The sequence below is a fragment of the Liolophura sinensis genome, chromosome 1 (assembly GCF_032854445.1).
Source record: "Liolophura sinensis isolate JHLJ2023 chromosome 1, CUHK_Ljap_v2, whole genome shotgun sequence".
In the NCBI taxonomy this organism is placed as follows: domain Eukaryota; kingdom Metazoa; phylum Mollusca; class Polyplacophora; order Chitonida; family Chitonidae; genus Liolophura; species Liolophura sinensis.
This window is the reverse complement of record NC_088295.1, coordinates 17,964,128-18,086,023: the sequence shown is the minus strand read 5'-3', so window position 1 is coordinate 18,086,023 and position 121,896 is coordinate 17,964,128. Positions and strand designations below refer to the sequence as shown.

At 37.8% G+C, this 121,896-nt stretch overlaps 5 protein-coding genes across 7 annotated transcripts; 1 reads left to right on the top strand and 4 right to left on the bottom strand.

The window, feature by feature from the left end:
• Positions 1 to 1,675: 1,675 nt before the first annotated feature.
• Positions 1,676 to 2,668, bottom strand: LOC135468091 (vesicle-associated membrane protein 3-like). The gene is made up of 2 exons (XM_064746188.1): positions 2,459 to 2,668; positions 1,676 to 1,828 (listed from the first exon to the last, which is right to left on the bottom strand). The coding sequence occupies exons 1-2, from the start codon at positions 2,666 to 2,668 to the stop codon at positions 1,676 to 1,678; spliced, it is 363 nt and encodes a 120-aa protein (XP_064602258.1).
• A 10,221-nt stretch (positions 2,669 to 12,889) lies between these two features.
• Positions 12,890 to 45,995, bottom strand: LOC135462165 (brain-specific angiogenesis inhibitor 1-associated protein 2-like). Of its 2 annotated transcripts, none has more exons than XM_064739542.1 (16): positions 45,886 to 45,995; positions 43,101 to 43,176; positions 41,529 to 41,621; positions 31,746 to 31,807; positions 30,441 to 30,515; positions 29,803 to 29,925; positions 29,357 to 29,422; positions 28,430 to 28,516; positions 27,266 to 27,370; positions 26,507 to 26,639; positions 25,700 to 25,883; positions 24,900 to 24,947; positions 24,521 to 24,680; positions 22,393 to 22,583; positions 13,203 to 19,940; positions 12,890 to 13,130 (listed from the first exon to the last, which is right to left on the bottom strand). In XM_064739542.1, the coding sequence occupies exons 1-15, from the start codon at positions 45,931 to 45,933 to the stop codon at positions 19,856 to 19,858; spliced, it is 1,536 nt and encodes a 511-aa protein (XP_064595612.1). In that variant the 5' UTR covers positions 45,934 to 45,995; the 3' UTR covers positions 12,890 to 13,130; positions 13,203 to 19,855. The 2 variants fall into 2 exon arrangements, with proteins under 2 accessions (XP_064595612.1, XP_064595613.1); XM_064739543.1 differs by lacking the exon at positions 12,890 to 13,130 and adding an exon at positions 21,617 to 21,665 and having other exon boundaries at positions 19,802 to 19,940.
• A 2,943-nt stretch (positions 45,996 to 48,938) lies between these two features.
• On the bottom strand, positions 48,939 to 71,591 carry LOC135469256 (ubiquitin carboxyl-terminal hydrolase 7-like). Of its 2 annotated transcripts, none has more exons than XM_064747855.1 (33): positions 71,210 to 71,591; positions 69,113 to 69,211; positions 68,617 to 68,719; positions 68,211 to 68,300; positions 67,139 to 67,212; positions 66,796 to 66,860; positions 66,417 to 66,508; positions 66,060 to 66,168; positions 65,636 to 65,766; positions 65,138 to 65,192; positions 64,249 to 64,329; positions 63,839 to 63,929; positions 63,160 to 63,242; positions 62,605 to 62,714; positions 62,134 to 62,287; positions 61,444 to 61,588; positions 60,943 to 61,012; positions 60,541 to 60,672; positions 59,991 to 60,054; positions 59,714 to 59,815; positions 59,089 to 59,188; positions 58,796 to 58,888; positions 58,279 to 58,346; positions 57,402 to 57,556; positions 57,033 to 57,200; positions 56,615 to 56,726; positions 56,215 to 56,292; positions 55,674 to 55,777; positions 55,298 to 55,466; positions 54,557 to 54,604; positions 54,144 to 54,215; positions 52,366 to 52,468; positions 48,939 to 51,673 (listed from the first exon to the last, which is right to left on the bottom strand). In XM_064747855.1, exons 1-33 carry the CDS (start codon positions 71,289 to 71,291, stop codon positions 51,570 to 51,572), a joined length of 3,306 nt encoding a protein of 1,101 aa, XP_064603925.1. In that variant the 5' UTR covers positions 71,292 to 71,591; the 3' UTR covers positions 48,939 to 51,569. The 2 variants fall into 2 exon arrangements, with proteins under 2 accessions (XP_064603925.1, XP_064603934.1); XM_064747864.1 differs by having other exon boundaries at positions 56,615 to 56,723; positions 71,210 to 71,589.
• Positions 71,592 to 71,752: 161 nt separating this feature from the next.
• LOC135475870 (HUWE1-associated protein modifying stress responses-like) lies at positions 71,753 to 80,143 on the top strand. Its single transcript, XM_064755819.1, has 4 exons — positions 71,753 to 72,073; positions 73,711 to 73,782; positions 75,376 to 75,684; positions 78,201 to 80,143. The coding sequence occupies exons 1-4, from the start codon at positions 71,878 to 71,880 to the stop codon at positions 78,398 to 78,400; spliced, it is 777 nt and encodes a 258-aa protein (XP_064611889.1). The 5' UTR covers positions 71,753 to 71,877; the 3' UTR covers positions 78,401 to 80,143.
• A 3,357-nt stretch (positions 80,144 to 83,500) lies between these two features.
• LOC135481923 (pre-mRNA splicing regulator USH1G-like) lies at positions 83,501 to 111,627 on the bottom strand. The gene is made up of 2 exons (XM_064761702.1): positions 111,248 to 111,627; positions 83,501 to 87,600 (listed from the first exon to the last, which is right to left on the bottom strand). The coding sequence occupies exons 1-2, from the start codon at positions 111,409 to 111,411 to the stop codon at positions 86,337 to 86,339; spliced, it is 1,428 nt and encodes a 475-aa protein (XP_064617772.1). The 5' UTR covers positions 111,412 to 111,627; the 3' UTR covers positions 83,501 to 86,336.
• Positions 111,628 to 121,896: the final 10,269 nt, after the last annotated feature.

Here is a 121,896-nt window from a genome sequence, read left to right as displayed (position 1 = left end):
GATGGTTGTATCACTGATTGGTTGGTTGGTTGTATAGTTGATTAATTGGATGGTTGTATCGCTGACTGATTGACTGATTGGTTCGTTGGTTGTTGTACCACTGATTGATTGGTTGATAGATTGACAGCGATGATATTAATTGTGTATTTACATCATAATCAAGTTTTACTTCGCTGGTGTTTAACGCGGTATACCCAAGAACATTTTATTTCAACACAATGACGGTCATATATGAGTTGAGGAATTAGGAGTGCTCGAATAGCACATTCACGGTAACTGACAAACTTTCCGACATGCATATGGTGATAGAAAGTCTTGGAACCATGGTAATTAGCTATAATGGAGAATACTGTACATATGACCATCGAGGTCCATGTATACCTCTGTTATAAGACGGCGATCGGGTTTACTAACCAAACAAACCTGACAGAGCCTGAGGTGGACACTATACCACACCTGCATGTGCCGACGAGTTAAAGCTACCTATCTACTTCTTGAGCGTCAATCAGATCTCTATTTATTTATTTTTTTTTTATTTGAGTATTGTTTAACGTATCATACTAAAGAATTTTTACTTATATAACGGCGGTCATTCATTCAAATATTTATTTAAACTTCGGGATCTCTGAGTGAAGTTGTTGAAAACACTAAAATCAATGACTAAGACGGGTTTTTATAATTCTAACTGAAACTGCTTTGTTTATAGCGTCATATCCTGATGTTTATTCATTTGGTTCAAGTCCACTTAATAGCAACTTGTGCAATACGTTTATATGTAAATGTACATGTACAACTTGCAAAAATAGAGAGATATGTTCCGGTTGAACATAGATGTACATGAATAGTACTTCCGCAATGTATATAATATAGATTCTATATACGTCCGGCTTCAATAATTTGCATGAACCTAAACATTTAATTCATTTCAAACAGATGCACTTATGGACCTTATACAAAATACCGTCGATCGTTCATGTTACACAGTGGCTGTATGCATGTGGCTATGTTTATCTAAATAAAGGCCTAATGTTTAGGATTCGCGCACCTTACAGGATATACTCAATGAGCTACATTCCGCTCTATATACTTATACTAAAACCATGAGTGAAAACATATACGATTCCGCTTCTGATGAGACTTTTCAAAATAGGCCCAGTATAAATAAATAAAAGTAACACAAAATAATCATTTATAATTATGAAGTTCATATGAAAGACTTATTCTGTCCTGTACAAAATGTGTAATGTCTAACAGCACAGCTCACTGAGAATAAGGAAAATCTGGGAATTAGCTCACCGGGACTGACACATATATAATATCAAAAGGATTACACAAACAAAATCAAACTCAAATTTACAAAATGAAACAAACTCAAAGAGAATTAAGTCGATGAACTTGATGAACAATTTTCTACATGTATATAGGCATAGTAATTTATTTACTTAGTTAATTTGTGTTTTACGCCGTACTGAAGAATATTTCACTTGTATATATATATATATATATATATATATATATATATATATATATATACATATATATATATATAAAGTGCTGTCAGATTTTATTTTATATTCTTTTCGTATGAATCCTCGGAGAATAATTTACACAGAATACAATGTTATGTATACTAATCAAGTTATACAACCGAGTACAAAGAGAATTCCACTTTGATTCATACAACCCTCAGAGCTACAACCAGGATGACCACTGTGATGATAACAACGATGACGATGATGATAAACAACACTGTCAGGGCTCTGTACTTATTCCTTCGCCACCAGATCTTCCGACGTGCTCTTTTTGTCACAGTTTGAAACTGATGCGCCTGAAACCAAAATACCCATCTTACAGATCTATACACTATATAGTAAGCTGCATGAACCCTCTCCACATCAACATGAGGACAGAGCTCAGTTCAGCCCGGTTCACTCACCACTGGTTATTTTTGTCAGTGAATGTTCTGAATCAGTTGCGAAAATGCAATTCCAGTTCGAGTGCACCATGCGAAACGAGCTCAGATGAGTTGTTCTTCCCAAGGCTTTTCTGAGCACAATTTCTACAAATAAAAGAAACCGCTTCGTCCACAAACGTCAGTGTTAGTTGTATATTGTCTTTGAACACTTGCCGCTAACAAAAATCGCACCGAAGAGCGGACATTTTCAAGGTAAGGTACCAAAGCTGAGAGGTGGTCCAAAATATCTCACGACACATTTCGCATTGTGACTGTCATGGGTGTGCACACACGATTCAGAAATACATATTGGCAACTAGGTTTAGACGTTTAAGCGTTCTTTCAATGTATATAAAGTTGTTAAACATATCAGTTTTAAGCCTAAACTGTATTATGTGACCTATGTACTATGCAAACTGATATCAATAGACATCGCCGTGACCCAACTAGATGGGTGCTGGTAGGCCTATGTTACGTAAGAAAATTAAATAGGTATACATGTACCTTATCTGACAAGTCATCCGCTAGAATTTGCAAGTCTTCCAAGCGACCCTCTCTTTCCATAAGACGCTGGGTGTTAGATCTAAGGATTTCCGTTAACTCATCAACCTGGGATATCAGCTCAGGCACTCTAATTGATCCTCCATCAATGGCATCTCCCAACGCCTCATCTGTAACCCTTATATTCTCATCAACCAGCACATTGCAGGCCATTGTACATAAGCCTACGGGGTTCTGCTACCAGACGCAAATTTGTACGATATAGGTCACAATACACAGTGAATGAGAAAGACTTTTATGTCCAACAAAAATGTGTACCTATATATAGCTGCAATATTCACTTGTTTGCCTCTCCACAATGTTACTGACAGAACAAACTGAATCCTATAAGTTCATCGAATATCCGCGTTTTTCTAGTGTACCGATTCTGATAAATCTCTGTAAACTTTCATTTTCACTTTGAACGGCGAGCAAGAAGGGTGTAGTAGTTATACAGCTATAATAGCACGGTTGGGCTACCTACATCCTACCAACACATACAATGAGCCTTCTTCCTCAGTGATGTATGTATATACACGTAATTAAATTTCATGGTGGAGATACCTTCGGCCCCCTGATGCATGTTTTGGCCGTAATTCTTCTATACCCAACACATAAACTGTGGGCAAAGCTATGCCTGTTGTTCATCACATGGCCGTCCATACGGTTGACCTTTAAGTGCCTAAAATGTAATATTCATGTGTTTACTTGATTGGTGTTTTACGCCGTACTCAAGATATTTCACTTAATTATACGACCACAGCCAGTAATATGATGAGGGGAATCCGGGTAAAGCCCGGGGGAAACCCACGACCATGCACAGGCTGCTAACAGACCTTCCAATGTATGGCCTAAGAGCGCAGTGGAATAAAGTCCAGAAATGCAATAATTACATACATGCATCATGTCATAATTATTACACCGTGTGTAATATTTGCTACCCATAATATAATAATGTTACATTATAGGCGTCATTTACTACCCATAATGTAATAATATTCCATATATAGGAAGTGCTAAAGGAAGTGTTAGTAGGCCTACTCGTCAGTTTCGGGTCATGTTCGTAGCTGATGCGAATAAACAGTGATGCTGGTATTTTAACACATACATCAAATTTACTGTTTTTAAGTGTGGACATACCTTCAGTCATTCTTTCTGAATGACCCTACCCTGCACAGGTATACTTGATGAACTTCAGAGAAAATGCGTATTGTTACTGTGAACAAAGCTCCTAAGAAATATTACTATTAAATTCTTGTGAGGAGCTATATATTACTGCGACTACCGCAACGTCAACCTACTGTGTGAGGACCCACATTCTGGAGGAACTATGTTAAAAACATCAGTCCTTTCTCAAAGGAATGAGTTTATCTGTACCTTCCCGTCACGCCGATAGCCCTCAGCTTTACTGGATGGTATAAATCCCCATACAAAGCTTGCTTCATGGTGGGGTCAAGCAGTGGTATTACCGAACTTGCATCTGCTCTCTTAACATCTGCACTGCAAGAGGTGCAGTCATTTTGGAATGTGCTGCTGTGCAATTGAAAAGAATTCAGGCGTCAAATGCATTTTGATTCCGGAAAACTCCAAAAGTCTCAATGAATAACTAGAAGCTCAAATACACGCACCATATGAGGACATATCCACTTGGGATTTCTCTACTCTCTAGACTATTGTTAGCCACAAACACTTAATTTATAGCATTTCATCACTATTTTTCCAGTGTTTAACAAAACGGGTCACCTCTATATGAACGTCAGAGGCAACAAAGTCTTGCATGAATTTCTTATCAATAACATCAATGTGAAATTCGGGAAACCATATGCCATTAATGCATAGATATTAGTATTCTGATAGGCACAAACTGTGCTGACCTATATACTTGTTCACTATGTGCAGAAATTACAAAGTACACTCAAAAACACTTCGAAAGTCTTGTGTCATATTTGAACAACTCTATCTTGGGTTGAATTAACACAAGATCTTGTTTGTGTTTAATCATTTTGTAACACAAACATGCATACTTCTCATTTAATCCAATTTTTCTAACCATTCCAATCCTAAAATCTGTAATATCGAGTCAAAAATCTCATTATTCTCGAGCTCTCTATATAAAAGCAACTGCAGCAGAGAACTGGAATTCATTCTCAATTGCATGAATCTCTTATATGCATTAAACACTACATGTACATGTAGATATGTGGTAATGTAAATTTTTGCTGACTTTAGACCGCCAGATGTGAACTACACAAACATGTGTACTTCACATTTATTAAACACATGTTTATGTTGGGGTAATATATTTCTGTGTTGAATGAAACCGTATACAGTAATGGCTGTCAAAGATATATTTCCACCTTTGCTGGTGTTAAAGGGAACCACAAACTCTCCAGATGCATCGTGCATATTTTCTGGACTTGTAGGCCTATCTGTACAAAGACCAAAACGGTTCCTGTCGCGCCGATTTTACGACAAGAGGGATAGTTTTCAATTTTTGTATCGTAAGGTATCCTTATTTTGATGTCCATAGACCGAAGGGCCCTACATATGGTTTGTACATATTTCACCTTATTGTATTTCTTAGATCTTCTGTGTTATGTCACAATTTTAATCAACGTCACAAGTCACGGGTGTGTCAACCGCCTTCACTCCAAGTTTACTTAGTTTTTTTAGAGTATAATTCTCTTATAAGTAAATATGAACAGTATAAAGAATCTCCGGCAGAATTTCTGGCAGAATCTCTGGTACACTTTGTGTTGAATTAGATCGCCACTCTGGATATCAGAACAGTTGCAATCAAAGCGCAACTGAGATACATATTTGGATTATCCACAACTTATAAACTAGCATCGATTTGAATACTGATTTCACTGATTCCCCTAGAAGTCCGATGAAAACTGTTGACTGCTTCTATTATATGAATCCGACTTAATTTCGTATTTGATATACTTTCTTAGTTCTTTGGTGGTTTTTGTTGAATGTTTTGAAATTAGCCTTCCGATAAATGACATGGAACGTTCATTTTGGTTGACGCTGGTATATACTAATGTCTGTTTTGACGTCTAGACAAGCATATAACAAAGGTTACAACACCTCCTCCATTCTAACCATTCCAATCCTAAAACCTGTAGTATCAAGTCAAAAGTCTCATTGTTCTGGAGCTCGATATATAAAAGCAGCTGCAGCAGAGAACTGGAATTCATTCTCCATTGCATGAGTGGGCTCCTATATGCACTACATGCACATGTAGATATTTATGTTAATTTTTGCTGACTTTAGACCGCCAGATGTTGTGAACTTATTTCTAGAGCCGCACAATTTTCAGATGAAGGGAAGACCACGTACAGTGATCATGCTTATTAAATTTCAAAGCAATCACTTAGGCGGTTCTGGAAAAGAAGTTGATTTAAGTACGGATAAGTCAGTATGTCTCCAGCATGGAGTACATAACTATGTCAGAGGTGTGTAAAAGTTTTATATACCAACAAGGGGATTTGGTAACAACCAGTATAGGCCTAAACGAAAAAAAATCTGTAACGTGTTTGTTTTGTTTTTTATTTATAAAACACGGCAACCCTCGGTGTATTATGCAAGGTATAAAGTAGGCCTATGTGCGATATCAGCCGCTTTGCTGATTGTGAACATCCATGTATTCTCATTTTATATGGGCACCGGCCCGGATAGCACAGTTGGTAGAGCGTCCTCTTCGGGACCGGTAGATCCAGGATCAATCCTTGATCGAGTCACACCTAAGACTTTAAAAGAGGAAGTTGTAACTTCCTCGCTTGGCGTTCAGCATGAAGGGGATAGTGCAACGACTGGTTGACCCGTATCAGTATAATGGCTCGAGCGGGGCGGCTTACTTGCCTTCGGTAAGTCGTCTCAGTGAAGCAGCACTAAATAAAAGAGCGGTGGAAATCCGTCCTGCTACAAGGAGGCAAGTTACACGTACATGCACCCTAAAGATTCCTTCGTCGTCATATGACTGAAAAATTGTTGAGTACGACGTTAAACCCAAGCACTCACTCACTCACTCATTTTATATGGCTGATCATAGCTTCGCGCGAGGACATCAGTGGTGAGGCTAAAACCGTGCAAGCGAGCCTACGTGCGTCGCACAGACTTCAAAGGTCAACCTTTTCTAATTGTGGCAGCGATGTAAAGCGGGTGTAGTGAGCGGTACATGTGCTGTAGAAGGAGTGTGATTGCGAGCCTCTACAAGTTTCAGTGGATTTGAACAAATTTGTAGTTCCATCACACTTTGTAGCTCCATCAGATATGCACATTCATATTAAATTGCAAGGCAATCGAATAAGTGGAAGAAAACCTTTCAGATTTTCTTATATGTCCAATATGGCGGCTAAGTAGGTTAGGCGTTTGTATCGTCTTACAGGTCATAGGCTAATGTAGCCCAACTACGGAGTCCCTAGGCGGACATTTCATCCTAGTAGACTTTTGAGCCGTAGGAAAACAAGACAAAGCCGAGTAAATGTTATAACGATATCGTCTAAGGATCATATGAATGACATGGGAAGACACCCATAGTTTGGTAGTTTGAACAAGAACACAGTTAGTGTGCATAATCTGCCACGTCGAATATGAGATGGTGCCTGCATATGAACTGTAAAGTACATATACATGCACATATAGTAAATGCATGGCGAGTGTAGTTGAGAGACCTAGTACATAATGTTCGCGGATACATAGCGATCACTGAAGATCACAGCCGTCTCAAAGTAAAACGACGCTAAACTTGGCAGCCTATGTAAGCCGAGTTCTCATGTTTTACACAAGATTTATGTGGTTTCGTTTTCATTATACAGCTGGGAATGTCTTTTAAAGGCTTAGAGGAATTTGCCACTCGTATTATATACACGCATAATTGCATGTCAGTTCATACCTCTGTGCTTTTTCTGTTGCACACTACCTATATAAAGCGGAAATATGGGACTGAATTATATATGGTAAACCTGCCAGTCATGTACACCTGGTATATAGGCCTTCGGGCTGGGTGACATCTTGAGTATGCACATACGTGCCCAGAAATGCTATAGTCTGTACTGAGCAGCGTACCTGTATAACGCGGCCATGGCCCAACATGCAGTTATGACAAATGATTCAGACCTTGTCTTACACAAAATCATACTTCTGGACGACGAGGTACATGAACTCACTGAGCTGTCTAAAGAAAACATCGAGAAAGTTCAGCAGAGAGGACACAAACTAGAGGCACTCCAAGAGAAATCGGAATATCTACTCGCCAAGGTATGGCTCCGTTTACATATGCACGTACGAAAAAGTACAGCGTATCTTAGTCTGATGTGATCAAGAATATATTACTGGTACATGTACGTATATGGCAGTGGTCAAATCTATAGGTAGAAGAGAAACTCGAAGGAAACGACCACACTTCCTAAAGTGTGCATATCTAGGAAGTGTCTAAACCTGTGTATTGTATAAAACTGCAGGTGAAAACGTAGGAGCAGGAGCACTCGACATTGCTAGTCAAGAATTCCGGTGGTCCTCGTGGAAAGGACACGTTAGAGCCATGCGCCATCAAGAGTCCCGCACTGACATGTTGTCAAAACTTTTCACAAGAATGGTCCTATCTATTCACCATTTGATGAGAACACTCTGACGAGTATCTAGCATTAAGAAAAATCCACGCATGGTGGAGGCAGTGAAAATCATTATTGTCTACTTCCAAAAGAGTGTACGTAATTCAGATATTGTATGTGGCAGTTTTATTTGGGTGGGGGTGACCGTTTATTTGTACAGTGATGAATGAGATTTCGTCGATAAAAAAACATATCCTGAGTGTTGTGTAGGCTATAGATGGTGTCGAGTTCATTCAGACACACGCATAAGTACATATACAGAGAGGGAGACGGCTCTGTAACTAACCAGTAAGAACGCTTAGTGCCCGGGGCAGAAGTGACGTTGCCGACGCCCAGCTCTTTACCTCTCATACCAACATGTGTGCGATTGAATCATTACTATGCACACAATGTAACGGTGAAATGAAGAATTGTCGTATCATGCAAGTTTGTCAGGTTTAAATAATAGGGTTTACGCTTGAAATGAAACCTAATGAAATCACATTGCTGTGACAAACTAACAAACTGTTTCGGCTGGGATCGAGTATACATCACACTAGTTTTGGTTATAGATTTATGAATAGCAAGATTATATTTTAATATTTATTAGGTTATTCTAAGATGAACAGCCGTATCATATTTATGTGTTTGCTTGTGTGTTGTTTAACGCTGTATATATTCAAAAAATGAATGAATGAATGGATGAATGAATATGGCTTAACGCCACATCGGCAATATTTCAGCCATATCGTGGCGAGAACAAGGTGAAAAAGTGAGACCGTTAAGGTTTTCGATATGATAATATGAACACCAAAAGTAAAACAAAAAGTAGACATGTTTAAAATCGTATAAAAGAAAAATAAGAGTTAAAACTCGAAAACCAGGGTTATAGTACACGTATAAATATATATGTATATAACTGTTTATCTATAGATATTTATGACAATTAAAATTTATATTTTATGATATAGGCCAATGGCCTTCAAATAATTTATGATCACATCGCCAGCGATGCTATCAAATAAATCGTATATAGAGGTGACCGTGTAGAACCTTTGCCGAACATGAGCAAAGTCTACACAGTCAACCAAGATATGTTTGATGTATTCAAAAATGTTTCACCAACGAATGACTGCAGTTTAAGGGAGGAAACCGTTCTATAAGTACTAGTAAATATAGAAATGACTAATATGCACATATGACTAATATGCGTATATGTTGTTTTTTATAAGCATAATCTTTTTATTAAGCGGATATCGATTGGCGTTTATAGCTATACCACTCTACAACATACCCTACACATGGCGATGAAAGCCGTTTGTCCGCTAAGATTCGTTCTGCTAAAAAAAACTGTACACACACTTAAAATGGTACATGTTTTTGGTCCCATGATCAATGACAATGATCTCCTGTCAGAGTGGCTTCCGGAGTAAAAATATGTCCTACATGTACATAAGATGTATATCGGTAAATGTGTGCGATTTAAGTATGTACGCCTATGCTTGAGGTTTTACGTCGCACTAGGCAATTTTTCACTCCTATGTCGACTAGGAATCATTAGATGCTACCAAGCGCGACTTAGATAGTTATATTAGTGTTCGACCTTACTAGAATTTGATGTTATGCCTAGAATATCCACTATATTTCTGCATCACTGAAAACTGTTTCTCCCTTACATGATACCAGCGTTTTTTGTCTAAATACATTAACTTCTTACATATTCCTCTGGAACTGGCGTTATAGAATGTTTTGGCTATGGGTCCTAAAAATGGACTGGGAATGCCACCTCATGAGTAGTATAGGCCCACCTATAGGTCTGACATGAGGTTAGATTTGTAAGTATGTGGAGGGTTAGTGGGGTACACGGGTAATACCGTTACACTCCAAACAAATAAATAAAAAAACACAGTTATCATAGAGGTAATTCATAAATCTATTTTGCCTTAAATGTGTATTTAATTGCAAGTGTAGACATGATGATAGCAATGTTCAGTCTGGTGATTTATCAGCAGGATACAATTTAGTTCCTTTTTTTTCTCAGTTATTTCGTTCCCAGCATCTTGGAGATTCGTCTTGGAAATGGTCCACAGGGTTATTATTCCAGCTTACAACGCTGGATTATTGCTCTAGCTTGAAATCGTCCACTTCGTTATTGCCCCTAACGTGGAAATTATTCACGGGGTTATTGCTCTAGCTTGGAATTAGTCCACGAGATTATTGCTCTAGCTTGAAATCGTTCACGGGGTTATTGCCCTAGCTTTGAAAATTATTCACGGGGTTATTTCATTAGCTTGGAAATCGTCCACAGGGTTTTGCTGTAGCTTGGAAATCGTTCATTCCATAGATCATTTGACACATGTATATTATTACATAACACACACACACACACACACACATATATATAAATATATATATATATATATATATATATATATATATATATATATATATATACTTTTATTCTTCAGTACGGTGTAAAACACCAATCAAATCAACTATTGATATTTCAGACCACGGAATACCGGAAACAATCTAACAAGCTGAGGAAACAAAAAAGATGGCAGTCAGTGCGGGGATGTCTCTGCAAACTGGCTGTGGTTGTAGTTCCAACAATTGTAGTGCTGGTGGCAATTGTGGTTCATAGTGATGGTGCTAAAAACAAGCAGACGTCCTAGCACAAAGGTGACTTCCGAAAGAGACTAGAGCAATGGATGAGAACAGACTAGTGAGCTACGAACTCCAGTGTTCACAATGTCCTCTGAGCAATACAAGTGGGACAGGTATTGCTATGATGTTTGATAGACTTCTGTGCTGACGTGTGCTGATGGTGTAATAAATAATATTGAGCCATATTGAATATACAGATACATATGCAAGGGAATGTATAACTGTTTACCATTCCAAGTTTCGTGTGCAGGACAGATATCTCTCAACAGTAGATTTATGTGTCGTAACACCTTATCACATCCCATGATCATATAAGGGACAATTACAGGAACCTGATACCAGTTCAAGCTTAGACCTGACTACCCTAATTCTTCTAAAATTTGGGACAGCTGTTAGTAGTGTTGGAAGTAAAATATTACATTTCTTTACCAGCCCTGTGGAAAGTAAAGATAAGAGTATGTCTTCCAATAGATGGTCTAACCACTAGAGAAAAAAAGAAACTCAATATTTCTGCTAGAACTACATATATATTAAAATGAACAGACCAGGTCTTCGAAATTTTAGAAGAATTAAGGTAAGACAAGTTGTCCAGGCATCACACCATTCACCTTCTTTGCCCTGACCAATCACATTATCGTGATACTGGCCTGATCAATCACATTATCCTGACACTGACCTGACCAACCACTTAATCTGGATATCGACCTGATCAATCACTTAATCTAGACATTGACCTGATCAATAACATCATCCTGATCAATCACATTATCCTGATCGATAACATCATCCTGACATTGACCTGACAAATTCCATTATCCTGACTTTGACCTGATCAATCCCATTATCCTGATCAATTACATTATCTTGACATTGTCCTGATTAATCACATTATCCTGACATTGACCTGATCAATTACATTACCTTGATAATGTCCTGGTTAATCACATTGCACTGACATTGACCTGAACAATCACTTAAGCTGAATATTGACCTAATCAATCACTTAATCCGGACATTGACCTGATCAATCCCATTATCCTGACATTGACCCGATCAATCCCATTATCCTGATCAATTTCATTATCTTGACATTGTCCTGATTAATCACATTATCCTGACCTTGACCTCATCAATGACAATCTGGATATCAACCTGATCAATAACTTAGTCTGGGCATTGACCTGATCAGTCACATTACTCTGACATTGTCCTGATCAATCACATTATTCTGACATTGACCTGATCAGTCACATTATCCTGATCAATCACTTAATCCCGACATTGACCTGATCAGTCACATGACGCTGACATTGATTTGATCAATCACCTTGTTCTGACATTGATCTGATCAATCACATTATCCTGACATTGACCTGATCAATTACATTACCTTGATAATGTCCTGGTTAATCACATTGCACTGACATTGACCTGACCAATCACTTAAACTGAATATTGACCTGATCAATCACTTAATCCAGACATTGACCTGATCAATCACAATATCCTGACATTGACCTGATCAATCACTTAATCCAGACAATGGCATATTAATCACATTATTATGAGTACAGTGTCACAGAGTGGACGTCTGACACCATGTGTACATAATAAATCACATTTTCCCCCCCGACACCAGACCAAGGTGTCAGATAATGCCGTCCAAATGACCACACAATCCTGACATTACATCATCCTGATCTAGGTGGCAGATAATGCCGACACCTTACAAAGTGGCCAGACCATCCTGACCTCACATCACGTTACATCATCCTGATCAAGGTGTCAGATAATGAAAAAAACTGACCAACTGGCCACATCATCCTGACATCACATCACATCATCTTGATCAAGATGTCAGATAACGCAAACACTTTACCAGCTGGACACACCATCCTGACATCACATCACATCATCCTGATCAAGATGTCAGATAACGTAAACACCTTACCAACTGGACACACCATCCTGACATCACATCACATCATCCTGATCAAGGTGTCAGACAATGCAAACACCTTACCAATTGGACACACCATCCTGACATCACATCACATCATCCTGATCAAGGTGTCAGATAATGCAAACACCTTACCAATTGGACACACCATCCTGACATCACATCACATCATCCTCATCAAGGTGTCAGATAATGCAAACACCTTACCAATTGGACACAACATCCTGACATCACATCATCCTCATCAAGGTGTCAGATAATGCAAATACCTTACCAATTGGACACACCATCCTGACATCACATCACATCATCCTCATCAAGATGTCAGATAATGCCGACACCTACCAACAGCCCCGACTATCCTGACATCACATCATATCATCCTCATCAAGGTGTCAGATAATGCAAACACCTTACCAACAGCCCCGACTATCCTGACATCACATCACATCATCCTCATCAAGGTGTCAGATAATGCAAACACCTTACCAACAGCCCCGACTATCCTGACATCACGTCACATCATCCTGATCAAGGAGTCAATGCTGACAATACATCAAATCATCTAAGTCTGTTAACTACAGACTTTATAGTTTGTTACTGTTGACATCTAAATATACATTATGAAATTACTAGAGAATTCATCAGAAATCCACCAGATGATGGAAATTATCTCAGATTGGCATACATATATATACACAACACTGTGAATTTGACGTACACCATCACAATGTGTCTAATCAACAATGTAATTAATCAACCTTTTCGCATTTGAAAGACCAACTTTCGGTGCAATTTCCGCACATTTATAATTGATTTTGGAGACAGAACTACATTGGTTGGATTGGCCGATGTCAGGGCTTCACAAGCACAATTTTATCAGTCTACACAAACTAAAGCCCTTCCAATATGTCTACAAGAACATCTTGCAAACATGCGAAAAGTTTAAAGAATTACAGTAATTAATGGAGACAAGAATCATATCAGATGAAGTTTAACTGACAAATATATTTATTAATAGAAACTCACATGGTGGTATGAAGTCACAACTTTATAACACTAACCTGGCATAGACTTTGTGCTTTGTCTGTACATATATTTATTCGGTGTTTTATTTGACACTTATAATATCCTGGTTGTACCTGACTGGAATGCCTCTGGTCAGAAAATCATCTGGAACTTTTCCAATAAAGATGCTGAGCTTAACCATTTTAATCACAAGAAAAATTCATCCATTTCATACAGAATGTGACTGACAATAACAAAACTACAGTCAAAGTTGCCAATAAACCAAAATGTTGAAACAACCAAGACATAAAAGTGTTGTATACTTTCTTTAGATGTTTGCTAACATTTCATATCTCCCCAAATATATGGAGAAAAATGGCATACAAGTTTGAAGTGGCATTTAGGAGCTGTTCCATGAACTAAGTTAATAACACTTTACTTTTGGATAACACACTTCTCAATTTATTCCTGCGGGTGTTTCAATATTACATCTAACATCCCTTTCAAGCCACTTATCAATCGTTTGAAAACAGACACAAGAATCTACAGGTGCATTAAAACGTCACCAACAATAAATGAAGGAATAAGCCATCCAACACAATGCATCACCTTAAATCCTCAACCAACAGGTCCAGTACATATAAATTTAGATGCTAAAAAAAAATGAAAGCATAATTCATAAGATGAGCGAAAATGTATCATTCAGGTAAGGGTACAGAATTATATAATAAACTGTTGACATTAGCTAGTAGGTATTCCTCCACTTTGCCATATCATGCATTATGTGGTTGAATCTGTTGAAGATTTAGGGTAACTTAGTTAGAAGATCCATAACCCGGTAAAATTTATAAGCCTATAGATTTCCGCAGTTTCAAATTCCTAATACAAAGAACTCGCCTTAACTGACAAATGACACTGCAATCAAAGGAAAAATATCAAACTGGTAATTCTCTGAAAATTCTTATTATCTATTGCCTCAGTTGATGATGTTCCCAAGCACTGGAAAACACTCACTGTAAATGACAAAAAAAAAACAACTGCCTACATTAGACTATTTTCAGATGCAAATAAATGCAATAAAAGTTTCCTTTTGGTCTTGAAGCTTACATTTTATCCATATCACCTTACCTTCCAAACAAACCTCAAAACACCTTTCCTAAGATCAACAAAGAATCTGGAAACCTGAATAACTTCCCCAAAGACAAAATTTTAGGTCATTTCATACAGAAGTGTAGACTGCTTCTGCCTTATGGAGAAAGTCACTTTAAGGTTCTATACCATGAAGCCTTATTATAAGAGGAAACTTTCCAGCACAAGAGAATATTGGCTGGACACAGGTGCAATGTATGTTGTGGTTTATCTTTAAAATCGTCTATCTAAAGAAACACACAATTTCAGTTCACCAGTTTAATAACAATCTACCCAAAAAAATTATCAAATTAAGTTTGAGGTTGACACACCAAATACATGTAACACAGTTAAAAAAGTATTCATTACACCATATCAATGTCTTCCTAAACTAACTAAAGACATAAATTACCAAATTTTTAATTTCTAATGTAACTCAGTCATATGTATCACTGTAAAGTGTCAGTTTATCATAATGGAAATACCTTTAGGCATGTTTGGCCAAATTCGCACTTCAAGAAATATATTTCAGGCCTTTAGTTTTATGAATACAATAAATGTTCCCAATGAAACTGGTACAAGGCATCGTGTCAGTATGACCTCTGCTAGCAAACGGAAGTTTGCTTCTTTGACAAAAAAATGAACTGTAATTTCAATAATGCTGAAAATGTGCTGCACAACAGTATGGTTTTGTAACCACGGAGACCATAACACATTCTGCAAAATGTAACAAAAACTTGGAATTACAACTACATAAATGTGAGGCTAGCAATGCAGGAGATGGTCATCATAAAGTCTACACTATTCTTAACCATACACCTGACTCAGTAAAGCAGAACCATGGTATACGTGTATAAAAGGCCTTGGTACCAACAACATACAAAACACTTTCATTACTGAGCTGCAGCCACAGTACATCCTGCCCAAGTGTAATCTGCATTATCTCACTGACTGTGTTTGTCCCAAAGTTTGGTATGTAAAAATCCAAATAAAATAAAGCAAATAAAGGCTTTAAAGTAGTATTTTTGATGCCAACCCTCAAGTTTCTTATGATGAGAAATGAATTGAATTTCACAAAAAGTGGCCCTATAAAGTGAATGAATCAATCAGAAAGAAGCAAAATGTGTCAAATGAAAAATGTAAAAAAATCAGACAGAACCTCCTTCATTTTCTCATTGGATCAAAATTTGAAGACAGATTTTGTTCTGTTACTTTATACTATCCTCATGTATGATTATAATTTGCCTAGAAATAACCAGTTTTTAGTGATAGTTCGACACCTTCTGGAATGCAAGGTCACTGTAGAGAAAACACAATATGGGCACCTATGATCGACTATGCTTGTTCTTTGTAGTCCGTATTCCATCTCAAAACATTCCTTGTGACAGTATGGCTATATAGGATGAGTAACCCTCATCATAAGATATCTCCAACATAAAGCATAAAGGAACAATGTAACTATTTGTGAGCTCCGGCTTTAACTTAAGCCCCTTAAAAATTGACCTTAATGACGAATCTACTTTCCTGACTTACAAAGAATGGGCTAAAAAAATTAGAATGTGTGTTTGTGTGAAGGTCACAGAATGGTTGTAGGACAACTGTGGGAAGGTCACTGTACATAATAGTATTAACATCATATATGTATGATCTTATCAGATATAATTCGATCAACGTTTGCAAAATGTATTTTATTTATTTGACTGGTATTTTACTCCGTTCCAGAATATTTCACTTACTTGTTTGTACATTAGCTTACAAACTGAAACATAATCAGCAGTGTCTTAAATTCCTATGCTGTGTGGCATATACATTTGGTAAAGTTGTCAGAGGTGAAGACACCTATTGCTGTTCACAAAAAACAAATGTTAGCTCAAGAGAATTCTTAAAACCTCATCACTTATAGACTTTAATGCTTGTGAACTGTTTCTAAACATTTTTAAGACTGATTGCCTCAGTCCTAAGTGCAAATATGGATCAACTTACAGAAATATCATGTGTTATATATGGCAGGCGGAGTGAATTCCAACCTGTCAAACCTGTCTTCAATACAGATATATTGCGAGTATAGTTTTCATGAAGTTGGAAGTTTAAAGAAAATAAAAGACGTGACTAGCCATTTCAGTAATACTTTCTATCTACAAATGTCACAGATCAAATGATATGTAAAATCTCTGGTGCATAGGTCACAGTGTCAGATTCTAATAGAAATATCATAAATTACAAGTACCATATGCAAATATGTATAGCTGAGTATCATTATATACCTGTAAATTGGTTTATAAATTACATCTATTTTAATGGAACAAAAACGACTGTTTACATAAGTATATAAATATATGCATGTATGTATTTAGAAAAATGTAGGTAATTGGTATACATTATTTGACCAGGTATGAAAATGGACAAGTTTCGATATAAGATTGATAAAGAAAAGGACCACTGAAAATATTTGTACAAGATATGCAAAATATACATCATATCACAATGTTCAATGTGTGCAAGGGTAAACTGTTGAAAATGAGGCAAGATCAAATTATTCATAACTGATGCACACTTCCTTTTTTCCCCTGCTTAATGTCTTTACAACAAACAAGGCTGTTGGATTAGTCATCTGGTAATATAGCACTAATGACTTACCTAATATAGACAGTAACATACATGTAGCTTTTTAAACAGGACACTGGAAAAACACCTCCAGGGCATGTTTATATGAGTACTCTCTCTTAACACTGTGCATGAAAATGTGAAGTGCATTTACAGTTGACTGTGCCTCCAACTCAATGATACACGATAACAATGAAATTTAGATTTGTAAATTACTTGCTTTTCTTTTTTTTAATTTAAGTTTCATCAAGCTGGCAGTGCCATTTCTACCAGAAATATATCCACATGAGGCTAGATATCACAGAGGGTAATCTGCAGTTGCTGTGAATCCACATGATTGATATGCAGTTGCGGTGAATCCACATGATTGATATGCAGTTGCTGTGAATCCATATGATTGATATGCAGTTGCTGTGAATCCGCAGGTTTGATATGCAGTTGCTGTGAATCCACGTTTGATATGCAGTTGCTGTGAATCCACATGATTGATATGCAGTTGCTGTGAATCCACATGACTGATATGCAGTTGCTGTGAATCCACGTTTGATATGCAGTTGCTGTGAATCCACATGTTTGATATGCAGTTGCTGTGAATCCACATGTTTGATATGCAGTTGCTGTGAATCCACACGATTGATATGCAGTTGCTGTGAATCCACGTTTGACATGCAGTTGCTGTGAATCCGCAGGTTTGATATGCAGTTGCTGTGAATCCACATGTTTGATATACAGTTGCTATGAATCTACATGTTTGATTTGCCAAGCTGAAGAGGTCACATATTGAAAAAAAAAAAGTAAAATATACAATTATTGATTTACTGTTTAGATAATACCACTCACACATATACAACAGGTGTAAGAAAAACTAATAAGTTTTAAAAAATTAGAACAGTTCTCACATGCCAAAGTTTTTGGTAGGAATGTACATCTATATAGATAAAATACCATATACGTTATATGCCTTAGTTATAGACAGTCACATGAAATACATTTCACAAAATTATATGTATACATTTAAACTACGATGTATTGGTTGAAGTTCATATTTAACACAACATATCTGCAATGTACACCTTAATCATAATTATACACACAAGATCACACTGGCAACATCAGGTCTTTTCAAACACAATAATTATAGTATTCAAAATACCAATAATATACAAGTCATCCAAATGGCCATGGCTAAGAATTCCAGGCCGGGGGTAGAGCATATTTGAGGCAGGGGTGAAATTTGGCATATGCTGGATATACAGGTGACTACTGCATGAAGACTGGATCACAATGAAGATTGTACATACACAGTGGTATACATGTGCAGCTGCCAGGGTCATCTAGATTCAGGTATGATGTAACAAAAACAAAATTCATGCATTTACAGCAGGAATTCACTATACAGTTACAGACAGATATGCACACTGTTAACATATATAAATACACAGATTTGTGAGTTGTGGCAAATACAGCTTTTGTGATATCTTTCCTGGTGCTACACCTCATATTGGATCCTATGCCACTTTAGGGCTTGGTGTATCTAATCTTAAAGGGGCATCTCAGCACAGTTTTTCACACTGTAGGCAAAAGCAATTTTATTTTACGGGCTAGCCAACACTAAATAAATCCAAAAAGGGAATAAAGATGAAATGCAAAATCCATTTTAAATAGTCTGATGTTTTTTTTTATGATTTCCCTCTTTTTCAAGGCTTTCCAGTCATGTTAATGTATCTTAAGGGCAAAAATTGCCAAAGATAGAACACACGTTCCACAATTTAGATAATTTTTAAATTTTTCTTTTAAACCCTCCAAAAACACTGAAAAAATATTTACTCCGCCCGTAAAAGAACAATTCAAACTTGGCCTTCACTACAGTCTTAAATATTTGGCTTAGCCCCTACTCCACTGCTTAATTAAATAATAACAAAAATTTACTACACACAAATGTACTGGCACATTCAACTTCTGAACTGAGTTGAATTGCTGGGTTCTGGCTTAAATCTTTAAAGACAAAATGTAACTTCATATCAGCAACACAAAATCAGTTTAAATAACCAGGAATACAAACTCTTTATAGCAGTTCTTTTAAGCGCAAATAGATTGCATTTTCAGAGGCAAATAAATGCCACAAATTATTCCTGAAACTAAGGATACCATTCCATCTTGCAAAAAAATCTCAAAACAATATTCAAAGATGAACAGAACTTTCAGAATCAGGGGACATGTTCAACCTAGTAATGGATCGACTTTCAGGCCCTTTATCGTATCCACTGACAGGAACGCCACTGAAGATTCCACAATCAAGTTGATAAGCTATTACATTTAAGGATTAATGTATATAATGGGATGGGATGTCTGACAGGCAAATTTACTCATTAAATCATCAAGTGTGCCGTGATCTCATCAAATTCTTGGGGCAGATCTGTCATTTGTTACTGTACTCCTTAAGCGAACTCCTGCCAACATCAAGTTCTTGCTGTTCGAGTGCCTGAAAAATAATTTTCAGAGGTGCTTAGCAAGTTCCATTTTCCCACAAAAATCTAGGCAGTGATGACTTTGATATGTCTTATTTTTTATTACAATAATTTACAATAAAAATATGTATTAACTCATTTAAACGTGATAATATTTAAAAAAAAAACAGTACTAAAACGCCGTAATATTTCCAGCAAGCAGGAAGGCAGTGAAATGGATCATGGCCCAGTAAAATCTCCATGCTGCTTTCCACGTGATATGGAAATCTCAAGTGCATATGTATCCAACACAATCCAACTGACTGGGTGATGGTTGGCGATTTTAGTACCGACATTCTTTCACACATTTTAGCTGAAATACTGGAATAGATGCTTAAAGAGGTTATACTAGTGATTTTTGACAAAAAATCTATACTTGTTAATCTAAACAAATTTGTGTTTAACAACAACAGCTCCAATTAATGCCTTACAGTAAATATAACACTCTTACCCCTGCTATTTTCAGTCCTACAATGATTCTAAAGTTTTAGGCACGCTGTTACTGATTTCATGCTGGTTATCAGACACAAGGCTGATACTTTGTGAAAAGTAATCAATTGGGCTATTTTAAAAATAATAGCAAAAATTGAATTTGCATTGATAAGCACTTTTCCAAATCTACAGTCTATCCTCTTTAATGACATTTACAATTTAAAAACGAAGTCTAATTTCTGGTATTCTAGGAACAGAAATTATACACAAGAATAAATCCATAGCCTTGTAAATGAACATTGAGGAGTTTACTGAACCAAACACAATATGAGTAAAACATCCAGAAAAGTATCCATCACCAGGGATGGGATGTTAGAATGTGGTTTTTGGTGAATAGTACCAAACTACCCCAGAAGTAAATGATTAGAAAGCCAGCCAAGTGGGTGAACTTAGGGATACATGTATTAGCTCTGTCTTGCTTCTGTCCAGTTAGTGATGGTTGGGGAAATTTAACTGATTTTTTAAAACTTATTTACATATAAGACACTTTTTATGTGTCAATTTGACGTAGGGATAACAAGTAATACAAGTGTCCATTGAAAAACAGCTGGCTTATTTAGGGTTCAAATGTAACTAAGGAAGTGAATTTTAACTCCTTTTAAACCACAGCAATTAAAACATGCCTACCTAAAACTGATAATATACCTGAGGTACACCTGTAATTCACAGAGATTGATCCAGAAACATATAATCCCTGTTTCACCATAATATTCAATAATGGGACCAAGAGTAGGATATTAGTAGTCAGAAAGCTAAAGCCAGATTTCTACTATTCATTAATAGCATAGAGGTAAGAAGTACAGTGGGAATTGTCTGTGAGAATATGGTTCACATGTTATTTTGCAGCAGACAGTTATTTAATTTTTCAATTGTTGGCATGACATTTCAACACTACAAGTACAGATCATGTTCACAGGAAAAGGACCATTAAAGCTATTACATATATATCAGTTAATAGCTGGTATACAAATTTGAAAACTACAAAACAAAAACTTTTCTTTACAAAGGGACTATTTATTCAAACAGATTTTCATACTAGGGTTTAAAAAGTGTACTTGTTCTTTCCAGGATGCAATTGCTCATTATATAAACCTAGCCACAGGGAAGCAAAGTGAGATCCGCCCAAATACCATTCATGAGTAGCCTCCCTTAAACTCACCCCTCTTCAGTATGGGTGCAGTTGTCGTGGTCGATCATGAAAGCGAAATCTTAAACAAAAATAATTTAACCCATCAAAAGGCCAAAGTTTACCATATCAGGCCCAAAGATGACACTCTGTGTTAACATTAGTTCAAAAAGATTCATGATCTATCTTCAGGGACAGATTACAATGCCAACAGGATAAAGTCTACAGCATTTTTTAATAATTACTGAAGAATTTAGACAATACAGGACTAATCTGTGAAAAACTTGGAACTGAGGAGTTTAGGAGTAAGTGCCTACAGCCATTAAACTGTACCTAAGTCTATTTTATTCAGTACCTTTTTTGATTGGTGTGTTACAAAACATGCGTTAATATTATTCACTTGGGTAAAGATTTGATGTTAATTAAAACTTTTTTAGGGTGACTGACTACTTGGTACCACCACAAATTCTGTTCAAATACAGTCTAAGAGCTGCACAGAAACAATGAGAGCAGTCAGTACATTGTCTGTGTGACTCTGGTCAGTATCACACTACACTTCAGTATTAGTACAACTGGCCCCAGGATCATCACTGGATATGATTTTAAGCTCAAGGTTCTTTACTTACAGTATAAATAGCATTGTAACATTGAAACACAAATTTGAACTATCAACGTGAGAGTTGACTGTCTCCCCAATCTCCTTACATTAAACGATCAGAAAAGTATTAAGATAAAATGTTAAGACTAGCTTCTTGCTTAACTTCAGGCAGCTTTGATCCTGAGGCCAGGTTAATAGCTTGATAGCTCACCCGCTGGTTTCCTCCACTGGGCTACCAGGACTGGGCAGTGTGGCCCCTCCATTGGGGTACGGGCCCTGATTGTGGTACCCGTGAGAGGTGTTTTGGTCGGCATATCCATTACCTGGTTGGGCAGAACCTATGGGTTGGGGGGCAGGAGGCACCTGGTAGTCCATGCTGTACCCTGGGGACGTCTCTTCCAACTGAGATATACCGGTGTTAGAAGATGAAGAAACGTTCTTTTTAAGGCGTGGAGTATTCATGGGTGTTCCAGGGGCTGATTTGGGTTGTGGTGTGGCCTTTAGAGGTGGGGCAGGTGGGGCGGGGACAGACATGACTGACCTGGCTGGTGTTGGAGGTTCAGAGTAAAAGCGGCCACTGGACCGAGACAAAATACTGGGCCCTCGTCTTAAACTGCTGAGCATGGTGGGGGGATTCTCTGGGGGAGGTGGAGGTGGAGGTGGGGGGAGGGGTGGTGAAGGGGGACCGGTATGCTGATGTTGCCATGGTGCCATGCTCCCATACAAGCTAGTGGAATATATCTCTGACTCATACTGCTAAAAAATAAGAAAAGAAATGGATGACCGCATGGATGGTTAGAATATAATCCCCAAGGCAGAGAATAGAAATCAATGTTGACCCTGACATGATGAAACCAATACACATGACTGGCAGAACTGAAGAGACCATATTTAGAATCTCAGAAGATGAATAAATGAACTGCTACACAAATATGTTCACACTGTTGTTTCTTGTCTGTAACAGTCAACAAAATCTACTTCAACGAATGAAAGCACGCTTTAATATAACAACTCAGATGAGTCTTACTCTTGTTTGTACTGAATGAGCAAATGTGACCTTAAAGTACAGCAATGACAATATCTGAGATAATATACATGTACATGTATCAGTTTCGCACAGCAATGTCCAGCACAAAACCACAGAACAGCTTCACAGTGCAATGTCCAGCACAAAACCACAAAACAGCTCCACAGTCCAATGTCCAGCATAAAACCAAAGAACTGTTTCACAGAGGATTTTCTAGCACAAGGCTACATAACAGCTTCACATTTCAATGTCCAGCACAAAAAACAAAGAACACCTTCACAGGGCATTGTCCAGCACAAAACCACAGAACAGCTTCACAGAGCATTGTCCAGCATATAAACCACAGAACACCTTCACAGAGCAATGTCCAAAACAAAAGCACAGGACCGCTTTACAGAGCAATGCCCAGAACAAAAACCACAAAACAGCTTCACAGAGCAATGTCCAGCACAATGTCATATAACACCAGCAACATTCAGCACAACACAACATACCGGTGAAGGGAGACTTACGCATACAGTACTGCAGGGGACTGCAGTGGGTGGGTGGGTGGGTGGGTTTGTTTGGTTGGATGGGTGGGTTGGTGTGGAACAACATCACTGAGTCACCTGGGAAATGCTAATGCATCAAGTATAATCAGCAGATGAAGCAGTTATATACAGCAGACAGGTAACATCATCATTACTGTGTCAAGGGTGATCAATAACAATTGGAAAAAGGAGCAGACATGCCAAGGAAGACACATTAACAAGGTGGAAGACTTAACAAGAGTCTTACCTAATCCTGACAGGTACATGTATATCCTAGGTAATAGGCCAGGCAAATGTCATGGGGACAACAGGTGTACAAGTATAAGATAACATGATAACTGACAACAACATGCACATGCTCCATGGTCCATGAAGTTGTACCTACAACAGCCTACAGCTTAAGGTAGTACCTGTGGGGTATGGTTAGGTGTGGACATGGTGCTATATGATGACGGGGTCTGGCAGTGAAGGGCAGATGGCCGTGGTAGAGTTAGATCCCTTTGTGAGTATCCCCCTACAGAGGGAGAGACTGGTCTAAGGGTCCAGTCTGAGAATGACTGCTGAAATTAGAATATATACTCAAAAAATACAGAATACCTGAGCACAGTAATATTTGATTTCAATACTCTCTGATTCATTACATTTCATTTGTAAGTAGAAAAGGATAGTACTACACAGTCAATCAGATTAACCATTCACATCCTGTTAGAAGTTATAATAAATAATATCAGTGTAAAATATCTGGTGAAGCTTTCCTGGAGAGTTAAGAGATCAAGGCTCACCTGACTAGGGCCATTTGTCTGTCGACTTTGAGAGGGGTCATAGAGAGATCGTGGGCGTCTGACAAGCCCCAGGGCCTCCTGTTCTAAGGAGCCATGGTCTGACACAGAGTGACTGTCCAATAGATCACCAGTACTACGGAATCTCTGACTCATCTGCAACCTGCAGAGAAAAAACAAAAACAAGAATAACTGAATAATATACCCCACAAAATGGCAACTGATACTTCGATATAGAGAGGAGGAAAGACTTCCTCACAGAGCTAAAATCATTTGTAAATGTTTTTGAAGCAAGTATCAAAGAGAAAATCAAACTACCGTGAATAAATCATTTAATATGTTGATAAATTAAACCAAAGATTTTATATAAATATTCACTTACGTTCCTCTCTCCAATGGTTCTGTAAATGACAAGGGAAACCATCCATACCTGAGTTTTAAGAAAAAAAAGTTGAAATAAAATCTATAATCATCCTGGTACAATGGGTGGTGCATGCAAAAAATTTGACAAGAGAAGTTTACAGTGTGTTTCAGCATAATGTGTAAAATCAGTGAAAATATCTTTCTTCTTGTGTGATGGATTGTGTGTTTGATAAAAACTGTGGAATACAATGTTTCTTTCCATACAGGTAAGTGTGAGAAAAACTGGTGAAAGACAGCACAAGCATATTTTATCTGACCTGTGATGTCAACTGCCATACTAGTGGTGAGACAATTGTTATCTGTAGTTTCATAAGTGAGCCAAAAAGGTACTCGCATATCATATGTATCCAGTAACAGTCACATGAGCAAAAGTTAATATCATAAAGCTTGGGATAAAGCCTGTTGTACCTTCATTTAACTGTTTGTCTCTTTGGAGAACAAATTGGATAACCTCTGAAAGCTTCAAACATCTCTTGGTATTACACTTAGCACATCATGTAACTTGGAAAGACAAAGGAAAAACCCCAAATAAAGCCAACAAAGGTCACCCCAATGAGAAAACCTTCAGCTACTGTCTATCACTCTATTGCTATCACCTTTTTTGCAATACACTCTTTGCTTTAACCTAATGTGTACATCTATCTGCATAAACAATATCTCTTGTGTGCTTAGTTTTCAGATGCATATGTAAGTCTGGAAATGAAGTGAGAGACTTTAAAGAAGACATGCATCAACGTAACAGCCGTGGCAGAGACATACTTGCTGGTCCTGGAGTTGTGTCCATAGTGCCAGCCATCAGATTTGTCCCCAAGCAAACTGATCACGTCCCCCTCCACAAAGTTCAACTGACTTTCCCCCTCAGCACTATGGTTGTACACAGCCCTCACCAGAATGCCCTGGTTAGGGGCAGGAGGGACTGTGATTGATCGTGTCAGCAATGTGGCTGGATAAAAGCAAAAAAGACACATGGTATGTTTATTTATTTACTTGATTGGTGTTTTATACCTTACAGAAGAATATTTCACTTCTACAACAGCAGCAAGCATTGTGGTAAGAGGAAATCGACCAGAGCCCGGGGAAACCCACAACCATGCACAGGTTCCAGACAGACCGCAGATAAGTTGGGCCAGCATGAGCTGGGCTTGAATTCACAGCCACTGCATTAGCGAGAGGCTCCTAAGTCATTGTATCCCACTAGCATGCTAACCACTAGGTCACTGAGGCCCCCCATACATGCTATACGTCTTTACTTATGTATGACTGTTACCAGTCAGATGGTTGATTGATTGATTGACTAGTGAGTTACTGGGTTTCACTACAACACTACTTAGGATTATGTTCCCGACATTGATTTGATCTGATCACTGAAGGAAATCTACAGTGACTCTGAATAAATGCCACTGACAGTGACTTTGTCAGTAACTGGGAGAATATTGTGAGCGTAAACTTTAATACATGTAACATCATACATGAAGAATACCACAGAAACGTGAACTAAACAGTATAGGAACTGTTCTGTAGTATAAGGTCTTCAGAACTGTACAAACGCAATAGACATGCACATACTGTCCCTGAAGGAATCGCTTGGAGGAAAGCGATCAGGCATCTGTCTCATGTAATCCACAGCGGCTCGTCTGTAGGGGTCATCATACATCATAGAGTAGTCTCCCCTGGCTTGAGGAGGGCCATAACCATTACCCTGTATAACACAAACATGAAAATATCCATGCAGGGTAACAGAAGCAGAAATATATCCATGCAGGGTAAGAGAAACAGAAAAATAGAGAAACAGAGAGTTCTGCATGTACTATGAAGCAGGCTATATGAAGACACACATAAAATGTGGAACCTTATATTTGGTAAGTCCTCATGTTTTAGCTTTCTTCACTGTCAGTACAACCTCTTCATTACAACTTTCATTTTTGGAACCATCTATTGAAAACTGTTATCATTTTTCAGTTTCAGAAACCTACTAATGTCAGCATGCATAGTGATAATGTTTCATGTCAAATGATGGGCACACAGGGGAGATTCTTCAATGTATGCTTCAACCAAATAAAATTGGAAATATTTTTGCACGCATAGCAATGGCTAGAATTCATAAGTAAGAATACTTTGACTGGGCTGGTGAATTTGAAAACATAAGTATAATTTAATAATTCTGACTAGAACATATCTCTTAAAACATGCCCAGATACAGTCAATGTAAACCCCGGAAAATTATTAAACTGATAATATGCTCTCTTTCAAACTTCATGAAAATGTCATTTGATGGTAAAAGTTGTTTTATAAATCAATATTAATGTTTCTGAAAATGTGTGTTACCGTATGAGAAATTTCAAGTAAGCATTCCGAGGATTCTGGCAGAGTATCAGGTTGGAAAGTTGTCTTCTCCCAGTCTCTCATCCGACTGGCAATAAGTTCATAGCCCTAATACAAATATAACATATAATATTTGTATAAAGAACATTCATTTACAAAATGAAAAACTCACATTCAATCAGAAGTGGTAAATACATTTTCTCAAATACACTATCACCTCTCGTTCTTTCAACATAAGCAAACATACAGTTTACGTTCAAAGATGCATTTTCATATCTGGTTATCTATTCAGTTATTTTATTATCCTTTTTATACTAAAGGATAATTCCCTTATATGATGACAGACAGCATTATGGTGGGAGGCAAGCCCTGACAGAGGCCGAGGTGATGACAGACAGCATTATGGTGGGAGGCAAGCCCTGACAGAGGCCGAGGGGATGACAGACAGCATTATGGTGGGAGGCAAGCCCTGACAGAGGCCGAGGGGATGACAGACAGCATTATGGTGGGAGGCAAGCCCTGACAGAGGCCGAGGAGATGACAGACAGCATTATGGTGGGAGGCAAGCCCTGACAGAGGCCGAGGGGATGACAGACAGCATTATGGTGGGAGGCAAGCCCTGACAGAGGCCGAGGGGATGACAGACAGCATTATGGTGGGAGGCAAGCCCTGACAGAGGCTGAGGTGATGACAGACAGCATTATGGTGGGAGGCAAGCCCTGACAGAGGCCGAGGTGATGACAGACAGCATTATGGTGGGAGGCAAGCCCTGATAGAGGCCGAGGTGATGACAGACAACATTATGGTGGGAGGCAAGCCCTGACAGAGGCCGAGGGGAAACTCAAGACTATCTGCAGGTTGCTGGTAAACCTTCCCATGAAAACTGGTTAGTTTGACATCATTTTAAGGTAAGATAAATTAACACGATTTCCATAACAAACCAAAATTTCCCAATGGATAAATATCCACATTTTATTACAATTTAGGTACAACTTCATGCGGTATTTTGATGTTTCTGCTTACCATTAATTAAAGCGATAAAAAGAAAAAGTAACCACACTACAATAAGGTGACTTAGGCTTGAATCCCATAAATATCATATAGATTACTACAATACTGAAACATACAGAAAGTTATCATTCTGTACAAATATGTATGTATACTCACTCTTCTGTGGTAGTCCGAGTATTTTTTGGCCATAAATATACACTTGTCCAGGACATAACAATAATACTTCCTTTCATCCAGTAAAGCCTGTGAAGGAAATATGTACATAAAATACCAAACTTTTACAAGCTTTCATGGATGAATGAATGATGTCATCAAGCATAAAAACTATAAGACACCATTTTGGCTCCAATGTGTATTTTATTTTCAGATCATTCACTAGCACTTAAAGTAGTCACAATTTATCCACTGATGCAGGTAGGTTTCAATGACAAGCAATACTTCTACTGCTCACTACAACGTAATGTAGTTCTCACACACATTAATTTGAACAGACCATAAAATTCATCAGATACCAATCTTGTGTTTATCAATTCTGATTCCTCGAAACCGTTACTGACTGGAGTCAAAATATGAAGTATGTTTTAAGCTAATTTTCGAAACATTTAAAAATTGTAACCGTCTCACAAATGTTATCTAAGACAAATATGTGATAATTTCATCTTCCATAACTGAAAACTAAGCAATGAGTGAGTCACCTCGATGCTTAGGGGGGCCTCCGTGGCTCAGTTGGTTAGCGCGCTAGCGCAGCGTAATGACCCAGGAGTCTCTCACCAATGCAGTTGCTGTGAGTTCAAGTCCAGCTCATGCTGGCTTCCTCTCCAGCTGTAAGTGGGCTGGCCTGTCAGCAACCTGTGGATGGTCGTGGGTTTCCCCAGGGTTCTGCCCGTTTCCACCCACCATAATGCTGGCCGCCGTCGTAAAAGTGAAATATTCTTGAGTACAGCGTAAACCACCAATGAAATAAATAAATAAACAAATCGATGCTTAGGAGGTTCTATATACAAAGGCTAACTGTACATATCCATTCTGTCAAACATTCTGTCTTTACCATTTAATAAAGAATAAAGGTACATGTATACTCACTAATTTCAATCCCTGCTGTCTGAACCTGTCCAACTTGTCTTTAGAGATGGTAACTTTTGTAGCAAACTGTCCAATAATACAATTACATGTACTATAATTCAACTAAAATTTAGCATTTGTCCAATGACACATTTTCCTTGATTCTCATTGATTCATACACCATATAGGACTTATTTCAGAGCCTACATGTGCTTCTGAAAAAACAGTTGTACCCATCAAAATTTTTGTAAAATACATTTCTCGACAAATTATTACAACGCTCTTACTTTAATGTGAAAAATCGAAACATTCATTCTAAATTTACATCAAATATTACTCAGCTAATTACATTAACCTCAATACCTTTTCAAAATTTATCATTTTGGCACCTCACATACACGCATAATTGCCTAATAATAACAAGGTATGGACATGCAACTCAAAGTATGTTATTTTTATCTACATACCTGTGAATCATCCACCACAGATTTGCTTTTACTCTTCTTTCTCACTTTATTTAATGTTCGTTGTGACTTTTCATATGGTGCCAACATGGTCTTGTGTCCATTGAGGTAACGTTTATGGTGAGCCTGGAAGTGGAGAGGTGAGTGATTCTTTAGTGGCTACAGAAAAGAATCTTATATCATCATACTCAGGTGGAGGGTGAGCAACTATATTTGTGTACGGTGAGCCTGATAATGGAGAGTTAAGTGACTACAGAACAGAATCTTGTATCCCCATACTCAGGTAAAGAGTGTGCAGCTACACATATGTATGGTGAACCTGGGAGAGGATGGATCAGTGACTACAGAACAGAATCTTGTATCCCCATACCCAGGTACAGAGTCAGCAGCTATATGTGTGTATGGTGAGCCTGATAGCAGAAAGTTAAGTGACTACAGACCATAATTCTATATCCCGATACTCAGGTACAGGATGTGCAGCTACATGTATCTATGGTGAGGCTGGGAGAGGATGGATCAGTGACTACAGACCAGAATTTCTTTGTTTCATTGAAACCAAAATACATCACTTATTCCATTCTGGTGAGGTTAAGTAACAAATATGGTAGACTTGGTAGATTGGAAGGAATATATATACTTACTACTGATTCAATCCTGAATTCATTTTCTAATTTGTTTTCCAGAGGCGTGAGGAAATCTGTAAGTAAACCTTTGGTCTGCAAAATAATCAACAGGAAATATATTAAGAGGAAATTCAATTCAAATGTAGATCACTGATAAGTTTCACCATCTTCAGGATTACTGAAGTGATAGATATGACACCGGTGAGGTCCAGGTGTTACATGAACCAGGAAGATGAGCTTGGTAGCCTAATGACAGCGCCTCAAGCACAGGCAGAGTAGGGGAATATACACCTTCCCTGTCCAAAGCTAGGACTGAATCTGCAGTATAAAAAAGTGTGCCTCGTTGTTGGGCGTCCTGTTACAATAAGCCTTTGTCAATTTTTGATTTTGTCTGCACATCAGGGTCTCATTATGAGTGTATACATGTAACTTGTAGACAGGACACTACAGATCAAAAATGTGGATTTGCAGATGTCTTTGTACCATACATTTTGGCCACAATTTGAAATAAGGCCGTCTCATTTCCAATCTTCTCCTATTTTCCGAATCTCCCCCATATACATTTGTTATTGGTACAGGAGTCTTTACAAACATTCAAACTATGTGGTCAGCTGAATTGATTTGTGCCTGATATTTGTGGTTTGCCAAAGCTTACCTGTGCTGAAGCGGTTACAATTATTCATATGAAATGGCTGTTTGAATGTCCATTGTGTGTGGTTTGAAGCACTTTGAGGCAGCATTAATATGCTCATGCTTTGGCTATATAATGGGATAGTGGTGTGTATAGCCATCGACAATCAGTGGCCAAACTCTTGGCATGCATGGTCATTTTGGGGTTTTGTGTGTTTTTGGGGTATACATGTTGTTTTCTTCTTTTCTTTGTAGCATTGGTGAATGCAAGGCTTGTTCATGGATGGCCTGTATTATGGTTAAGTAGTGGATCTGGGATAACCTAGTGTCTGATACATTCTGAAAACAACTGTTATACTGGATGAATTCCGCCATCCAGACTGGAGATGTTTGGTAACTTGGTTCCAGAGTTTTCCTTTCGAGGTTTTATCTCTGGTTTTACCCAGGCGCCATCCGATATCTATGCAAGGCACTTTTTTTTTCTTGTGACCATACCATTTTGTTGTTGTCTTACACATGCATGCATGCATGCCAGGAGGGACGCATGGCAGGCCCTGGTTATTCCTCAAGCTAATAAAGTCTACGTAAAAAGTTCGTTTGAGTTGGCAAATTAGAACCTAAGTTAATTTTGTCAGAATAGGGTGTTTCAAAGAGACTGAGACACCTTTGGCTAAACCTATGCACAGTACTTACTGCCTCATCTATCTGTAGCTGAATATGTCTGTATGCATCTGCTACTTGGAACAAAGCCTCACCTGAAAACAGAACAAAGAATCTGCATGTAAGACAATGAGACAAATCATAAATGTAACTATACATATATTACACCTCATTATGATAATTTTCTATTTCAACTACCTAAAACACAGTTACATAAGATTATGAAATTATCATGGCAAACTCAGAGAAAACTGGGACATCCCTGTGAAGATTGCAAATTACCATTACCACGACTATTATGGTATTTTGGGAATCCATTACTATGTCTCTTGGTTACAAATATTTATTGCACTGACCAACTGGTTGCACTGCACTGCTGGAAGACAAACATTCTTATCAACGAACACACAACATGGGCTAAAAATTCACCCTCATATCATACCACAGTGTGAATGATAATTTGATTTGATTCATTGTTGTTTAAATGCCATATACAATACTTTTTTGTTTTATATGATGGTCAGTTGCATGGGTGGAAGGAAACTGGAGAGATCTAGAAAATGTAGAAATTCCAGAGATATAATCTGATATGATGATACGTGTCTCTGTCACCCAAACCACATACAGGTTTTGACAAGTGAGATTAAAAAAACAAACTAGCTTTGGCCAGCAACATATGTTATATCTGCGGAACAAATAACAAACACTCTATGGCATCCAGGTCTGACTATCACTCAGATGTGCAGCATTCCTTTCTCAATTAATTCCCAGAGTGAAGCGCGGTGGTCAAACATAGTGAGGCAAACACATGGACCAGCGCAAGGCTTGTTATGATGCATAACAGCATGGCTGCACGGTTCATACTATTTCCGGTCATCTTTTTCTTCACTTTATTACTGTATCTTTGATGGAGTATATATGTACGTATGTATGTATGCTTGAGGTCTCGGGTGAAGTATGTATGCATGTATGCTTGGGGTCTCAGGTGGAGTATATATGTATGTATGCATTTAAGTATATATGTATGTATGTACATGTGTATGTAAGCTTGGGGTCTCTGGTGGAGCATATATGTGCGTATGTCTGCTTGGGGTCTCTGGTGGAGTATATATACATGTATGCTTGGGGCCTCTGGTGGAGTGAATGATTATGCCTTAGGGCAACATCAGCAATTTTACAGCCATATTGAGGCGAATCTCTGGTGGAGCATATATGTATAAATATATGTGCATAAGTAGCACTGAAAGTTGCTCTTTCATATGTGCAAAAGTTGAGAAATTAGAGTATGTACGTTTGTGGTCTGTGGTGGAGTAAAAACTGAGGATATGTAAAGGTATACAGCTCAATGTAGACACGATTAACATCACTGCTTAACTGCAATTAGCACCACCCCACCTTCTGACTAAGCCATGGTGCCAGGGGGTGTTTAAGTTGCCACTATTTAGTTAGAATAAAAACCTAATCGTTACAGAGGTAAATCGTCAAGAAGTCATATTTCATCGGTTAGGTATGACTCTTTACCAATTATCCCACTGTAGTCGCTGCACTGCTTTTACTCTCAATGCTGTAAGTCTTTTATTATGTGGAATGAAACCAAATATCGGCATACTGTTTTGAAAAACCGCTTGCAAGAGTGTTGTTTTACATTGTTCTGAAGAGATTTTCACATCATAACGCACCAATTATGAGTGGAGGAAAACAGAAATAACCCAATGCATTTTACCAGGTAGCTAAAGGCAAGCCTGATAGACAATGGATCAGTGATTGTAGAACAGAATCTTATATCCCCATACTCAGATACAGAGTGAGCAGCTATATGTGTGTATGGTGAGCTTGATAGAGAATGGATCAGTGATTGTAGAACAGAATCTTATATCCCCATACTCAGATACAGAGTGAGCAGCTATATGTGTGTATGGTGAGCTTGATAGAGAATGGATCAGTGTTTGTAGAACAGAATCTTATATCCCCATACTCAGATACAGAGTGAGCAGCTATATGTGTGTATGGTGAGCCTGCTAGAGAATGGATCAGTAATTGTAGAACAGAATCTTATATCCCCATACTCAGGTACAGAGTCAGCAGCTATATGTGTGTATGGTGAGCCTGCTAGAGAATGGTTCAGTGATTGTAGAACAGAATCTTATATCCCCATACTCAGATACAGAGTGAGCAGCTATATGTGTGTATGGTGAGCTTGCTAGAGGATGGATCAGTGATTGTAGAACAGAATCTTATATCTCCATACTCAGGCACAGAGTGTGACCCATGACCCACAGCTGTGCACTTCTGCACAATATATATTTCACCTAAAAAGAGCTGGAAATTCTTCATGTGCTTAATTTATGTAAATACCTATATTGTATTAGCATTAAGCATCTTTGCAGAATGTATAATTACTTACAGATAGCGTTTAAAACTGTAAAAAGGTTCTGTCAGCACGGATGTGAACAAAATTGCAGCGCATAGAATCGGAAATACAACAAAGATGGCATACTGCTTATTTTTTTGACGTATGGAACAGATAAACTGATACACATTTATATACATGTAGAGAAAAAGTCAGGTCTTGTGGGTTATCATTTCTACCTCTCGCTCGAACAATATTCATGGTATTCAACCATCACTGTGCAATATCCGCTAAATTCCCATTCTGAGGCACAGAGTGTGCAGCTACATCATGTGTGTATGGTGAGCCTACTGGAGAATGGATCAGTGATTGTAGAACAGAATTATATCCCCATACTCAGATACAGAGTCAGCAGCTATATGTGTGTATGGTGAGCTTGCTAGAGAATAGATCAGTGATTGTAGAACAGAGTTATATCCCCATACTCAGGTACAGAGTCAGCAGCTATATGTGTGTATGGTGAGCCTGCTAGAGGATGGATCAGTGATTGTAGAACAGAATCTTATATCCCCATACTCAGGTACAGAGTCAGCAGCTATATGTGTGTATGGTGAGCCTGCTAGAGAATGGATCAGTGATTGTAGAACAGAGTTATATCCCCATACTCAGGTACAGAGTCAGCAGCTATATGTGTGTATGGTGAGCTTGATAGAGAATGGATCAGTGATTGTAGAACAGAATCTTATATCCCCATACTCAGGTACAGAGTCAGCAGCTATATGTGTGTATGGTGAGCCTGCTAGAGAATGGATCAGTGATTGTAGAACAGAATCTTATATCCCCATACTCAGGTACAGAGTCAGCAGCTATATGTGTGTATGGTGAGCCTGCTAGAGAATGGATCAGTGATTGTAGAACAGAGTTATATCCCCATACTCAGGTACAGAGTCAGCAGCTATATGTGTGTATGGTGAGCTTGATAGAGAATGGATCAGTGATTGTAGAACAGAATCTTATATCCCCAAACTCAGATACAGAGTTAGCAACTATATGTGTGTATGGTGAACCTGCTTGAGAATGGATCAGTGATTGTAGAACAGAATTATATCCCCATACTCAGATACAGGGTGAGCTGCTATATGTGTGTATGGTGAGCCTGCTAGAGAATGGATCAGTGATTGTAGAACAGAGTTATATCCCCATACTCAGGTACAGAGTCAGCAGCTATATGTGTGTTTGGTGAACCTGCTAGAGAATGGATCAGTGATTGTAGAACAGAATCTTATATCCCCATACTCAGATACAGAGTGAGCAGCTATATGTGTGTATGGTGAGCCTGCTAGAGAATGGATCAGTGATTGTAGAACAGAATCTTATATCCCCATACTCAGGTACAGAGTCAGCAGCTATATGTGTGTATGGTGAACCTGCTAGAGAATGGATCAGTGATTGTAGAACAGAGTTATATCCCCATACTCAGGTACAGAGTCAGCAGCTATATGTGTGTATGGTGATTCTGCTAGAGAATGGATCAGTGATTGTAGAACAGAATCTTATATCCCCATACTCAGGTACAGAGTCAGCAACTATATGTGTGTATGGTGAACCTGCTTGAGAATGGATCAGTGATTGTAGAACAGAATTATATCCCCATACTCAGATACAGGGTGAGCTGCTATATGTGTGTATGGTGAGCCTGCTAGAGAATGGATCAGTGATTGTCGAACAGAATTATATCCCCATACTCAGATACAGAGTCAGCAGCTATATGTGTGTATGGTGAGCCTGCTAGAGAATGGATCAGTGATTGTAGAACAGAATCTTATATCCCCATACTCAGGTACAGAGTCAGCAACTATATGTGTGTATGGTGAGCTTGATAGAGAGTGGATCAGTGATTGTAGAACAGAATCTTATATCCCCATACTCAGGTACAGAGTCAGCAACTATATGTGTGTATGGTGAGCTTGATAGAGAGTGGATCAGTGATTGTAGAACAGAATCTTATATCCCCATACTCAGGTACAGAGTCAGCAACTATATGTGTGTATGGTGAGCTTGATAGAGAGTGGATCAGTGATTGTAGAACAGAATCTTATATCCCCATACTCAGGTACAGAGTCAGCAACTATATGTGTGTATGGTGAGCCTGCTAGAGAATGGATCAGTGATTGTAGAACAGAATCTTATATCCCCATACTCAGATACAGAGTCAGCAACTATATGTGTGTATGGTGAGCCTGCTAGAGAATGGATCAGTGATTGTAGAACAGAATTATATCCCCATACTCAGGTACAGAGTCAGCAGCTATATGTGTGTATGGTGAGCCTGCTAGAGAATGGACCAGTGATTGTAGAACAGAATTATATCCCCATACTCAGGTACAGAGTCAGCAGCTATATGTGTGTATGGTGAACCTGCTAGAGAATGGTTCAGTGATTGTAGAACAGAATCTTATATCCCCATACTCAGGTACAGAGTCAGCAGCTATATGTGTGTATGGTGAGCCTGCTAGAGAATGGATCAGTAATTGAAGAACAGAATCTTATATCCCCAAACTCAGGTACAGAGTCAGCAGCTATATGTGTGTATGGTGAACCTCCTGGAGAATGGATCAGTGATTGTAGAACAGAATTATATCCCCATACTAAGGTACAGAGTGAGCTGCTATAAGTGTGTATGGTGAGCCTGCTAGAGAATGGATCAGTGATTGTAGAATAGAATCTTATATCCCCATACTCAGGTACAGAGTCAGCAGCTATATGTGTGTATGGTGAGCCTGCTAGAGGATGGATCAGTGATTGTAGAACAGAATTATATCCCCATACTCAGGTACAGAGTCAGCAGCTATATGTGTGTATGGTGAGCCTGCTAGAGAATGGATCAGTGATTGCAGAACAGAATTATATCCCCATACTCAGGTACAGAGTGAGCTGCTATAAGTGTGTATGGTGAGCCTGCTAGAGAATGGATCAGTGATTGTAGAATAGAATCTTATATCCCCATACTCAGGTACAGAGTCAGCAGCTATATGTGTGTATGGTGAGCCTGCTAGAGGATGGATCAGTGATTGTAGAACAGAACCTTATATCCCCATCCCTAAGTACAGAGTCAGCAGCTATATGTGTGTATGGTGAACCTGCTAGAGAATGGATCAGTGATTGTAGAACAGAACCTTATATCCCCATCCCTAAGTACAGAGTCAGCAGCTATATGTGTGTATGGTGAGCCTGCTAGAGAATGGATCAGTGATTGTAGAACAGAACCTTATATCCCCATCCCTAAGTACAGAGTCAGCAGCTATATGTGTGCAGGGTGAGTCTGGGAGTGGGGTTGAAGTGTGACAGCAAAACAATTTCTTGGGATTTAATCGGGTTAAGCTGGTGTAAAAAAGGGCATTAGATGTCTCAAGGACGAGTAATATAGGATTCAGCCTCTTGTGTGTAAGGAGGACAACAAAGAGGACATCCATGTTTAATAAAACAAGTTCAATCCATAATTCACAACAGAGAAGTGTGATAAAATCCTGCGCATAACAGAATTAGGCTGAATTGACACTCTGATTGTTCATACAATACATTGTACATTGGCCAATTGGGCCACTCTGCGTCAACAAATATTAATAGCTTAAAGACGCCTAAATGTAAAGGAGCAATTCCCACAAGACAGCTCCGATCAGCTTCCCTTGGCAGCAGTAATATCTTTACAGGAGAGGAGAAAATCTGCTGAACATGACAGGGGATATATGGAGGTATGAATGTTAAACCCTTAACAGTGACATCTAAATCTGAGGTAGAGGAGGGTAATGTGGGATGTCGGGTGGGTTTGTCAGCGATGCTGAAGGCAGCCACTGCCATTTGCAGGAATCAGATCTGTCCCAAACATCAAACGCCCCTCGGCACAATAAGACTGACCAGGTATGGGGTTAAGTACCCGGCAGAATCTCACTAAGCCGGCCGACTTGGCAGACAATCCGCCAGGTAAATACTTCAGCCAGGTAAAGGATGTCAAGCCTGACGTGAACTTCCCATGAGTGCGGTTTTGGGCCGCTGTAATTCCCATCCCACAAACCTCTCAGTCTCCAGAACCCCCCACACTTGACCCCCGACAGTTCCCAACCATAAGCCCTGGCCACAAACTTGCATTTCACTCCATTCCCAAACAATTTTGCCTCATACAAACTCATGACAAATCCATAGTCAACTCTTAATTAATCCATTTTTACCTGGCCTTAAACAAGACACAAAATGACTTGATGTACAAGCCTGAGGGGTATAGCTGGCTGTGAACGAGGACAAATGTTTTATTAACTGTGAACAAGAACACCTAAAACAATTTTTTTTTCTTAAGTCCTGCATGCAGTGAGTACACAATGTCAGCACTACATGCACTGAGGTTGATCTTTTTCCCAGCACCATTTACATTAGACCAAACGTTTACTGTTATGTTAATAACAAACGGAAAAAAAATTTTTTTAACAAAAAACACCAACCCAAATACGCATTAATTTTATGACAAACTGTAACATGTTAAAACGTAAAGCTTCATCCCGTACAGATACAAAATGATGAAAACCTGCACAGTCATTGCACAGTAACTATCTGCAGTATTTCACCCACAGGCAGTTCACATGCAATTTAAATGACAGTTCTGTTCCGAAATACCAGGTATGATATTATTTTTGTTACATCTGCTTTAAAAAGAGAAGGCTTGAGGGCAGGAGATCTTCTTCCACCTGTTTCATCCCACAGCAGACAGTTTTATCCATGATACTATAAACCCAATGGCATCAATATCAGTTTTCATCCATAAACTTATGAAATAATTCAGAGATATTGTTGTATTTTCTGCATATAATTAAATGATGGATTTGTGCAACTGTCCAACTCCCACTCAGCCTCCCTCCATACATGTAGCATCACTGGTGTCATAAATTACCATGACGTTAAACACTTTTTTGCAATGTTCAAACAGTTGACAGGTGAAAAAAGCATCCTGTATCAATCATGTCAAGTACAGTAAGAACATAATGTACACTGTATCAAAATTGGGAAAATGTCTGACATGCATATGTATAGACTAACATACCTTCATATTATCATAGATTTACAATGGTCCTTTGTGAACTTTATTATATCTGATATCAGACGCTCCGTGTGGCTTAAGGTAATACGAATGTTCAGTCACGAGTGTACAAGTATAGTTTCAGCTATAAGTACAATGATATCTGGTCCATCGACCACTGTTCATCAATAGCCTTGACATCATAAAGTGACAACATATATATAGCCTGAAATTTCACGACCATGACATAATATACATTGTCTGACCTGAAGAGATTCGCTAAATATGTTGACTGCTCGTGTTCAAGTATGTAGATTTCAATTAAAAGCAATCTTACATTATGCTGTTTTACAGTGGTCTTTTCTAACAATATTTAATGACACGGTTATTTTTTGCTCCCGTTGTATGCATGCCTTATTTTTTTATATACTGTTAAATAAAATATGATAATAATACCCTTCGGTGCACTACATACTCTTCTGCTATAATAAACAAAATTGCAGGATATTATGTGTTAACCAGGTAATAGAAGCATACCTTCTTAAATCAATAATAGGTCAAGGTCACTGAGAAACAATATGGTTCTTATTGATCCTTAAGTGCAGCAAACACTTAATAAAAACTATATAAATAGAGTTTTGGGACGATGTCACTTGAGTCCTTGTTTCAGTATAATTTATAAAAATGGTGTGGGCAGCAGATTAATTTTCATTTTTCCTTATCATTATTTTGGCTAATTTCTATAATAATTTCACTTCTTGTGAGAATTTCTGGTAAAAACTGAAATAATGACTTCCTTCAGGGGAACACTAAGGATAAAGTGTGACTGGTCTTATGTTACATATGTACTCAAGGGTATGTTATTCATGTGACTGACGTCAGTTTAATTGACATAAGAAGCCAGGGAAATGTCACATGACACGTGCCTTACTCCATACCAAATAAATAATACTAGATCAGATGTATTCTAGAAAGGAGTGTACATTTATGCTGAGACCAAATATGCGATCAAAGGATTCATTTGCTGAAAACTACAAAAGTTAAGGTAACATTTTCAGCATATCATATGTCTCCACTTACAGACCCAGGAAGGCATAAAAAAAGTACATAAAATGACAGACAATTTCTGCAGCAAAACGATTTAAATCTGAAGATAAAAAGCCTCTCTTGTGTCATATGATACAAAAATTAAATTAAAGGCACAAATAAATTTTAACAAATGGATAATTTATTTTAAAAAAAATTTAAGACATGACATTTGAGTGTGACAGACAGTAGAGTGGGGAGAATACCGGCAGCTGACACACCAATTAGGTTATCTGTTGGGGGGTCATACATCAACTTCCTTGTCTAAATATCCACGTACCTGGCTTACCTCAGGCACTTGACCAATGAAATCACAGATTTGAACCTAGCTGTTGCTGCTTTAGACACAGCTAAGTCAAGACATCTGTTAGGTACCGGGCTAATGGAGATGCTTTACTTCCATTTCAACCACTCAGAAACCAACAACAGCGTCATATTCATTTACTTACTTATTTGATTAGAGTTTTAAGAATACTTCACTTATATGACGGCTAACAGCATTATGACGGGAGAAAACCGGGCAGACAGAGCCCAGGCAAAAATCATGATCATCCGCAGATTGATGCCAGACCTTGCAACATTTGACAGGAGAGGAGGTCAGTATGAGTTAGACTCACGGCCATCACATTTGTGAGAGGCTCCTGGGTCACTGTGTTGCGCTAACCACTAAGTCATGGCCCCACCATCATATGAGTAAAACGAGTTCAGGCATGTCAGGTGAACTCAATATTTGCCGTATTTATTTACTATACAGATAAATTGGCAATCTGGTTGCCATGGCAATTCTGTACAGCTATGAAACACCATCACCTTTGTAGCGATGTATCCATAAAAAATTAAAACAGCACACGAAAAACAACTAGTGAATCTTATCTATTTATATATTACGTGTAAGGGGCAATTGGCAAACCGATTACCACAGAAACTATGGAAATGGACAAATGTCTGTCATGACATATCACATGAAACTGATACTAATGATGTGCATGTACACAATCCCTAGGACGGACAAAGATACAGACGGACGGGCAGATAAAACTGCGACACCCATAACATAATCTGCCTGAACTTCACTGTATAAAAAATCTGACTACACCGCAAAACATCTATCAAGTAAATACATAAATCTAAATTAAGGCTAACCGTAATACATGGGCCACACACCACAGCTTCTGGTTGTTTATAACCCAGTCAATAAACATCAGAATTTTTATACCATGAGGCAAGCTACTGTTCACTGTACAGCACTGAAAGGATATAAAGCAGAACAGACCTGGTTTAACAACGCACTAATGGCAGGAGATAATTTACTCACCTAGTTCTCTTGTAGCTCCTTTACAGTTTGCCCGACAGTTGTGGCCTAGTTTAGATATAGCATCTATGTACGATTTGGCCATGACAGATGCCCCTACAAATATAACAGCTCCACATTAGGGAAAAGTGAAGGAAAGGTTTACATTTTCTATGACGATATCAAACTTTATTATTTATGTACTATAAAGTAACTACTGTGATGTAACAGAAAATTAATAAGTTAAAAAAACCCACATTTTAGAAGTTAATTTTATGGAAGTCAGTGCTGAATTTAATTCATTTAATCCACTTTAATTTGAAATTTTGAGATCCCTTAAGTTAGTATATGTAGTTGAAATATGGAGATACCCAACATCATTTAAGAAACTAGTAAAGTGTGATCTAGTAATGTGGGTATAGTCTGGTAATGTGGGTGTAGTCTGGTAGAGTGTGTGAAGTCTGATAATGTGGGTATAGTCTGGTAATGTAGGTGTAGTCTGGTAGAGTGTGTGAAGTCTGATAATGTGGGTATAGTCTGGTAATGTGGGTGTAGTCTGGTAGAGTGTGTGAAATCTGGTAATGTGGGTATACTCTGGTAATGTGGGTGTAGTCTGGTAGAGTGTGTATAATCTGGTAATGTGGGTATACTCTCGTAATGTGGGTGTAGTCTGGTAGACTGAGGGTAATCTTGTAGTATGGGTGTAATCTGGTAAACTGAAGACAATCTTGTAGTGTGGGTGTAATCTGGTAGTCTGGGTGTAATTTGGTAATGCAGAAGCAGTCTGGTAATGCAGGTGTAATCTGTTGGACTGAGAGCAAACTGTATATACATATGCTTGGGGTTTATCATCTTACTTTTTAAAAAAAAATTTAGTCATATGATGACAAGGAGTCATTAGGTGTGTGTACATATACTGTGTCTTCTTGTGGCAGGGCGACCGCCACTGAAGAATTGTGCTGTAAACGCCAGGCATGACACCCCACCCAGTCACATTATAGGCACTGGATCAACCAGTCCTGTTTCCTTGCTCTAACCTCTTAGTGGTGAGCACCCAGCAAGGCAGCAACACGTACTATTCTTTAAAGTCTGTTATGACCTGACACAGGTTTGATCCCAGTATTCAGACTTTGAGGCGTACTCTCTAGCCATTAGGCCATAATGAGTCTATAAATGAGTCTATTTGGGTGTAATCTGGTAGTGGTGGTGTAATCTGGTAGTGAGGATGTAATCTGGCAGTTTGGATGTAATATGGTGGTGTGGGTGTAATCTGGCAGTTTGGATATAATACGGTGGTGTGGGTGTAATCTGGTAGTGAGGATGTAATCTGGCAGTTTGGATGTAATACGGTGGTGTGGGTGTAATCTGGCAGTTTGGATATAATACGGTGGTGTGGGTGTAATCTGGTAGTGAGGATGTAATCTGGCAGTTTGGATGTAATACGGTGGTGTGGGTGTAATCTGGTAGTGAGGATGTAATCTGGCAGTTTGGGTGTAATCGGTGGTATGGGTGTAATCTGGTAGTCAGGATGTAATCTGGTCACTGAAGTGTCAACAGTCTATCTTAGGGTGATCAGGTTTCGAGCTGACATTTTACCTGTCAAGGCTTTGTGATATGCTCTGCCACAGACTATAAGGTTCCGCACACCTGGGTTGAAGCTTTCTGTCAGGTGCTACAAATACATAAGTAGACACGTTACAAGCCAGGTTAATTAATATACACTAATTATCACATGGCTGTGCAGTCTGAACCTCAGACATATAGGATTGTCTGGTAAATCCAATGTACATGTAATTAATTCAAATCCAATTCATCAAAGGATAAGCATTCATTGGTCATAATTTTGAAACAACCTCAAGCTGCAGTAAATTACATGCAAATAAACCTGTAAGGTATACATTAATAGCTTGTCTGTTGCTCATAGTTTCAGTTTTCTGGGTAGTCAATTGTGAAATCAACATTTCCTGATGCTGCAGCTGTCAATCATATGTCCGCTCTAAGTGTAGCAATGAACAGCTGATAAGCCCCAGGTGGCCTGGCTGCATATTAACAATCAATTGACACAGACATCAACCGGCTCCAGGCCACCTCGCCATATTTCACATAGCATTGTCTTCATCCACACATTTCAGTGACCCAGTTAGAGTTGGTAAAAAAGGCTTGTGGACCAGTCTCTCCTGTCAACAATCCAGTTTGTTTGCTGTTACTGGGAGAGGAATTCCTTGGTCTAGATGAGGAGCTGACAGGAGGAGCTTATCTAGGTCAGTCTTCACCTTTCTGACAAGACACAATTGGGATTGTCCCAGCACTGTTGTAAAGCCTCAGTGATGTAACACCTTTGATATGAGAGGAGGCCAACGACAAACAATCTCTCCGCCAAAGACCACATCTACACCCTCTTGGACTTTCTATATTAAGACTTGTGCTATTAAAGTGTACACAAGCCACAAACTTCATTGCAAGGGCTTCTCTCTCCAAGGCCCATCTTTCCTCTAGGGCTATTGATCACCTTAAAAATCAACAATTAAATGCTGTAGGAGATCTTCTGTCTATGGGTGTACTTGACTCTTGCAGACAACCGGCCCACTGTAAAGCTGACATTAAACAAATCCTTTTTTCCCCTCAGCACAGTGACAGTCCTGTGCACTTCATGACATTTTACTAAGAGGTACAAGCAACACTTTGACAAGTAAAATTATGTCAGCAGGGAAAACAAACAGATGTACTTTAGTGAAAGATGTTAAATTTTTATAAATGTACATGAATAAAACTTGACCCTTTTCAAAAACACTTTGGGACATCCACACTGATATGGTCATGTGACACAAAATCAATTTACCAGTAATATACTTCATTGTTTCTACGAAATCAATGTTTTTTGGGACATTCAGATGGATTTATGCACTACTGGCAGTAGAATATCGATGTTATCCATCCATATAATCAGTAAGGCCCTACCAATTTAAACTGTTATATGGGTGGAATTTTAGATGGTGCTACCTCCACAACAAGAAAAAGAAATAGGAGAGATGAAATCTGGGCAAATAAATAAAGGTTATTTTTCCAAATTTTTCCAACTTGAACCACAGGCAGACAAACCTCTTCACTTATTTGATCAAAACATAACAGTTGCTATTTATTTATTTATTTATTTGATTGGTGTTTTACTCCGAACTCAAGAATATTTCACATATAAGAGTGCAGCCAGCATTATGGTCAGAGGATAACAGTTGCTATTCTCTATCCTGCAAGTGAAACAAAAGCAAGTATATGCATATGAACATCCCATAATACATCAATCTTAACTGATGCTCGGGATATTTTTTATTTATAAAATAAAATTATAAATACTTCTTTGGCTAATTAAAACCTGTTCCTGCTCACTGAAGAGTTAGACATTAATAATAATTTAGACTATTCTGTTAAATTACATGCCCATTAAATACTTACAAATTTTATACATTATTTGTGATTTTGTAGCTTTCGTGAATTGCAGTTGATTTAAAAACCATGCATGTAACATGTAGGTCTATGGCTCATATAATTTTTATTATGTTTATGACTGATGATGACTTGAATTCATGTTGAACACAGCTCCTTGGTTCAAATCCTGTCATTGTTTTTATTTAAACAAATATGATGATATAATTTTGGCCTATACTAGTCACTTAAAATTATTTTGCACAATACATATCTGTTGCTTTGGATGCCCATCCCAATATGCCGTCACGTAAACATATGCAAATTAATAACAAACAACGGCTTTACTAAATGTGTTTACCTATTGCAGTGGAAAACTACATTCCTGAGTGCATAGCATATACCTAGATGCTATACCTACACCTATATGCGTATGCATCATGCAGTTAGGTAGGCCAACTGGTACATGGCAAGCCTAACGAAAAAACGAAAACTAACAAAACATATGTACCGCCTATACACATACAAGCAGAATTTGGGGTGGTAAAAACAAAATATATAACTTCAACATGAAATGTACACGCCCTATCGCTTATGTGACTGGATCTGGTTTATTAAATCAATACATGTATGATTTAAAGCACAGCATTATTATGTAGTATTTTCGCACAATTTTAAATTTAAACCGGCACTGAGAAACATTCATTCGTTCGAATGTCCATGATACTAGGCTGGGGGAGACGCTATTATGAATGATTGCCACAATGGCAGAGAGGTCGGGTCGGCCTTACACTCGACTCATGCGCCTGTCAGTGACAATCTACTCTACGTATTGTTTACCTGTACACACCCATCTATCCTCCACAGTGACGGGAAATTCAGCCAGGGCAGCTCCACGGAGCTCAGCCAAACACCAACCTGTTGGTCATCTGTCACAGTTATTCTACTGGCGTCCACTTACCTTGTATATTGAATCGGTCAGTTTGTGTAAATCCTCGCTACCCCTCATGCTTGCGGTAGAATGAAAAAGACGTTTGACAGCAATCCCACCGCACTTTTTCGCACCTGTAATGTACCTCCCTCCCTAGTTCCATATGAACGTCATGGGGTCAAGGGTCACCCATACCCTTTCCTTCCTCCAAACACAAATGACTTCTCTGGCTATGGCGGGAAAAGTGTAAACATGTTTAGTGCATGTGTGTTTTCCGTGTGCACGCTTGACTGAGCTAATGAACCCAAATGAATAAACGCAAGACTTGCTTCAATTTTTTCGTTATTAACTATAATATATCTGCTGTTTAGAATCATTGATATGATGTGTATACGTAGAGCACAAATACTGACTGGCTTTACATTTTAATAAAATTAAGCACGGTTTGTATAAAGTATACTCAGCATGCAGAAAGATTTATTTATTTATTTGATTGGTGTTTTACGCCGTACTCAAGAATATTTCACTTATACGACGGTGGCCAGCATTATGGTGCATGCAGAAAGAGAGGACTGCTTGATGATTATTTCAACATTTGAATTTAAGTTAAATCACCACTTAAAATCAAAGTAGGCACTTAAAACTATGCATTAAAATAATTTCATTTATTTTCTTTTATTTTTGTGAAGAGAGAAATTAAAACGTTCAATTAAAATTCCAAGGTGAACTTTTAATATGTAACATATACTACCGGTGTTTTATGAACTCTGGCGTCAAGGAGTTTTCCGCAACTCTAAACACGGCACTGACTGTTCGAATAACTCTTTTCACCCAAGGGTAGAAGATTACTGAAATCATGTTCTCAAACATTTCTCTCTTAGGGTGAACAACCGGAAAATACGGTGTACAGTCATTCTTAAACATCGTCACTATGGCCAATAAAGCCCACCACAATCCATACGTTTCATTGCCTGTAACACTCTTCAAAAAAATGTAGAAATGTAAATGAAAGTAGTTTGAGGCATAGTTTTCGTTGTCTGTTTGATGAACCTTACTCCATATTTTAGTTTCTTCTTCTTGAACGTCAGATCCAAGTGTCATGTATGGGGTACTGCTAGTCAAAAGGATGAACTTTCACTGAAAAGTTTTTTTTTTGGCTTTTTTTTTTTTTTTTGATATACCGGTACATATATATATATATATATATATATATATATATATATATATATATATATATAAGGTCAAAACTGGAGTTGACCATACAGAAATAGCCTACTCATCCACAGAAGCTATAGCCGAAAATGTTAGGCAGGTGAATTGTATTATCATGGTATCATGGGTTTGTCTGTTAATTGTCTGTAGGCATATATATCTGTGTCCATGCTTCAACTCCAGTTGTTATGTACGCGAAATTTTACTTTAGCTGGAGTGAGTGAGTTCTTGGGGTTTAACGTCGTACTTCACAATTTTTTAGTTATATGACGACGAAGGAATCCTCAGAGTGCATGTAATGTGCCTCATTGTTGCAGGACGGATTTCCCCAGCTCTTTTATCTAGTGCTGCTTCACTGTGACGACTACAATTTATGGCTTTAAGTGCAGGCTACTGATGTAATTGTCTTGCATGTGCAGTTTTAATATTAGATGGAAATACATTACAGAGGTGATAGTTCATGATGTTTTGCGCCTTTCTGTCGTTGCCACTGTACCCAGATGGTCAATTTCCCTACATTTACTACATGAACAAGAGTGTCTTTTGTCAGGTATATATATGGAGACCACATGAGGTTTTGTTGTATATTTTGGCTTCTCTCTAATAGATTGTCATAGGAATAAATAACAGCAAACCATTACCAACTGATTAATGTTAACTGGTAGCGTTAAAATCAGTAGACCTACTATTTCACTTTATGACAGCAGTCATTTCCACGGGTGGGGAAACCGTGCTCAGTGTAAACCACAAGCCTTTGGCATATTCATGTGAAAAAAGAAGTGTCCATATAATGTCCAACCTCTCACCCAAAGCACAATTAAGCTCAATGTGTAGGCCCCTACATACCATATTATTGGGTGGAAAATGATCTCCAGTGAACTCCATGTTAGCCCACCTAAACTACACTAGAAGCACTAATTATTGCAAGTAATGCCTCTGAAAACGGGGAGACAGGACAAATGGTGTTATGTGCAGACCTACTTGTTCTTGATTCATAGACCTGTCTGTGTGTCTACTTTATATTAGCCTCATCATTTTCTACCTACTTTCTGCATGCCAGATAGGGTCATGAAGTTTTATTTGGATACAATGTTCTCATTTCTAGTACAAAGACAACATGCTTTACTCTGATAAACTATTGTCTCAGGTTTATGTGGGAGACCATTCTGAACCGCTCACCTCACCTGTTATTCAACTGAACTTTGAGGCATACAGCGTAAGTCCATGTATGCAATAGAAGCGTAAGGAAGTATTAAATATGAACAAATTCCTTATCTCTTGTACATAAGCCATTTTAGAGACTGGCTGTTCCATCAAACATATGATTAATTAACATACACAAAACAGAGCGGTGAGGTCTGGGACGAATTTTACAATGTTCACATCATAACTTCTTTGTTTGATCTGTGTTTTACACCGTACTCAAGAATATTTCACTTATAGGACGGCGCCCGGCAATATGGTGGGAGGAAACCAAGCAGAGCCCGGAGGAAACACACGAAGGAGTGAGTGCCTGGGGTTTAACGTCGTGCCCAACAATTTTTCAGTCATGTGACGTGCCTCCTTGTTGCAGGGCTGATTTCCATCGCTCTTTCATCTAGTGCTGCTTCACTGAGACGACTTACTGAAGGTAAGTAAGTCGACCTGCCCGAGCCATTATACTCATACAGGTCAACCAGTTGTTGCACTATCCCCTTGATGTTGAACACCAAGCGAGGAAATTTCAACTTCCTCTTTTAAAGTTTTAGGTGTGACTCGACCCTGGATTGATCCCAGACCTACCGCTCGCAAAGCGAGCGCTCTACCAACTGTGCTATCCGGGCCAGTAACACACGAAGGAGGGACATGACTCAAGCAACACAATATTGTCATGTGGATACCTGTTTTATTGTCATTAGCATCACACAATGCATAAGAGGAATAATGACGTCTGATGTACAGTTTACTACTAGCTAACGTCACAATCCGCCCGTAACATCACCTGTAAAACTTGGCAACAACAACATGTGGAACAAGTGGCAGAAAACAAACTGAAGAAAAGAGAAGGTTACAAAGTACACAATGTACAAGGTACTTGCAGTGGGCGTAGTTTGATACATTTTAATTCCAGTAAAAAGAGGAACAGATAACATAAATTTACAGTGAGCTCCTTTACCAGTGGGACAGTTCTGCTTTGGACAACTTTATACAGACTCGTAGGATATTTATGTAAAAGCTTGCAGCAAAATCAGCTCAGCTTATACATCCAAGTAATTTATAAAACATGAAGAACACAACCAAGAGAGACTGCTATGTACAAATTACCTGGCTCTTCAAATGGTCTGAGTTAACATACGGTTAACACGGTTAACATAGTGGAACTGGCTACTACTACATGTAATTGAAGTTCTGGTAATGTAAACTGCTCTGAAACAAAGTTGAGGAATTTACTGTGCATGGTCAACAACAAAGATGATAGGCAAAAAAGGTGACAGTCATATATTACAACACCTGCAAAGAATGTCACTATAGCGGCTAACAAAATGGCATGGATGGATGGAATGAAAAGTTCCATTTAAAATAGGACGAAATAAATAAGATGATACATAATAACAAGGTCAAGCAGGTGGCTATACACTTGTATATATGTACATGTTCTAGTTTACCAAATCAAGAGTAAAAAGAAATCAATGAAGTTTTTAACACAGAAATCGATCTTTTTACCATTAATAATAAACTGTCCATGGTGAGATCACTGCTGCAGAATTTATCTTTTCAGCCACAGCATTGAAGAATAAATTCTGTGCCTTACGTCACGTTTTGTCTACAATCAGTATGTCAGTCTCATGTTTGTATATAAATTGGAAAATCACTGATAAACAGTTACCGATAATCAGAAAAACAGTCTGATTTTCTTTGCGGATGCCCTTAAGAATACAGACACACCAAAGAGCCCATAAACAGCACTTTCTATATGCAGTGTTAACGCTGGACCTACTGAAGTATAGTGGGAGAACGTCTAAATAAAATACATACCACATACAATGAAGTAATTGTAACTCCCCTAGCTTACATGACATTAGATATCGCTAGGTTCTAATGTTAGTGGTAAAAATATGCCAGTGCAGAACTTGATTTCATTTATGCATACTTGATCAGATAACACCAATACATCAAGTGCTTAGATTCTAGGCATTAACTGAGCTTAATTCTTCCACTGTTTCATCAACACCATGCCAGCTTGCTTACACCAAAGTTATTATTCACAGGGAAACACCATAACCATTATGCCTCTGGTCACTCACTGATTCATTCGCTTTGTTCTGAAAATTATTCAGTGGAATTCTGATTAATTTCAGTTTGTTTTATACAACGGTTCATATCATGCACATGCTGTAACACGTTAAAAACCCTTTTGAAAAAACAATGTGATCTTACGACACAGAGGATATCTCTGTGTCTGTGATCACTGAAGAATTCCAACTCTTCTGCTGAGCTGGGAGTACTTCATTTGCTACTGAATCAGGACATACATGCACTATACTCATATGGGTAGAGGGGAGCTCCACAGATATGCGAATCTATGTGTATCACAGTCATGAAGAACAATAGACAACTTCCTGCGTCTTGATCAAAGCACACAGCAAACATTTGAACTTTAAAACAGTGCGAACACAATAGTGAAAAGCCATGGCCAACTCAGTCAACAGACACCCTGAACACAATGCAGAGGATTCCAGATGGCTACAAAGAATCAGGTTTTATTAAGATAAACACTATACATGTATCAACCTGTTGAGCATAAAATTCCCTTCACTGAATCAACAGTGCACATCACTGCTTTGTCGACTATCATACAACTATACAAGACCGCTTAGTGTAAAAGTGAGAATTTGGCACAGCTAAAACACCTTAAAGATTATCTACTCTAGGTGAAGAGATATATTTAAAGAGATACCCAGGTTTTCCTATGACAAATCCATGCGCCAAACTTTACAATACAGCCAGCCTTCTGGTTCATGTCAACAAATACAATATTGATGTAGTGAAAACTTCTTTCACAGAGCTAATAGTCTTCCTCCTCATTTGGGTTTACGGGTCTACATTTGGTAAATATTTTCTAAAGCAATATATTAGTACTTTTCATTGCAGAAAATGGTAGTAATTACCTAACTGTGTACAAGATCCTTACATAGTTTGTCATTCATACACTTGGGGCAGTATGATATTACTTCACTGCCAAGACATACTGTGAAGAACTGTACGAAGTTTACCCTTCCAACAACCTATTTCCCCCAAATGTCTTCACACGATCTGATCTGTTGAATGCCTACGCATATAAACCTGACCTGCCATCTGTATGAGAATCTGCCAATAATCTAGCCTATTCCCTCATGGTAAGCTTGCACCAAGCCTAAGCAGGACAGGCGATAACTGGCGTCAGAAGTTAGGGCTGGATGACACCCCCAATAACACTTAACGCTGGTAAGGTATACATCCTCTCAGAGGTGGGAGTGGCTGTGCTAATTGTGTATCTTGATGGCCTTCTCGTAAATATACCTCGACCTCTTGGGCGTCTTGTTGACATGGTCTAATCCCAGCCATGGACGGGCCTGCATGCTGCCACCTGGTGCAAAGAGAAAATTTCAGTTCCATTCACTTCACATATTGAATTGGAATCCAAAAGTTTTACTCATTGTTAGGTACTGTTTTAGTCCATACTGCATGTCTAACCACCCTAACAGAGTAAGAATTACAGAATGCATAACAAAATGGTCTCTATTAAACAAAGATAAAACATTCATGTACTATGCCTTTGCAGATTATTTAAAGTTCAGTATATGAATACTGGATGATAACAAGGTTTCAAGATATTAGCACAAGTTTGACAAAATTTCAAAGGCGGTTTACACAGTATGATTATCTGAGGTGGAATAGCCTGCTTTATAGGGCAGATGTAAAGACGAACAGAGTAGGGTAACACATTTCAAGGGCATAAGGGTGGCAGACCATTCCACTCACTGCTTCACCACAGTATTGTGCAAACACCATGGGCTTTAAACCATGCCAACTCCCCAAACGAACATAAATTATGCTTCTATTTTAACCAAATTACCACCAAGTTTTCATCAGGACTTATATAAAAGTTCGCATGTCCTTTAATTATCTTCTTACAACTGGTAATTGGTACTTTAAAAAATTTGTGGGACAAGAAAGTCACACACAGCTGAGTTATAAAGGTGTGCAGCTGACATCCGACTTGGTGATATCAACATGGTTATTCAATCTAAAAACAAAACTTCATGTAGAGCTTCTCACCGGACACAGTTTGAGGTTGGAACTGTTTGAGGTCTATCTTCAAGTCAGGTTGATCATCAGGTAAGTACTCCTGTCTGCCCATCACCACTATAGCAAACTTACACTGGCAACAGAAAATGGTTATTAGTATTTATAATCATTTGTTGCTTAAAGGAGAAGAAAATTTAAAACAATGACACTACAGGCTGAAAAGAGCACATTTTTTCCTATCTGGTGGTGCCTCCTCCATAATTTTGCGATTTTTCCTCGCCATACACGTCAAGCCTTAAAACGGCAAAGCTGGCATAAATCACTGAGTTCATTGCATCCTCCATCTTAAACACCCTGTAATTTATGCTGGGGGGGGGGGTGTTGCCTCTCAGCCAATGGGAGTCATTAAAACTGCCGGCTTGTACGTGTAAACTCAGAACCTATGTCCAACATTCAACTTTCCCGATCGTCAAGCAGAAAACGAACTGTACTATTTGCTACCTTCTGGGAAGAGTACCACCTTAAATGTACGAACTGCGCATCAGCGGTTTCCGATGGCAATTCTCCTCCTAACACAGAAGACTAGTTCTTAGGCAAAATGGAGCTGCCCACAGTGGATTTTGGCACTGACTTAAATTTATAATTTATCAACTTGAGGTATATATTAGAATTGTCATGGCATGCACATGCCAGGAAAAGAATACTCTTTTCAATGGTATTTGTTCGATATTTAAATTTCTTCTCCTTTAATACCATAATACTCCTATCATGTAGCCAGTTTTGTACATGGAGGAAACCAGAGTGCCAGGGATAAACCAAGTTTTGGAAAGTCACAGACCAATTTTCCCCACAAGTGATATATACATCGTACTGGTAGAAGACAAGTGGTCTTCAATGAAAGCAAAGGATGAGAATCCACAATTTCCCAATCAAAAGCTCGGACTGAAGCCTCTCCTCATGTGTATTATCACTCGAAAGACAATCATCTTTATGAACCACAACAATCACGATTACACAACAGTCAAGAAGTGATAGATACTGATAATTTTAGAAAAACATTAATGCATCAAAACATACATTTCATTATGTACTTGAATCGTGCTTTACGCCATAGTAAACATGAATCACATCTACAACAGAAGTTACATTTTCTAAAACAGAGGATCTATCAATGCTCAGTCTAACACCTTCATGTACAGAATTCAGCACACTTGAGCTGGATAGCTGCTTCCAGTGAGCAAGATGGAGATTTCATCGTTTTGGGACAAACAAATTCATGTGACCATGTTGAAGCATTATGACTCTCAGCAGTTACACAGTCCAGCAAATTCTGTGTATTTCATTTCACTTGTTGTGATATCTGAGCCTTTATGTAGGTTTAAGGACAGTTTCAAGCCAAAAATTTAGAAAAACACATTTTAAAAAATTGGAATAGAGTCGAATTCTGCGCTGGGCTAATCGTGTACCATAGAAATACGTGATCATGTGCTTTTGTTTATCAAACCTTTGATACATTATACACTTGCGTACTGAGTACCACTCCAAACAGCTATCTGTCTTATTTCCCTTCCCTACATGCAAATTTCACCGTTCTCAACCAGCTTCCTTGCACTTTCACTCAATATTTGGGTAGTTTACATCATTAAAACATGACCTAGCCAGGATAGTTTTATTCACCCCATAAAAAGGCTTGAAAATGATATACCATAACCCCTTGGACATAGAGAAATATTCTAGAATCTGACCCTCTTATACTGAACTTGGTTGATGTTATGTGAATACCAGATTAAGGAATTGTCATACTGTACCTTTTCAAATTCTTTGTCTGGTACATCCAGTTTCTTCTGAATCCTGGCCTTCACTGCAGAGAATGGTTCATTCTGAAAATGGAATATTGTTACAGACATACACTAACAGTTCAGTTATATATACATTATTTTTAATGGTAGATGGAATTGTTTCTTTTGAATTTAGTTTTTATAAATTATTTCAATTGTGTCACTCTGAATTTACAACAGGACGACCATCAGTTGTGACACCAGACCCAGCTATACTACACTCCCATCAGGCTGACTGGTCCTTGCTATAACCATAAATACTGACTGCCATCTGAAACAGCCAAGAGTTCCTTATCTTAACCTTATGTATGAACATTCCATGCAACAAAATGGGCTTATATAGAATTCTTTAGTAAAGGCAAATAATAACACATATTACTCACATGCTTTATCTTCAGCAAAAATGGTACACCAAATGTTGAATAAATTTCCTGAAACCAAACATCAAAATAACAATATTCCATATATTTATTTATTAATTTGATTGCTCCTTAACATTTAATGTTCTGTGCTGTACTCAAGACTATTTCCCTTATACACCAGTGACCAGCATTATAGAGCAAAGAAACATAGCAGAGCAGGGGAAATCCACGACCATCCGCAGTTTTATTCCCTAAAAACACTTGTAATTAGTTCACAAGGTTCTATTTTGATAGAATACAAGATCACATCCCCCAAACTTAGACTGACTGCTGGTTATTTCTGGTTCAGACACACTAACATGCAAGTTGGCCAATGATCTTAAAATACACAGGTCATTCTGAAATACTGGAATTTTATTAATATTCTATCAGATTCCACTATATAAACAGAGAAGGGAGCGGTCAAAATCTTTATCATCTAGCCAATAGAATTGCCATTCCTCTGTGGTCTAGGACTGTACCGAATGGATAAGTTTTGTACTCATTCAACCTTTCGAATAATGTTCAAGGCCTCAATGTTACACAATCGGTGAGAAGCATGTTTCTAAATGGTGACTATCTTTATTCAAAGCAGGTAATGCAATTGACACAAGACAAGTCATTTTATTCTAAAATCTACACTTACTTGTTCTGTAATCCATGGTTTAAAAGTTTTAGAAATAATCCTGTGCAAAGCTAAACCTGTTATTCCATAGATATTACCTTCTGAAAATGGGCTACTGGAATTAAGGTTTCATCCTCGGCTATATCCACCTCATCAACGGGGATCTCCTCTATGCGATAAGTCTTAGTGGAGGCGGTGTTCAGGCTCTCTAACACCATGTCCTCTCTTTGAACAGCAAACACCTTGTAACTGATGACCTCCAAAAACCTGCAACAAAACACATCACACTTACCATATTTGCTGAGCAAATATTTGCATTAAACATAAAGGTCAGTTTTTCTTCACACTGTCAGAAATATATGTGTAAGGAAACAAATTAAGCTTTGAACCAGCATCATTCTTCGCTTATGTACATCAATCTCGTCTCTGAACAGTTTCTTTTTCCTAGAAGTGAATATTTCAAACACAACCTACCTAAGTTTTCCTGATCCTTCCTTTGACAAGTCAACCTGTTTTTGAGCTTCTTCTAATAGTTCTGACACTCTGCCATTCTTGTTTGGATACAGAACTAATTCTCTCTGAAAGGAGAGCAAAAAGTATTTCGCTCGTCATCTTGCTAAAAGCAGCATTTAACATAATTTCAAATACACCACACCAATGCCTCTTCAAACCACACTGTATGCTGATATATTCATAAGAAAAGCATCTTGCTTAAGACACAAGACATAAAACGACACTCAGTAATATACAGTTCTATCGAGACAATAGCCACACCAGTTCTGACAATGAGCAGGAGAGTGAAGATGTTACACTATGGTGAGAAATGACTCGATAACGCATACTGCATTGGCTGAGACCAAATTATCCCGAGTTCACAGCTCGTCTGTATAAAATGATACATGTATATTACATGTAATGGAGACCGTAAACAAGAAAGGTAAATCATACAATCACTTAAGCAGCTCTCTTGGTCATCAGTGCTCACATCTGCTTAGTTCTAAGGCAGCCTTCTTACCTCTTCTTTGAGATTGCCATTAACCCAAACACATTTGAACTGTCGCTTGTTCTCCATCTCATTGATCCGTATGCTCAGCTACAAAAGAGCCAAAAAAGCAGGATAATCATTATAGATTGTAAGTATATCATATAAATCTTTCAGTTTGCAAAAGAATCTGTGTCACAAAAAGACAATTATGAAAAAGATGGAAATTCATTTTTTCCTGCTTTCATGACCTGCCTAATTTAGAATATGGCAGCTATGAAAGCAAATATGAAAGATTGTTAAAGCTCCCTTGATACTGCACTTGAATATTGTTGTGGCAAAAAATGTGTTAAAATTGTTATAGCACGCCCCATTTACAACAAATACCTGAGAAAAGGTTTGCATTTATCTTTGTGTAATGCTTTGCACCGACCTGTTGGTAGTACAATTTCCGAGGCTGCCTTGGTTTTGAGCATGTGAGCAAATCTTTGAGGGTTCCGTCGAATGTACACCGGATAGCATTACCTGGTCCATCTCTATAGCTGCTACAAATAAACCATCACTATCATAAACCTTTCTTTACACTAATGTTTAACAGCATTTACAAAAACAAAGTCTAAAGACAAAATTAGCTGAGCACTAAATATAAAAAAGATCAATATCCTTTTATGTCTTCCTCCCATGGGTTACAGGCTGAGACAAAGGGAAGGAAAAAAATTCAAAAGAAGTTTAATAATTATAAAAACATGCCATTACATCATTTCTTTTCCCTCAATAATGAAAATTAAATCAGAATTGTTTCTTCTGTGATCTCAAATGCCACAAATTGTCACAATTATAACGTGACCCACCCTTGTGATTTGAAGAACTGAAGAAGATAGGGGTCTGTCTGTAGATGCAGTGCTACTGCTTTGGCTATCTGGTCGTAGTTCATTCTGAGGGATAGCTCCAGGGTGAAGCCTGTATCTGAGGGGTTCGTCTTATCACAGAAAGTCACATCAATACGGAAGTACAGGTCTCTGTTGGAGAAAAAAAATTTCAAAGGTTTTATATGGAACAGATTCACACATATACTCATTTTTTGGTTTCTATGCCATAAAAAAAATGATGAAACCAGAATGAGATAGTATAGGAGACCAGTTAAAGTTTAATGTTTACTGTATACATGTGTATGTCAAAAATGAAAATGAAGATGTACATATATATGTATATTTTAATACCTGAAATAATCTTTAGCAGTGGGTAGTTCGTACGTCTCACAGTCCAGTTCATCTTTCTGAAAGACAATGATGTCACCATCCATCAGCTCATCTAAGGCCTTCTCCAGTGGTAGATCAAACGTCTCCAGACGCTCCAGCATGTTGGGTTTCACTTCCTGTTACAGAGTAGAATGCATTCATCAAAACACTTGTTATGTACAACGTATGAAAACACTTGTAATGTATAATCTGCTTGGGATCTTACAATGAAGCTGAAAACCACCTACACATTTTTAAAATATATAATCTAGAAAATTGTACACAAAAACATAGGGGAACTACATTTCACGATACGCTGGGTAGGCCAATAGCTCTAAAATAACGAATGACAGCATTGCCAGCAACACTGTGAAATAGCTCAAATTTAGATATTATTAGGCACTGGAAGCCTGGAACAACTTTCACAAAGCTTCATAAATCATACTTCTCAACGTCTGTCATAAATGACATTGTCCATAGTTTACCACAAAATGACCTGATTTATGAGGAAAAAGTACAAACCGCTGTACAAAGTTTCATGAACGTGGGCCTAGATCTACGATGCATTCCCATGATCACAACTGCTTCTTGTTACCTCAAGGGACAGTACACCACATGGGAATAGTCCTGATACATCTACATTTTGGATGCAATTTCCCAAATAACTTTTCCATTACTAACTACATTTCATCAATCTATTAATGTCACAAGTCTTCAGTAACAAATTTTACCAATCAATACAAAGTTTTACCTTACAACTTTAGCTAAATGCAGGACCAGAACCTCAGCTGTGCAGATATTGGCTCAAGGTAACCAAAAAAGTTATAATCTCTATTGTACACTCATTTAAGACACCTACCTCAAACAATATCAACGGGGTGTCTCGAGGAAATCGCGCCCTTGAACACAGCTCTGGTAGTATTGAACCTAAGTAATTAAACATAGAAACATATTCAAATATCCACAACAAAGCTCATGTGATAAATAAGTTAATGACATGCACAGGATTAAATCTGTTAACGAATATCTGCCCAACATAGTGTCAAATTTCATTTACTTTCAAGCAATGGCTTAACATACATCATGACAAAGAGCCAGAAGGCCCAATGATTTTAGCTATTTATTCCACTGGTTCTGTTCTCAGTATTCACAAACATTTCACACATTTGAAGGCTAACAAATTCATTGTTGGATAGGACCAAGCAGAATTTGGTTAAACAATTCCATCTTTACTATCACGGTTAACCAGGGGCTGGATTAGAACATGCCATTGTTTGGGAGGGAGAGCATATTTGCACGGCCAATATGGCTCTGAGTATAAGCACTGGACACCAGAACATAATAACACACATATAGTAATTACAATTCATCCTTACCTAGTTTGTCACATATTGGTACATACATATGCCCACAGTAAGATACACTCTTCGTTCTCGGCTCATAAAGCTTGAAAAAGAGGAGGACATCTCCTAAAACAGAACCCATATAACATATGAGGACACGTTAAATACATAACATAAAATCAATCAACAGAATGTATTATCAGACAAGAAACCTGAACACTGTGGCTGTTTAACACAACAAATGAATATTTTTTTGGAAAATCAGAACAGGGACTTTAAATCCATGCACCACATGGAATATTAAAATGATGTTTATAGGAACTTACTTTCTTTGTCAAAGGGGGGTAACTGCGTCAGGTTACTTTCAGGAGATAAAGTTTCAACAAACACTACCCAGGGAGCTTCACATTCAGCTAGATCCTGGACCTGGATTAAAGTACAAACAACACAAAATGCATAATCCCACCAAAGAAATCTACGATATTATTTAAGTCACTATAATCACAGCAGTCAAAATTTGGTAATTTGGGACAATCTACAAAAATAGTAGAAACTGTCTGTTTCCAGATGCTTCTAAAGGTTCTTGTCATTTAGCTTCATACCAAAGGTGTGGATGAATATACTGTAAATGTTGATAAAATCTTTAAGCCCCATGTCAAGAAATTTCCCGCCAATTAGTTCTGGAGGTATTGGGATAACAAAGTTGTAATAATACATGTACATGTCATATAGCCAGATGCCTCGCCCCACAAACAAAACATAATAAAAAGCAATTACCTTACAATAGTTTAAATGAAAACAAATCCATAAAGAAAGGAAATTCTAATGTTTAACACACTTTTTTTATAAACTTTGTTCATTGAAATGTGCATTCTTCCTCAATGTCCCTCCTTCAAAAAAAAAAAAAAAAAAACACTCAAAACTTAAAAAGTTATGCCATTTGGAACTTACAGTTTTGTTGATGTCTCCTTCAATATCTAGTGCCGTGGCCCTGAAAGTCTGGTTTTCCCGGCACTGAAATGGCCATGGTCTGATTTTCTCCCGTGGATAATTCTGAAGCAACAACACCGACGATGTTTGTTGTTAGAATGACAGATAAGACTGCTGGATGAATATTTTACTTATTTTAGAGGCAACACACTATAGTTATCAAAATTTAGAAAAAAATCAACCAAATCTTTTATGATAAAACATGGGTTTCAGCTGGCACACAACAGTTGTAACTTACCAAACTTTCAGACAAGATTTCCATGAATTCAGCTAAAGTTGCTGTTTTCTTCACTTTAAAATGGCTGAAAGAAAAGACAATAACGTTTTACAGGTTTCCTTGTCGCAGGATCATCACAATGTCATACCTATAATGCTGCCTGACAGAAGCATCGGGGCACACAGACCTGATGTGCAATCTACCCACAGTGTACCGAAAAGAATCTGACCACTCTGTGGTGAGATATGTTTATTTATTTATTTATTTGATTGGAGGTTTCCGCCATACTCAAGAATATTTCACCTATACGACAGCAGCCAGCATTATGGTGGGAGGAAACCGTTGGAAGCACTACTGTCTCTTACAAACGAGCTAGATGGCCAAACCATTGCAGTTGTGCATTTAGTTCATTATACCTGTCAGTATAGAGTTCACCAAAATTCCCTTAATATTCAATCTGACTTCACACTTCACAGCAACATACCAGCAATTGTAAATAGTTTGTTATAATGCTATAGTATAGATATTCACCTCTTAGAAAGAACAAAAGAATGGAGATTTCAAGCCTTACCTGAAGTTCGTCTTCTCTGAGTCAACAAGATCATTGCCCTGGTGACCATAAAAGTTGTCCTCAGTCAGTACCTGCACGCTCATATACAGGTGCGCGTCTGCTCGCTCCTTTCTCTTCTGAGCCTCTAATCTCCTGAAAAATGTGAAAGCATCAACAAGGTACTGATTTGTGAATTCAATAAAAGTCTTGAAAACAAAGCACAAACCATTCCTATTATTTGAATTCTGAAACATTACTGATTTCATCGTTTTCGAGACATTAAGCTTGGGCCTCCCTATGATAGTCTAAAACTCAAATAAATCACGATAACTTCAACAGGGCAACAATAAAGCAAATTACAAAAGTGGAAGAATTAATAAATGTTCCATTGTCAATTCATGAAATATCTTCAATATATATTACCTTTCTTCTGCCAATCTGCTTTTCAAACTTTCTGGAATATCACACTCATCCACACTATGTAAAACTTCACCTGTTCAATAAATATATAAAATTCACTCAAGCATACAAAACTGAAGACATTAAACTTCTTGTTTTCAAAAAGACAGTGCCATGCAACACTGTTCATTCCCTCTTTGGCACCTTTTATGTTTTTACTTATTTATTTGATTGGCACTTTACACAGTGCTGAAGAACATTTCACTTAAATGAGGGCAGTCAGAATTATGGTGTGAGAAAACCAAATGTACTTTTTTATCAACCATGTACAAGTATCCATATATGTAAACTTTGAAATCAGCAAAATCAGATCTCAAGATATATCGCTCACATGAAAAATAGACCACTGAACTTAAATCAGAATTGTTACATGTTAAAGGCTCTCTATCTGCAATATCAACAGCGTATTCTGCTTTTGTTTGATTATAAGATCAATTACACATTATAAAGTTGCTCATCACTTACTCATTTCACTCTCTCTTATATACACCAACATATAAGCATTTGTACAATGTTTAACAGAGATGTCATCATCATGTCCCCCAAAATTGTGATCCACTGCCTCTTGCTTTGTACAACGGGATACAACATCATCATCAAATTTACACCACTGAAACAGACGATAAACTTTCATTGTACAAACCTCACCACGATATGGCTTAAATATTGCCAATGTGGCATTAAGCCACAATCATTCATTCATTCATTCACTGTATAAACAGACCAAATCCCATTCAACCACCCATGAAGAGTAACCTGAACGGACCTTCTGTCAGACAATCATCTTAATATCTTAAAATAGCTTAGGTTTAGAAAGCAAGCACTGTTACTGAAAAGAGTCACTAAATTTTTCATTCATTTATATTACAGGCTATTTTAAGCATTTAACATATTTTAAGCATTCAACATATTTTAAGCATTACACATATTTATATATACATGTAACTCAACTAATTTTTGAGCATATTATGGCCGGGAAGAGTAAATAGTTTCCGTCTGACTGAACAACATAACAGACGTGTAAGTAAACTATCTCTTTTAGATCAAATTATGCTAGTGTTGTAATACATTTTTAGCCTGACTGTAACCATAATTTAAGTAACAGTGTTAAAATTCTGTTCAACATCTTGAAAAACAGTATCAGAGCTTAATTACCTTCCCATCTCCCTTAGGGTTAATATATACAACATAATGCCCCCCATGGTTATCCCCACTATGTACAAGAACTGCATGCAATATGTAGTCTGCTGGCGTCTTCTCTTTCTTCTGCAGGAAGGGGTCCAGATTTAACTTCTCAGGAAACTCAAACCTGCAAAAAAGAAAACATTTTTTGTTAATTTCATTGTGCAGAGTTAAGGGCCCGATATGTCATACAACAATCACACATATAGGACAATGGTATGGTAATAGTGATGTAAAAAATCTCGTACGACAAATGTACGATTAAAACATGCTGTTTGCCGCCCTGTAAAACTGGGACCAGATATTTGTAACCTTAATGTGTATTTGTATAGACAATATTTTCTGTCCGCAATGCACTTTTCCCACATTCTGTCACAGAATTTTTCATGTAACAACTGTTTTTAATGTGACAGTGTAAAAAGCTATAGGGAAAGATTCACCCACCTGTCATTGATTTTGATATTAGCATCTGCCATAGGGTCATACATGAACCTCATCAGGTGTAGATGTAACACTGGCGGTAATGACTGAAACACGACACCCTTCTCTGCCTCCTGAAACCCACATACACAGTGGAAATGGAAATGACCTACTCATGAACAAATAGTTTATTGTAAGTATTGGTTTTTCTTTGCAAGAAATAGAAATTAAGCAGAGAAAACGTAATTTGTCAAATGCATGCATTTTAGGTCTGTATCTCGCTCTTGTCGTACATTCGTTACTTATATCACCTGTGACTTCATAAAAATATAACATTGGTCTCATTTACTTGATGTGTGCAGCTCCTGTGATTCAAGTAGCTTATCAGTTCTGCAGTGACACCAGTTCAACTGGTACATGAGTCAAAATTGTTCAAAAATTGTTTAACGTATTCTAATGTGTCAATTTTAGGAACATATGCAAACCAATGATCATTTTAATAACATTTTGAAGGCTAGCATTAACTTAGCTCTGATTGGAACATTTGTCTGCGTGGATCTTGCCTATGTTCCTACTGACCTGTAACCCATTTTCACCAGCATCATATTTGTTGTCCCCATCCAGAGTCTCTACTTTAATATAATCTTTGAATGACTCCAAAACTGTAAAAAACAAAGAGAGAGAAAAAACCTGAAATTTGATGATATGACATATATGACCTGCCTAAAAGCAGCAAGGTATGCCACATACAAATAATAATAACATTCCCTCACATGTATCCATTCACACTGGCTGAACTGTATAAACATGACATCACTCAATAATTCTATCACAATTTGTTATAACCAACTTAAGCAAGACAAATCTCTATGGTTTGTCCCAGGAATTTTCCATACAAGTTTGGCCACTGGCAATTCTTTGCTTTACATATTCAGTCTATGGCAATCTGGGATTATTTATTTATTTATTTATTTGATTGGTGTTTTATGGCATACTCAAGAACATTTCACTTATACAACAGCAGCCCTATTATGGTGGGAGGAAACCGGGCAGAGCCTGGGGGAACCCCACGACCATCCGTAGGTTGCTGCCAGACCTTCCCACATAGGGCCAGAGAGGAAGCCAGCATGAGCTGGACTTGAACTCACAGCAACTGAATTGGTGAGAGACTTCTGGGTCATTACGCTGCGCTAGTGCTCTAACCAACTGAGCCATGGAGGCCCCAACCTGGGACTATGATAAGGATAAATGTACTTACTATGTTCTTTGCCTTTCACATTCAGCTGTATATCATAGAAGGCCTCTTGTCGTTGAGAAAAGTGACTCACATGTTTGCACTTTATATATGACTATAACACAAAAAAGAAGTCTCTATTCATATATATGCTTCAACATCTACAACATGACTCAAGAAATGTTTTACCTACAAAATGATGATCAAATTTACTGGTGGAAGAAAATGAATTCATCTCATACAGGCTAAGATAAACATCACTGTATATTTTCTAGTTGCCACGCTTTTGAAAATTAGAGAAAACTGTTCTTGCTATCAGTATGCCAAGAAGATTCAATTTAAGAGAAAATGATCTCTGGATGCTTCCAGCTGTCTGTCTCATGGTTTTCAGACATAATAGAGAGAGACAATCTGACTTACAGAACAAAACTTACCAGCATTTTTCCTTCAAAGAGCCGGGGAATTGTTCCCTCAACCAAGGTTCCCTTCATCTTACTCTCCATATTGTCCAATAGCTACAATCATACATAACATTGCTTTATATTGCACTATTCCCAGCATTTTAACAATCTACCTTCAAAAACTTTGAAAATAGGAGCATCTTTTATTCAGATTATAACCGATCTGTAGTTCAGCACCATTTCTTTTCATTAGGCAAACTGAGTAACCCTAACACCACTGGTTAACAACCGCTTATCCTTGGAGAGAACATGTTTGATCACAAGCCAATATTTGCTATGTTACTAAGCCATTGTGTCAGAATTACTTCAGACTGAAGTTTCACCTACCATATTTGCGCAGTTTTTGATCTACATTTCCATGTGCCAGTGACTAGATTACACAGATTTTCCATCAAGTCTTAAAATATGAACAAGACCTCTCAACAGCAAGAATGAAAGCTCAATCAATCATGCCAGCAATCACCGGTGAAACAACAACAACCAAATGTAGAAGTCAAGGAAGGGCATGTTGGCTGTTATAAAACAAATATTTGTGACAGGCCACTCTCTGGGAAAACAAAATAAAGACACAACATGACGCATCCATCAAAGATAATGTCAAGGCAAACAACATAATTTGTCAAAGGAAACCTATTCATTGATGCACACACAAGAAGTCAGATTGTGTCCTGGTCTGCCAACTGTAGCTACAAAAAGGCTGAGCAGAGGGAGAGATAAATCCCCAAAGTATTCTGCACAACTTGCATGAGTACAAGGGTTTATTCTGGAATATAACTGATTAGTTATGCGCCACACACATGAATGCACCAATTATACATGCTAATGCTGAAAGTGTAACTTATAAGTTGATGTCAATACATACCACTCTGCATAATTCTTGCACATCATGCTGCATGAAAGTGTCCAATGTTTCCCACCTGAATACAGACAGATAGAAAGAAGATAAAGCAAGGTCATAAATTTGTCACAATACAGTTTGAAAATCAGCTGTTGTCATAGCCATTCTGCTTGAGATGGAAATTTCCTTTCCACATTGACCTTTGATTAATGAACTTTTATTTATTAAGACAAAGAGTAATTCTAATCTGTAATACAACTTCACTTTATCAATGCAAAATTTCAATGAATTAGATTAAATACATACAACACTGCCTGGATGGAATCAAACATGTTACTTTTAACTGTCAAATACTTCATCAGCTAAACAACTGATGGAATGAAGACAGCCACATTGTTGGTGTGGAGTCTCCCAGGTGCAGCGTGTTCACCACTTTACCTGAATCAGGTAGTGATAGATCAACAACCACACGCATTTGATTATAACAAAAGAAGTCAGTCAGTTGCCTCTTGACTATCTTACCCAAAAGATTTTGTGAGTTTCTTTGTCCCGACAGGTTTGTCACTGAACTGGAGCTCATAGAACACCCTTTGTAAAGCTAGAGGTACACTTTTTGAGGAGTCATCACTCTCTGTAGGCATCATGTACACCGCCTAAATAAGAAAACCAGTCAGAGAACATCGAACTTGATATGCAGAACAGAATGATGGCATAGTCTTTCATACTGGTAGTAAAACTTCTTGAAACATACCATAATCATTAGTCATGTCTTTCTACATGTGGCTATGTTATCTCCAGGTACTACTGACCAGTCTTATCAATTACAATAATGCCAATAGCATGTGGTACATTGGATGTAGGTGGAAGTGGAGATTTTCTCTACAATCTTATACATATGTAAAATAAGCATGAGAAGGCAATATATTTCATGAAATGATATGCTTACCCGTCGCAGTTTGTTGGTGAAGAAAAGTGTTTGTAACAGTGAATTCATATAACACGTAGCACCTTGATTCTTCAACCCAACGAAGCCAGTATGCTTTTTGGAGTCCCAACTGTAAAGACAGGAAATAGGTCTCTATTTCTGAACTCAAAAGTAAACATTTTAATAACTGAAATCTTAATTTTCTTGAAATATTATAAGGAAGGGATCAAATATCCTTATATACAAGAACAATATGACTAAAATCAAAATATAACTGTATAGATGATATAATTTGTATAGCAAGTATTCAAAGCCAACTTTTGGAATGGTGATCCCAGCAAAATGATAAACATAAACAATATAAATATGTGTACTAACCATACTCCATGAGGAGCGTCAGCAATAACATGGACTTCCAGGGTGATGGAGTCGTCTCTGGTCACATAACCACGGCTTGGATCCAGTAAATCCTGAACAGTATAGGTCATCAATATGGATCAAAAGATCTTCACCAAGTGTTTATATGTATATATACCATACAATCTGCACTTGAATACATTAATAATCATTTTTAAAACTGGCTTCAGATGTGCCTGGTTGAGATATATCACATGCTTATTTTAGGCTTTGTGTCTAAAGTTTTTGTATATCATGACCTACAGACACTCATTTTAAATAAAGGAAAATACACTGCATTATGCAAAAACACAAATATCTGTAACAGAAATTTAAGTACAAGCTCACTGTCTCAACTTACATTCCATGGAATAAAATGGCTAAATCCCCAATCATTCTCTTTGCTGTAGAATAAATGTTGGATCTCTGAAAGAAAACAGAAGATGATTCTAGATTAATTCCCTTCACAAAAAACCCTGCTTATCTTAACATGTCACAGAACTGTTACTCTGTTCCTTCATTCAACTCCTCACAGCCTCATTTGCCCAGCTTTTTTTTTAAGTAGGCTAGACTGTAAACATTACATTTGCTTAACCTGTTTTACTTGTCATGTTTTTTTTTCTTTACATTTCTTTCTTGTTTACAAATGGGAAAAATCAAGATGTAAACAAGCTGCAGTGAAGCAGACCTTGCCTCATACTCACTTCTACTGAATGGTTCTGCATCACTGGTGTGGGTTCTTATCTTCAGTTCAGCTGCAGCATTACAAGACCATGACCTATGGAACATCAGGGCAAATCTTAGACAATGCACTATATTAAAAGCCCAGACCAGCACGATTGTGGCACATTTCTTCTGCTTAAACTATTCAAATACTACATAAGTTTGTCCTCTTTGTCATAAAAATATTGGTTCAACACATATACATGAAAATGACACAATAGACATCAAAATGACTGAACAAAAAAGCTAACATAACATGCAGAAATGTGCATTTCTAGAGACAATTACATCTTATAAAATATCAACTTAGGTGCTGAAACTTGCATTTTTCATTAGGATATTACCCTACCTTCCAAACAAACCGGAAAACACATTTCTAAGATCAATGCAACTCTTAGAATCGGACAAAAAGTGCAGCTAATCATGTGTGACATTATTGGAATCTGGTGAGTCCGCGCTGGTTGAGAGGAGACAGGATAGGGCTCGGGCGAACTAATAAAATGCATGATTTTAGGGCAGGTGCTAATGGTGATGTTGGGTCGTAGATCCAGCTATGCGAGATGTGTATTCAGTGTAGCGAGTACTGTAAAATCTTGCCTTTTAGCTATGTTAGTCTGAGAGAGCCCCCACCCTGTCCCATCCACATCTGCGTGGACTCGCAGGATTCCTGAAATGCCATCGTGGCTTTTAGAGAAATTGGTTCCTGTCTGGACTGTTGTGGAATAAGTAATATAATAGTACTGTTGGATACCACAGTCTACTGCAAACAGTGAATGGCACATTCCATTTGCTGGCTGTCGTCGTATAAGTGAAATATAATAACAAAACCTATGTGCGAACAAATTTTAAATCTCTGGACAAAAAATCAACGACAATTACTCAGTTACCATGTTCATAATAATGTTATGGTGACACTCCCACTGCCAGAATGATAAAATAGAGCTAATTTGGCTTAATTCACCAAAAACCTTCAAACATAAACATGGAGATGACATTTTCAAAGACACAGCAGTGATTCAATCTCAAACATGAGCAATAAATAATAATACTTACGTTGATTCTGAGTCTGCATTACACTGAAGGAAAAAACCCAAACTTTTCTGGTGATTTTGTTGATTATGACGCACCATGGCCATGATTTTCCTGAAGAAGACAAAGAAGCATGTACACATTAAAGCAGACCTACTTTACAGAACTTCTTATGTTACACACTGCCAATAGGTGGAAAGTTAGCCAAGCTTACTGATACTTGTTTCCAAAAAATCAAAAAACTGAAGTGGAGGCCTTCCGCAGAATGAGATACAGTAAATGAATGCAATAGATTATGAATTCTCAATGACATCATTTACAGTCCAAGAGGTTCAAAAGGCTAATAACTTAACAATCAATATTATCATTCCAAGGTAACTGGTTCAGTACTTATTTGTGGCTTTCCTGAATAATATTTGGAAAAACTCACCAGGGTAAATTTCGGACCATGCATGGTGGGCTGAGAGTTGTCTCTTTCAGTTTACTGATGTTTTCAACAGTATATGTGAAAGTAGTTTCTGCTCGGCTTTCATCTGGTGAGGAAGATTCAGTCATATTGGCGGTTAACAAAAATAAATTGACAGTTTGTTAAGACTATTATCATTATTCCACTTTTTAAACCTCACACGCTATAAACAACCTTGAAGGTTAAAGCTTCCTCTAAAAACAAACAACAATAAGTTTACTTTTTCATACTTACTGTGGTCCTCTGCACCATATCTAAGTTCTGTCCAAAAACAGCTTTAAATTCACATGGTGGTCAACAAGTTTATACTGGATATTTTCTCAATGTGAGCAATAAATAAACACATATTGATATGCAATGATGGGGGCCTCACAACATTCAATTTACATTCTCATTGCAAAATGTTTTCAAGTATTGATTTCAGTTTCAATGGGTAAGATTTCATGGCTGGGTTGGTTACCTTCTTCCATCGGCTCCTCCTCAGGACTGGCCCCAATTTCCTGGACGTCTCCATTCATCAGGTTAGGGGAGAGTTCTCCTCCACCATGATTCGTCTCATCTACAATAGAATGAACTCAGACTTACAGATGTTTTAAATAAATTTACTTATTTATTTGAATGGTGTTCTACACCGTACTCAAAAATATTTCACTCGTACAATGCCAGCCAGCATTATGGTGGGAGAAAACAGGGCAGAGCCCAGGGAAACCCACAAACATCTGCAGGTTCTTGGAAGATCGCCTTAAATAAAAGACAAACCATTCAAGTAATATTTAATTTCTTCAGAATGCACTTATCCTTCAATTCATAATTTTTAACTTCAATCTGTTTGCATTCAAAAGATAGTGATGCTATGGTTGCACATAGAATCTTCATGTTCACAAGTGCAATTATTTAAACCAGCTGCAGTTTAATCCATATTTTACCTACAAATACAATCAAGATCAACATAGGCAGATGCTGAAATATGTTACAACTGACCTCTTTTAATGTTTATAAAATTAGTATCTCAAGCATAAATCTATCCACAAAGTGACTTAATTCAGCTGTTTTGTTTTTACAAGAGAAGTCCTGAAATTCATTAAATAGCTAATCTAGTTTACCATAATCTCTTTACAGGTATTGCATTCACCAAATACCTGCATAAAGCTTTTATGTGGTTAGCCATTTACCCCATGCTGTGCAGAGCAAAAGGGATTATCATCTAATAACTACAGGCGGTTAATTACACTCCTAAATACACAGCAAAAGGAATTAACATCTAATAACTGCAGAAGGATGATTATACACCTAAAAGCACGGCCAGTTACGAAGTGAAAAGTATTTTAGTAAAGTGTATTATTTTATGAAGAATTCATTACACAAATGTTCTCAAACTCAGACAGAGGCCCATTAAAATATAACCAACATACAGAATTTTAATATTAAAAAAAAGGTCAACCAATGTTAAGACAACAGAAATCCTTTGTCAAATGAAAGTCAGAAATTAACTTCCTACATTTTATACTAGATTTCTCCCCCACAGTGTGATCTTTTAGAAGCAAAGCAAAGAAGGTCCAAGCAAAGTTTGGGTAAATGTATGTTTCATTATTTAAGTTACTGTGTACACTGTTGTGAACTAAAAGATTAATTTCAACCATGTCAGTTTACCTTTACTGAGGCAGTTATATAATGCCACAGAAATAATATCCAAACCCTTGAGCAATTTGCATTCATCAGATAATTTTCATCTGTTTCTTTTGCTGTCAATGTTTTACACCAACAAAATGATGACCAAACCTATCTCTGGATACATTTGTGAAATCTAGTTACTCTAACTACTACGTCTACTTTATAATGAAATCATATGAACAATAACTTGTGACAGCTGATTGTATGTTTACTTCCTGCAGGCATTTTATGGTGAATGGATTGAGGATGAAGTACAATTAGTCTGAGATTGCTCTGACGTTAGATTTGGTAAAATTTTGTTTGGCCAAGGATCGCCCAGAACCAACGTCACTGCAAGTTTTGCTTAAAATACAATTTAGTCATGTAGAAACACAACTGCAATATACTTTATCTGATTGGCGTTTAGGCCGTAATATTTCACTTAAACAACAGCAGCCAGTATAATAATGGGAGAAAACTGGGCAGACCTGGAGGAAACCCTGTAACCATCTGCAGGTAGGTGGCAAACTTCCCACAACAAGAGAGGAGGTCAGCATGAGCTGGATATGAACTCATAAATCCCACACTGACCATCCTGGGTCAATGCGCTGCCCAAGCTTGACAATAACAAAGACAAGCGCTCCTGTCTTGACTACCTCTTTACAACCACATTTTGAGAGTTTTTACATGATGAGGTACATCTTCGTGATACTAATCTCAAAATTGTCATGTGTATCATAACTATGACTGCAGACTCACACAAGCTACATTCAGCTGAAATACAGAGCCATGTGCATACTAGAAGCGGTTACTGCACAACGCCGGGTGTCAATTTGAAAAACACAGAGACCTTTCACTTATAGATCAATAAACCTAACTGCCATAAGTCTGATCTCTTTCAACTGACCCTCCCTCGTGTCCATCTTCTCCTCTTCTTGCGGACTTTCGTCATTTTCATTTCTGGAATTTACATGATTCACAAGTGACATCCTTTCTGTGGAATCACTTGGGGCAGTGACCGTTCGACTTGGCGTCGAGTGATTCTTATGAAGACCGGTCACTTTCACGTGCTTACTCGCGATGCGCCCAATTTCTGCGGCTGTTTACCCCTGAAAACAGGGGACACACTCAGCATGAAATATATGTACAACCACTGTTCTCCAGCTTTCTCCGTTCTGCGCGGTGCGACAAAAATAAACAAGATGGCGGAATGCGTTAGATGCACTATGGGATAGTTCCGAATAGTTCAACATCTTACACAGTGATCCTTTCACTTACCATCAGATTGTGACAATTTAGCTGTCATTCTGCATTTAAAAGAACTTTAGATAATAAGACGAGTAAGGAAATAACTTCTTGATCTGTTGTTTTAGGAGAAATCGGTTATTTCCGTTCCGAATTACTCTTGTTGCGCCTGCGTGGTGTTCTCTTCCGGATTTAAACAGGGAATAGAAAAAGAATACGAGGAGGCCGTTGAAAGGACGGACGGCAGAAAAAGCACAACATCTGCCAAAAAACTGACTACGTTCCCGTCCAAAAACACCTAAACATTTAAAGGAGAGGATTGATGATAAAATGGCCGAAGATAAATCTCAGGATGTGGATCAGAGTGGTGAAAATTGGTTAAGTAGTTTTGAAGAAGAATGTCTGGAGGATCTCGACAGAGAGCCAAACATGGAGGACAGAATTCAGGCAGAAAGAGAATTCTCTACCCAGAAGCTTTGGTTAGGTTTTCAGAATTCTGCCTCTTGTATTGCTCAGTTGTATAAAGGTGAGAATTATATTCAAAGTTAGAATTATTTACTATTCAAGACCTATTTTGTACGTGTTTGGTAGTATGAAAGTGGGCGACTGTGGGTGTGTTTATGGATTCATTTATGTTGAGGCCAACCCTTGTCATAATTTTTGGTTAATATAACTTACCGTACTTAGTTTTGTTAATTAATTAACTTGAAGACTTAGTTTAAATGTCAGGGTCTCCATTAATGCATATCCAAACGGATGAGCTGGGAAGTGAAATTTTCAGTTTATCCATCAATCAGACTCATTCTGACAGAATTACTGACTTGAGCCATTCACAGTTTGTTTCCTTTTATCTAATACCCCTAGGATTGGATTTCATTATTTTCTTGTTTTACTGAAATTGTTACGCAAGGTAAGACTGTAAAACAATGATAAAGAAAATTGTAGTGTTGTGGACAACAAATTATTGTGAGGGTGGAATCTAGAGTCAAATGTCATTAGCCTAACCTGACCCGTAGTGTATCTCAATGGACACGTGAAGTCAAATGAAATCTTCCACAGTGGGTGACATTTACGTTGAAAAAGCTGCCTACATTTACATTTATTGGGAGTTGTAAAGACTAGGGTCATATTTATGTGTTGATTTTTACTTGCTTCTGGCATCACTTTTTTCCCCGCTGTCATGCTTTTACTGATCTTTCAGTTGTTAAAATTGAATGGGGAGATGTTAAATTTGCATACAAAGAAAAACTGCATAAATAAGACAGTTATCATTCTAGTTTCTCTCACATGTCACTGTCCTATATGAGATTTCTGCACTGTATTATTCGCGGTTTATACATTTTTTTGAGATTTTGCTTCATTTGTTGGCAAATGCTCTGGATTCAAACTTCCATCAAACAGCATGTCAGGTCGGTAGCTGGTTGCTCATACCACTGGAGTTGATGTGCTAGAATGTGGTTTTTAGACATTTTTAAGGAAGATGAACATGGTAAGGGTTGAGTGCGAAGGTGTGTGTGTCACATACCTTTGTCATTTGGACTACATCTGAAAATGGTCTCCTCCATATTTGACCAGCATTATTCAACAAGTGACGTAAGTAGTGATGTAGAAAATGGCATGTAAATATAACCGTAGTCTTTATATGGCCCATTTATTCAAGTAATTTCTCATTTTGTATGGCTGCTAGAGGAGACTGCTGGAAGTTATGACGTTCATACTGCTACCCATTGTTTGTGGTTGACCCCTTTTCCAATGTTACATAATGTTAAAATGATACATAATACGTGTAGCATAATCTTGGAAAAAAAAAAAAACTCACAAAGTGCATTCAACACAGTTCATGGTTTCAGCCATTCAGGTTGTTCACAGGGAGTTGGAGATCTTAGATAACATGGACCTAAATTGATTACATTCCTAAAAAACTTATTTTTTCTCCCCTGAGATAATTTCGCTTTGTTTTAATACACCTCCATCAGTCTCATCGCATGACCAAAGAGATCACTGATGATTGGCTCAAAGCATGTATGGCATCACTGCAAGACTGAACATCAAAATCTTGACAGTGGCAAGAAGGCAGATTATTCATCTGAATGAATGAGTGATATTTCGGTGGTTTTAAATTTTTTATTCATTTAATTTGTATTTTCTTTCTTTTTTTGGCAGATCGCTACCAAGGTTTGTCTCTGTGGGTCCCATTTCAAAATTCTGCTGCATCAGTAACCTCAATGTATAAAGGTAATGAACAGTAAATAGAAGGGTTGCATGAACTACTTTTGGTAGCCATATTGGAGTCCTTCAGCTATAGCAGCCCATGTCAACATGACTCCAGGGGCCTCCGTGGCTCAGTTGGTTAGCGCGCTAGCGCAGCATATTGACCCAGGAATCTCTCACCAATGCGGTCACTGTGAGTTCAAGTCCAGCTCATGCTGGCTTCCTCTCCGGCCGTAAGTGGGAAGGTCTGTCAGCAACATGCAGATGGTTGTGGGTTTCCCCCGGGCTCTGCCCGGTTTCCACCCACCATAATGCTGGCTGCCGTCGTATAAGTGAAATATTCTTGAGTACGGCGTAAAACACCAACCAAATAAATAAATAACATGACTCCAGTATGGTAGCCATATTGGGAATCCTGTAGCTACAGCAGCCCATGTTAACATGACTCCAGTGTGGTAGCCATATTGGGAGACCTGTAGCTATAGCAACCCATGTTAACATGACTCCAGTATGGTATCCATATTGGAGTCCTGTAGCTATAGCAGCCCATGTTAACAGGACTCCAGTATGGTAGCCATATTGGGAGTCTTGTAGCTATAGCAGCCCATGTTAACAAGACCCCAATGTGGCTACCTGGCTATTGTTCTGCCAAGGTGATGACTTAGGTACTCTAGTTCTGAGAAAAAGTTGACTGAATTTTGGATGCTCTGACCATTAGGCTACTAGGTTGTTTCAGATAGTAATACATGAGCTAAAGGAAAAAAAAATTGAATGCAACTATTTTCATTTTTGGCGCATATTTGCAGTCTTGTAATTAGAATGCCCATTTATGCATAATTTGTGTCTGCGCTAAGGAGTTTTCAAAAGTTTCTGCAGATTCAAGTGAGGGTCACTATGTCAACAAGCCAGGTGGAGGGCATATAGATGGGCTTAGATCCCCACTTCCTGTAAGAGTTTTGGAGCTCATTAACTGTCTAGCTGACTGGTGACAGTTGACAAAGCCTTGCATTTAAGCTACCTTTACCTCAAAAGACGAAAAAACTTATTTGTACCCATACATATTAGAACTTGATACAAACTAAATACAGATTTCAAAAACATTACATTTGAAGACATTTTTGAATTTAAAATTTGATTATTTCCAATGATAACAGGTAAATATAATATTTGTGTCTGATATTTGTGGATTTGTTAAGGGCGTTTATAAATGCACAGTTCTTATGTTTGTGGACAGGTTTGTACAGTTAATGATGTGAACCGTATTTCTGACACCAAGACCCTAAATTATTTCTTAGAAATCTGGTAACATTCCATATTCAATGTATGAAGAAACCTGTTTGATTCTTGAATAATAACATTGAGATCCTAATAAAAGTGTGTTGCTAAGTTTCTTTATACTTTTGAAATCAGAAATCATTGAATTCAAATGTGTTTGCAGTCGCTGAATTATTTTACTGTAATATTTTTACACTCTAAATTATTTTACCAAATTATTACAATGTTTTCCTGCTTTTACACCTGTTAACATGTGTTCTATACGTGAATTACAATCACAGTGTAGTTAGGTGTTGTAATTTAGTAGCTGTAATTTCATAGAAATTTTTTTTTTCCAAACAGACAGCCTAGAAACTATGAAACGATGCATGGACTTGGGTTACCAGTATGGTAGACAACACAGAAATAAAGATATTGTATCTTGGGCAAAGAAGAAACGTCGTCTCATTCGTCGCGAAGATTTGTTAGGTTACATAGCTGGTCGAAGTCCCCCTCATAGGAATCGGCTGTCATCAGCTGTGTCGAGGCCAGTATCCCGGTTACAAGTCGACAGAGCTTCCCCTCGGCTACATGGAGCTGTCGGAGTTGAGGTCCTGCCAAATTCACCAGAGCCAGATTTACAACCATTTAGGGATGCTCTTGTCTTGCAGGGTAAGTAGATTGATGGGTATTCTGTCTGCCCATTGATTCCAGCCGTAGACATGAAATTTGCACATTCTCCATCCCTGGCCTTGGTGAAAATAAGCAGTTGACGGCACTCATAGGGCCATAGTGTCCGTTGCAGGGCACTTGTCTTCCATCAACATGGTCATGTGTGGAAATGTCGTTTAAAGAAAAGAACACATTTGTGCAAACTATAACTTAAATGAAAGAAGCTCTGTACAAATTGTGTGGAATTGTATTTTTTAGATTTTTTAAAAGTTTTCGTGAGAGAGAAAAACGGTTTTGAACATCGTCAGTTTCTACGAAATCCATCGATTCGAGACACATTGATGTGGTTGAGGCACATAGATATGTACGAGGCCTTGCCATGTTTTAGGTTTTTTCCAGTGAAAAGCTTCCTTTCCTCCTCTTGAATATTCATTATGATGTCAAGGTGCTTAAGGTGTTACTCTTAACATATGATTAATGTGCCTTCCAGCCTCAGCTAAATATACGTATGACATGTTCTGAAGAGATTTTATTTAACTGACATTGTATGACATTGAACAGCAATCATATAAACAAATAGTGTTGAGACTGTCAGTGACAAAAGAATAAAGTATTGCTATTAATTATAAACCCTTTGGTGTCTGGGGTATGCATAGGTTTAGCCAGGGGGTGTCTCAAACGCCCTCTCCTGACAAAATCGAGAGAGAGAAAGGGAAAACAGGAGAAAATTGGAAATGAGACTGCCTCATTTCAAATTCTGGTTAAATCTATGAGGGTACAGCTGTAATATTGCTGATGTGGCATTAACCCATAATCAATCCCTCTGAGCCCTTTGGATAACCAATTTCCTAACTAAATAACATGATTATATTGATTGCTTACCTAGCACCATTGCAAATTACATTCTTGCTTTATATGTATTCAGGATGAAATTATATTTTTTTTTCTTCAAGTTCTTGTTTAATGTTGTACTGTAGAATTTTTCTCTTATTCAATGGTGACGAGTCAGTTTCATGGCTATAGGAAACTGGAGTACAGGTGTAAACCATTGACTTGTGGCAAGTTACTGAAGACTATTCTTACATGTGACATACGTTACAGATATCCATACCATATTGGTGGAAAACTATTAGTCCATCAGCCACATAGGATTGTGCAAACAGCCACATAAACATTGTCAACCTCTTGTCACCAACGCCTTGAAGCAGTGAGCTAGAGAAACTAGAAATACCCTGTCACAGGCTGGGTTTGAACCTGCACATTGTATGTCTTATTGGATATTCTAGTAGTTTATACATTAAGGTTATTCAGTCATACTTTTGACACATCACACAACATTGTCAGACTTCAGATGGTTAATACTCTTGACTGTTGTAATGCATGGCAAACCCTTTCATTATACTGCTTTGTCACTCCCCAAAAATTAAAGGCATAGCCACAGTTTGTCAAGTGTTAGAAAATACCAGTTAAACTTTTGCATGTAAACAAGTTTATTGCATATATTTTCTTCCAAAGAAACAGTTATTCTTGTAGCCATTAATATACATGTAGTTCTTATATCTGTTGAACTAAAGTGAATACCATGCGAATTTGAGAACTCAAGTCAGCAGATATATTTATATCTATTCTTGGGCATATTAGAATTACACAACACATATGTATCTGTAGTCAGTGAGGCGTGACTTGGATTTTATACAGTTCAACATGTGACAAAGGAGGTTGACGTTCTCGCCGTAATAGAGCAGGCAGTAGTAACAGGTTGTTCAACAATGTATGTCTAGTTTTACCAGGCTTCTGCACAGGGCTGTTATCCTTTAAAGACTGTCTTATTTTTGATTCATTGCTTTGACATAAAAAAACAAGTGCAGATTTTATATGTTTGACATTTTGCTGCTTCTCTTCTTAACCACATGGATGTTTCAGTTACCTTAATTCTTCAACCTTTTTAAACGCCTCTGCGATCAGTATCTTTAAACATTCTGTGATAAACTTGCAGTGTAAAGAAATAATTTGGACAGTTGTTTTAAGTGATGCAAAAAAATCATTTTGGTGTCATTTTTATAGTAATTTTGTGCAAAAATTACGCTCAAAAAAGTGCTTTAGAGGTCGAAAAGTAATCCATACTTGAATTTTAATATTGCAATGTCTATAGCCTTTGAACACGCCAAAGGCTATAGACACTTTGTACAACCAATTAGACAGTGATGGCGTTACATGTTGTGTTCATAAATACAGAATTTATTGGGATGAGAATTTTCAGCTTTCCAGGTATCTGCTGATTTTAAGGGAAATCAGGTTTTTCAAAATATATAATCTTTGACCTAAATGGCCAAAACTTATTGTTTTACTAATGAGTGTCAGCTAGTAGAAGAAATTTCAACTGGTTTTGGTGACACTTTGTGCTCTCCATATAGGGTAAGAGACAATAGGTTTTATATCTGTTCACACTGAGTTGAAAAGAAAGTTAAGATAATTTATTTTTACTGCCATTAATCAGCTGAATGTTTTCATTTCAGGTCTGAATGGAGCCATGTCCAATGTAAGTGTGGGCTACCTTCCACATGGCAGCACTGGAGCAAGTGTTAGGAATAATAGTGATGAATTGAACTGCTTTATCCTTGAAGAACTCTCTAGATGTTGTGAAGGAAGGAAAAGAAATTCCTCAGCTGATGTAATGATGGACTCACCTGCCAGAAAGCGCGGCAGATTGACATAGTCCCAATGAGAAGTCCCCCTCCCCGTTTCCTGTGCCAGTGAACTGGTTACTGTTGAAGACTTGTTCACTACTTCGTTCCATGTACAGACATAGTTCCACTTGTAAACAGCAATTTTCTGTGATCCACTGTAAGCAGCCCTGCTATAATTGCCACTCAAAGTCTGCTTTTGATATGGCCTGGTTGTACTTGTGAGTGATTAGCTACAAATGTTGACGAAGCAGAGCTAGGCTATAGCTTATCGGGATGAACTGACCGTTTAGGTCAGTGAGCTGTTGCTTCTATTACCAACTGAACTTACACTAAGCTTTTTTGCTGGTGACATGCTGAACGTAATTCCTTATGTCTGCCATGGCATACTTGGTGATTGTTGTGATCAAGCTCAGTGGATAATCTGTAGACAATTTTTAAGAAGGATAGTAAGATTCAGTTGTTACCATTCTGTTATAATTTGCTGGAACTGCACTGTTTCAGGATTTAGGCTTTAATTCACGCTGTATGTAGGCTATAAAGCCACTAAAGTAACCCCCATGAAACTGTCTGTGGTTTGTTGACCCTAACATTGAGTGCATTTATGATATTTTAAACATTCTTCAGTATAGGACTGTACAATGTTTAATAATGTAATAACAGATCTGGTGTCAAATTCATCCTCCAGGTTCTTTAACATTAGACAATACGCATGAAAAGGAGGTTGTATTAAATAAGATAGGAGTTCAGAGCATTCAATTTTTTTTTAGTTTAATAATTTTGGTTTTTTCAGATGGTGATTCATTTTCCTTAATAAACTGAAATCATATTCATGGATGAGAAACTTAAGTATAAATTAAATCTGTTGGAGGCATATTTTATTCATGGTCATGCTAATTTTATGTTTAAAGGGTGTTCTGATTTTAACTACCCATATATGTACGTTTGAAAGTAAATTAAATTGATAGAAATGCGACATTTAATACCATCTTTAGTGAGAGGTATGCTGTATAGAATAGCTTTTGTTCGTTTATCTAATGACCTGCGGCGTGCACATCATCTTTAGTTCTATAAACAAACAAGATATTCACTTTTGTGTAAGTCTATGCACCTAACTTTCTAACAGTGAGGTGATTGAAGTGATGGATATAGAGCTATTGAAGTTATGTTGTTTTCGGTACTGCAAAATCATGCAGTTACATTTATAACAAAATTTAAGGGAACCAGTGTTATGAAACTTGGAAATATGGTATATTCATGTATTCATTTAACACATCATTCCTGTGTATGTGCTGAGTTTTCAGTAGGTTTTAATTGTTTACGAGAACTGCACTCCCTTGTTCTATAATTGCAGCTATGCACCATATGTCAACTACAAGTATCGGAAAAAGATTTCTGGTGATACTTTAGGGGTAAATGTGGGATAACACAATATCATATATATATATATATATGAATGCCTTGTCTTTTCAAAATAGGATTTATCAGATGTCAGAGTTCAGCCCTACAGTCAGCAGTTGAATGACTTCTTATTTGTTGACAGTAATTTGATTTCTATTTCTGATCATTATTTTAATGTCCCCACTTGCAATTCTTCAACCTTATGGATGACTGGTACTCAATAACATTGTCACATCTGGTAATGTTCCTGTTGATTGTCTGCACCTGATAAGGTTGTTCAAAACTGAGAAATGTACAAACTATTTTATTTATGCTAATAAATGAGATGCTTATGTTGGTAGTAAAGACTTGTTACCTCAGATGGGTAGCCTATTTCACACTATAAGCCTTCTGTTCAATCACTGTCAGAATTTATGGTCTCCTAAAACCCAAAGTGACAAAAGTTTCTGGTAGAAGTCAGTCTGTTGCAAGGAGTACCTTTACCATGTCATTTATGTATAGGCACATGTGTACACTATTGTTTTTTTGTGGGAGGTAGGGGGAGAATGGCGGTACATATGACTTATATGAAATTGTTGACTGAGAGAAATGTGCAGGTCAGTTGTTTGGCACTTCTGACATTCCACGATTTGGGTAATGCACAAAGACACATCGTTCATTTCATCAAAACAGGGACGTTTTGGTCTTGGGCTAATATCCAATCTTTGCAATTTTGCCAGGTCTCTTTAAAAAAAAATATAATTGTTGCTGCCTCACTTCGATATGCTAGAGCAAGGAAACCGGACTGGTTAGCCCAGTGTCCGTATAATGTGACTGGGTGTGGTGTCATGTCTGGTGTCTTCGGCATACTTCAGTGGTGACAGCACTTTGCTCTGCTACAAAAAGACACGCGATATGTGCACACACCTAATGGATATATAGACGCACCTCCTCCTCGTCATATGACTGAAAAATTGCTAAGTACAACGTAAAACCCAAAGCATACATACATTCTCTATTTTGATACTCGCCCGAACATCCAGTCTAAGGATGGCTTATATTTACTGATGCACGGAAACCGCTGCCATTCTTTGCCCGACTTGAGCACCTGATTATGACATTGTATCCGTATTCAGCTACCCCGTCGGCAAAGCTCGCTGCATACGCAATACTTAATATCCAAATCCACTTAATACATGGCCTGTCTGCAAACTAAGGCATTTATGCACCTTTTGCAATCATTGACACTGGCCTTTGTTCGATGTTTCCTCAGATAATTTCAGTCGAATTGGAAAACAAGGTCTGCTTTGAGCTAATCACCGCATGTTGCCGTCTACCCGACTGACTTAAATTGGTACATGTACGTCAATTACGCTGACGTCTATTAAGAATCTGACATGTAAAAATATATCACAACATTATTTAAGTATTCCAATCTATAGAACAGCTCGGCACGCAAAGGTGGACAACAATGTTGTTTTGAAAGCTGATTGTTGAGTGAAGTAGAAGTATGAAGGACCAGATGCTTTTAAAATGGCAAGAAATTGATGCAGTGAGTGCGATTTTTTTTTCTTTCACCACCTAAACGTCAACCACATAGGCGCATGTGCCGTGAGCGAAAACAATAGCTTCATGCGTTTAACGAAGACGATCTGACATTTGTCAGTAGGGCACGAAGGCGAGATATCATGGAATTACCACTCATATGCGGCAAGGAATTGGATAAAAATTGTCCATAAGACTTCGGAGTGCTTATCGGCTGTGAACTAGACCTTACCTACTATTAAAAGTTCACAGCCAATTTCTTGGCTAGTTTGATACACACATTTCATTTTGCCCTCCTAACTCTGCTACGCCTTAAAATCTGCCAAGCCTCAGACTTAAATCTTCATAGTTATCCCATTACAGTAATTAATATCAAAATTCGTAATTTATATCAAAAGGATTATGGGCGAAACTGCTCATTAAGCTGCATTCACACTGTAAGGCTGTCATACTGACTTGTGACATGGAATAATCTGGTGAAAACAAAATGAAGGCTATTTCTTACAATTTGTAGAATTCAACACGTAGTACGGCGTGAGCATGGCTTATGAAATAGAGCTTGTGCTATTTTCATTCTGCACCTTCTTACAAAAATATCACCCCGTGTGAACATGGCAGTAGGCAATATCAAATCCTGAATCTTTGTATCTGCATGAAACTCATTTTCTGAGATCTGGGCAGGAAAACTGCTGGCTGGTAATGATTAGGCCTACAGTATGGAAGCCAAACAAAAGGGGATTGTGCTTATCAGATCAAGTCAGCAGTTAAAGTTGAAGTAATTGGATGTATGTAAACATTTGTTACAGTGTCCTGCTATGGAAGCTATACGGTAACATACCCAGAAGTAAATTCCATCCAGCAGATGACTGGATGTTTGTTTCAATCGTTATCACCAGGCAGTACACCGAGACAACAGGCCCATGTTGCGGATTGTGGTCTAAGGGAGATAACGCAATAATAACTGGGTATCAGAGAATGACCTCCCCTGTCCCAAGAAATTTGCCTGATGATAAGTGCTATGCAGGATAAAAGTCCTTAAGTAAACAAACCCAAAGAAGAAAAACCATAAAAGTGGTTATTCCCCAAGCAAACTGCCGTGTTATGTTGTTAAACATGTTTAATTCAAAAGAAACAAAGCTACCCTTCTGCCAGGAATCCATCGCAAAATTCTTCCAATGACCTGGTGTTTGAATTGCTTTATGATACAAAGGCGTGTACACCTGTGGAAAATGTCAAACTTTTAAAACTAATTTTAGAGAAAGTTTTGGAGATGATGTATATTGAACTTAGAAAAGGTTTATGTTGTACAGAAAAAGGTTTCTCTCGCCGCTAAGATTTGTTGTAGAAAAAACAAAACTCTGTTCACGAAGTTTTTTTTTCTTTAAATTTGGTTGAAGGAGAAGAAAGTTGGAATCCTGGAGGTTACCATGTTAGATGAGAACAGCCTTTAGTAAACAGAAATTTCCCTCAGACTTCACACATCTATGAAATCAGAGACCTGTAATCTTTTTGATAAACACACCTGTCTCCTGTACTGTTGACAGTATTATAAACTAGGTTGAAATATAACACTGGGAGCAAGTCCAGTGTCAGAGTGCAATTCAGGACTGAGTATTTGTGAGATTTATGGCTATATGTAGGCCAGCTTACCTTACTAAGTGCCAGACTACATTTAACAGTATATTAGAGGATTATATTATTTAAATTATCATGGTACTGTTCTGGTCAAACGTAATTTCCTTGTTTGCAAATAGAATCGATGTACAGTAGATTAGAAGGCCGATATATATAGTACCCGGACTAAAGTAGTTAGTTCTAAGGGTGATTCATTGACTTCCGAGAAGCCTACATGACAGGGTTACCTGCAGGGTTATGAGTGGAGGAAACTGTAGTTTTACCTGACAAACACCTTGACTTGAAGCTGCAGCTGAAAGAATGCCAACAAGAATAGAAGACACTGGTCAAAGGCCTGATAGTCATAGCAAGCCAGCATTTTAATCATCTCAGCAAGCATGGCTTCCCTATTTAGTTCAAAGACAAATATGACTAAGTTTGTTAAATTATATGAGCCTGCTGCAATTTAGAAAAGAAATCTAGATTGCCATGACCCTCATCATTTAACTGTTCTTTTCCAACCCAAACGCTTTGGGAACTGGAGTAGCTTTGTAAGTGTGAAAAACTGAGACATGACAACAATTTTAAACTGGTTAATCACATTTTATTATTTATTCATGATACATGTAGAATGACAAGAAAAAGAAAATGGATTGCTGGATAAATATCAGCTGTACAATAATTGTAAAGGATTACAGTATCCATATAAAGTTGTATATGCAGTTAACCTGCTTAGTCTTTAGTCTAATTACTTATTTAAATAATAAATAAACACTCAATTCACACCACTTTTAAGCTTCTCAGTAAATATCTTAAAACAGAGATCCTTATAACTGTGATTGGCATAAGTTTGTTATAACACTATTAGTATACACTTTGTAGGCTGCTGAGACAAGCAAGTATAAAATATATCTTTCTAGTTGTCTTATTCATGCAACCTCACAATGGAAGACAACAAAGTTTTATTATCATCATCATCAACTGTTTTACTTCTTAAAAGCCTGCTGAATAAGGTCAAAATCATTAAAATTAATGTCTGAAAGAAAAATTTTTTGCACGTAGCATCATATGTATTCAATGTGTATTACAGAAAACAATATTGATCCTGAATTCTGCTTAGTATGTTCCCATCATTTACACATCACACACTGCAACATTGGCCACATTTCACAGGTATTAAGAATAGATATACTAATGATTTTATACAGCCCTAAAAACATTGAATGTAAGCGCAGAAGTGTTGGTCAAAACAAAGGTACCTGCACGAGACAGTACAGACAACAGCTATAGGTAACCTACCTACCTACCTACCTACCTACCTAAGCTGTAAAGAATACAAATATACACAGCAAATACATTTTTAAATTCTTTAAATAATTACAAAATATTCACAAAACCTGATTATATTTTCCACTGGGTACCCTTTAACAAACAAATTTAACATGAATGTATTATCCCTTTTAAACTTCAAAGGGGCCATTGATGTAACATCACACATTCTTGAGTTACTTTAATATCCAGTTTACTGCACTTCTGCAATATCAAGGTACATATACTTTTGATCTTAGTCTTACAGGACACACTAGCACACAACACTGGGCACTGGGGAGTGTGGGGACGGTGTGTGTGGGGGAGCTGGGACAATGCACCGAAATGAATTCATACTTATAAAAAATATTCTACCATGTTTTTAAATGTTTTCTTGTAAGCATTTTCAACATGTCACATGGAATTATGGCACAATTTACATTTACTTCTATTTTTATAAAACTTAGGCCATAATGCTGGATGATAAAATAAACAAATTTGTGAACAGATTTCTGGTAGGCCCTAAATGGACACAATGTACGTTGCCATAACTTAATATTAGGAATTCTTGAAATGCATATCTCAATTTATCTCAGTTAATATAAATTATGAATTTGCAGGTTTCTAACCTTAATCCGAGTGGACTGATGGGGTATTAAGTGGAATGTTTCAATATTAGTGCTAAGAAGTGTTTATAGAATATAAACTCCAAAAAGTTAGCACCAGTTGTTATCATACATATAGTTGATACAATCTGTTAATATACTGTAATTTCAGTTCTTAAGCCTACTCTAGTTTACATAGCAAAAGTTTTGATTAAACATGAATATCATTAAAACACGTCTTTCATGAACTTGTAAAATAATGTACAATCAAATACACACTTTGTTCAGTATGTTGAATATCTTCAAAAACACACAATGTAATCAAATTCTTTGAAGACCGATTATGAACCATGTGACTCGTGACTTATAAGACCTCGTATTCTAAACAATACAATTTCCCTTTTCCTTAACAAGAACCGGATTATGTATGCGGGCGCACCTCAGATTTTAATTCTGACTGTTGAATTAAACTTCCTTATAACATGATAACCTGGAATGACATGTCCCTGGTTACCATATCACTCAGACCAGGTAGTTCTACCACATGTCCGATATAGGTACGCAAACATTTTTTAACTGTCAAATGTCTGGGCTATTTGCCAGATTCATATAGTCACTGACTATTCTGTCTATTATGTACTAAATGCTAAGAAGCAAATCAACTCCAACAAATACCGTGTGTTTCCATTTCACTGCACTTGACGCACAGAACCAACCATCTTCTTCTTAATTGTTCACATAACAAAGTACAAGACAAACCAGAAAGACAAAGTCCACAGGCGAAACACAGGAACACTTATTTAAGGGAGACTACAGGCTCAGGACTGTGGAAAAGGATGTAAATATGGATGACGATATTCAAAGATTTAAAAACTAGGAATTCTGACATGTTATACAACAGAGCTATTCGTAAAACATAGTGAAGTTATGATAACAAGGTAAAGATTACCGCTGTAGCAATAGACAGGTGGGTTGTTCTGCTCAGTGACTGTTCCCGGAAAGTACTATAAAATGGCTGTGTGCAGGTAATTTTACATACAGATTACATTCTACAAGTTAGACATCAGTTCTTACCTGTTCAGATATATCTATGCCAGTAGATTTCTCCAAAAACATGTTTCTCTCAAACAGGTCATATCATTCAGCATAATTCCTTCAAATTTGGAAATCATCAGTGTTTCAGCTGCAATAAGTAAATGTAACCTCCTTTTCTGCTACTGAAGATGGGTTTTATTCACTACTGTAGTTTGTATGTACTGCATTTGACACAATTTAACGTCTTTTTTTGACATGTAGTCAAAATGATCAATGTTCTTTAAACGACTAGAAAAGAAAATACTGGGGATAAAAATTGAAGCTCTAGCTGTAAAATGAATAGAATCTGGGATTGTGACAAAGTCACATAGAGGCACATCACTTGATCAAGTTTATAGGTAAAGTAGTTTTGATTTAATACTGGAGAAATTGTCTCTTATTAACCCCATGGAATGATAGTAGATATGTAAAACAGGGCTTGTCATAGATGCGTGTCAAACACCACGCCAGGTTCCTCCGCTAAATCCTTCCTTCTCTGAAGAGCGTCTTTTATCTTTCGGCGTGGTCCCAATGGAAGTCCCATCTGGATCAGGTCCTCTTCAGAGAGCAACAATAAGGCGTCAAAATCAACCTTCTCCTTGGTGAAGGTTGGCAGAAACTCCGTAAGGTTGTGGGCTGCCAGGAACAGCTCAAGGGCAGAGAACTCTGTCTCCTCTTCCTCGTCATCATCCAGGGTCCCTAAATCTTCTTCGCTCCATGGAAGTTTCTCCAGGCGATGTGCCAGTGTGCCAACAGAGCCAATGCTGTCTGACTCTCCATTCACACCATGCCCGTTGTCTGCTGTTCCTTCATCCACTTCATCCTTGCCCTTCGCAGAATCGGCTGTCAGCTCCATCATGTGCGTCAAATTCATTGGTCTGTTAAGGAAGGTCAAATTACCAAATTTGGGTCGATTAAACAGGCCTGCTTCGCCATCATCATATTCATCACTAACAATTCCTGAATCTCCATTCAGTTTTCCCACATCAGATTCGCTATGTGTGTAGGAAAGATGACTCGTATTATCCCCGTTGTGGTCACCATTGTGGGTGTTTATCCTATTCTGACCTTTGACATACATGATTTGGTTATCCCTACGCAACCCTGGCATGGAGCGAACTGACTTCACACCTGACTGATCTCTGAAATCCTGGTCAGAGCCCTTCTTGTTTAACACCTTCTGCACTCCGCCCCTGCCTCGCTGTGTGCCCATGCCACCAAAATGTTCTGAATACATCCGAGGGCCGGATGATTTAACAGTGTCATGTTTCTTACCTCTAATTGTATTGAACAGTTTTTTCATACCAGTTGGTTTATTGACAGGCGTCACATTGCTATCCGTGATATCCACTATTTCTTTATCCAGAGCCAGTTTTCTCTCCTTCTCTAACCGCCTTTTTGACTCCTCCTGAAGACGGTTGTAACGCTTGATGTTCTTCTCCGCATCCTCCAATGCCCTTATTTTCCGCTTTTCCACAACCTTTTTGTGCTTCACTTCCTGTTCATTGGCAGAATCATCAAGAAACTTTATGATCTCTTCTCTGTCAGCCAATGCGGCTGCGTCCAGCGGTGTGTGGTGCCCATTATCACAGGCCCAGATGTTGGCCCCAAACGAGACCAGGTAGGACACACAGTTCAAGTGACCATGACGGGCAGCATGGTGGAGCGCTGTGTTCCCCAGGTAATCACAGACGTCAGGATTACCTCTGAAAACAACAAAGAGAATGAGATATAAATAAACCTATCATCTAGAGGTAGGTATAATTCTAACTAGCTTCAATATTCTCTGTGGCATGACTGTTTTTCATACTTAGCAGGCTTTTGGCATTGCATTACCATTCCATTAATATACATACACTGATGAAGTTATTGAAATACCGCATAAAATAACCTAAAATTCCATCTACACAGATTCATATTTAGAGGCAAATAAATGTCACAAAATCTTACTTCTGGTGCTGAAACTTACATTTACATCATCCTACCTTTTAAGCAAATCCTGTCACAACTTTCTAAGATCAACATGGCTCTCAGGTTCATGTGAAATGTGCAACTTAGTCAAGGGTGAACTCTTTAGTCAGTGGATTTGGTGAAAAATCAACTCCAAACATTTTGCAATAATTCTATTGTCATTCAAGAGGATCAGTACAGGCTCAATACAACCAAACTACAGGCTAACTGCAGCCAATCTACAGGCTAACCGCAGCCAATCTACATGCTCACTGCAGCCAAACTACAGGCTCATTACAACCAAACTACAGGCTCATTACAACCAAACTACAGGCTCATTACAACCAAACTACAGGCTCATTGCAACCAAACAGCAGGCTCATTACAACCAAACTACAGGCTAACTTCAGCTAAGCTATAAGCTCATTACAACCAAACTACAGGCTTTCAGCTAAATTATAGCCTCATTACAACCAAACTACAGGCTAACCCCTAAGATAGGTGGTATATCACCAGTATGCCCCAACAGAACATATAGACTGCGATGTAGTGCACAATGTACATGTATATGCAGGTAACTGGAATAAGCGGTTTCATGTATTACATTGATGGCTTTCACAAGTTTCCTCAATCTGTCAAGAAACACACCATAATTGTATTTTGGTCTTTCTGTGGCTGTTCAATTTCAATTTCAATTTACTGACTTTTATAACACACTTTTGTACTGATGATAAATGTTCAAATCTTATGTCAACTTATAAAGCAATCACAATATTAGAAAAATTGGACATAAAGAAACATGCTACTCAGTAAAAGTCATTTATGTGGCCAGGAATACATTTTGGTTTGGACCATGGGTGTGAATAGAGTGTTAGAATAGGAAATTTCACCAATCAGCTCCTGATTATATAGGTCTTTAAATAAATGCTGTACGTGCCATATAGAATGAGAAGGGAACTTTTTTTTGTGAACACACATTTCAGGGTGCACGTTTCCACTTAATGACTTACATATGCTTGGCCGCATATAATAAAGCTGCTGTCAGACATAAACCTTGTCATGCTGGCACCACAGATCTACATGCCATTGTTATAACAACTTTTTCTTGATGGAAAATCTATTTATCACGTTTATATTGATCTCTTTCTTTCAAATGAGCATAAAAAAGAAATAAAATGTCATCAAGTTATATTGTTGTGATCTAGCTATTATTAGTACAGAACCAGATTATTGGTTGGGTTTGTTACTGTCAAATGGATTTTTCTAGAGGCTGGTTTAACTAGTGCTGTATTGGGGAGCTATCGCAGGCTTACATTGACCAGATGTTCCAAGGCTTCACACAGTCATACCAGACATCCTTCACAATACAGGACTTTCACATCCACCATCATTTATGTTTTACAAGTAAAGAAACAGATGGACGAAATGTATTATCTTAACGATTTATTAAAGCTAAATAAATAAAAAAATAATACCTTATGCCTTGATTATCTTTCATCATCGGTTATAGAGCTAACGGTGGTCACACTGAAGAATAACTCTTGACACCTTATACAACCAGTTAACCAATTAACAGAACAATTATGCTCAATTAATACGCCAAGATAAATCATCGTGGTCAGCCTTATTCTTGATGAGCTTATTAATTAAGGTACAGTACCTGACTGATGGTTTAGCGAGTGTACATGTATTATCAAATTAGTACTGGCGCCGGGGAGAAAATTCAGGCATTGAGGCATGATCATTTAATCACTTAGATAATCATCTTAGTGCAGGAATAAACCTGCTTACAGCCGGATCTCTATAAATCACTATGTCACCTTTTAATTCTACATAGAACTTAACTATGCAATTTCCTAAATAGATCTGTATACCATGTCAGTTGATACTACCAGCATTTTATTTCATCATATTAGATGCATACTGTTTTAGTTTCATGTGGTACAGTGGTGACAGGTACTCATTTTTACACCTGGAAATCTGTAACCTGGCAACTATCAAAAATTCATCAACCCTAAGGGCAAGTTTCAGAGTTACTATGGCAACAGGTTGTCCTATTTTCCAGATATATACGACTCATTTCAAGGATGTTTGAATCCGTCACAAGCTGCAGGTAAATCGCAGGTGATACATCTGTGCAAGTATTTAAGTGGCAATATTTCACTAATGATATGGGTGACATGCAGGGTGATGTGTCATCAGGGTTTAGACTCCGGATATCACCGCTTCATTTTAGGATGGTACATACTCTAGAGTTACATTGTAAATGCAAACTTACAAATTGAAATCTACCTTTGTTACATTTTACATACATGGATGTATTGAGCACAGCTCTAGTTAATACCAGTATGTAAATTAACAGTAATATTTATGAGGTCATATATGTCATAAGATACCTAAGTGATAACATCTGACCAGTACACTTGTGCTTATGGAGACCATTCCCAAAAACCAGACAGTGTCATGCCAGAACAGCCCTTGTTTGCAGAGAAGGTGTAACGAGATATAAACATGAGAGACATTGTACCACATTTCAAAATTAGTGCTTCCTTTTCTAGCAGAAACTAACAAATGTTATGTCCATCCAAACTAGTCAGTATAAGTGTTGTTGGACATTAAACAAACCTAATAATTTGTTTGTTTGCTTTCTGGGGTGTGGCTTCACATTACACACTGGTGTCTCTTTATGCCGCCACGTCCCAGTGCTGACATGTTTACAGCGCTACCTAAGTGAAATATGGTCAATCCATCTGAGGCATCACCAATAAGTTTATAAAGGAAGTACAAATATTATCCAGCGATCACCATGGGACTTGAACATCGCGAGCTCCATTTATGAGGTCAATAATTAACCTACTGGCCATAGGAATGCGCAGATTCATCTATGAAGACAGAAAGCAGTTTTGTGCTATTGTCAGTGGTGATGTTGCTTATTCTCAGGTGATCATACGTGAAAAGGTCTACCAGCGTCCTGGGTGGTCATGGTTTCCCCCCGGTTTTGTCTGGTTTCCTTCTACTGTGAGGCTAGCTGCTGTCATGTAAGTGAAATACTCTTTAGTACAGCATAAAAACACCAATCAAATAAATCAATCAATATTTCCATGCAGGTGACAAGTAGAAGTGTTCAGATTAAACTGGCCTGAATAAGCAAATGTGTTCAACAGTAACATTAGAGTGTACACAGTAGTCAGCTTGCCACAGCCTCATGGGCTATCTGGTACAGTGATGAGACAACAGTGTCAAAGCAGAGGAGCATGTGCAAGCTAAATATTTAATATTTAACTCATTACATGATCTTTTCTGCTGGTCCCCAGGAGAAGCCTTCAACACAACCCATTAATCAATAGAAAGAATTGATCAACTATGATTCAAAGCAATTAACTGCTCGACATTTTTTTTGTACACTAGCAACTGGCTAATATGAAATGCTCAGACACAACTGGAGCACAATGATCACAATTAAGGCTTAACCTTAACACCTTCCACGTCTGTTTTAACACCCGCTATACAAATGTCTATTGTGCCTGCAGTTTAATAACAACAGCCCTTAATCATGAATTTATATGTACCTGAATAAATTGTAGCGTACATTCTCTCAAATACATATGTATGTCTCAGAATTATACAGAATAGCTGATAAAAACCTGCGATGACTCCATAGGCCTATAGAAAGTCTACAAATGCCACATTCTCTGTTACAGGCTGTAATACTGCAGGCTTGTACAATCAGCTCAGGGATTCAGCATGTGACAGCTATGGTTCACCACTTTCACCTAGCCTGACGTCACTCCTCAGTGCTTATTATCAACACACCTACACCTTTTGTTGGTGACCTACATTAATTTGAAAGGAATGTTTATAGGGTGTAAACACATTTTAATTTGAAAACAGAGGTTATATACTGTTTTCATTTGAATATATTCATCATTCATTGATACTTCCTACATCTACCAAATATAACATGTATTTACATATATACATTCCTATTCTTATTATATATGGGTAGACTTTATCTCATGAATATTCATTAAGGAGCCCAGAGGAGGGCTCTATGCACTTTTATCACATTCCATTGTTATTAACTTTTATCAACCCCATGAACAACTTCTTAGAGCAGCCAGTCACGTAATCTAAAATCAAACATCAGAGATTACCATAACTAAGCGGTCTTGAGTTAATCAGGCTTGTACTCACTATGACACCAATGTAAACAACTGTTATGTTTCCCTGCATTTAATAATCTGTCTATGACACCTGAAACAGGGCTATAGCTTAACCTTAAGTCTACTTGCTCTGCGCACTGGGTGATGTCATAAAATTATTTTTTATTAAACCCAAAATTTGAAATGTGGCTTAAATGCCTAATCCGGATACTTGGATTTGAAATTGTGAATGCCCAAAAAGTATTTAAAAAATTAAAACTGTAGTTTTCCTTCACAGAACAGATCCACTGATAAGTAAACTAATGTATAAGTACTGTTATGCATCATTTTCAAAACAATGTTTCAAATATTGTTTTCATGTCACTGTATGTTAAATGTGATCACAGCACTTTGAGTAATTCTAAACCTGTGACGGATAATAAATTGCAATTAACTTTATTGCATTTTTTTACCCAATTCTGTTTAATCCCTGGTGCTTGGGGGCGTGTAAATTGCTACTATTTATGTATGTACATGAACCATAATCATAAAACCCTAATCGTAAAACCCTAACTGAGGTAAAATGACAAAGAAGCTGAATTTCACCTGTCGGTTACGTGTCATCATTTGCCAGCTTTCACACTGACGTCACTACTGTGGTTCTACTCTCTATGCTGCAGATCTTTAACTATATCAAACACATACTGGTACCTAGCCCAACAGTTTCCCCAATATGAGCATTCCTCTACTAAATGATAAATTAGAACCAAGAAAATGTGAGTTATTTCCCTATTTACATATATACTCCGATACCTGTCACACACTGGATATAAATACTCCTATGATATATAACAAGTTGATATAAACGTGATGTCCATGTTTAAATCCAGATGATGCACTCAAATGAAAAAAAAACTCTCTTATCTAATTTTATTTCAGGTGCTTGCTATTCAACTTTTTATGTTTCATCTTCTCTTCATCGTTTTAAGTTTTATATAAGCTGCTATCTATAATGTTAAAATAATAAAATAAACTGGAATTTCTGGTTGTCAAACCTCAAAGTTTCTATGGCATGTTTTTCAGTTGACACCTGCCATTATGTTAATAACCATATTTATGGCAGTCCATAGGCAGCTGTTATCACTGATGCCCTTTCTAGGCATACAAGTCCTCACATGTCCCATATGTGGAAATCTCCTGTGCTATATCTTACATCCAGGTAATCCTATCATATTTATTGAGCTTCCATTTTAAACATTATGTATATGAGAGTTTATGTTACCGGGTGAGAGCTTCACACACACACAGCTTGTGCAGCTAAGCCCTGTCTGTGTTACTGCTGCTTCAAAAGCTGTTTGTTATGCACCATGTGCTGTTTGAATGGGACTCCGTTGAAGTAAGCCTTTACCCAGTCACACGTAAATCCAATCCCACGTCCTCCCTACTCGTGAGTGATCCCACACACTCTGACATCACTTGTCACAGCTAAATCTATCCTCAGCCTAGCTAAATCTATCCTCAGCCACAGCTAAATCTATCCTCAGCCACAACTAAGTATATCCTCAGTCACAGATAAGTCTGTCCATAGTCAGAGCAATGCCTGCCCCCAGTCACAGCAAAGCCTGTCCTCAGTCACAGTTAAGTCTGTTCTGAGTCACAGCAAAGCCTGTTCTGAGTCACAGTAAAGTCTGCTCTGAGTCACAGCTAAGTCTGCCCTCAGTCACAGCTGTCTGCCCTCAGTCACAGCTCTCTGTCCTCAGCAAAGTCTTGTCAGTGTCACAGCAAAGTCTGTTCTCAGTCACAGCTGTCTGCCCTTAGTCACAGCTAAGTCTGCCTGCTGTCACAGCTGTCTGCCCTCAGTCACAGCTCTCTGTCCTCAGTCACAGCAGAGTCTTACCAATGTCACAGCAAAGTCTGCCCTCAGTCACAGCTAAGTCTGCCTGCAGTCACAGCTGTCTGCCCTCAATCATAGCTCTCTGTCCTCCGCAGTCTTGTCAGTGTCACAGCAAAGTCTGTTATCAGTCACATTTAAGTTTGCCCTCAGTCACAGCTAAGTCTGCCCTCAGTCACAGCTCTCTGTCCTTAGTCACAGCTAAGTCTGCCCCCAGTCACAGCTCTCTGTCCTCAGTCACAGCAATGTCTTGCCAGTGTCACAGCAAAGTCTGTTCTCAGTCACAGCTAAGTCTGGCCTCAGTCACAGCTAAGTCTATCCAAGGTACATATTTATATACCTCCACTCTGTACCATGCACCTCACACACGTCCTGACTTAAGTCACAGCTGTACTGGACTAGAGTCTGGGAATTCATTCACAGCTACATGTAAGTCTATCAGTCATAGATGAGAGTGACCAAATTTCCTTACTGACATACACATAGAATGTCATGTTATTGTCACAAGTATAGGAAGTTAAGGCTCCGGCTTTATTGTACACAAATGCATGGGTTTGATTGTCATATTAAAAAGGCACCTTTTCACGCACAGGCAAAGAACATTTCATAACTCTAGGGCAATAAAACTGGAAGGGTAATAAACAAATACAATAGTATACTATTGAGCCAATGCTAATGAACTGATAGCAGTGTTCTCCTGTTTGACTCGAGTATGATGGTAATAAATGTTTAGGATGTGTGACATTCCCGAAACTCAGGGCAGATCAGGTCTACCCCATGCTGTGAATTAGGTGCTCATGGTTAAAGTTCACATACAGAGATCGGAGGCTTTTGAGGACCCACCTGTAAATAACTTTTGAAGACATGGCTGACAAATTTCACAACCCATTCAATCCAACTAATGTTTAGAAGATTTCCTGTTATTTACATGTAAATTTTGTCAGGCACCACTTTTAGAGTTTGTAACTGACAAGACGACAATTCTGCAGGCTTGCAGTCTATCCTCACATTGCACTAGTCATGTCAGTATATAAAGTAATTAAGAAATGATTTTTCTAACAGCAGTTTAACAGTCAGTAAGGCTGACAAGGTTATTATTTTATAAATAAAGTTACACACAGATTTGGATGAAATGACTTTTAGGCCAAGTGCGAATCAATTAAATTGTAGAGATCTTGATGATATGCAGCTGAATTCAGGAATTTCTTAACGTGATTCCTCACCACTGCACAAATGAAGAGTATATAATGTATAGTCCTTTCATCTGTACAAATGAAACGAAATTTGTACAGTATATTTAGCCATGGCAGAAGTATTGACAGTTATAGTGCCTCCAAATTTATTTGTTTGGTGTTTTATGCAGAACCAATCAAAAACATCTCATCAGTTAGATGATAACAGTCTAGTTTATTGTCAGATCAGCATGCAGAAAGCCTTGCCATATACCAGAAAAATCACAGGGGGAAAAGACTTGTGGATTGTGCATGATTATACAGGTATTTTATCTGCAATTATCAGCTTAATATGAGGCCAAATCAAGAGCAAAAGCTTACATGTGTTATGTAGAATATTAAGAAAGATGACATCATGTAAATTTGATGATCACGATTATCCTTCATCTCTTTATCAAGGTGTGGCTTGACTATCAAACAGACTCAGTGACAAATATAAAAGAAAAAGTCAATCAACATTCCGCTGTGTATAGCAGAGGTGCGTGCTAGACCTGTATCACATGACAAATCAATCATATAGCCCATGTGTACATGTGTACACTGAATTCAACCACAACAAAAAGAATCAGGCTGTGGTTGGAGACTGGGTAAGTTTAGGTAGTGGTTATAGAAAGTGGATACAAAGTCAGACTGTGGATAGAGTCTGCGTATATAAGGTCAAACTGTGGCTGGAGAATGAGTATACAAGATCAGGCTGTGGCTGGAGACTGAATATATAGGGTCAGACTGTGGCTGTAGACTGGATATATAGGGTCAGACTGTGTTTGGAGACCGGGTATATAAAGTCAGACTGTGACTGGAGATTGAGTATATACTGTCAGACTGTGGTTGTAGACTGGGTATATAAGGTCAAACTGTGGCTGGAGGCTGAGTATACAAGATCAGGATGTGGCTGGAGACTGGGTATATAAGGTCAGGCTGTGGCTGGAGACTGGGTATATAAGGTCAGACTGTAGCTGGAGATTGGGTATATAAGGTCAGACCAGAGGCTGGGTATATATGGTCAGACTGTGATGGGAGGCTGGGTGTATAAGGTCAGACTGGAGGCTGGGTATATAAGGTCAGACTGTGACTGGTGACTGGAGACTGGGTATATAAGGTCAGACTGGAGGCTGGGTATATAAGGTCAGACCGGAGGCTGGGTATATAAGGTCAGACTGTGACTGAAGACTGGGTATATGAGATCAGACTGTGGTTGAAGACTGGGTATTGAAGGCCACACTGTGGCTGGAGACGGGGTATATAAGGGCAGACTGTGACTGAAGACTGGGTATAAAAGGTCACACTGTGGCTGAAGACTGGGTATATAAAGTCAGAGTGTGGCTGGAGACTGAGTATATACTGTCTGTGGCTGAAGACTGGGTATATAAGGTCAGACTGTGGTTGTAGACTGGGTACATAAGGTCAGACTGTGACTGGAGACCTGGTATATAAGGTCAGTGACTGGAGACTGGGTATATAGGGTCAGACTGTGTTTGGAGACCGGGTATATAAAGTCAGACTGTGACTGGAGACTGGGTATATAAGGTCAGACTGTGACTGGAGACTGGGTATATAAGGTCAGACCGGAGGCTGGGTATATATGGTCAGACTGTGAATGGAAGCTGGGTAGATAAGCTCAGGCTGTAGCTGCAGACTGAGTAAATAAGGTCATGCTGTGGCTGGAGACTGGGTATATAAGGTCAGGCTATGGCTATATAGTCAGAAGTGGTCCGCACAGCCTGTAATCTTCAAACATTGGCAGTGCGTCAACAAATAGCCACAGAATGGCAAATACCACCAGTGGATTATTTGGCTCAAAAGCTAAAAACACTCCACATTATTTCCTTAATACCTGTATTAAACAAAAAGCTAATTTTGAAGATGTTCTGCTGTAACCTAAACAACCATATACATGTAGCAGGTGCCAACTTCACATGTAAACCAATGGCACAGAGACCAAGTCTGTGGTTGAAGTAATGACATCAGCTGTAAAAAGAAATGGCATAAACTGTATTGAGCCAAGGCCTTTGTGCAAAAAGTCAAAGGACAAAAGGCTAGGAGCCAATCAGTGTAAATATATACATTTGTATGTATATCAATTCCATCAATAACGTGGTCAGTAGGTTCATGAATGAATTAAGTGTTTTTCTCCAGCTTTTGTGTAATGTGTAAAAAATGGCACTGTATGCATGCCTATGGAATGATTTCATTGGCTTTATTTATACTGCTGTGGATAGGTGTGGGATAAAACACTGCAACAAAAGCATCTGAAATTCATGTTTCTTACAAATTCAAAACTATGGCAACATGGTTTGAACAAAGGATGATAATTTCACTAGTTTGAAATCTCACTAGCTTCTCCAGTCTGGCAAAATGTCAAAGAATTTACAGCAAAATTACATGTTTGAAACAAAACTTTTAAGCAACATGTACATTTTATCTTGTCAGAACTGAGGGAAAAACTTTGTCTTAATCATCCACAAATGGTGTATGTGCTCTAAAAGGAAAGCGCATCACAGACACAGAAAAACAAAGTATATGCCGTTCATTCCTCACAAGAAACTGTATGATTGTTCTTTTCTAAGCGAGCCACTGAGAAAATGTGAGCACTTCCTTCGGCTGGGGTATATCAAACAATCCCAACTGGGTTGGGAATCTTACAGCGTTGTAAGAAGAGAAATCAGCCATCTAAGATATGCCATGCATCACACACATCATGTAGTTCTTTTAACTGGGTAAATTTTGAGGTTAAATACTGGGCTCGTCAAGACACGATGCTCAGTCTGGATGCCGTTGTTGGGAAGACATTCCAGCAGAGGGCAGATTTATAAGAGAGTTCCCTAAAACAGCCACTCATCTACAGGGTAAGGGACAAACCAGCACAGAGAAACATTTCACAACATTTCAGTGTAAAAAAAAATATCCTTAGTCCAATCTGCTTCCTGATAACAATAGATCACCTTCAACATTTTCAAAACATTTTCACAAGAAAGACAATAATTACTTCAGACTCTTTGCACATGGTCTGAAATCTATTCAGCAAACATAATGATATAAATTCAGATTGATGCAGATTCATTCCAAATATCGTGTAACAACAAAAGAGGAAAATTTAACCCATTTTAGTTTCAAACTAGACAAGACTAAAAACAAGTGACTTTTGTCTTTCTTTTTCAACAAATGGTATACAAAAAAAAAATAGATCCAACATGTCCAACATTGTATTTAAAAGAATAAGTAATATATAAAGTATTACATATTTCACTAGGGGCCTCCCTGGCTCAGTTGCTTAGCATGCTAGCGCAGCGTAGTGACCCAGGAGCCTCTCACCAATGCAGTCACTATGAGTTCAAGTCCAGCTCATGCTGGCTTCTTCTCTGCGCGTAAGTGGGAAGGTCTGACAGCAACCTGCAGATGGTCGTGGGTTTCCCCCGGGCTCTGCCTGGTTTCCTCCCACCATAATGCTGGACGCTGTCATATAAGTGAAATATTCTTGAGTACGGCGTAAAACACCAATCAAATAAATAAATAAATAAAATATTTCACAAATCATTACACTGTAAACATAAGAGATTTATATATAGATTACAATGGATAAAAGACGTTAATTGCATAGGATTAAATATCATTACAATGTAACACTTTATAGAGGCGTACAAAGAAATGGTTCAACATTGAATTTGCACATAAAGTGTAACATTTCAGCCAAGTAAACTAGAGAAATTTTCAGGTAGTTTAGTTAATTAGCAGATTCTAAAAACCTGATATGTATTTTTTAAAGAAAGATATTTTTTCTTCAAATGAATAGGCAGTGCCAGATGATCTGATTTATTCTAACCTCAACCAGGTACTTGTAGGGAAATATAACAATACACAAAGCAGGAGTTTAGGTCACATATCATTGGTCACTACCTGGGCATATACATAAACACCTTGAATACCAATCTGACTGTTTGTAATACAACTATCATAATTATCATATCAAAGTGGTGATAGACCAAGCACCTGATCTGTGAATACATGCTTTGATATATATACACAGTTTCTATGTTTAAAAAAACCTGTTGACCAGTATGCATTAGGCACGATCATGAATAAACAGCTCTGTCTGGACAAATAAAGGCTTTATTCAGGTAAAAATCACATATGTGCCTGTGGACTACTTTCTCTGGTGTCTGGCAGGGGGATGAATGCTGTGCCTGTTTAGTCAGGTCTGTAGGCATCTCAAACCCACAGCTATGTGACCATATAGCTGAGCTAGACAGTTTTAATATATCAATTTATACAGAAACATTTACATTCTTTTAATTTCTCCAGCAAAACCTGAGCCATAACAAAGACATTTTCTCATAGCCCTGAATAATTTTGAATATTATTATTAACAAAGATAATACATTTTCTAAGACATCGAGGTTAAATCAATAATGATATCCTGAACAACATGAAAAAAAGCACACTAGTATGTTTCACAATGCTAAAATCGTATACCCAAAATGATTGAAACTACATTAAATCTTAAATTATGTTTAATTTCACATAGAGTTAATCTCGATTTACAATGTACAAACTAATGTTTTTTTGATGTACAGTATTTACAAAATATAAAATCCATTTAGGAAGTTCTATAAAACTGACCTAGAACTCAAAAAAATTACACTAACACCAATGGCAGAATAATTATGTGCTATTTGTTTTAGCTACTGTAAATAATTCGTCTGACCTGGGATGGATATATGCATTATGCTCAAACCAAATCTGACCTTCTAGCAAAAAAGACAGGTGCTAATCATAAAAGCAGATTTTCATGAATGTAAATGTACAGTCAAATGACACCAGTACGCCAATACTTAAAATAGTGCAACTGATTTAAAATGTATTTAAAAAAAAGGTATAAAAAGGGTTGTTTAGGTCAGTGACGTCCTTCATGGTTTGTGTACACCCACCCTGCTCATTATCCCTCCTTCACAAGATGACTTAATTAGATGTGTCTTAATTAGCCTACCAAAGAGACACCTGTAGTTCTTCAACATTTTAGTGTCTAATCCATTCAAATACTTTGATTTCAGGTAATAAAATATACAGTGACTACTATAGCTGATTTACATGTACTCTCATGTACAGAGATACAATTTAGGTTTGTGCAAATGTAACACACACCAAAGTTAACTGTCACCATAGAGAGCAGCCTCCATACATATGTCACTGGACAGATTCTAACTAATTTACCTTCTCTTATGATACAGAGGCCACTTTCAGAAAACTTTGTAAATCACCTTTTCATGTTTTGTTATACCCTAGGGCATACTCTGCAGATCCTGGGAGAGGAGTATAGCTAAGGGGCTAAATACAATGTACATGTATACACTGGTAATGATAAACCCATCGGGGCCTCCGTGGCTCAGTCCGTTAGCACGCTAGCGCAGCGTAATGACCCAGGAGCCTCTCACCAATGCGGTCCCTGTGAGTTCAAGTCCAGCTCATGCTGGCTTCCTCTCTGGCCGTAAGTGGGAAGGTCAAGCAGCAACCTGCGGATGGTCGTGGGTTTCCCCCGGGCTGTGCCCGGTTTCCACCCAGCATAATGCTGGCCGCCGTCGTATAAGTGAAATATTCTTGAGTACGGCGTAAAACACCAATCAAATAAATAAATAAATAAATTAACAAACCCATCCTAACCTCACACTCATTACACATGGGTTACGGTTGTATCCTACATTACCAGTCATCCTTCAGGGATGATCCTGCTATTATATAATTTATCTACTTATTTGTTAGGTGTTTTACACCATATTCAAGAATTTTTACTTATAGAACAGCAGCCAGCATTATGGTGGGAGGAAACCGGGGCTGTTATATAATAGGATGTTCACAGAATCAGACTGAGCTGTGAGTTAGGTAGGCCTACATGTATGTCCAGTTAGGAAGATGAAAACTTTCTCCCAGTAAATACCAAACTTCATTATAAAGCTGTATAAATAAAAACAACGGAAAGAATCATTAACCTTTAATAACCTTTGACCTCATATCATTTTTCATTTCTTGTTTTTCTTTGATAAGTATCCTGATGAAATCAAAATGTGGAGTTTGTTGTTGGTTACATGAAGTCTGGATTACTCCCATATTCTAGCTATTTCACTTGTAAATCATGTCAAGCAGGTTTCACAACCACTGAAGTCATAAACATACTGGATTTGGCTGAAATAATTTCATGTTGTTCATGATGTAAACATTACTGCTTTTTTTGGCCTGGTGACAAATTTGCCACTTACGGCAGTGACACCTGAACTAATCAAACTAATTAACCTGCGATACCTGACGGGGAGTCCTAATTTGTCATCCCTCACACCTGACAGTAAATCATTACAGCTGTTTACCCAAACATATCACGCCATTGTCGGCTGTTTCTGTCCAAGACTATGCACTCTATGAAAAGATCTGGGGAAAATGGCAGCCACAAGAAAATAGCCATAATGATTAGCTCACTACATTGTAGAACTATGGATTATTTCAGGTAATTTTCTTCACCACACATTGTCTTCTTTTCAGGGAAAATTACACTGGATAATGAAGACCAGTAATCTTCAGAACAAATACACTGCCACTGCCACTGCCAAGGTTGCTGCCTGTTTAAGGAAGATATCACAGCTTTAGACATAGGGATCAGGTTTACCTCCCCCTGATAATGACATGTCTCTTCCAGCCCTCACGTTTATATTGGAGAATTGATTTGTTGTATAAACCTGCAGTTATCCTCTAGGTTTTACCTGTCAAAATGCAAATGCTAATACAGAGCTTCATACAGCCAGGTGAGATAGAGGAGGGACTTAGTAAGAGCTGCTTCTTTGGCCACATCTAGGAGTACACATCTGTTCTATATGGCATAAAGTACACAACACTCCACTGAAGGAAACAATAGGTATAAATTCTAAGAGTCACAGCAAATGTGTTCTGGGGCAGTTTTAACCCATTGTTTCTGATCTTGCAAGGCTGCAGCACACTATAACCATTTTTTTATTTATTCATAAGTTGCTGCGGCTATTGACCGAACAATACGATCAACATTTCTGTGTTGAGGGCTACCGTTCTCGTTCATAATAACGCGCACTAAAAGCCAAGCCTTGCTCCCAAAGCCCTCTGGCCCAATGAATGAGTACATGTTTACCTTTCTGTCCAACCTCAAATAAATCTAGTCGCCATGCTTTGCACAAAGGATAATTATGAAATGTCCTAATTTCTCCCCTCAGGGCATCCATCTTTGTTCTACAGAATCAATGTGACGACTTCGACGAGTTAATAGAGTGAAACAGAGCTGACATACATGTACTCTCTGTCTCACATTACACCTTGCTCACAGGAGAGTCAATGTTGATCCATATACATTGTATGCATACCTCACATTAAACGGCATACAAAATGTTGTACTTGTTACAATTAACATGTATTCTTTTTGATGTACATTTTTGTACATTATACATAATTAGCTTTAATATACACTTTTAACCATTGTTGAGGATTCAGTGTCAATTCAAGAATGTAGGTAATTCCCAGTTCAAATAAATATCAGGTACATTCTAGATTTACAAAGGTGAAACAATGCTGAAATAATGAAATATGAAATATAACAGAAATTGTTTTTTTTAACACTTTTTACTGTTAAGATAACATAACATTACCTCACACACCTGAGCTTAATGAAGCAGTCACCCGTGGCCCATACACATGTATTTACAAATCACTGACCGCTGTCTGCAGAAAATTTACAAACTGAATAAGTATTTTCCCATAATTTTCATTCACGTTTAAGATCAGAAAGGAAGTTAACGACCAAAAGTGACTCTCACACACAATGAACATAAACATCAAATAAATACATAATGATCAGACAACCTGAACTGTGCTTTGTTTAATCCACTCTATCTTAATAGATTAAAGGATTTATTTCTACCAGTACCTAAACAGAGCTCATCAAACTTTCATTCTTGAGCAACATGGAGAGTAACACAGGAGAACAATTCCAAACTGTCCTCCACTGCAAAGTACATTTCTTATCCTGACAAAAGAATGAGGAAACTATGCCAATGATTTGTTAGTGTTTGTACATGTGAATCCATTCAATACAAACACAGCTAAGGCAAGGGCAGTTTGTGACAGTCCCCATCTTTTTGTGAGTGAGGCCCTGGGTTAACCACTGATTACAGAGTGTCGCAGAATGGTTATGCATGTGATCATGTGCGATCAAGCAGTTAAACAGAGACCCTGTTACGACAGGGAAAGGTCTCTTCACCTAGGTTAGCCATGCACAGACCACTGTCTTTTGCTGTGTGCACATGAAACATTGGGGGAGATACGGCGGTAGGAGAGAGGGGGGTAGGATATGTTTCTTACAATGATCCTGTATTCGTGGCACAAGTGTTGGCCTAGGGTTTCAGTCTAACTTTTTTGACTTGCAGCCTTAATCCTCTGATAAATTAACCAGGATTTCTCTGGGTTTGTTGCCAGAATCAAACAACTCACAAAAAGAGTCGTAAAGGCTGCTCTCCCTCAGCCTACATGGCTACTTATCTGAATGCACCACTGAAGACAGTTGAGGTAGGACATGAAAAAGTATTGCCTTACTTGTATTACCAGTTTATTATGTGTAATTTGGACTTGGCAAGGAGAGGGGGACAGTCACTGTAATCCACAGAATTGTTTTGTTAAAATGTCCAATACTGTCTGATATTTAGACCACCCACCATACCTTGCCAACATAAAATATGATCCTCAGAAATGCAAATAACAGCTATGTTTAATTGTGTAATTAAAATTTTGAACTGGCACTGAAACTGTCTTGTAAACACAAAACCCAAATATTCCATTGCATACTTACTGCGTGTAATTTATTCATCCAGATCAGGTTTATCAATTTCATTTTAAAGAAACATAGCATTGACAAAACAGCAAGATTTGTTAACATTGTTAACAAGACTTATGAAAATTATAAGAATTACTAATGAGCCAGCCCAAGCGCATGAGAAATGATGACAAAATGCCCAATGCTGATGGCTGTGAGGCAAGTGATTCAAATCCAGGAGTGCCTCCCCACACCCCAGGTCACATACTGCATGTGAATGCAAAATTACACTTTATCCCCATTTCATATTACCCCTAAATTAGACGAAAATGTCCCCATGAAATTTCATAAGAACATAAATTTCACATGCAGAGATCAGACACTGATATTTGTATTTCTTGACCAGACAAACTGAAAATTTCTAGACTGAATGGGTTCCACCATATAACTATGACACTTTTATCTCCAAACTAAAATAACTTATTCAAGTTCTTGTTGCATCAAATCTAATAATAAGTGAATCCTGACAGAAGATCTAATGTCCACAAATAAGTGAATGCTCCATCAGATCTGATGTCCACAAATAAGTGAATGCTGCCATAAGATCTGATGTCCACAAATAAGTGAATGCTCCATCAGATCTGATGTCCACAAATACGACAATCCTGGCATCAGTTGTAATGTCCACAAAAAGGTGAATCCTGACATCAAGTCTACTGTTCAAAACATGTTAAACCTGACATCAAAGTTACTGGTATAGCTTTCAAAAGATGTTATTCATGACAATGGCATATAGTTTAATACTAACATGAACAAATTTTAATCTGTAAAACTCTTGTAGGAATCTGATGTAGAGTATATAATTAATGCATAAATTCCAATGAGTTAATCCCTTCAAATATGCATATACATTACTACATTTCTCTTACTATCCCCAGAAATATACTTGTTTGTTTTGTTTTTTTTTGTTTTTTGTACTGAATCAGATACGAACATTTAACAGAAAAGATCAGAGAGGTCATTCACACAAGGGAAAACAGAAAAACGGGGTCATTCAAAGTGTTAGGAGGGGGAAAATGATCAAAAAAGTAAACAAGCCTCTGTGCAGATAAAAACTTATTAACATAAACTGTTCTGTCTCAATTATAAAGTGGGCATTTGGAATTTAGTTTCTTTGTGGTATTTCTGTGTGTGTGTGACATGAATTAACTCTACAAAATATAAAAGGAACTTGATAGAAATAAAGATAAAGGAGATAACAGATGTTTATTTTAATACACAAGTCAAAAATTTACCTATTGATCAGGTGTGCAAGGAGTTTAATACCTGAGTGAAGTTTTGGGATTTGACAATAAAATATGATCCTCTATTAATTAGAGTTTAGAGGCCAAAGTCAGGAAAGTTGACATGTAACAATACAATGAGGAAAGGACATTCTCAGGTATGTAATTCGATCTGCAACCTCAGCTGGCTTTACTGCACATAATTTTGAGGTTAAGTGCAAGACACGGGTAACACTGCACTGCATGTTGTGACCACTATTTAGGTTTAAAGTTACACCAGGGTCAATAATTTACCTAGGGTTAGGCTGGGTGGGGCCACTGATCAGTCTACAGGTGCTCAGCATTGCAGGTATGGGGTTGGTAATCTCCCTCTGATTGCATGTGATAGTGATCTACCAGATTTGCTCCGGTAAATCATACAGGTAAAAACACCTACAATGCTAATCAACAGCTCTGATTGATGTGCCAGCCCTGAGGATATGTTCCCTGTACAAAGTGTTTCTGTGTTGAGGTCAGCTAAGACACATAAGTGGGAAGACAACAAAATCTCTTAGCTCTACACTGAACAGCACTGTCAAGACAATACAAGCTAAATGGCCTTCCGTTGTCTGTCAACTAATTAAAGCATGTTTATGGATGTTAAACTTTATTAAATGTGAACACATTTTAGATTGGTACATGTTAATAGGGACCTTTTAGTGAAAAAGTTATTTCTGTTCCAAGTATTGGTTATGTAGCTGTGAAGTCAGGCTTATCACGGTGAGAGCAAAGTGCAGAACACCACTGTTACTAGGAGTTCACTTCACTGTCATATCACTGTATGCAATAGCTAGTGGAGAGCCTTACAAAGCCTGAGTAAAACCAGGCCTGTCCCTCAAACAAACAGGTCTGAGTCTCACCCACCATCAGATATTGAACTCTATAAACCACCGCTGCAGGAATGCACACAGCACAACTCCATTTCTGATACCTCCCACTGTTGACTCAAAGTCCACACAGAGAAAACATGGCAGATTTTTCACAGCAGACCACTAATCTCTTACTCGTTTGTTTTCTCTTTATTAAGCCGGCTGGGAAAAAAAAAGGAAATTGAACATGTCCAGATTTCATAGCTAATTGCCACACTAAGAAAGAGCTAGCCTCCATTCAGTGCCCACAGATATGACCACCTTGCTTGACCAGGGCAGGAGACAATGGCTTTAGTTGTTGATGGCTGATCGGTCTTGTTACCCTACAAACAGGTTGTTCAAGGTCCCATGACGAAGGGGTCCCAGGTATTAACTTTCGCTGAACTCTAGAGAAATCACAGCGACAAGGTCATGCTGCTCCCAGCTGAATATCGATCCCCAGTTAATTGAGGAAGTATTCGTTATTGCCTACAGGCACACCAGCCTTCCACTGACCACAGCACATCTATAATATATTAGCCTGATACAAGTTCTCTTATTGACAATATCTGGACAGGTAATCTCATCTGATAGAAGCTGTATTGTAATAAAGGTGTAAGCAAACATCTCATTAGTAACACTTCGATTTAAACACTTTGAAAATTACCGGTTTAGGTCCACAATAACCAAGAAAGCACAGCTGACCACTCCACAAGATAATGAAGAAACTGTGCTCACAAACACTAACCATTCTAGATACTGACTTGTCAATTTATCTAGCTTGGAAAGCATTTGTGCATAGACATTGTCAAGAAGCAATTGTAACAGACTGGAACTATCAATGTACAATCTAAGACAATTAATATTCATTCTAATTTCCTCAATCAATCCTAACCAGGATATTTCAGTGGACGAGCCACCTCAACATTAAAGCGAAAGACACCACCATTCTAAATGTATACCTGTATTGATAAAGTATCCCACATGAAGTTTAAAAAGCATAACTTTTTGTCTCTATGATGCTCATACCTGAGATATCGCAGTTCAATGTAGATAAAATCCCTGTGTTTACTTGAGCTGTTTCTGTTTATGTCACCTAAACCCTGTTGCATCATTCGTACTCATGGCACATCCCAAGACCTATCAAGAATTTATTATATTTATTGCATTGCCAAGCACATCAAAAAACTGCTGTGGCCTTTAGGTCTGTTTCTATCCTTGTCCCTGAATAACTCAGCATAATAATCTGATCCACTGTTTTCAATCTTACAATCATGTCAAATTTCAAAGCCCAGAGGGATTTCTGAGCAAATGACCACACCTAATCTGCACATCCCTACACATAATTCTACCACAGTGACCTTTGGCACAGTCCAGAATAACCTTTCTACTACAATGACCTTGGGTACAATCCAGAATGACCTTCTAACACAATGACCTCTGGCACAATCCAGAATGACCTTTCCGCCACAATGACCTTTGGTACAATTCAGAATAACCTTTGAACCACAATGACTTTTGGTACAATCCAGAATGAAATTTCTACCACAATGACCTTTGGCACAATCCAGAATGACCTTTCTACCACAATGACCTTTGGTACAATCCAGAATGACCTTTCTACTACAATGACCTTCGGCACAATCCAGAATGACCTTTCTACTACAATGACCTTTGGTTCCATTAGATCAGATAAACCATCCCCAATCAACAGTACTGATCCAGCCACCCATTTGAAAATGTCTGATCTAAGCAAGATTCTAAACCAACCACTGGCACTTCAAAAACTTGACCCTGAACAATTAATATGAAAATCTACTATCCAAACCAGAGTATAAACCAGCCAATGGCAGGAAGGTTCTAAACTTGAACCTAATTAAAAATACAGGGTCTAAAAAAGCTGATGAGCCACAAGCTTGAAAAAAAAAACACACCAACCAAATGCTATTTAAAATATAGCAATTAAACAGGTTCAAACACACACACACATTGTCGTCAATATTAAAACACTGCATTCATGCATACATAATAAACTTCATGAACATTTTATTCATTTCAGATATAAATCATGATCAAGATTCCAACCACATTTCAGAACATTCAATCCTGAACCATCTAAAGCTGGTAAGCATTGATCTACCTATGACCATGCCTGATCCATCAGGTTGAAAGCCAAAGTGTTTGTCTTGGTGTCTTTGAGATAGCTCTCCTTTTGTGAAAAAAAAAACATGAAACAGGTAAAACCACAAAAGAGAGATCCTAATATTAAAGGGCATCTAAATCTGTGCAAATAACGGTTGATAAAGGGCATGATTTGTGATTGTCAGATTATATTTACACATCCTTTTCACGGATCTCATTAACATTCACTGACAGTACTAAATGACATAAACTTTTGGCCTGGCATGACTAAGGCACTCATTTGGCCTGATACTGAGTGTTCTGTTGATTTTGGAAAGGTGTTTTGAGGTTTGTTTGAAAGGTAGGATCAAAAAAACAGCAAACCTCATATTTTATACCTTTTATTTGCCTTTCAAATTCATTTTAGGGGCAAATTTAAAAGTCAAACGCATGTAGTATACTATTATTTGTACATGTCACAGCTTACAAAATTTGTTTTAGTAATATTTATTGATTTATTTGATAGGTATTTTACACCATTCTCAAGAATACTTCGCTTATACAATTATGGTGGGAGGAAACTGGGCAGAACCGTGGGAAAACCCACAACCATCTGCAGGTTGCTGACAAACCTTACCCTGGTTTTGATAAGAGACTCTTAAATTACAGTTTTAATCACAAAGGAGCTTTATCCGCTGAGAGGGAATACACACGTATCTTCTATATGTTAAATTATTAACCCCTGAAATACAGACTGTTTTATTCATCTCTCAATCCCATATAGCTTCATCAACAACACATCAGTTATTCTCCCTGTAAGTCTGTTCAGTTGTTGTAAAATGAAAACACAACCAAACCTATCAGGCACAGAGAGATGCATACCAAGTGAATCTTTGAAGATGACAGACAACTGTCACATATCAAAGGTTTTATACCACTAAAAACTACCATGTGTGTCAGAGATTTTGCTGATATCTGGTGGTTTTACATGAAAATCTGGCTAATCTACAAAGACTGGGCTGTATCTGAATATCTTGACAGGGCTATTTTCATCTGGCACCTGACTGTACAATCTGATAAAGTGGATGGACCAGCCCAACATTGATCGACAGCCGCCTTACATGGTTTGATCAGTAAACCTAGTCACCAGGGCAGGGACACAAACCTCCACCCATATCACTTATCTGGATGAACCTCTTCTGACTTCAGTGTAAAGTCTAAGGAGATGTCCTTAAAAGGACTTTGAAGTTGTAAACAGCTTCCCATCATAACAAAGATTCACATAAGTTTCATTTTTAAGATTTTGTCCTTTCATAACATAGTATTTTTAACCTAGCCATATATGCTGGTTTACCTTTTTCAAAACCGTCTGTAAATCGTGCATCTGGTCATTTTTTAAAAATGAGATACAAATCATCTGCTGTGTAATCAGATAATATTTTCACAGAGATAGTAATAAAGTACACAGCATGAAAACACTGTTAAAAGATTCAGGGTTCTTTTCTAGCTAAGAAAAAACTCCTTCAAATGAAAGTCAAAAATTTAACTTCAACCCTCAGATCAACACAAGTATTAATGAACAAATTAACCTGTTCTTTCTACATCTGCTGATAAAGCACGCTATAAATTGTCTATCTAATATTCCATAGCTTCAGCAGAAGGTGCAACATGGGAAGCACTGACTGGAGTTTCTGTTCCATGATGCTATCGGAATACTAAACATGTAAAATGTACACTGCAAGGTACTAAATATATCAAAACCAATATCAGTGTGTTCATTATACAGCAGGTAACTAAGTACATATACATGTGAATATAAAGAACACTCATACTATTGTTCAGCCAAGATGTACTTAGAGGTAACATATGTCTCCTGTAAGCAGATTGGTGGCTATATGTCTATATGGGTAACATGTCTCGTGGTAGCCAATTACCTTGCCTTAGAACCCAACACCTGCTACGTACCTCCCAGGTATATTTCTCAATGTAAAGTCATATGCCAGACAGCAACACAGGGTAACAATGTAAACAGCTAATGGTTTATGACATGCAAGAAAGCAAAAACAGTCTTGTAGCAATGGCATAGCTTTGTCATAACTTTTCATCTGCGGTTGCAATGCTTTTAAGTTTCAAAAGATACAAATGGATTAAAACTGGGACACTTTTTGTTCTTGACATCACAAAAATAAAGGAATTGGGGTTAATGGGGCACATGTAGATGGAGATTGATGGGAGACAGGAGTGTATATATATTTTGGGGGGAGGGGGGGGGGGGGGTAGAGGTGACAAACACCATCTGGTTGACTGTCACACACCACTGCTCTCCTAGTGTCCAGACTCACACACACACTGTTTCAAGTCTAACACCATCCTGCCCCCATACTTAAGGGTAGTTGACATACTGACTAAATCATCTTTTGTTCAAGTACATATATCTATTCAACATAACATTTACCTGCAATATCTATTTCCATCTTTAAGTTTGTGTGGGTGTAACTGATACTTAAATGTATACAACACATACTCGTTCATTTATAAGCTCAGATACATGCATGTATGTTGACCCTGCATTGCAGCATTTTGCGATTTATAGTCCACGACCACACAAAATGACTTCTGATTAAACAAAATTCAAAAGACAGACAATGTTTTAGAGATATGTTTAATTCACCATAAATACTTGTGTCTGTTAATTAATTTCATTATTTATTGCTTTTCATATGGCTGTAAACTTAACCTCATATACACACACATTCTGACTGCATATAGCCTAGAGATATAGACAGTGCATGGTTCGGTCCATATCTGTATATTTTTATGCTGCATCTCTTAACACTTAACACAAAAACGCTTCTTTTAAATGTTGCTTCTGTATGTTTGCTGCCAGGCGGATTTCTCACACACCGATCGGATGGAGTTTTTTACCTGGTCTTACCTGTCAGGTAAATCAACATGGCTCAGGTATAAATCTAATACCTCAGCCTCCCGACGACTTCCCCTCCCCCTGGCTTTAGTTAGGCAGCCCGATCACTTACCCGCGGCCGATGATCATTCTCAGCGCCTGTAAGTTGCCGTCATGGGCGGCCCATGCCGTCGGTGTCATGCCATCTTCGTCAAGTTTGTTACAATCTTTTCGTGAAGCCTCCCGTAAAATGTCCAAATTGCCGTCTCTGGCAGCTCGGTGGTATCTCTCCGCCATCTCGATCCTATATACAACACTGACTATTAGGACAGGACAGTTAACTTCAGCGGTGTAACATTGCTAGGTGGTGATGTGGGTACGAACACAAGCCAGCGAGACCGATCCACTCCGGCAGCAGTGCGACCGCCGATCTGTTTGAAGTTTCTCGCCGTCCCGCAAACTGCCTGCCAGCTCATGAATATGTATAAGGTGCGTCACAGTTGTCAACAGGCGTACCAGAGTAAAGTCCCTTGACCATACATTTCCCGATAACATGTATAGTCGTATACCTACTCCCGTGAGAAATGGTTTCATTATCCTAACAAATGGCTTTTATTGTCACTAGTGTAAGTTACAGTGGTGTATATATATGGGTCAGCCTTAAATCTGTGTAATTTGATCTTCTTTTACATGTCACCAGACGCCCGGCATGCAGTTTTATTATAATGATGAGCTGTGGGTGGTCGTGAGTTTCTTCTGAGCTCTTTGCTCAGAAAAACAAGTGTTTGGAAGAAAAACAGTGTTTTTTTCGCTTCGAAAACTTAACTGACCAATCATATATGCAAAACAGTGCAACATATGCAACACGATCTCGATTTATAGCGGTATAACCTCGCACAGTCGTGTGTTATTATTCATACAGTAACCATTCAACCAAATAATACACTCGTATAAACGGTAAGATTCCAACATATCGTCGCCGTCTTCATACATGTCCATATGTGACGCAAAGTTATGGCCTACATAACGCATACATATACCTCGCCTTAGTTCCACCCAGGCTGAATAAGTACACCTATTCGAATGCTGTTTTACATCCAGCTGTTGCAGTTGAGATTGAAAGAAGTCAGCTGTGGCATGCTGTTTTTTATATTTTATTTTCATTTAGTCCATATATGTCTCTTGAAATCTGTTTATTAATAAGCTGTCTCATTGATAATGGGAAATGCATTGTGAGCGTAAAACAAGTCAGTCTATAGCGGTGTACTCTTTTGTTCTTTTACTGCGCAACTGTTTCTGTATAGACGTAGTTCTGCTTGTCAAGCGAAGACGTACAGGTACATGTATAGTTCACAAGCACTGCAGCGGAACATCTGAGAACGGTATGTTTTTAAACAGTGGAATTGACCTGTGTAGTCGATCAGGCCTATTGCAATCCTGTGATTGCCTTTTTTTAGTTTAAAATACAAGTTATTTATCTCATGGTAAGACCATAGTCAAAATATGTAGTTATATATTAGTGATAGATGCTCGTCTGTGGCAGCCAATTTGGCTGTTGATGGCAAACGACCTGTGACTTGGCCTATTAAGCCGGGCACCGACTTTTAGACTAGGGGCTCCCGTCGGGGGGTAAAAAAAATTTTCTGTACACAAATGTTTTTCCTTCATGTGATTTTTTATTTCTCTTCCCCCAATTCTTTTTCCTCTTTGAAACAATTTTTTTTTCACCATGCATTTTTTGTCCCTTCCAAAAATTTTGTTTCCACCATGTCACTTTTACGGTTCCGTATATACATGTATCATCATGATGGCGAAGGAACATATTTCAGTTTTCACTTCAGTGTGTATATCTACGACGGCGGCCAATATTTTACATCGATAGTATGCACATATAAATACCTATATAATGGCTGCATATAAATATTTTTATGATGTTCCTGTATAAATAATATAAATGAATGATTTTTGTTGTTTTCTTTTAAAGCCTCAAGTAAGCTTGTCATCTAACCATCAGTGTTTATTGGCTTATTTTTCACAGTTTTACAATAATTTATGAACTCTGCATGATTATACATGTTCTGTTTTATATGTAACACCAGACACATACGCAGTGACCAACCATATGATTTTTTTTGTACAAAATGTTTGCATATACTATAGTTCTTCTGGATTACAGAAGACGTATGCATGTGACCTGCATGCATTTAATAACTAGTGCATGGTATAATGCATGTACATGTATACACATGTAGAACTAAGTACAGAGAGTAAAAAAGCACGAGCTGCAGGAATCGTGATTTGCATGTATCGTTTTCTCATTGCAAGTTCGATGTTCAGTTAATATCAGTTTTGTAAATGCTTTATGAATTCTGTAAAAACATGTTCCTCCATCTTCGGATAAATTAATGATTTACATGTATATGTGGACCTAAGGTTGTACACGCCATATCCTGAATGTATACATGTGTACCTCTTGTATATCGACACACTGTATACTGAGGCGCATGGTTGCATATATGCATGAGAGCTATATATATTTTCTGCTGGTAAATTGAGGAAGGGGCAAACTTCCATATACCGCATGTATGACACTGTTAAAGACGTATAAATGCATATAAAGTGGATCGAATCAAAGGGCTGTGCTATAAACATAGGTTATACACGATGTATTTTAAAGTGAAACAACGAAAGATTTAAAACCTTCTGACTTGGAAGATTGGACACCCTTTATACGCATTGTTGGCATTTTGTATATACTTAATTGAATGATGACTAACTCTGTGGGTGAAAATTAATTCAGTGTGACCTCGGGGCAAGTTTATACAGAATGTAACCATTGCAAAATGGTTTTGCACTGCAACATGTATATTCACTTGTATGTATAGCCGAGGCAAATTCTGATGATAATAATTTGTGACACCTGAAACTTCCTTGGGCTCGAGCATAGTTTCATGTCGAAAACTTAGACAAAGTATTCATAGGCCTGTACAAAAAATGGAACTGTATATGGAATATTCTGCTTTATCGTCTTCTTGTTGTGAAGATGGCAAGTAGCATTAGTCGCCATGTGCTTTAATTTGTCCGTCCCGCGTATATGATCCATTATATTTATGTATGTATACTGATGCACAACTCGAAACTACTATCTGGATTATTTTAGCGGATCTTCTCATAAAGTGGGCGAGCCCAAATTAACACATGTACAAACTTGTATGATGTGTTTCTCTGAGAAACGTGTGGAAGAATTTAGGACTAAGGCTGCAGGCTAGTTTAACTATATGAAGATCCCAAGCATTTGTATATACAGGTTTCGGATATTACGCAACATGATAGACAAAGCAACATTTCAAGTAAAATTTTCTTTATCCATGTAGACAACGATCTCCGTTTTTCTGAGATTTTGCGAATATTGCACTCATATACTATATACTGTAGTCATGTAAATTGGCAGAGGAAATCGAGCAGACAATCCCGCACCTCGCCAAATACATACCTGACAAAACTCTGCGCTCTGAAATTCACAATATCTTCTGTCTTACAATTTAAATGTCAAAATTGTGGACGGGTAAATAGAGAGAGTGTGAGAGTGGTTTTAATGCGGTGTGAATTAAGGAGATGATTTAGACCAAAGGTGAAGCCAGCGTACAACAGAAATGGCGAACGAGGTTCAGACTTTCGCCTATATTCACGTTTGTAACGTTGTTTAAATCAATACCAAAGAAACTATGAGAAGCAATGTTTTGCGATGTAAAACGTTGGCAAACATTTTGCCACTCTATGAGTTTGTGCACATGTATACTCGCGTGCATGCAGAAAGCACCTTTTGTTGATGTAACTGAAATTCAGGTCTAGTTTAACTGGTTTCCTGCATATCTCTCTCTCTCTCTCTCTCTCTCTCTCTCTCTCTCTCTCTCTCTCTCTCTCTCTCTATATATATATATATATATATATATATATATATATATATATATATATATATATATATATATATATATATATATATATATATATGTATGCGTCGTCTATATATAGCCCACCGGTCATTATTTACCTATATGCAATGAACTAATAATTCTCTGTACAATGCAGTTGAGAAAAAGTTCTAGGGCACAAGGTGTATGCACTCCTTCCAAATAACCTCATGCACGAGGTGCCTGGTCTTGGTAGAGAACTTCTCGGGTTTCCCCGCTCTCATTGATTGTTGGTATGTATGGTTATAGAATAAGCGTTCAACGTCGTTATTGGGACCATTTACGCAGTTTGACGTCTTGACTTGCATATGATTTGACGTGTAAAAGGCGCACAAAATGGTTCTGCATTGTCGGATATACAGACTTAAGTGGACATGCATCTAAGTAAGTTGTTATACAAGTTATATATATAGACATCACAATATTTACAAATATCACGACTTCAGACGTGTCTTGCATAGACACAGATCTCCATGTAAGAAATCTTACGTCTTATGTCGCCAAATGCATCAGCCGAAGTTGTATGTATGTAGACTCGATTTAATATCTGCTCAAAATATACCATGGGCGTCTGTTTTTATAATTCATGTCCATTGTTTGCACTGTATATATATACTAAAATCTAGGTTGTTTGTTATGTATACAATAAACATGACAGTGCATGCAATATTAAATTTGAGGCGGGAAAAGATTAACACATGTGAGGTTTATCATTAAGGAATGTATATGCACACTTCTTTATGCACACTCGTGTAAAACTGAAATGATGGGTTCCCCCATACCCTGCCCGGTTTCCTTCCATTATAACGCTGACTGCCTTCTTGTGTAAGTGGAATATTTTTGAGTACGGCTTGAAACACCAATCAAATAAATAAAAAAATAAAACTGCAAGAAATCGGCCTTTCTTTAAGGATGTTGGCATTTTGGCAGTGCATATATACATGCACCAAGTGAATATGTTAGAATTGAATGCGTTATGCAAATGTTGCAATCTAACACTGTCTTAATCTCAGATTAACACTTAAAACGTTGTGTTCCGAATCTTCATGATGCGGATTATAATTTTAACATTTAAAAAGTTTTGAACTTCATTTACAAACAGTCATTATATGCAGCTTAAAACTTAGGCACTCAGATATTAAATACATTTTACAAGCTGTATCATTTTAACACTTAAAAATAGTGATATTTTCTAAACCTTTGCATTAGTTCAAAAGTGTGTTAGGATCAAGTTGAGCGATCAGGTCAGTGAACGATGTTGGTTCAGTTAGTCACCTGACTAAGGTGTTCAACATAATCACACCGTGCTGCTATCTTTCTGGAGAAAGTCGAAGTGCACCATGATAAAGTGATAGTGTTATATGGAAGGGCGGAGTTGTGCGACATGAACACCAGGTGAAGCGGTCCATTGGGGCAAAGGCCATCTGAGAACACACCGCGGAGGGAAGAAACCCAACACGGCCTTCGTGCCAAAAAACCCAGCGGTGTGAAAAGGTTTCATTACCCTGCCGCTAACCTTACGATAACGTATGTCCACATAATGGAGGTTTATACCTACACGGTTCAAGTGAAGGCTGGATGCGTGACCAGAAAGACCAATTCCGACTTAAAGACACGAAATCACACACAGTGGGCGTGGTCTTGCTGTACATTCTACAGATTACATATATATGGCAGAATATTGCAGTTATAACCATACCATATATACAACATAGTGTTACCTTTATACGGTCAACTTGTATACATAACATTATGTTCTCATTTCTTATCGAGCATATCCCACTTGGAGGGCGACGCCATGAATACTATATATACGATAACATGTGTTGCACACGTGAATTTAAAAAAGAAAAGAAAGAGAGAGTTAATTTACACTGAGTATATACGTATACGTATATGCATGTAATCTTGTAATCCAATTATTTCTGATTATTTCGTATATCTGATGCAACAGGCGTCCCAAATCAATATGATAGGCCTACAATTACTCATCAATACACTGAGAAAACAAATGTTTAACATTTAAACATCTCTTTTCAACAGATAATAAACGTGCTTAATGTTTAATTGTAATATGTTTAATACTTAAACACTAAACATGTTTATCCAACAACTGATAATAAGACCGCTTTTCAATGTTGGTCATATACATTGAAAACATTAAATCACTTCGTTTAAGCAATAAACCCATTCAATTTACTCCATAAATTATTGCATTTAGACTATAAATGTGAGTATTTATAAAATAGTGCATGTATTTATAAAATAAATCAATATATTGATGAAACATACGCGTGTATTTGAAAAATAAACACACCTTGAACATATTAAAAGTAAGCATTTATTATGGTGACCGTTCAAAATAGTTTATGAATTTCCTAAAATGTATAAAACGGAATCATTTTAACGCTGTAAACAGTATAGGTACGAGTTCGATATTTACTGAAAGGCAATAATTTGTTAAGCACGTTTATTATCTGTTGCAGAGATATGTTTAAATGATAAACATTTGTTTTATTAGTGTACTAGATGCATGACAATTTCCTCAGAAGTATGCTTTGTGTATTACTGTATTTTATATATTCCAACAAGCATTGTAAAGCATGCTAGAAGCAATAATGTGTATACTTTACAAGATTTAATTCAGTGTAAAGTACGCAGGTCACTCCGAGAACATTGGTAAACATCAATATTTCGCCTTCATTTAGTCATCATCAGGATTATTTATCTATGATCCTGATGAATTTTGTCTAACTTCAGGTTCATGTATTTATTGTTGTCAATATGTCCCATGAGGAAAAGAATCCTTCCTTTCAGGGATGCATGTATATATAAATTATACAAGGTATAGGCTTACGTGTAAATTAATACTTAATATTAATTTATGTATTTGATTTGGTGTTTTAGGCTTTACTCAAGAATATTTCACGTACATGAAGTACGACGGCGGCCAGCATTGTGGTGTTAGGAAACCGGGCAAAGTGCTGCATGGGGAAACCCAAGATCATCAGCAGGTTGCTGTCAGGCCTTCCCACTAATGCTTAGTAATATCATAAAACATTTACTATACACGTAAGCCATGCAGCTAGTGCATATAACTCCTGATTCAAAGAGTGACCGCGTACATGGTTCATTCAAAAAGCTAAAAGCACACTTTTGGAAAAAGAGAAATATACCGAGATATAAAATACACCTCATGCTCTCACATACATGTACGTTCTATATATATATAACATGTGTGCACAATGCTCGTCAGTTATCTGAGTGATGCTAGAATGTATTCTGTAATTGCAGCTGATTATTCTGTTAAATATAACACACCTATTCTGTTAATTCAACTTAAAGATTTTGTAACACGATATCATATGTTGAAAGTAACACAATATTGTGTTATAACAATTGAATACATTCTAGCATCACTCAGACAACAGAATTTCTGTTAAATGTAACAGATTAATTTTTTTAGTATAATCTGTGGTGTATATTCCTATTACAAATGAATGGTTAGTATTGTGAGCTAACCTGTCACGTGCTTATGTAAGTTATATAAATTCTCATATATATGAAGCTGTGAGGTGTTAGATGTTATGTTTCATACTTTATTCTCCACCTGTCAATCAATATCTTACTGTCAAAGCTTTGAAGCAAATTGTGGAACATTTCATGTAGACAGACACTGTTTTGAAATACCCAAATCGAAAATCTTTTGACACCCACGTGAAAAAGCGCGCCATTCATGGTATGAATATAAGACCTATGTTCACCTATAAACGACTGCAAACAGATGATGGATCGACAAGAAATTGCCAGCCAATAGGTTTAACATAAATACCAAAAGAAATATGGTAAATATATATATGTATATATATGTATGTGTGAGAAAACCAAAGGAACGTTTTGATCGATTTGGGCATTTCTTTGTACACAGCGTCACAACAGAGATCAATGAATGGACAATGAAGACATAAATACACAACATACCCGTAACACATTACACCATATACTGGCCTGTTTTTATTGATGTCTGTACATAGGTATGGTGGCTGATAGCTGTCAAAAATGGATGCTATGAGCCACCATACATAGGAGCACAGATTATTGACAATGGTACTAATGTACATGACTTACATAATACCTTATATACAGTTAAGGTTCTTTGGAGAGAGTGCCATCCTCAGGCATATAACATGCTTTACTTTCAAAAGTATGTATAGACCTATACACCAACCAATGTATGTTTTTACTGTTTTATATATATATATATAATATATATATATATATATAGCACAGTGTACATATTGCCTTGAAACAGCCATTTTGAGGCATTAATTTCATTTGCATAATGCATGTTACTGTACTTCACTTTTTTTTGTTGTATACGTGGGAAGGTCTGCGAGCAACCTATGGATACAGTCGTGGGTTTCCCCCGTGCTCTACCCGGTTTCCTCCAACAATAACGCTGGCGCCGTGGTACATACAAATGAAATATTTTCTTCAATACGGCGTTAATTCCAAAATAAATAAATAATTTTGATTGAACATTTGCAAGATTATAGTTTTTTATTCATTTGAGTGATGATTAAAGCGGTTCTCGCGAATTTTGCACTTTCTTATGGCGATGAGCAGGTTAATTACTCTCCTTAGGCTGAGGGCGTAGTCTTACAGTCTACCAACCGACAGAGCCAGAAACCATCAGGTTATAGGGGTGTGTCGTAGAGAGAGTAAGGTTAATTGGTAGTAGACACGAAATCAGGTCGTGGAGACCACTCCCTATGGTCTGGTATATATGTACCGTATATATTCGTCGAGGAAACCACTCCCTCTGGCCTGGTATATATGTACCGTATATATTCGTCGTGGAAACCACTCCCTATGGTCTAGTATATATGTACCGTATATATTCGTCGTGGAAAACGCTCCCTATGGCCTGGTATATGTGTACCGTATATATTCGTCGTGGAAACCACTCCCTATGGCCTGGTATGTATGTACCGTGTATACCCGACGAAGCTCCTGACTTAAAGCAGCTGTCCACCTACAGAACTGGTTTAGAATATTCAAATAATGTATTCAATCTTTTTAATTTTTAAACTTAATACTTAAGAATACTTGAGAAAATTCTGGCTGATTATTATTAAGTCACTCAATGTCATTGGTGAATTGCTGGTATGTATGATAGCAAACAGTTTATGAGATCCAGTTATACATGCTCTTTAATATTTCTGATGAACGTCTTTTTCTCTTATCAGAACAACAGATGTCCGTTCTCCTCGTGGACGTGCTGCTCATGGATGTAGGCTGCCCAGTGCTACTCTATCAGAACGAGGAATGCGCATTCAGGGGAGAATACTCTGTAACGATTCCGTTTGGAAATCATGGGAGGTAACTACAGATGTATAACCATCTTGTGGAGTCGCGTTTTAATTTTCAAACCAGAATGATAAGTAGATTGATTGTTCGTATTATGTCAGATTATTCTACAATATAGTTGTTACAAAACATGCGTAATTATAATGAAAGTACATAGTGTTAAAATGTACCTTAGATATAAAAACATCTTTTTTAGTCCATGGGAATATAAGCTTATGCATCGTGTTGAACAAAATTGTTAGGGTGGATATATAAACAGTTGCAATGAAAACGCAACTGACATACATAATTTGACCACCGACAACGTATAACATGTACACCATATGGACATTAAATACACTGGCATCATTAAAAACTGTTTATATGAAGCATGACCTCAGTTCTTATATGTACCTATATATACTTTCTTAGTTATTTGCCAGTTTATGTTAAACACATGCTTGGAGATTGATTTTGCGATTGTTGATCTGGAAAGTGTATTATGGTTGACGAATGGAGTATGTATATGAAATCCTATCAACACGTATAGAACCATACAACATGCCGTACGCGTCCATCCCATGCACGACTTATAATAAGCTTATGTCTAGTATTAGTGAGTGGTATCTCCAACATCGGCTCAAAAAGGTTGCAAGCCATTTCAACAAGAGATACATGACAGTGGCAAACAGGAAAAGAGAAGAAAAAATATTTAATACGACTCAAAATCCGTGCAGTGATGCTGAAAGAAAACTGATATCCGCTCCCACAAGCTACACGGCTATATCAGCAGCGACATAATATTACAGTCGTGTATATAGCAGTTAAATCTAACGAAACGAGTTCTTTAACCAAGAATTCTTTAATCGGCTTGAAAACCGAGACCGCCTGAGGCATCTACTGGTTTTAATGAAATGCTTATAACAGAGATTTACTACAATTAATTCCTGTCCGCAGGAAATATTGATTGTGTAACAGAAACATGGGATATGAGTATACATACTTGAAAGTGGAGCAATACAACTGTGGTTCCTTGATAACAATTAAAGATATACGTATATAACATACACGGTTATGACAGATATCAGGTATTATATTCATATCGCCATAAGTAGGGCTACCATGCATGCATGCTAGAAGTCCAATCTGGTTCTGAAGTGTGTGTGCGTGTTAGCAAATTCCAAGGATAACAGTCCCTATCAACATTTACCAGTGCCTATATATGACTGCCTGTCAAATGACTATTTCATGTTAGCATAGCTATATGCATGGTGATTTACCAGGAGCTGGAACAGCTGCTTGTTACAAGATATAGTCGACCTTAGCCAGAGGCTGTCTTAGTCTGAAATGCACATGTTGTGATAGTCTAGAGAATTTCAAGGGACTCCCAGCGACGAGGACACGCCGCTGATAGAGAGCAGTGAGCAGGAAGGAGTATTACTTCAAGCAATGACTTATCTCT

Excerpts from the sequence above, each read along its gene's own strand:
- LOC135475870 (XM_064755819.1), top strand. The coding sequence starts at position 71,878 with ATGGCCGAAGATAAATCTCAGGATGTGGATCAGAGTGGTGAAAATTGG. Across the intron at positions 72,074-73,710 it reads TATTGCTCAGTTGTATAAAG|ATCGCTACCAAGGTTTGTCT; the intron begins GTGAGAATTATA and ends TTTTTTTGGCAG. Across the intron at positions 75,685-78,200 it reads GGATGCTCTTGTCTTGCAGG|GTCTGAATGGAGCCATGTCC; the intron begins GTAAGTAGATTG and ends TTTTCATTTCAG.
- LOC135469256 (XM_064747855.1), bottom strand. The coding sequence starts at position 71,291 with ATGTCACTTGTGAATCATGTAAATTCCAGAAATGAAAATGACGAAAGT. Across the intron at positions 69,212-71,209 it reads GAAGATGGACACGAGGGAGG|ATGAGACGAATCATGGTGGA; the intron begins GTCAGTTGAAAG and ends ATTCTATTGTAG. Across the intron at positions 61,589-62,133 it reads ACCCTAAGGGAGATGGGAAG|TGGTGTAAATTTGATGATGA; the intron begins GTAATTAAGCTC and ends CGTCTGTTTCAG.
- LOC135481923 (XM_064761702.1), bottom strand. The coding sequence starts at position 111,411 with ATGGCGGAGAGATACCACCGAGCTGCCAGAGACGGCAATTTGGACATT. Across the intron at positions 87,601-111,247 it reads AGAATGATCATCGGCCGCGG|AGGTAATCCTGACGTCTGTG; the intron begins GTAAGTGATCGG and ends TGTTGTTTTCAG.
- LOC135468091 (XM_064746188.1), bottom strand. The coding sequence starts at position 2,668 with ATGGCCTGCAATGTGCTGGTTGATGAGAATATAAGGGTTACAGATGAG. Across the intron at positions 1,829-2,458 it reads CGGATGACTTGTCAGATAAG|GCGCATCAGTTTCAAACTGT; the intron begins GTACATGTATAC and ends TTTTGGTTTCAG.
- LOC135462165 (XM_064739542.1), bottom strand. The coding sequence starts at position 45,933 with ATGAGGGGTAGCGAGGATTTACACAAACTGACCGATTCAATATACAAG. Across the intron at positions 29,423-29,802 it reads CTGTGGTGGATGATTCACAG|TTTGCTACAAAAGTTACCAT; the intron begins GTATGTAGATAA and ends ATTATTGGACAG. Across the intron at positions 19,941-22,392 it reads CCAGTGGAGGAAACCAGCGG|GCACTCGAACAGCAAGAACT; the intron begins GTGAGCTATCAA and ends ATTATTTTTCAG.